This window comes from Vipera ursinii (genome assembly GCF_947247035.1).
Source record: "Vipera ursinii genome assembly, chromosome: 4".
NCBI classification, from domain to species: Eukaryota; Metazoa; Chordata; class Lepidosauria; order Squamata; family Viperidae; genus Vipera; species Vipera ursinii.
In genome coordinates this window covers 31627755-31744452 of record NC_139514.1, presented here as the reverse complement: position 1 = coordinate 31744452, position 116698 = coordinate 31627755, and the positions used below count along the sequence as shown (strand labels likewise).

Below are 116698 nucleotides of genomic sequence, written 5' to 3'. Positions count from 1 at the left end.
TGGGGTTGGGGTTGGGATTTGGGTTAGGGTTAGGGTTAGGATTAAGGTTAGGGTTAGGGTTTTTACAAATAACATTCTAAATATTTAGCAAACAGCATAATGTCTGGGTTCATGTATTTAACAAACAATAATAGATAGTAGTTAATTATCATAAACAATATGTTAATTAATCACTCAATAGCCTTCTTCTTACAAATATATATTCAAAATTACATATCACATTCCTTTCTCTCTAACTCATTTTTTTAGCCATTGATAGAAATTATCCCATGTTCTAAAGTACACTGAGTCTTCTTTCTCTTTCATTTTTAAAGTCAATCTATCCATTTCTGCACGCTCTAGAATTTTCTTAATTAGTACTTCTTCAGCTGGTAAGTTTTCATTTTTCCAATGTTGGGCAAATACAATTCTTGCTGACGTTAGTACGTGTAGTATTATGTATCTGCAATCTTTCTCATAATTAGCTCCTATTATTCCTAAAAAAAAACCTTCGTGGATTACTGCCTTGTCGTGGCGAAGGGGCTTGTGTAATTCAATGAAGCTATGAGCTATGCCGTGCAAGGCCACCCAACACGGAAAGGTCATAGCAGAGAGTTCTGACAAAACGTGATCCACTGGAGAAGGAAATGGCAACCCACTCCAGTATCTTTGCCATGAAAACCCTATGGACAGTACCAAAAGGCAAAACGATATGACGCTGGAAGATGAGCCCCTCAGGTCAGAAGGCATCCAATATGCTACTGGGGAAGAGCAGAGGGCTAGTACTAGTAGCGCCAGAAAGAATGAAGCAACTGGGCCAAAGCCGAAAGGACGTTCAGCTGTGGATGTGTCTGGTGGTGAAAGGAAAGTCCAATACTATAAAGATTTTTTCTCCATAGGAACCTGGAATGTAAGATCCATGAATCAAAGAAAGCTGGACGTGGTCAAACAAGAGATGACAAGACTGGACATCGACATCTTAGGTATCAGCGAACTAAAATGGACAGGAATGGGTGAATTTAATTCAGATGACCATCAGGTATACTACTGCAGGCAAGAATCCCTCAGAAGAAATGGAGTAGCCTTCATAGTCAATAAAAGAGTAGGAAAAGCAATACTGGGATACAATCCTCAAAATGACAGAATGATCTCAGTTCGAATCCAAGGCAAACCATTCAATATCACAGTATTCCAAGTCTATGCCCCAACCACCGGTGCTGAAGAGGATGAAATTGACCGGTTCTTTGAATCCCTACAGCACCTTATAGAACTAACAGCAAAAAATGATGTCCTTATCATCATGGGGGATTGGAATCCTAAAGTAGGAAGCCAAAAGATAACCGGAATAACAGGCAAGTTTGGCCTTAGAGTACAAAATGAAGCAGGGCACAGGCTGATAGAATTTTGTCAAGAGAATACGATGGTCATAGCAAACACTCTTTTCCAACAACCCAAGAGACGGCTCTACACATGGGCATCACCAGACGGTCAACACAGAAATCAGATTGACTATATGCTCTGCAGCCAAAGATGGAGAAGCTCTATACAGTCAGTAAAAACTAGACCAGGAGCTGACTGTGGCTCAGACCATGAGCTTCTCGTTGCAAAGTTTAGGCTTAAATTAAAGAAAGTAGGGAAAAGCGCTAGGCCAGTCAGGTATGAATTAAATCATATCCCTGTTCAATATCCAGTAGAGGTGACAAATAGATTTAAGGAATTAGATCTGATAGACAGAGTGCCTGAAGAACTATGGACAGAGGTTCGCAACATTGTACAACAGGTAGCAACCAAAACCATCCCAAAGAAAAAGAAATGCAAGAAAGCAAAATGGCTGTTTGAGGAAGCTTTGCAAATAGCTGAGGAAAGGAGGGAAGCGAAAGGCAAAGGAGAAAAAGAAAGATATGCCCAATTAAATGCAGAATTCCAAAGAATAGCTAGAAGAGATAAGAATGCCTTCTTAAATGAACAATGCAAAGAAATAGAAGAAAACAATACAATAGGGAGGACCAGAGATCTTTTCAAGAAAATTGGTGAGATGAAGGGAACGTTTCATGCAAAAATGGGCATGATAAAGGACCAAAATGGCAGGGACCTAACAGAGGCAGAAGAGATTAAGAAGAGGTGGCAAAATTACACAGAAGAACTATACAAGAATGAGCTTAATGTCCCTGATAATCACAATGAGGTGGTCACTGACCTTGAGCCTTGAGCCACTGACCTTGAGCCATCCTAGAATGTGAAGTGAAGTGGGCCTTAGAAAAGCTGAGCAACAACAAAGCTAGTGGAGGTGACAGTATTCCAGCTGAGCTATTCAAAATCTTAAAAGACGATGCAGTAAAAGTGCTACACTCAATTTGCCAGCAAATTTGGAAAACTCAACAGTGGCCACAAGATTGGAAAAGAACAGTTTACATTCCAATTCCAAAGAAAGGCAGTGCCAAAGAATGTTCAAACTATCGCACCATTTCACTCATTTCTCATGCTAGTAAAGTTATGCTTAAAATCCTACAAGCTAGACTCCAGCAGTATGTGGATCAAGAACTACCAGAAGTACAGGCAGGATTTCGAAGAGGCAGAGGAACTAGAGATCAAATTGCCAACATACGCTGGATCATGGAGAAAGCTAGAGAGTTCCAGAAAAACATCTACTTCTGCTTCATTGACTATGCTAAAGCCTTTGATAGTGTGGATCATAACAAACTGTGGCAAGTCCTTAAAGAGATGGGTGTACCAGACCATCTTATTTGTCTCTTGAGAAACCTATATGCGGGCCAAGAAGCAACAGTGAGAACTGGACACGGAACCACTGATTGGTTCAAAATTGGGAAAGGAGTCCGGCAAGGCTGTATACTGTCGCCTTGCCTATTTAACTTATATGCAGAGCACATCATGAGAAAGGCAGAGCTACATGAATCAAAACTTGGGATTAAGATTGCTGGAAGAAATATCAACAACCTAAGATATGCAGATGATACCACTCTAATGGCAGAAAGTGAAGAGGAACTAAAGAGCCTCTTGTTGCGAGTGAAGAAGGAGAGTGCAAAACTTGGGTTGAAACTAAACATTAATGAAACCAAGATCATGGCATCCGGCCCTCTTAATTCCTGGCAAATAGCTAGGGAAGAAATGGAGGTAGTGACAGATTTTATTTTCCTGGGCTCCAAGATCACTGCAGATGGGGACTGTAGCCAAGAAATTAAAAGATGCTTGCTCCTCGGGAGGAAAGCCATGGCAAATCTAGACAACACACTAAAAAGCAGAGACATCACCCTGACAACAAAAGTGTGTATGGTCAAGGCTATGGTCTTCCCAGTTGCAATGTATGGCAGTGAAAGTTGGACCATAAAAGAGGCTGAGCGCCAAAGAATTGAGGCCTTTGAACTCTGGTGCTGGAGAAGACTCCTGCGAGTCCCTTGGACTGCAAGGCGATCAAACCAGTCAGTCCTAGAGGAGATCAACCCAGACTGCTCTTTAGAAGGCCAGATCCTGAAGCTAAAACTCAAATACTTTGGCCACCTAATGAGAAGGAAGGACTCACTGGAGAAGAGCCTAATGCTGGGAAAGATTGAGGGCAATAGAAGAAGGGGACGATGGAGAATGAGGTGGCTGGATGGAGTCACTAAAGCAGTAGGCGTGAGCTCCAGAAGATGGTAGAGGACAGGAAGGCCTGGAGGAACGTTGTCCATAGGGTCGCGATGGGTCGGACACGACTTCGCAACTAACAACAACAAATTCCTAACAAAAATAATTCTGCTTATTTGTTTTTTAGTCATTTTCTCCAACCATAAATGTATTTTAACCCCAAATCTTTTTGCTTTAGGACATGTCCACCAGATATGATAATAAGTGCTTGGTCTTTGTTTGCAATTCCAACAGTTGTTTGAAGTATTTTAAAACATTTGTGCTAATCTCACTGGTGTCATATGCCATCTGTAAAACATTTTATATAAGTTTTCTTTATATGCCACTGGTTTAGTTAATTTAATATTTCTTTCCCATAACTTTTGCCAATCTTCTAATTCTTTATTATATCCAAAATTCTTTGCCCATGTTATCATTGTTTCTTTTACTTGTTTTTACTCCATCTTTAAGTTTAACAGAAATCTATAGAGTTTCTTAATCAACTTTTCATCTGTTTTTAGCAGTATCTGATCAATATCTGTCTGTTCTTTATAAAATCCCATTGTTTTAATATCTTTTTCATATCTCATTTGAATTTGCAGATATGGCCACCATGCTAGATCAATACCTTGTTCTTGTAAATCTTGTCTGTCTTTCAATTTTCCCTCATTGTCCAAAATATATTTATAGGTCACAACTTTATGATAGTTAATTAAATTTGGGTAAGCAAAAGCTTCCATTGTTGAAAGCCATTCAGGTATCTTAATATAATTTTTTTCTTTTATTTTTTCCTATTCTGAAAGAAGTGCATTCCTTATAAAATGATTTTGAAAGTATCTATGTATTTTATTCTTCCCATACCACAGAAAGGCATGCCAACTAATTTGTAGGTCGTGCCCCTCTAGGTACAATAGTCTTTTATTTCTAAGCATTATCCATTCTTTAAGCCATGTTAAAATAGTTGCTTGGTAGTATAACCTCTAGTCCAGCAGTGCAAATCCTCCACTTTCTTTCTCTTCTTGTAGCATTTTCACTTTATCCTTGCCAGATAAATTTCAATATTATTGTATTCAGTTCATCAAAAAAAGGCTTTTCCCACCCTTTCAGGAATCATTTGAAATAAAAAGAGTATTTTTGGTAAGATATTCATTTTCACTGTTGCTATTCTCCTCAACATTGAAAGTTTTTCCACTTTTCCAAATCCAATTTTATTTGTTTTAGTAGTCTTACATAGTTATCTTCTTTTATTGTTACACATCTTGCTGTTAGATAAATTCCCAAATATTTATTTTTTTAACTATTTGAAGATTTGTTTTTGTTAGTTGATTTTTTGTTTTTCTGTTAGATTCTTTGTTAGCAGTTTAGTCTTTTCTCTGTTTATTGTCAACCCTGCCACTTCTCCAAATTTTTCTATTTTCTCCAGAAGTTTAGTGCTTGTTTCCAATGGATCTTCCAATTTAAAAACTAAATCATCTGCAAATGCTTGTAGTTTATATTTTTCATCCTTTATCTCCAGTCCTTTAATTTCTATATCTTGTCTAATGTTTCTGTTCAGTACTTTCAATGTTAGTATAAATAGTAATGGAGATAGTGGGCATCCCTGTCTTGTGCCCTTTTTAATATTGAAGATTTATGTAAGATCTCCATTTACAATTATTTTGGATATTTGTTTACAATAAATTACTTTGATTACATTTATAAAGTTTTTTCCAAAGTCCATTTCTGCAAATTGCTGAAACGTAAATTGACAGTTTACATTGTGAAACACTTTCTATTTCCCAAGGTTTTGATCTTCCTCATTGCCTTCACTTTTATTTTCATCACAATGTTCACTGCAGGTGCAGGGAACTGAAACAGCAGTGAGGGAACCACTGAAGTTCTTTTATGTTGACATATCAAAGCCAGACCTATAATACAGGGCCTTGCAGTCAGAAATGGGTAAGGGTTATAATTCTATTCATATGACTGACATACTATCTGATTAAGTTAAAATATGTACCATATATCCATATCTCCTCATGGTGGTCAGTTTGCTTTGATTACACTGTAGGCTCAACAATTTTTTAAAAATACATAAAATTCTTAATTGTGTCTTGTTTTCTGACCATCCCAGAAAGTTTGGATTATTGATAGAGCTACAGATTACATACTGTAAGTAAGGGACCATGTAAAATTGTTATGTGATGAGAAGTACAGAGAAAGGTAAACATGGCAGTTATTAAGTGAGCCATGCCCATGACCCCTTATGACCTTTCTTTTTCCATGACTGTTAAATAAATCACTGCAGTTGTTCAGTGAATCATACAGTCATTAAGCAAATCCAGTTTCTGTTTGTCAGGAGCTGGTTGGGAAGGTCACAAATGGTGACCTATGCAACTACTGTAAATACATGTCAGTTGCTAAGCGCCCCAATTTTTTTCATGTGACCATGGGGATGCCGCAACAGTCCTAAATATGAGGACTGGTCATAAGTCATTTTTTTCAATGCTGTTGTAACTTTGAATGATCACTAAATGAATGACTGTAAATTGAGGACTACCTCTATTTGTATACATACTGTATAGATTAGCATCCCCCAACCTTTGGGGATCAGGGACTGGTTCCGTGGGAAGAGGTTTTTCTGTCGACTGGAGGGGTGTGGTTTTGCATGTTGCCTGCATCCTGAGGATGGGGCTCCATTTGTTTTCATGGCCCGGTTGCTGGCATGCCATGGACCTGTGCTGGTCCATGGCCAGGGTGGGACCCCTGGTATAGATTAAGACATTTTTTTTAAAAAAGGACAAACTACTTAATGTGATGACTCCCCCAGACGCTTCCCCAGATACCTCTCCAGATGTCAGTTCAGAGGAGGATGAACCATTTCCAGGCACATCTGGAGGATAGTTGCTCAATGGCTCTGAGAAGCCATCTGAGAGGGATTTGGGCTACAGCAGAACAGCCCTGAGGCTTCAAGTGGGGAAATCACACAGCTGCAGCCCCTCAGCAATGAGGAAGAACTGCCTTCTTGTGGACTCATTGGGCATTGCTCTGTGGACTACAATTAGTCTGCTTTTGGCTGGACTTAATTGGGACAGTTCTGGCTTTTTGATGAAGGGAATTGTTGGGAATATTAATAAATCCACTAAACCACTGTTATATGTGCATGGACAGCACAGGTTCTTTGCTTGGGTTGTTTACTGTTAACATATTTGTCTGAGTTGATAGTTCTTTCATTGCTTCTTGGTCTAAGGTTAATCTTGGCATGCTCATGAGGTGATGTTTTGGTCTTTTTGTTTCCTTTTTGGCTTGTTTGATTGAAATTGAGCATAGAAGACATGAAAATCACAATCATACCTATGGTGACATTCAAAGGCCAAAACGTAACAACTGCTAGCCTGGATCCTGAAGAACTGGCAATATTACAACCTTAACCACTTTGGGTAACAATCCATCCTTCCACAACTTGGTGGCTTTTAAATGTGTTAGGACTACATTTTTACTGAGTATGACCTTTCTGGAAGTTCAAGTGGGGAGACCGATTCCTACCAGTATTCTAAGAATCATCATTGGATATATTTCTGTTTAGCAAATTCCTGACCAAAAAATAGAAGGGCTTTTCTGCTGCTGTCAACTCAGCAATAGCTACAGCCCACCATCTCCTAATCTGGATTCTTTATCTGCTATTTCCTCTTACTTAAATTTTGACACCGTGCCTTGACTTGGATCATGCCTTGTGAACCCTGGACTTTTCTTGCCATGTGAACCCTCTTGTATTGTGGATTTAATTTTGCCTGTTTAGGAAAATTATCTTGTTTGGGAAACTTTCAAGTGTCTTGTGGACTCATTGGTCATTGCTCTGAGGACTAGCATCGGTCTTTATTTTGGCTGGACTTAATTGGAACAGTACTGGGGTTTTGGTGAAGGGAATTTCTGGGGAATATTAATAAACCCACTAAACTAATATGGCTGATCCCCTAGTTCCCTTCTCTACTTTTTTGGCAGACAAAGTTGTCTGCTAGGTTTGTCAGGAATCTGTTTGATCTTCCACTTGGTGTGGAGTTTGTCTCCCAGTTGATGTCAGGGTAATTAAAGTCCCCCATTACTATTGTGATGTGCTTCCTATGTACCTTAGTTAGCAAAAAGTTCACCTATTACCTCTGTTTGGTTGGGAGGCCTATAAGTATACACCTATGGCATTCCCCCCCCCTTTTATATTGATCCAAATGCATTCAAGACAGTTTTCATCATTGTTGTGCTCTATTTCTGTAGAGATGTAGTTATTTCTTATATAGAAAGCAACTCCACCTCCTCTTTTATTTGGTCTGTTTCTCTTAAATCAGACATGTCAAAAACAAGGCCCGGGGGCCAGATCCGGCCCGTGAAGTGGTTTCATGCGGCCCGCGAAGCCATCCTGGAAACAGTGAGGGAACGGCCCCCACTGCCTTGGCCCTGGCCCAGAGACCCTCCTCCTGCCAGAGACCCTCAGATCTGTCCCACTCCTGCCCAGGCCCCCATAGGCACCCTTGATGCAAACGATGTAGAGCTGGCCACGCCCACCCAGTAGGCCATACGCACTCTAACCACACCCACCCAGTAGGCCACGCCCACCCAGCCCCCTGAGGGCAACCGCAATGCTGATGCGGCCCTCAATGAAATTGAGTTTGACACCCCTGTCTTAAATAATTTAAATCCGAATAGAAATGTCATTCTACAAATGGCTAGAGGAAAGAACCAAGGATTAGGAATTGATTATGTATTAGCGCTTTTGAATCCAGACAGCACGCTGGCTGAAAAATTAACATATGTATGTAAGAGAAAAACTAATAAAATCTTTATATAAAAAAAGAAATGGTTTAAGGACAATTTTTAAGGGAAATTGCCTAACAAGGGAAGGGGAACGGTGCTCAAAAGTTTTAACCTAAGGAGTCCATGATTAGTACTACGGTATTAATAAACTGCCACTATTAACGGGTAAAATGAGGACTCAGATTGTTGGGGGCAATACTCTCTAAACCGCTTAGAGAGGACTGCAAAGCACTGTGAAGCGGTGTTTAAGTCTTAAGTGCGATTGCTGTATTTCTCCGTTATGTACGTTTAAAGTTGCAATTGTATTGGTACGTTCCATACTCAGGGAAACTATCTAATCCGGCAATCAGAACGCCGCTTGCAACTCGTGCAGAAAACACAGAGGAACATTTCATAAAGCCTTACCGAACTTTCGCTGCTTCTTTGCAACTTAAAACAGCCTCCAGAGTCTTTGGAATTTTATGTGGAATTCGACGCGCGGATCCCTGGATCGTCCATCGTCAAGGGTGCGGACGTGCCGGAGAGCACCTCATTTCTCCGTGACGAGGAAGAATTTGGCTGCTCTCCTCCAGGGATGCTCCCTTTACAGTCCTGCCCTCTCCATCCCGCCTTCTTCGAGGCGCCCTACTGGCTCCACTGATGGGGCACCCACGTTGTCCTCCCCTCCCACTTTCATCTCTTCTCGCCTCCGGTTGGGCTTTGGCAGGAATCCATTCTCTTGATGGTTGCCCCCCACCTCCCCCGGAACAGCTGCCCTCTGACGGAGGCGAGAAACACTATCAATAGGGCTGTAGTGATGTGGCAGCAAGCGGGATTGGGGGCCGCAGGGAGGCGGAGTGTTCGGATGTGGAAGGTCCTCCATGGACATACCGTAAGTGTCCACGGATCTGCTTGAAAGCCTCGGATTTCAGCTGCAGATTTCTGCCTCTCCCGTCGCAGATTCCGAAAAAGCACAATCGAAAGATCCCAACGCTGCTCAGAAACTCAAGAGAACATCTGTGAGAGTTTCCAACCAGTTGTTTCAGACCTTACACACACATAAACGCGCGCACGCGCGCGCGCACATACACACACACACACACACACACACACAACCTCCCCCCCCTCCTTACGACTGTTTTTAGCTCTTCGCTTGGAAAGCACACATTCCTGTTTGAATTAATATACACTTCATTACAATCACTATTGGCCAGAGAGCGTTAGTCAAATTCAGTTTCATAGAAAAATGCTTCTATAACGCTGAGTCACTAAACAGTATTTAATTTGGGCAAACTAGTTCCATTATAAGGTTGTACAGGGGATGGGGGGAGGAAGCAAGCAGACATAAAGAACATGCTGCTAAAATTATTTGAAGTTAGTGAGCCAGTAGAAACAAATGACCATTTCTTATTTCTCAGATCCATAAACTACAGGGACTTCATGGACATAAATTTGCAAGGACACTGAAATTTCATTGCTGTACACAAAGATGTTTTCTAGAATAATATTCCTACTAGTGACTTGGAATAATTTTAGAATCACCCAACCACTATTATGTCCATATCACAATAATGATAATCACCTTTATATCATTTCTTTTTTAAAAAAACAAGTTTTATTGGTTTTTCAGTTAAAATCTACATATTTAGAAAGCATCATTTTATTTATTTATTTATTTATTTTAATTCCATTTATATCCCGCCCTTCTCCGAAGACTCAGGGCGGCTTACAAGCTTAGCAGTAGCCTTCGTTCTATGTATATGCCTGCTTATTAGGGCTTTCACACACACCCCAAGCGGCATTATTACAAAGTCAGCTTAATTGCCCCCAACAATCTGGGTCCTCATGATGACTGGGTAATCAGATTCAGTAACAGAGTTTTCAGTACATAATTACATTCAGTTACATTATCAAAACATCCTTCTCAATTTCCCTTAACATTTCATACAACCAATTTAAAAGTAATAAATTTCTAGAAATAGCATGGTCAGTTGAAAAATTTGTCAATTCAATTTCATTGAGATATATCTATGTCCTAAGAACAAGGGGAAAAGACAACAACGGGAAAGATTAGAAGGGGAATATAAAAGTTTAGAAGTTATACTCCAACAAGACCCACAAAAAGAGAATATCAAACAATCTATGGACTTGATTAAACACAAGCTTAATATCTTAGACAAAGAGAAATTAGCACAACTGAGAAGCACGAAACAAAACTTTTTTGAAAATGCAAACAAACTGGGCCGTTGGCTCGCATATAAATTGAAAAAACAAAAGGAAAAAAACTGGATTCGCGAACTACGAGATGAGGAAGGGAGAATATTCCACCAGGAAGAGGAGAAAAAACCTATAGCCCAGGAATTTTATGAGCGTTTATACAAAGAAGATAGTCAGGCAAGTGTGGAGAAAATGGAGGAATGTTTTCAAAAAGCCAAACTACCCAAGGTTACAGAAGATACCAGAAATATGCTAAACGAGGAAATTCGGCTATCTGAGGTGATAAAAGCTATTAATGCACAAAAGAACAATAAAGCATCGGGCCCTGATGGTCTCCCGTCAGAAATCTATAAAGAACAACAAAATATTTTAGCACAACCCCTACTGGAGGTATTTAACGCAGTATTAGAAGGCGCAAGAACGCCTAAATCTTGGTCTGAGGCAAACATAGCTCTCATCCCGAAAGATAATACGGATCATACATTAATCCAAAATTATAGACCCATATCACTTCTTAATTCGGACTATAAGATATTTACATCAATTATAGCGGAACAACTGAAACGATTTCTGAATGATTTCATACACGTAGACCAGAATGGCTTTCTCGCTAAGAGACACACTAAGCACAACATTAGAATAATATTGGATACGTTGGAGTATTATGAACTACATAGTGGACAACAGATGGCATTACTTTTTTTAGACGCCCAAAAGGCATTTGACAATGTTAAATGGTCATTTTTGCATCAACAACTTAGCTTCATGGATATGGGTGAAAAATTTATAAATATAATTAGGGCAATTTATACTAACCAGGAAGCAAAAATAATTATTAATGGGGAAGCATCTAGGAAGTTTCAAATTCAAAAGGGAACACGGCAAGGTTGCCCCTTATCACCATTGCTGTTTATATTGACACTTGAAGTATTAACGAGAATTAATAGAAATGAAACAAAGATAAAAGGATTAGCTATTAAAAAGGAAACTTTTAAACTTCAAGCATTTGCGGACGATCTGGTTTTTATTATGGAGGATCCATATCAGACGGGACCAAAACTATTGGAAGAACTATCTAAATATGGTGAGGTTGCCGGACTGCGAATAAACAGAAATAAGACCAAGATGATTGTTAAAAATATGACTAATAAACAAAAGGGACGCGGTGGCTCAGTGGGTTAGGACGCTGAGCTTGTCGATCAGAAGGTCGGCAGTTTGGCGGGTCGAATCCCGAGTGCCGCGTAGCAGAGTGAGCGCCTGTTACTCGTCCCAGCTTCTGCCAACCTAGCAGTTCAAAAGCACATCAAAATGCAAGTAGAAAAATAGGGACCACTATGGTGGGAAGGTAACAGCGTTCCGTGCGCCTTTGGCGTCCAGTCATGCTGGCCACATGACCACGGAGACGTCCTCGGACAAGCGCTGGCTCTTCGGCTTTGAAACGGAGATGAGCACCGGCCCCTAGAGTCGGAAACGACTAGCACGCATGTGCGGGGGAACCTTTACCTTTACTAATAAACAAAAAGAAAATTTGGCTGGAATCATGGATATAGAAATAGTCAAGAAAATAAAATACCTTGGGATTAATATTACGGCTAGATGCACCTCACTCAAAAAAGATAATTATGATAAGGTAGTGAAGATAAGCACTGATTTAATTGTCTTTTAATGTTTATATTGTTATTTATATTTATGCCCTGTGAACCGCCCTGAGTCCCTTTGGGAGAAGGGCGGTATAAAAATCTCAATAAATAAATAAATAAATAAATAAATAAATAAATAAATAAATAAATAAATAAAAGGTGATCTGGAAAGATGGGGAAATCTAAAACTCTCATTATTGGGGAGAATCGCTGTCATCAAGATGAATATCCTGCCCAAAATTTTGTTTTTGTTCCAGAATATCCCAATTCAACTCGACACTAAGTTTTTCCGAAATTTGAATAAATTATCATTAAATTTTGTTTGGCAGGGGAAAAAAATCAAGAATCAAATTGAAATATTTACAGGACACGAAGGAAAATGGGGGTTTTGGATTGCCAGACTGGGAATTATATTACCACGCTGCGGCTCTGAATTGGATTAGAGAATGGGTAATTTTGAAAAATAGAAGACTATTAACTTTAGAGGGTCACGATTTGCAATATGGCTGGCATGCTTTTTTATGGACGGAGAAACAAGGTCTTTTTTCACACTTTCAAAAACATCGGATTAGGCAAGCATTACTTAATACCTGGAAAAAAATTAGATCTCACAATTATACTAAAGTACCGGTCTGGCTATCCACCCTAGAAGCGATTGTTTACCTAAATCTATTTGATGTGGGTAACATAATTTCGTATAAGGATATTATGAATGAGGAGGGGGAATTGAAACTTAGAAATGAACTAGAATCACAAGGTATAAAACTCGATTGGTGGGCCTACTTACAAATCCAATCAAGATTTAGGAAGGATAAAAAAGAATGGGGGATATATACCTCTGAAACAGCATTGGATAAAATATTATTGGGCCCAGACACCAAACAGATAAAGAAATTATACAAATTGCTTTTGGGATATAAGCTGTTTGAAGAGCAAGTGAAGGATCCCATGTTGATTTGGGCTAACAATTTAGGACATAACATTGATTTAGGTACTTGGCAAACACTCTGGGACAGGAATAAAAGAATAACACTGGCCTCATCTTATAAAGAAAATTTATTTAAAATGTTTTATCGATGGCATCTTCCCCCAGCCCGCTTAGCAAAAATGTATACAACAGCATCTCCCAAATGTTGGAAGTGCTCTGAAGAGATAGGCACATACTTCCATACGTGGTGGTCTTGCAGTAAAACACAAAAATTTTGGAAAATGATTTGGATTTGGCTGAAAGAAATACTAAAACAAGATATTGAGTTTAGTCCAGAATTTTTCTTGTTGGGAATTACGAAACAGAAATATCCTAAAGATGTGCTATATTTGATGATCCATATTATCACAGCAGCTAGAATGTCATTTGCGCAAAAATGGAAAAAGAATGAGATCCCAGGAGAAAATGAGGTTATTAGGAAAATTTGGGATTGCGCAGAAATGGACAAACTAACTTTGGAACTAAAGAATAAAGATCAATCAGAGTACTATAGAATTTGGAACAAATTGTATCTTTGGAGGGATAAAAAGAAAGGTCTCTATTAGGTTTTACGGACTAGCTCATTGTTTTAAATATTGTGTTATTTCACTGATTTGTAATTTAAGTGTATTTAAGTGTATTTTTGATGTACATATATACATGTATATATATATATTTGAACATTGTAGACAAGAAGGCTTGGCAGCCCGCTGGTACTGTGTCCAATGTTTTTAAACAATAAACTTAATAATTAAAAAAAAGAGATATATCTATGTCCTGTTATTAAAGTTTAGCTAATTTTAATTTTAATTATATTATTCAAATTTAGCCTTTAACATCCCAAATAATATTCACAACCCAAATTTCCCTTTTTTCATTACAGCAAAAACTATAGCATCTAACATGTACACAGTGGCTGATTAGCTATGTTCTACCTATGTTCTAGTCATACCGGCCACATGACCACAGAGACGTCCTCGGACAAGCGCTGGCTCTTCGGCTTTGAAAGGGAGATGAGCACCGGGCCCTAGAGTTGGAAACGACTAGCACGCATGTGCAGGGGAACCTTTACCTTTTACCTAATAAACATTGTCTGTTTCACATCCTAATACATCACATGTTACTGACAGGACCACAGCCTATGTTTATCAATCTAGGACTATTTATACAGATTCTGTATTAAATTTTAGCTAATTCTTAATTCTTGAATAGAATAATCAAACGTTTTTTTAACATCAAACGTGGGATCTATAAACCAAATTTCCAATATGTCAGTGCACAAATTATAATGTCTAAAATAAGCCTAATAAATACATAAACACATTCTAGTTCTATCTCATAAACATTTTCTATTTTAGATCCTGATAGATCACTGATTACTAAAAGGATAACCTTTAATGGTTCTCTAAGAACTCACTTTTTAAATCTAACTCGGGCTTTCTTTTTTTGCCAATCAGGTTTCTAGACCAAGGCCTTTGAATTGCCAGATAGGTCTCCCTGCGCTCCAATACATATTATTTGAATCAAAGGAGGCCATCTAGCCATCAGTGGTCCACAAAAACCAAACCATTTGTAATCATTATGTTGTTGCCCTGTTAGTTCTAGTCTCTGTATTTGCTCTAAAAACTTTGTCTTCAGTTCTGTCTAGATTCCTCTTCCATCTGGGTTCATCTGCTTTAAATAGAGAGTCTTATCCAATTTTGAAATTAATGCTTGGCTATCCAGGCTTTCAGGAAACTGTCTTTGTTGATCTTCCACATCACTATCTTGCACATTACGTTTTCCCATAGTGTGTTGTTAGTCCTTAAGGTTATTTGCCATAGTGATAGTTTCGTGTACTTTTAAAGTTGTCGGTTCTTTGGATAGTTGTTGCTTATATTCCTCTGTCTCAATAGTAATATCTTCCAATTTTACTATATTCTGAAGTGTAAATTCTTTAGCTGCAGTCTGGGTTTCAATTTGTGATTTACGGTTGGCATGTAAATTATTAAATCTGGAGATAGACATCTCAGTGACTGTAGATTGTTTCAAGTATGAGGTTATAATCAAGCAAGGTTTGTGAATGATCCTTCTCCATTTTGTAATAATTATAAATAGTCCTTGGTGGAGGCTATTTTTCAAACAAAAATCAGTATGAGTCCACCTCCACAAGTCTAAGCCAAATTCATCTCTAGCTGTTTCAATTTTTTATCTTAATGCCAAGGTCAGTCCAAAATATAAGCAAACTTGTTTGCCAATAGTATTCACTAGATATCCTCAGAATACTTCAAAAGACAGTATCTTTTTATTTATTTCTTTTTTTTGTCCCCTTTTTTAGACTAATAGGTAGAATAGTCCATTTCTGTAAATATAGGAATTTTGGGCCAAAAATAGAAAGGCAGTAAGTCCAATAAATCAGTATAATTCAGTAGAGGGCTGTTTCTTTTCTCTCCCAATGTAGACAAAGGCCGCTCTTAAGGAGGATGGGGGAAAAAATCCCTTCCCTCTCCTCTCACTGGGGAAGCAAATTCAAGAAGCTTTTGACAGGGAAAGTAGACAATTAGGAAGACAAGAAGGCAATTCTCACCCAGTTTTCAAGTGCTTTGTTGTGCTTTTGGCTTCGGCAGGAAACGGCTAAATGATGGGCCATGGGAGTGGCCGATCATTTCTTCTTTGGTTCAGAGAGTAGCTCCAAGCCGACAGGAGGCCCTCTGCCCTTCTACTGCAGACTGGAGAGACCTCTCCCCTGCTCATCGCCCCTCCAGGGCAACTTTCAACCCCTTTACAGCCCCCCCATGAAGAAATCCAGGTGACAGGAGGAGCAAATCCCTCACACATCTGGGAGCACCAAAATTCCAGAACCGGAAGCCACCTTTATATCATTTAAGTGGTGGCAGAGTGATGCTATAAAGACACTGTAAGTCAGCACTGGCAAAATGGTATAAGAGTGTCCTATTCTGGATCAATTATTTTTGCAAATGTAATCCAGTACCGTATACTGTTTAGGTAAATCTTTAAAAATACCAACAGGGAATCAGTGCACAAAGCAACTTTCAGACAAATACTAAAAGTATTTGCAGATTTACAGTGGTATTTTAGACAAAAGTCCCCACATCATAGTGCTTTTAAAAACTATTTTCTTTTTGCCCAGAATTGCTTTTTAAATTTCTTTTTCTTCTTCTTTGTATAACATTAATAATATACAACATACAGAATACTTTCAGATAAACTGGCTATTATGTAGTCCTCAATCATAAATTTTACAAAGGGTCCAAATATTATCATCTTCCAGTTATATCTTGTTGAAGTATAAATTGTGAATATGTGCAGATGGCCCCACTGTCTTTGGGCACTTGCAGAATCATGGATGCAGGGTCATGAAAGGATAGCAACGAAAACACCCAGTATCAACCTAACCCAAAAGGGAACACGGTGTCTTGGGGAAACACCCAAAGGGAACATTTTTAGCTACTTCTGCTTTCTCCCTGCTTATCTTATGTGTGTCAGCTTTGCTGGGTGAATGGCTTATGTAATCAAAAGGTATAAAAATAGGGGGGGGGGACTTCCGGGTGGCTCTCCAGCGTCGTGGACGGTCAGAATTGACCACCGCCCCTTTGTTTCTGTTTAAACCGCTGAGCAGCCGACAATCAGCTTCTCCGCGGTGTGAAAACCCCACTCCTCAGGTGAAGAGGGGAGGGGGAGTTCCCAGGTAGGGGTAGAGCCCCCTTAGAGCCCCAGAGCATTTGTTCTGGGGCTCGAAGGGTGAGGGGCCCCCCAAAGCCTGGGAGTCTCTGGAGCGGAGGACTCTTCTGCTGTTAGCAGAACAAGACGCTGAATCCACTCCTGCCGGATTTGATTGACATCTAGAAACATTGCTGCAGCAGAGCGGAGACAGGAGTTGTATAAACAGCAAGTGCAAGGCTTTAACCCTCAAAAAACAATTCTTTTTTCGTCCTGCTTACTATTTGGAAAAAAAAGGGAAAATGGCGTCTGAGTGAATAGGGAGGAGAGAGGGGAAGAACTTTTTTTCCTTTTTTATAAGAGGTGAAGGGGTTTTTCTTTTTCTTTTTTTCTCCCTCTCTCACTTTTTTATAGTGAAAGTGTTTGCTGGGAGATTGAGGAGGAATTGGACTTTAAATTTGCTCTGCCTGAACTTACAAGATGTGGTTTTAGTTCTTAAAGAAGAGAAGTGAAAGTGTGAATGGAGAGTTAAGTGCCTATACTGTAAAATGGCTTCTAAGCCTCCTAGAATCCCTGTTACTAAAAGTGCAGGGACATCGCCTGTTCAACAATCTGGACTGCAGTCTTTGACATCATCCCCTGCAGCTTCTCCACCTGTAATGTTAAAGGACCTGCAAGATGCCTTAAAAGTGGCTTTAGCCACTCAGTCTGAAAAAATAACTGAACAAGTGGCTGAGCTTATTGAGGAGAAGAACAAGGAAATGCGGGAGGACATTCTCTTAGCACTTCAGGGTCTGGCAGGATGTATTGAGACTTTGAATGAACGGGTGGAAGAAGTGAAACAAAATAATTTGTTGTTGGAGGCTAAAATGGGTGAAATAAAGAGGAAAGAGAAAGCCTTTACTATGGATCCATCTGATAAGAGGCTAAAAGAATCAATTAATTTGTTAAGGAGTCAGTTTGATATGTTAATAGCGGACCAGGTGGCAACTAATTTAAGATATGCTAAACATCATATTTTTAATAATGCAAATAAACCTGGCAGGTGGTTAGCTTATTTATTAAGGAAAAAACAAAGATCTCGTCATATAGATAAGATAGAATATAGGGGTAAAGAAGTATTTCCATTCACCTGTGATGATGAAGGCAAAACAACCACGATCCACAGCACTCAATTGAACATCTGAAGGAGAATACTGACAGGCTGGAGATGGGCAAAAGAGCACAAGCCACGTGCCAAGTAATCTCAGGTGGGCGAGAAGACAGGTGGTCTCATAAGCCTCCACTGCACTGGTGAAGTCCCAGTCCCATAGCGGTGGCACAGGCCGCCTCCCCACTGCTGAAACCAGACCTAATGTTGAGCCCAGTGCACTGGTGGAGCCCTGACCACTACCAACACCATGCCAGTCCAGATTGACCCCAGCAACAGGTTAGTCCTGAATATTACTGGCATTCTGCCAGCCCTGATTGATGCCGATGCTCTGCTAGCCCAGACCGGCACCACCGTTCTCCTAACCTTAACCGTTACCAATGCCCAATAAGCCCTGCCGCTATCGACACTATGCCAGCCCCTTTTTGACTATATAAACAGGAGTAAACAAATAGAATGATAGTGATGATGATAACAATACTATTTTCAAAGTCAGGATGCTTTCTTTTAAAACCATACAAGAATACTGCATGCATTAATCTATTTTTGCAGAATTAGGAAAAATATTCCCATTTATTTAAATATATTTGGATAGCAAGAGAAATCAATGCCACTCTGCAATGTTCTATTGAATCTACTGCAGAGAGTTATGCTTGGCAGAGGAAAAAATGCTTATCTGGGATTATGCAAAAATTGCCTCCAAGTGCTTATGAACCTTGAGAGCAATGCAACTAATGTGCAAATAAAAAGACACATTCTGGCAAAATTAATGTCTGGCATTAGCCAATATTTTTCAGATATCTACAAAAATAAATCCCACTTTACCACTTCAGAAATTTCACCACTTTACATGATTGTCCTAAAATATATCGATATTTATTAATCAAATTTCTATAGCTATCCATCTCTATACAAGACACTAGGTAGCTCACAATTAAAAAACAGTATAAATACTGCAGATCAATACTAATAAAAACAGTGTAAGACCATATAACATCAGAACATAAAACTGATAGCTAAGGTAATCATATCCATAAATAATAGTCAATGTAGCCACTGTACTGGTTCTACCATACTCTGTGTCACCAAACTCACTGACAAAACCATGTTTTTAAGGCCCTGAGAAAACCACCAGGGGTCAGGCCAATCTGATCTTCAAAGGAATATATTCCACAGGATGGTATCCATGACAGAAAAAGTTCTCTTCCTGGGCTCCACTAGATGACACTCTATGGCACATAGGAGCCTGAGCATGGCCCTACTGTCAAACCTGATGGGACAGGTAGGTATGATTCTCCAATTTGAAGGTGGCCCTTCAAATAATTTGATCCCATGCTGTAGAATTCACCATCCTGAATTGCATCCAGAAACAGACTGGTAGCCAATGCAGTCAACGGAACAGAGACACAGAGTGTACTAATCATGGGAGGCACATAACTGCCTGCACAGCTGCATTTGGCACCAGTTGAAGCTTCCAAATTCTCAAGAGTAGCCCCATGTGCAACATATGCAATAATTCATAAGACAAGTAATAAAGGTGTCAATGACTGTGAGTAGGGCTCCCAATTCAGGAATGAATGTAATTGATGTACAATGCATATTGTAGTTGTAGAAAGATCCTTCCGGTCATGGCTGCCACCTATTCCTCAAATAGAAGCCATTAAAAGGACCTCCAAATTGTGAACAGGTTCGGTTTGGGAGAGTACAATGTCACTCAAGAGATGGAAAATCGTCAGTACCAGAGGGACATAACACCCAAAGCCATTCAGTCTTGTCTGGGTTCAGATGAAGTCAGTTGTTTCCCATCCAAACCCACACAGACCTGACACTGATATAGGATCTCTACAGCATCACATAATTAGGAATGAGTAGAAATGTAGAGGACAGGAAGGCCTGGAGGAACATTGTCCATAGGGTCGCGATGGGTCGGACACGACTTCGCAACTAACAACAACAAAGAAATGTAAACATTAAGTATCATCAGCGTACTTATATCTTACCCAGTGCCATCAGATAACCTCACGCAGTAGATTCATTTAGAATTTAAAAAGTGAATCTATAATAATTTATACAAATAACGTCTTCTCTATACACACATAATGCAAAGTATTAGCTACATTTCCACTTGAAAACTCCACAATTTCTTCTTGCTGTTCCTTCCTTTACTCGTTAGAATAGATCTTTGTAATATGTAGGTCACATGACGTGTCACGACATATTGCGACTCTTTTTGCATTGCCAGCAACGGGGTGGACGCAGCTTTGGTATGATGAAACCAGCCCACGGGCCGGCAGTTTGACACCCCTGTGTGTAGGGTTTTTTCTTTCATTCTTTTTATTCCTTTGAGTCCTTGAAGACTAAAATTAAATCATATTATTCACAATGGGGCTCTTGATTTTTCATTTTTAAAATAACAGCACAAAAGACATATATTTCTATTGAAGCACAACAATACTGTAATCAATACATGATAAATCCAACATCTATGATTCTACTAAATAATTCATCACATAAATATCTCTGAGTATAATTTGTATTACAACTTTTAAACAAGGTTAAAAACTAACACACAATAAGAAAGATAAAAGTAAAAAAGAAATCAAACATATTTCTAAACTACATTTCTCTTATCAAAATTTTACTATTAAGAAAAATGCTAAACCAAAACCAGCATAAAATTATAGCAAGCCTAAGTTTTTTTCAGAAAGCTACATTTACAGCATTACAGAAGCTGACTTCCAACTTTTCTAAACATCTACTAAAGAGTTCAGTAAACATGAAAAATATTTTCTTTATTCTCATATTAAGATCATAGGAAAATATTTCACATCATTTCATATTTGGAAAATCTTCTTTCAACTTAATATTTTTAAAGGGTTTGTATATAACCAAAGTCAGTAACTCTCTAGAACAGAGTGTGTGTGGGTGTGTTATATATATATATATATTTATATAAATCTTGTTTTTATATAATGGCAGTGTACATTCTTCAGGATCTGTTCACTATGTTGTATACATGAAAAAATATGAAAACATGGAACTGTTGTTGAAGCACACCAAGTACAGCTGGAATATCTGTGGAAATCTAAAACTGGTATCTTTTTGGAATGCTGCTCGGATATACCAAGTAGTGTAGTTTCATATGTGAATGGGACGGCCATGCAAGAGTCCCATTACATTAAAAAGAAATGGCCGCTGATTTGGTTCTACGATAGAAAAATGTGCACATGAATCAATTGTTTACCCAACAAAGGTATTTTTCCTCTGCTTCACATAAAACTTGGACTGATGAAAGCTTTTGTGAAAGCGTTGAAATACAAAGGTGAGGGTTTTTGTTATTTGGACAGATGTTTCCAAGAATAATTGGTGCCAAGATTAAGGAAGGCATTTTTGTTGCTCCACAGATTAGATATGTAATCAATGACAAGAGGTTTGAATATCTGTCAGTGGGGCCAGAGAAAATTGCTGGGGAAACATTCAGAATGTTGTTGAGAAATTTTTTGGCAACTGAAGAGCACCAAACTATGTTCAGCTGGTTAAAAAATCTCTTACAGCAGGGGTGTTAAACTGGCGGCCCACAGGCCGGATGCATCATGCATAGGCCATGGCCACCATGGCTCCACAAAGGCAAAAAATGTCACGTCACATGACACGATCGAGTTTGACACACATGTCTTACAGCATACAAGATCATGAAATGGAACATATCACTGAAGATTCATTTGCTTCATTCACACTTTTTTTCCCCCTGAAAATCTAGGTACAGTCACTGACAAACAGTGAAAGTTACCACTAGGACATTGGCACAATGGAAAAACAGTATCAGGGCAACTGGAATCCATAAACGAAAATCAGCAGTAAAACACTTTTAGCCCTTTTGAATTCATGCAGTGTTGGAAATACTAGGCAATTAATAATAATCATTAAAAGTTAATTTCACATTTCTCAAGATCCTATGTAATACAGCCATTCTGAAATTATTTTTGTGTTCAGTTTGAAGGATTCATCAGAATTACCAAATGTTTTTCAAGAAGCAAAACTTTTGAAAAAAAATGTCCAGAGAATATAAATATTTTGGGATTATATGCAAGAAAAGAAATGAGGAAAGGATTAGCTAGGAGAGAAATAAGATTATCTGGCAATGATTCTACCACTACTAAAGTGGACAAAATTGTTTGGAAAAGTTTAAACCTAACGAATCCTCTTTTGCACAGATTTCAACCTGATATGGCTGGACTTTGCACACTCAGAAAATGAGTGGATAAAGAACTCCTGAAACCTAAAAGAAAGGGGGAGAAAGTTGCTTGAGTTCTTTAAAGCAGTAAGAGATTCATGCAAATTGGCTTCTTGATGCTGTTTCCAGAAGAAAGCTCTAATTCCAATTCAATTAATTACAGAACATTAAGAATCTACATCTATATTTAACCTTTACTGAAGGTTACATTGAAAATAATGCAAATCATTAATCACTTTGTCTTCTTAAATATCACTAAAGGAGACAAAACATACCTACGTGTACACTTTCAGCTCTGGAACTTACACCCTTTGAATGAACACAGTATAGTTCAAAAACAAGTTATCTACCTTGTTTTTAATTTTTTTAAAAATGGTTATTTTTCTTCCTCTTCTTTTCTCAGGAGAGTTTCATAGATGTTTATGCTATGGCAAATTTTTCTCTTCCACCATTAAAACCACCAGGAAAGCCACTATCACTGTTTAAAGTGCACCTACCACCAATGAAACTATCAGGGAGGCAAATACCAGCATCTTCAACTATCACAGCTGCTCCCTTGTATCAAAATAGAGAATCAAACTGTAAAGTCGCGTGCTTCACAGAGAGACGGACACAGAGCTGGGTAACGATGCGTTTATTCAGGAACAGAATGAATCTGGGTACAAGGGGATACCTGGCGTCTATTTGTACCTGCCCAGGTGAATCACATCCAATCAATTCAAACCTGGGCTTCCCGCCAGTGCAGGTGGCCAATAGGTTTAAACCCTGGCTTCCCGCCAGGGCTGACCATGCCTGGGGCTGTCAACAGCTTGAGCCATTCAGGCTTTTCCCGCGTAAACGGTTATAGCCCGGAGCTGTCCAGCCTCCTGCTGAGCTGCTCTTCAGCCTCCTGCTGTGCTGTTCATTGTGTATGCTGAGAGGCATACACTGCACCCCTTCCCCCATGGTGAGGAGTTAACCTCTGTCATTCAGTCTTAACTATATACAGCTTATTTACAAATTTACATTTAACCCTTGTCATTCCCCCTTCCCCAGGCTTAAGAGCGAACATAAGGTAACTAGGGGCTCTGTGTGATCTGTTGGATCTTCTCAGGATCGGCTCTCCAGGAGGTGCGGTCCTGCTTCTTGGTTCTTGGTCTGACTGCAGTGGTCTGTTTTGTGCGGGGGTGTGTGTTTCTGTGTCTGCTTTTTGTAACCTGCTGGCATCAGGCTCCTGCCTAGTTTCCCTGCCAGCTTCTTGCCAGGTAAAAAGATGCCCCAGGGCCCTCCCTGCTGTTCTTCTGGGTGACTGTGAATGGGTTTGTGTGTGTGCTTGTGCTTGTGTCTGCACTGCCTCTTCCCCCACTGCCTCTGTTGATGCTTCACCCATCCTTTCAGGGGCCCTCTTCCTTAATTGGTCTAAATGTCTCCTCCACAGGAGTCCTCCCTCCACCCTTACTTTGTAGGAGAGGGGGCCTGTCTGCTCTACTACCTCCCCTGGCACCCATGGATGGCCTGTGCTATAATTTCTGGCCCAGATCTGCTCCCGTGTTGAAAGTGGTTTTGAGGGTTGGGGGTTCTGTGTCTGTTGCTACCCTGTCTGGGTGGAGTCTGTCTAGTGTTGTTATGAGGCGTTTGCCCCACCTGAGCTCCGCTGGGCTCTTGCCTGTGGCTGTGCAGGGTGTTGCGTGTTGAAGGAGGAATGTGGCCAGTCTCTGTTTCCAGTCCCCTTGTACTATCCGCTTGAGTGCATCCTTGGTGGTCCGCACGAACCTCTCTGCCAATCCATTACTGGCAGGGTGAAAGGGCGCTGATGTGGCGTGCCTATTCCCCAAGGTCCTCAGGAACACCTGAAAATCCGAGGAGGTAAATTGTGGTCCGTTATCAGATACCACTACATCTGGCAGCCCATGAGTGGCGAACACTCCCCTTAAGGCCTGTATAGTTCCTGCTGATGTCATGTTAGTCACAGGTACCACCTCTAACCACTTGGAATGACTGTCCACAATGACCAGAAATGTGTGTCCCTGGAAAGGCCCCGCATAATCTATATGTACCCTGGACCATGGGGTGTGTGTTTGTTCCCACTTGTGGACTGGAGCGTGTGCCTGCTCTGGTCGAGACCTTCGGCATGTGTAGCACCCTGCTACCAACCCCTCTATCTCTTTGTCCAACCCTGGCCACCACTGGTAGCTCCTTGCTAGAGCCTTCATCCTTACCACTCCTGGATGGTCCTCGTGAAGTGACTGAAGGACTTTCTCCCTAAGTTTTGTGGGGATGATGACCCTACTCCCCCACAACAGGCACCCCTTATGTGCTGATAGTTCGTGGCTTCTCGTGAAGAATGCTGTGAATTTTGGTCCAGGTGATTTGTCTTGCCATCCGCTGCTCACCCAGGACTGAATCCTGCTGAGAATCTTGTCCTTGGGAGTTTCAGATGCTATATCCCTAGCGTCTAATGGGCATTCAGCCAATTCCTGTATTGCTAATATCTGATTAGCAGGAGCGGGGTCTGGCCCAGCCTCCCTTAATGGGAGTCTGCTGAGGCCATCAGCATGTCCCATTTCCTCCCCTGGTCTATGGATCAGCTTACAGGAGTATGCTGATAGGAAAATGGACCATCGAAGCATCCTGGGTGAAAGGATTTGTGGTGTTTGCTTCTCTGTGGTGAATAGTCCTAACAAGGGCTTGTGGTCCGTGTAAATAAGGAATTCCCTCCCATAGAGGTAATCGTGAAACTTTTTTACTCCAACGACCACTGCCAGCGCCTCCTTATCTATCTGAGCGTAGTTCCTTTCAGCAGCTGACAGGGTCCTGGAATAGTATGCTATGGGAGCCTGCGTGCCATCCTCCCTTAGGTGGCTGAGGACCGCCCCGATCCCATAAGGGGATGCATCGCAAGCCAGGCAGATGGGCTGATCCTCCCTGAAGTGAGTGACTGTTGCATCCCCTGCTAGCATGTTCTTTAGGGTCCTGAACGCGCTTGTGTGTGTGGCAGTCCAGTCCCAGGGTGTTTGTTTGTCCAGAAGTCTGTGTAAAGGCTCTGCAGTGGTTGCCTTGTGTGGTAAAAATGTGTGATAAAAGTTTAAAAGACCAAGAAACGCCTGCAGTTCCGCTTTGTTTTTGGGAATTGGGGCTTCCTTAATTGCCCTGACCTTAGAGTTGGACAGATGGATGCCTTGAGCATCTATCCTGAACCCCAGGAACTCCGTTTCAGTTACCCCAATTTTGCACTTGTCTCTTTTCAACCTTAACTCAACATCCCTAAGACGACCAAGTCGTGATGCCAGGACGTCCTCTGAGCCGGCTGCTATGAGGACGTCGTCGAAATATGGGCAAACCCCGGGAATCCCCTTGAGCGTCTTTTCCATGACTTCCTGGAAAATCCCCGGAGCTCCGCTGACTCCGAATTGCAGCCGGTTTACCCGGAACGCCTCCTTATGGGTGATGATCGTTTGAGCCCTTGCTGCCTCTGGGTCTACCGGCAACTGCTGGTAAGCCTGGGCAAGATCTAATTTGGCGAACACTGCCACGCCTTGCAGGGACGCCAGGATGCTGATTACGGCAGGGACCGGGTAAGAATGCGCACTTAACGCCTGGTTGATTGTCCCTTTATAGTCTGCGCAGATCCTAATGTCGCCGTTTGCCTTTAACGGTGTGACTATGGGGGTTTCCCAGCTGGAAGTCCGCCTCCACCTCGTGTAGACTGTCCCTCTGCCGGCTCCGACAGACCGCCGCAATGTGGTCGGTCTTCTCGCACGCTCTGCACTTGGCCGATTTGAAACGGCAGGTAGATCGGGGATGCTGACCTCCGCAGCTGGCGCAACGGGTAGATTGGGGGGAATTTCCTGATCCGCAGCCAGCGCACTGGGTAGACTGGGGTTGTCCGAGAACGCCGGGCTGGGTAGACCTGGGGCCGCAGCCACACTGCTGGGTAGATCGGGGGTGATTGGCGCCGCAGCCGCACTGCTGGGTAGACCAGGGTCCGCTCGTTCCGCACCCGCACTCCTGGTACCGTTGATCGGCCGCTGCTGGTCGTTGCTCCCTCATGCGGTCCCTGGGGAAGGCATTCGATCGCTGCTGCCGGTGAATGGCGTCCACCTCGAATTCTGCCTCTTCTGCGTCGCTGTGGCCGGACAACTGATGGATGGCCCCGCTCTCCCTCGCTTCGGATTCCTCTGCTACGTCCCAAGCTAAGAACTCCTCCTGGACGTCCCGTAAGGTCAGCTTCTGCTTGGCAAACATCTTCTGCCGCAGTTTGCGATCCCTTAGCCCGCAGACGATCCGGTCTCGCAGACGGACCTCTAGGTTTTTGAAGTTGCAGAGTCGAGCCGCTTGTCATAGGGCGGCCATATACTGCTTAGCGGTCTCACCTGGTCGCTGGTCCCGCTTCTCGAACCAGTACCGCCATGCTATTTCTGAGGTCTCGGGCTTAAAATGCTCCGTCAGTTTGGTTATTAGTTCGCTGTACCTGACAGCGTGAATGTCGTTGGGCGCGCAAAGACCGACCGCCAGCTGGTACGTTTCTGTGCCACAGCTGAAGAGTAGTGCCGCTACTCTCTGTCGGTCATCCTTGACCCCGTTCTCCCGTAGGTAGCACTCGAGCTGACCTACAAACGCCTCCCACTCCTCAGGGCGGTTGCTGTGGAAGATGGGGTATTGACCCAGTTGTGCCATTACCATGGTCTCGGTCGTCCTGCATCGGTTTCCGAGCTGCCGATTGGAATTCGTCCGCGGCTAGCGTTGTCCGGTGCAGGATCCCACCTTCGTCGCCAGTGTAAAGTCGCGTGCTTCACAGAGAGACGGATACAGAGCTGGGTAACGATGCATTTATTCAGGAACAGAACGAATCTGGGTACAAGGGGATACCTGGCGTCTATTTGTACCTGCCCAGGTGAATCACATCCAATCAATTCAAACCTGGGCTTCCTGCCAGTGCAGGTGGCCAATAGGTTTAAACCCTGGCTTCCCGCCAGGGCTGACCATGCCTGGGGCTGTCAACAGCTTGAGCCATTCAGGCTTTTCCCGCGTAAACGGTTATAGCCCGGAGCTGTCCAGCCTCCTGCTGAGCTGCTCTTCAGCCTCCTGCTGTGCTGTTCATTGTGTATGCTGAGAGGCATACACTGCACAAACAAACATTTATCTTCTTGTATACCAGAAACAGGCCCCATTTTTTCTCTCTCAAGTGAATATTTCAGGAAAGAAAATAGGAAGAAAATACTATGAACTCCCTCCATTGACCACTACAGTGAAACAGACAGAAGCAATACAGTAAGCAATTTATCTGCAGGTGAGCAAAATTCAGGCAAGTTCATTTTAAAATAGCCATTGATGCGTAATGTTTGGGTCATAGGCTAGGGCAGAGGTCGTCAATCTTTCTGGCTTGGCAGACAGGGAGAGGAGTGGAAGGAGAGAAAATGTTCTGTGCAAGCGGCCGGCAAGTGCACACATATGTGCACAGCTCCATTTCCATGAGCTGTATGCACATGCGCTCGCTCACTGCTTATGAAAATGGAGTGCTACTTATGCAAGTGGGGATGCATTTGCATGCTTGCCCACCATTTCTGTGGCCTGGTTGGAAACAGCTTCTGGCCCACTAGTGAGCCACAGCCCAGAGGTTGGGGACCCCTGGGCTATGCAACATTTCACTAAAAGCAAAATAATATGATATGCAATTTCCAAGAGGGGAAAAAGAAAACAGAAAAAAGACAAAAGTCATTTACTTCAAATTTAAACATAGATTTAGTTAAGCTTAGGCTATATAATATGGCAGTGTATAACCACAGTGAAAGAAAATCAGGGCGTTCCAATAGTGCAAAGGCTTTTCTATATTCATAGGAAGCTTCCCTTTAGGAGACTCCCTTCAAGTATATCTGAACAAAATTCCCAAAATATCAAGCATCAATGTTGCAGTCCCTTAAGGGTTGGGAATTCTCTGCATTTAGAAAACACCAAGTTTGGGAAGAATAGCACTGGTGTCATGGAGACCAGAAAGGTGTGGTTTTGTGTACTGCCTGCATCCTGTGGATGGGACTTTACTTGTTTGTGTGGCCTGGTTGCTGGCATGCTGCAAACTGGTACCGGTCCACAGACCGGGGGTTGGGAACCCCTGCTGTAAATTGTCTCCGTTCCACAATTGCATATGAAGCTGAATAAATTATTCTGTAATGAAATCATATTTGTATGCCCATCATGCTACTCTGTTTTAGGGTAAACAATATTATGCAAAACATATAAAAGGAGTAAGAAATAGTAAGCTCAATAAAGTACAAGAGATCAGATAAATTTAAATGTAGTTTTAAGCCAGTCTATACACTAATTCATAACAATATATTTTGTTCTTTATAAATTATTCACCTCTCCCTTTTCTGAATATTTCATCAACTCTCTAAAACAGGGGTCTTCAAACTTGGTCCTTTTATGACTTGTGGAGTTCAACTCCCAGAATTCTTTCAATTTATTTATTTTTTATTAAAAAGTTTTAGAATACATTTTATCTTTAACAAACAACAAAAAAAGAAAAAAAAGAAAAAGAAACCCCCCCAGCCCCCTTCCCTCCCACCCTCCCCAACCCTCCCCAACCCCACCCTCCCTTTCCCCTCCCCCCCACTTCCCAGAGCAGAATACAGGATATAAAAATACAAACAATCATAATCTAGCTTACGCAAACAATCCTGAACTATATAGACTATCGAACTTTAACTCATATAAACTCCAAACATATATATATACATCATATCAATAATTATTCAAAAAGAAGATAATACTTTTCAATCTACCCAATAAAAACAATCACAAATAAAACAATTTATATCAATTGTCTAAAACTGTTCTTCTTCCCAACTAAGCTTTAAATTCATATTATCCTGATATATTATACAAATTAAAATACCATAGATTACTTCCAAACTTAAATTTTTTTTATATAATCACATCATTCTTATATTCTTATATTCTATTACCTACTCCAATATTGCCCATAAAAGTATTACAAATTAATTTCAATCACACATAAAACAATTTATATCAGTTTTATAAAACTATTCTTCTATCCAACTAAACTTTAACATACTAAAACCAAGTTTATACAACCTTTCCTTCTCCTAATTTATTATACAACTTAAAATACCATACATTACTTTCCAGGCTTAAAACTTTCCATCCAAATAACAAAGCATAACCTACAGAATATCAATAAACACTATTACAAATCTTCCCAATTAAATTTTCATAATCATCTTAAAACTAAAGCAACACAAAATATTATATAATTATTTTATAAGGGTGAAAAATGGATCCCCAAATACTTAATCCTTCTAGCATCCTTATTACATTATTATCTCTTGCAATTATACAACTAAATCCTCAGGTTTACTTCATTCTTCCAGAAGCAGCACATCTCTTCCAATTTCTGGCCTTCTCCCGTGGTGATGAAATTTGACCCACTCCTGTAGCTTTCACATCTGTCTGCGTTAACCCTTCAACATCTTGTGGATTCTCTCTGGAACGTTGAGGCTCTCTGTCACCTTTTTTCTTTGTAGACTCCAAAGACGGTATGGGGACTGCTTTTAAAACATTACTGTAAAAGTCACGTGCCTGAATCACCGTGATAAAACAATGCCTTGTACCTTCATAAGTCACCACCATACCCTCTGGTATTTGCCATCTAAACTTAATATCACGTCGTCTCAATTCTTGTGTCAAAAAAGCAAATTCCTTCCTTTTTCTTAAAATTCTTGCAGGAATCTCTTTTAAAATCAAAACTTTTTGCTCATCCATTACAAAATCAATATTATAGGAGGCCTGGATAACTTCATTTCTAATCTTTCTCTTTGTAAAATAAACCACCACATCTCTGGGTAATTTCCTTTGTCTTGCAATCCACGAATTCTTTAGCCAGCATGCCTGGGAGTTGAAGTCCACAAGTCATAAAAGGCCCAGGTTTGAAGACCCCCTACTCTAAAACCACAACTTTCTACATTTTTTTTTCTTACCTCTTGACCCCACTCTTCCTTCACATAAACCGTTTTTGAAATTTTGCTCTGGTCATTCTTTCCCCATGACCAAACCTCAATTTATTTATTTATTTATTGTATCGATTGCTCACTTGCGCATACACTTGCAGGTTCCAGAGGCAAAATGCTTTGGTTCTGATCAGCTTTATGATGATAACTTTATTGTCACTTTGAATGTACACCAATCGGCGTACATCAAAATGAAATTTTGTTGCATACAGCTCTCAAAGGGTCACCACCTCTGATATATACTCCTTGTTCGGGGCCCGCTCAAATTTCACATTGTCCATTTTAGACTCTAGGGAGTGAACGATGGCAAACAGGACAGATGGAAATGGGGCTCCATGTGGATTAGCCCTCAAATTCGCTTGTGTTCTGACAACCTCGCCCTCTTTTCTTTTTCTGATCCTGACTCTTCCACCCTTTCCTTAAAGAGGCCTTGCTTCTTTTTGCCCCTGGAGCACGCTGCTGCCGCCGCCACCAACTCCTCCAAAAGCCTCTCTCTCTTCCTCTGGGCCTGCCGACAGCCTCATCTAGTTCCTTTGCTCCATAAGCTCCAGGTCCTCTCCTCCTCTGGAAACAGCCCTGATTTGCAGTAGAATCCATTATTGGGCCAGCAGTCAGATCTTGCTACTGGTAGAACAAATTCAAACAGCGCCAACTTTTAACGGTCTCACCAAGTTCCAAAACAACTAGAAACTCGCCAGGCCAGCAAAGATTGTCGGTCGTATGTCATATGTTACCTTAGTTCCACCATGTTGCTCAAACACATTAAAATCTTCCTGATCATGTGGCCTATAGCCCTTACTATCCCTCCCAAAACTATTTGCCTTCAAGAGCCAATGCAGCCGCAGCCATTCCAGGCGCCGCCATCTTAGAATTAGATGAATTATTATAATTATTATTATTAAAATTATCTGAATTTGCATGCACTCAGCACCCGTCCTTGTTTTAGTACACATTCTGGCCGCGTACAAATTTATTGGGCGTCTCCTTGCCTTACCAACTCTCCCTTCCATATAACTTTAGTAGGCAGAGGCACGCTCTTATCGATTTTCTTCTCAAATCTGGCGAACTTATGGATTTCCTCGTTAAAATATTAAATCTTAAGTGACCTTTGCACAATTCAACGTTAAAGAGTTCGCCATGCCACCCAAACAACACCTTGTCCAAGATTGTTGGGGGCAATAAGCTGACTTTGTAATAATGCCGCTTGGTGGGGGGCTTAATTTATTTTCAATTTTCTGTATTTGTGCATTTTGACACATATGTCACTGTTCACCGCCCTGAGTCCTTAGGGAGAAGGGCGGTATACAAATCAAATAAATAAATAAATAATAAGCAGGCATATACATAGAATGAAGGCTATTGCTAAGCACATTGATTTGTGCTTCTTAGATTGTAAGCCGCCCTGAGTCTTCGGTGAAGGGCGGGATATAAATGGGATTTTTTTTAAAAAAAGAAGCGCTCCTGGTTTCCTTTCAATCTAATCCATGACCGCCCCGCTATTTTCCCGCCAGTAGGCGGCCCTACAGCACAGGGCTTGATACCGTAATAGGTAGCAGGTCGCGGGCGGAAGTTTTTCCCGATCGCCTTTCCCGTTATGCCCCTGGTTTCCGTTGGCTCTTTTTTTTTTTCTTTCCTGAGCTGCTTCTCCGCAGCTACTGAAAGCGTGAGGCGAGCGGGAGTCATGGCCGCCTCGAAGCCCGTGGAGGCCGCCCCAGGTGGAACCGGGACGGGCTCGGGGATCCCGCGCTGGCAGCTTGCTCTGATAGTCGGGGTGCCGCTGCTTGGCGTCGGAGCAATATACTTGTGGAACCGAAAGCGGCGCGGGTCGCGGGCCGGTGGCAAAGGAACCAGCGAGAGGAAGACCCCCGAGGGGAGAGCCAGCCCGGCCTTCACTGACCCTTCAGGGGCCAGTCATCTCGATGGCTCCGCCGGTGGCGACGAGCTGGTGAGAGGGGGCGATGGACGAAATTGGTCCCCGAGCGGGGGGGGGGGAGGGGGCGCGCGGGCTTTCGTCGAAGGAAGAGCCGGGAGGCCGCCTCAGCGAGCGTTTCAGCTGCAGCGCGCGAGCCAGCCGGCCACGTGCTTGGTTGGGAGGTGGGGGCAGGATTGCGGCGCCAAGTGCTTTTAGAGGGCGGGGTCGGGTTCCAAGGGTCCCTGTTCCAACGGTTCTTTTGGGAGAGAGGGGGGGGGGCTGTCCTGCGAAGGAAAGAAAGGGGTGGGCCACGTGACTTCATGACAGCAACCTGATTATCGGTAGCGGCTGCCCTTCAGCCAGCAAGATGGGGGACGGCGAAATTGGTTTTTCTTCGCTGAGCCAGACTAGTCGACCGCTTTTTCGCCTTCTCTCGAGGCTTCTCTTCTCTGTTGCTATTTTGAGTTTTATGAGAAGAGAAATACCCAAATAATTTTTTTTTAATATTAACGAATACCTTAAAATGCGTTATATTCGCCTTGTGTATTGTGTGTGCTGTTTACTGGGAAACAGTTTTCTTTTTTTTTTTTTTTTTTTATTGAAAAGTTTTACAATACAATTTTCCATTAAAAACCCCCATCCCCCCCGACCCTCCCCTCCCCAGCTCCCCCCTCCCTCTTCCCTCCCCGTACCCGTAACAGTTTTCAAATTCGGCATTTCTTTTTGAAGTGCTGAAAAATGAAGTTGTTGATTTATATATATATAAAACTGTATTTTATAGATATAGCATAGCTAATACTATATTTATATATAGTATAGCTAATATATTTAGTTGGTGACACTAAACATGTAGTTGGTGGCATTGAGTTCTAAAATTATATGAGAACAAGTGGACTATTATCCATTTTTTTCATATTTCTTTTTGAATTTTTCTTTCTAAGATTAAAGACGTGCTGGTGTAAGGAGTTTTACTCTTTTGGTTCTCATTTTATATACGTAACTTTTTTTAAAAATATTTTGATTTGTAGTTAAAGCAGTATTCCTATTCCAGATATGGATGCATCATATTCATTTATGAATCGTTATGATATTGTATTAGTTGCTTTCACAAATCTGCATATCAAGCTTTACTCTTGCATTCTTTTTCCATTTGCACACTGTTTTGTCATATTGTTTCAATATAAATGTTCAAAGAAATGCAGCTGTATTCACTTAGAATTCTTTTTTTTGGACACTCAAAGGTACTATATAAATTTTCATGCACTTAAGATTGAATAGTATTTATTTACATCCTCTTAAGTCTCAAGACTCTTGGCAGTGTACATTAATTATAGGGAACATAAGCATTTAAATAAATGTCATCGTAGGAATTAAATATTTAACATGCTAAAACAAAACTATAATAGCAAGAAAACAATCAGTTTCAGCCCATTTCACAACCTCCAGATCCTGACACCTCCAGACACTAGGAGAAAACATTAATAGCATCAGTTCTAACCTGAGGTGATAATAAATAGCTGAAGAACATCAGCATCACCTCACACTAATAAATGCTCTTTCCCAGTAGCTTTGTACATAATGCCCGCCATAACAATTTCATTGCAAGCTGCTTGAAGGCAAAGGCAAGGTACAAGGATGTTTGCCAGTATATATTGGCCAGGTCCTGAGATAACCTGGGACAAATCCATGGTCACAATGACAGCCATTAAACCCACTCACCAAAGCATGAGTAAGTTGAAGTCACCAAACACTAAGGGGCGAGGAACCGGCTAATCAGTTGACAAACTTAATTAGGGCTCCTGCTGGCATCAGGGTGGCTACATGTTCCTCTTATCCAAATGGACATAGAGGCATTCATATCCTGCCATTGAATCATAGGGCTGGAAGGGACCTAGGAGGTCTTCTAGTCCAAGCTCCTGCCCATGTGAGGAGTTCTTATGCCATCCTGGATAAGTGGTTGTCCAATCCTTTCTTGAAAAGCTCCAGCAGTGGAACACTCACAACTTTGGGATACAAGCTGTTCCATTGAGTAACTCTTCTTTCTGTCAGGAAATTCCTCCTTATTTCCGGGTTTAGTCTCCTGATGAACTTCCATCCATAGCTTCTTGTCCTGTCACTTGGAGGCAGAGATTCTGGTCATAGATGTGGTGCCCTACTCCCTATCTATAATGTCAAGACTACTGAAGGACCCAAAAGTCAGTTGGACAAATCCCTGAAAGGATAAGATTTTTACCCTTGCACAACTAGGTTTTGATAATATGCGTCAGGTGTGCATCTTTATATCAAATGATAAATTGATTGGTTTTTACGATTTGTGAAAGTGGTGTTTATCATTAGAAACTTAAAATTGGGACCTACAGTGATCTGACCATCAGTATTCAGGCCATCAAACCACTTTTTAAAAATACGATTGTGACAATGCTATGTCAAACACATTGTCCGGGATTCATAATCTAGTAAATATTAGTTCCTTCAAGCTAACAACTATAGGATTTGTGCCATATAACAGGGGTCCCCAACCCTGTCTGTGGACCAGTACTGGGGCCCGGCATGCCAGCAACCGGTCTGCACAAAAAAGGAAAGCCCCATCCACAGGATGGAGGCAGCACACAACCATACCCCCACCGGTCTGTGGAAAAACCTCTCTCCACGTAACCGGTCCTTGGTGCCCAAAAGGTTGGGGACCTCTACCATATAGTATTGGCAAAGAGCCTTAACTTAAAAAATTGAAAAAGCTTTTCTCTTGCAATAGTAATTTCTCAAAGCTGTGATCCTATCATCAAAACATCACTATTTACAAAGAGAAAAGTACTGCATCAATAGATTTAGGAGATCTGTAAGATTTAGAAATAGCTTGACAGAGAAGAATTCTTACAGAATATCTCGTAATTAACGTTTACTTAGTAGTCACAGAACAATTGAGGAAGAGGCAACAGAAAATATTGGGGAGAGATGGAATGAAGGATGGGATAGAGGTGTGAAACAATAAATTTGTAGTTAGTTTCTAAAGAAACTGTTTTTCAGTTTTATAAACAAGGTATACTTCTGTAAGAAAATTAAGTTATGCCTAATACATTTTGTAAAGTAGTGAATAATGGCCTTACATGTGTAAAGGACATTACAAGCTAATAGATTTCTATGCTTTCCAAACTAATTGAAGGTCTGATACAACTTTCATTCCCAACTTTTTGACATCCTTAAAAGAGAGATGATGAGATACAGAGAAGGTAAATGGTTAAACAGTAGTAGAACTGCTGTTGATTTCCTACTTAAAAATCTCTCTGCCGAAGGGTTGCTAGAGGGTAGAACACAAAATTTTGTCTGATTTGCTGGAAATTTTAGAGAAGAGAAAAACAGTAAAAATGGAATATTCTAGCTTTAGGAGAAGAAAAGGCAACGTTTCTTTCTTTGCAACAGCTATTTTTCTCATCAATCTTGCAACCAATAACAAGCACAAAAACCTGAATAAAACCACTTGTTGCTTATTACTAGCATTGCAAAGTAAGAGGTTGCTGACAATCTTTTTCGTGGAGGACAAGAGATACTTGCCTCTGATAGAAGAATGTGACATTTTTTATTTTGAATAAAGTGCAGGTCATAAATTTATGTGTTGATGTTACAGGAAGTAACCTTTGGAAAGTTCTATGGCTAATGTTTGTTCTTAAATTGTGTTGGTATGTAAAGAAATATAGATGTTTAGATGCTGAATTTTACAAATTACTCTTGAAAATTTAAAGTTTTAACCAAAGCTGGCTTTTTTACATTTTCATTTGTAAGAATTCATACAAGTGATTTTTTATTTGCAGAGTCCTCTAGATAAAGCCCAGGCTGCAAAGAACAAAGGCAACAAATACTTCAAAGCTGGAAAATACGAGCAAGCTATTCAGTGTTACACCGAAGCCATCAGTTTATGTCCTTCTGAAAAAAATAGTGACCTTTCTACATTTTATCAGAACCGAGCTGCGGCTTATGAACAACTGGTATGAAAACATCTAATCTATATTTGAATTCATTTGCAACTTAAATATAGTTTCCACCTGTTTCTTGTACAATCAGAAGACACATTGGACACTGCTGCCGATTGCAATATATACATATATAGATATATAGCAAATTGCCTAGATGATAAAAATAGAAGCTTTTGATTTTCAAAATGTTTAAAAACATTTTAAAAACAACAGAACTTAGAATGCTTGCAGACATAACCATGTCTCAACTCTCATTTCATATTTTCCTGCTGCTTATTTATATCTATATTTCTTTGCCAGTATATTATACAAATGATATTTTTTAATATTTTTTTCAATTTAGCCCATGTTTTTAATTCTTGGGAATACCCAGTGCAACTAATAGTTTTCAAAATACAGGATAAAAAATTGTACATTAAGAATAGCAAGTCTGACAAAAGATTGGGGTATGGAAGTATATTCAACAGCTTGGAAGCAAGCAAAAAGTTTATCTGCTAGAAGGCATTTGAAGACCTGGTTCAGGAAAATTGCCAATGCTTTTTTGAGAAAGGGTATAATACCCTTATACTAGAGTAACATTTCTACTAAAATTGTTCTGGTTAACAGCACTTCCAATTAGTGGTGATGACCTACAGTATATATATATCATCAGGCACCACTTTTCCAAGGCTGAATCTGCCCATCTGGTGAAAATATCGTAAGAAAGCCTGCTTAGAATCCTTTGTATCATAGGTTTTTGTCATGTGAAGTGGACATGGATGAGATGGCAGGCCTTCTCTTATGGCCCTCTGCTTTGGACTTTCTTGGTTCCAGAGATTTGAGCAGCCACTTTCCTCATGACATTTCATAAATTTTTTGAACAACATCACGACCACACTTTTAACCAGATCTTAAAAGTTTGTTGTAGCCATCTAGAGAGGATCTTTTAACAACATGAAAGTATTTGCTGGCCAACACTGACTTATTTTTTGGTAGTTTTAAGAAAGTGAAACGTGTGAAAATAAAGGAAATTGATATGCATGCCTGAAAAGAGATCCTTTTATTAGTGTAGGTTTAATCAGTAGACAGGATTACAGTTAAAATTAATGATTAATGAGTTAGTAGTAGTAGTGATTCTCAAGTTACAGTGATGTTTGGGAATGGAATTTGTGTCAGTAATTGATGCAGCCATAAAGTGCAGTATCACATGACTGCATCACTTAGCAACAATAATTTTGGTATTCCATTACATCATTAACCAAATTGCACTAGTTGTTAGCCAAGGACCCATCGCAACCAAGCCCCATTCCAGATATCCCTCATAGGCCTGAGCCTTAGGTTTTTCAAGATAAGGGATTGCCTCCCCTTCAACTCCCTCCAGATACGTATTCCTTCCAATCTCTGCCTTTTTGACTGCCCTGCACTTTGGCCTGCAGGGCAGCAAGCAACTCCAGAAGGACTTGGCCCCAGGACTGCTTGCCATGCTGCAGCTCAGGGGCTTCTTGGTATGCTGAAGCTCTGAGGATGCTAGAAGTCCCTGAGCTGCAATGTGAAGCTGCAGCATGCTTGGTCAGCAGGGTCCACAGAATACAGGGATCCAAAAAAGTAAATGGGGGAAGCTAGATAGTAGTGGGTGAGTTGAAGCCACCTTGAGTTGTAAATGCGGGCTGGCTGCCAAGCACTCAAATTTTAATCACGTGACCAAAAGGGCACTGCAACTACTGTAATCTCAGGGACCAGTCAGAAATCCCTTTGTTCAGTGCCGTGGTCACTGAAAAATGATTACTAAGCGAGTATTACCTGTATATTACCTGATAGCTCTGATAGCTCTAATTGGGGTCCCAGTTTGTTTTGTTTTGATTATTGTTTTCAATACTGTTTCATTATGTTGCCTATCTTACTCTGTACACCGCCCCGAGTCCCTCGGGAGAAGGGCGGTTTATAAAAATAAATAAATAAATAAATAAATAAATAATATACATAATTTAATAACACTCATTGGATTCTCATTGGAAGTGTTCTCTGATAATTTATAACTTGCATATATTTTAAAAGGTTTTGAGTAAGTTAAGCAGCTGTATTCTATATATTTTTTCTTATTTTAATATATATTTCCTTTCTTTCAGTTTTTTTATTTCCCGTTTTTACTGACCCTCTAGCTCATGGAGATTTAGTTTCATAATGCAATTTTGAAAATGAAAATTTTCTATGCTGCATTCCATAAAAATTATTTCAGACACATCGGTTATGTTTCAGTAATGAAACTTCATAAGTAATTATGATTACAGTTGTAGAATACATTTACATTGGTTGCACTGAAAACTGGGATTTATTGAATAAATAGTCAGCAGTTAGAATTGTTAGGTTGATTACTTAAATATCTGGGGAAAATATTTCAGATTGAAAGCTAAAACAAAAGAGTAGAATAGTTATGTTACAAGTGTTAGAAATCTACAGTGGTATTTTTTGTTGTTTGAGGAAATAGGTTCTCTTTAATTAGTTATTTTTGTATCTACAGCAAAAATGGAAAGAAGTGGCCCAGGACTGCACAAAGGCAGTTGAACTTAATCCCAGATATGTGAAAGCACTTTTCAGGCGTGCAAAAGCACATGAGAAACTAGATAACAAAAAAGAATGTTTAGAAGGTGAGTATTTTGTACATGTATCATTATTATTAAACAGAAAGATTGTTTAAACATTAAATAAAAAGTCTATTCTTCAAGCACCTGATGATGGTGAGAATTTGGAGAGGGTGACTTGGGAATAAAATTTGAATAGGTGTCAGGCGCAGGAAATCAGGAGTCCAGGCAGTTCAAATGAATATATAGGTTTATTGTATGCGAAAGCTCTCTACAAGAATCTAAACTACTAACAGTCAAAGCAAATTGGTGGTAGGTAAGAATCAATGGAATTCAAGGTGAGCTGGGCTTAGATCTCTTGTGGACCCAAAGGGACTTGAGACTAATGACACATTTGACCTTTCCCTTGGGCTCAGGCTTGGTCATCTCCAACATCAGGCTAATTGTTTAGTGGGATATAAATGTACTTGGTAGGAGTTCCCTTGGTAGCATTTCAAGAACTAATGGATTAGAAATTTCTCTTTTATGTTTCCAGATGTTACTGCAGTTTGCATTTTAGAGGGCTTTCAAAATCAGCAAAGTATGTTGCTAGCTGATAAAGTTCTTAAACTTCTTGGGAAAGAAAAAGCCAAAGAGAAATATAAGGTATGATTTGTTCTCTATAACAAATGATAAAGTATTAGCTTTCTTAAATGGTTACAGGAATATAGCTGTGCTGGTAAAGTTGCAAGAATATTCAAAATACAATTCTTTTTTTAGCAGTAATGTTATCAATGAAATGTCATAAAATTCATATGAGCAAATTGGAGTATTGTAATTGAGATATTAAGAACTAAGACATCTTGTTTTGATTATGTACTATAAGTCACTAAAATGACACTTTAGTTATTTTAGGTCTTAGAATGTATTTTGCAGCTATCAGATATTTAAATTTGGCCTTTAATTACTGCTTGAAGGCATGAAAAGCAGTTGACTGCCATGGCACCAGGATGTCTACAATTTTATGTATGTTAATATGAGAAGTATATGAGAAGCATCCCACATATATAAAATGAGATACACATAGATACAGGTATCATTTCAACAGAAGTGTCTCATTTAAAATAAATCAAAAAGTCTAGACTACTTAAAATTACCACACCAGAAGTCAATTTGAAATTCTCTAATCTATACAGGTAGTCTTCAATTTAACATCATTTATTTAACAATGGTCCAGAATTATGGTAACCCATAAAGCACTCCCATCTGTCACAGTATCTTGCATTATTGTTCCTGTGGTCACATGATTGTAATATGGATGCTTGGTAACTTGTTGGCACTTAAAACCAGTTGCCAACCTTCCCAAATAATGCAGCTGCCATTTATATATTTATTTTTATCCTATCATTATTTGGAATTTCTCTGCTGGCTTCAAAAAAGTCAATGGGGAAGCCAGTAGGGAAGGTCCTATCTGCCAAGAGGATTCTCTCTCTCATCTCTGGGAACTGACTAAAGAGCTATGTGCTGAACTTTGGCAGGGTGCAGAAATGGAACTCCAATCATGAAGATTTGAATTTCATTCCTGTACCTCATCAGAGGATTTTACTTCTGAGTGTGGAGGAGAACTGAACTTATTTGATAGGCAGCTCTTTCTGCCATCCCCCAGAGACGAGAGGAGGAAAAATCTAAGTAGAGAGGTAGCACAGTAAAGTAAGGTTTCTTGGAGGTCTTATGTGGGACAAAAGCCTAGCAAGGCAATGCACTTCACTCAAGGATTGGTAATTGTGCTTGGATTTATTTCTTAACACAGCCTCCTAGAATCTCCCCATCCCTCACCCCCAAAGCATCCCCTGCTTCTTATCTGGAACTCTGCCCTCTTAACAACCGACAAGACTGCTTAATGATCTCAGTGGGTAGGGTAGGGATTGCGGTAGTTGAGCTGAACAATCATGTGACATTCATTTAATGAGCACCTTGTTCATTGACCAAGAATCTGGTTCCAGTTATGGTTGTAAGTCAAGGACTACCTGTATGTAGCTTTGCGGGGAAGAAAAATGCACCAAAACCTGGAGCTTACCACAATAGCAGGGACAAATGGAAGAGAAATAGAAGAGGACTACTTGAAAATAATGTTGTTATTCTTTTAAATAAACAAGGTAATTTTTAGTAGGATCTTGGATATAAAAGATCATTGTTAAATGAAATAGCTCTCAATGCATATTTTCAAAGTTTGTGCATCATAGAAGTATCTGTTAAGTCAATACACCAATATTGCAAAAAAGAGGATCTTTTTACCAGTGGTCTAAATAATGACAGAAACATTTCCATTGAATGAATATTCTTGAGAATGGCTTCTTGTAACACTTTCTTAACTGGAAAGGAATCTTGGGCTCTGAGAAAATCAGGATGAAAAAGCTAATAATTGGAAGAAAGGTTCAGGTGGTTTAGAAATCAAAAAAGTATCCTGTTAGCTATATTTACAGCTAAATTCTAAACATAATTTGATTGTTTATTTCTTTAATAGCATTGGTTGGTTTGCCTTTTTCAAGCTATCTATGTTTCCTTTTTGTAGAACCGGGAACCCTTAATGCCTTCACCACAGTTTATCAAATCTTACTTCAGCTCTTTCACAGATGACATTATATCTCAGCCTCTTCTAAGGGAAGAGAAATCTGATGAAGATAAAGATAAAGAAGGAGAGGCCTCCATAATAAAAGAAAAGTAAGTAACCCTGCAGTTAAGCAACTAGACTTCCATGACAGATTGTACAAATGATACAAAAATATAACACATTATTTTTGCTGCCATTTATTGTATTTTTTGAAAGAGAAATGAGGTAATGTAGATACACAGTAATTGCTTTTGCTCACTGTGAGAGGCAGTTTATTTTTAGCTTACTGTGGCCACATTTAAGAACAGAACACCGAAAAGTCATTCAGTGGGGGATAATTGATTTTCAGAGGAGTGGAGCGGACGGGACTTTGCCAAAGGAGATGGCTGTTGAAATCCCACTCTGTGTCAGGACCCACCCCAAACCACATCTTAGGAAGACAAAACTCTTGGAGCCAAATCTAGTCCAAAAAGAATCTTTACTATGACATGCTTGGTTGTAGGAATACAAGACAGGACTTAATATTGTTCTACAAACTAAACCCTTATAAAGAGTTTCCGGTTCAATCCCCCCTTAACCCCATTTGGTCAGATCCCCATCATTTACCTGTATCATCCCTCTTGTGGGAAAAAGGAACTTAGGACCTTTTATGTTTATTGCTCTCTTCTGTGACACAAGCCAGATGCTCCTACCCTAACCCCCCCTTTTGTTTCCCCAGTTCAAAAGGCTTCTCTTTTCCTTTGAAATGCCTAATACCGGCTCAATACACATCTGTTCCCTCCTCCTCGGGAGATGGCAGGATCCATGGAATAATGTTTTAAACATACATTTATGAATATGATATAAATGGATTCTGACACTCTGTTCCAGACCAAGAAGCAACCTAGCCCCTAAACATTGGAGAATAGAATAATAAAACTATAGAATTGGGAGAAGCGAGAGGTTATACAGTCTTCCTATGCCAGCGGTCCTCAACCTTTCCAGCTTGGTGGCCTGGCGGGAGGGGGGAAAGGGGATGGTTTTGTGTGAGTGGCAGACATGCAAGCACCCACTGCTTGTGCGGCCCGGTTCTGAATGGGCCACGGCTCGGGTTGGGGACTCCTATGCTGTTTGCTGTTACATCAAGGAGATACTAGGATAGTTAGAAGTGGGGAAGACAAAATTCAGGAATGGAAAAGAGTCTGGGATGGAATAGAAAGTAAAAGGAAATAGGTATGAAGAAATGAATTCCTATGTTTGTCCTCACAAATTTTGCAGGATTGTACATTTTTGGCCATTCGCTTCAGTTAAAATTCCATGCATAATTTGGAACTCACTGTTATAGCACATGGCTCATTACCTGTAGCTGACATTTAGTCTGTAGCAAGAAACTTCTAACTAAAATGCTAGACTTTTCTTATCAGAATATACAGTACTAAGAACAATGGTCCATTTGTCTGATTTGATATTTGAAGTGACTATAAGGAGATTCTGGAGATTCTCAGTCATCCATGTTAAGATTGTTTCAAAGGTGCTTTTTCAAAAGGCAACTGAAGAAGTTTTTGGATGAGAAGCGAAATGTCTTCAAGGGGGGGAAAAGTTTGGTTGCCTTTTGAAAAAGTACCTGTAAAATACCTTTTTTTATTGCTGGTATGGACATAGTGCTCCCGATAGTTTTATCTGCATTGTATCATAAATGCATTTGCTATCACCATAATCTCTGTTGGCCTTAATGATTAAAGCTGAGGTTTGAGGGTATGGTTTGTTGTTTTAAACCAACTGGGGGCCATAATTTATGGGAATTGTGAATCCAGGACTTTTTAGGACTTACGAGAATTGTGAATTCAAAATACATCAGATTGTTCCTGCTATAGGAGATTTTTGTAATAAAAAAATGGAATAAACACAACACTTTCTTATAATTTTGAATGATTGTTCAAATACAATTTGTTTTTAAAAGTTAATGACAGAATATTTGAAATCTGGTTTTATAGAAACTATCAAATGCACAAGCAATTCAGCTTGCTTAGTTTTGCTTAAGGTAAGAATATGGCTCTGTAAAATGTATGACAATCTTTTTAATTGGGAGCTACCCAATTAACCAAATCCCAGTCCTTTTGATTGGGAGCTGCCCAGAGTTGATTAGAAGATAGGTGGCTATCTAAATATTTTAAATAAATAAAATAATAATAAATAGAAAATTTGTAGAAACAGACATATTTGCACATATTTAGAATTTCTTTTTCGGCATAATCTTATATATCCATTGGGAATTACTAGAATGTTGCCATTCCAATATTATTACAAAATATATAAAGAGAATTTTATTTGGTGGGTTTTCACAAAGAGCTTGTATATGATTTGATTAGAACTACAGAAACATTTCTCTTGCATATTAATAACTGCTTTACATGTTTCTTTTAGCTGTGGCTATTTAAAGGCAAAAAAATATATGGAAGAAGAAAACTATGACAAAATAATTAGTGAGTGTACTAAAGAAATTGAAGCTAAGGGAAAATATATGGCAGAAGCCTTGCTGTTAAGAGCTACATTCTATTTACTTATTGGTAATGCAAATGCTGCCAAACCTGATTTGAATCAGGTTATTGTTATGGAAGATGCAAATGTAAAGGTAAGTATTTTATAGATTTCACAACACATTTCTTAGTATTGATAGTGACTTTCAAGAAGAAAACTGATTCTGTTATTCTCTTATTATCCCCAGCTCTGTTTCATGGGGTTTTCAGGAGAGATCAATTTTTTAGGGCAGATGTGAAGTTTGCAAAAATCCCTCTCCTCTCTATGAGAAGTGTGCTGAGGGCAACCTGTAATTCTGATAACCCTAGGCAAGCAATTGAAGATACTCTATGGTGGGCTGAAAAATACTTGTTTTTTTCTACTTTCCACTTTGCCCCTAGAGTTGCCTATGAGAGTTATGAGAGTATAATAGGGTTAACTTTTTGCTCTAAAATTCAGAATGTAGTGTTTCTTGCTCAATATTTATTGTAGCAAATAGTTCCTTCATCTATTCCATTTCTCAAATGTTGCTTTTGATAAAATCTTGCAGTCACTCTTTTCCTGGCCTGGAAATAATTCTGTTTGCTATATCATCCTTTTTTGCTGCCTCTTCTTGGAGGTCCTGCAACTGCTGATGACCCTTGACTGCAGTAAAGTAGATCAGTCTAAGTCCACTGCTGATATGCTTTCTGTAGTTACTGGTTTAGACTATGTGTGATGTGTTTTAATTCTAGTGAGTATCTGTTAGTTTTCATTGGCGGGATACTAGCAGTCAAGGGTTTAGCAGCTCTATGAATTAGAGATGGAATTATTTTGGGAAATAATAGGCATACGTTTCTCCAGCATTGTGCGCAAACCATTTTGTGACAGGGAGGATAAACTCCTAAACAAGAGGCTTAACATTTTACCTGTGCAAAGAGTTTTTTAAATGTAAAAAGAAACTGTCAGATAACTTCTGTAATAAAACTGAAATATCTTATCTAGGAAAAGAAATGCATAATAGCTTTAATTCTTCTCAACAGCTTCGTGCTAATGCCCTCATCAAACGAGGAAGTATGTATATGCAGCAGCAACAGCCTTTATTCTCTACTCAAGACTTTAATATGGCTGCTGATATTGATCCTCAGAATGCAGATGTTTATCATCATAGAGGACAGGTAGAGATTATTCTTCCACTTTAATATTTTTCTAATCAGATGTTTCATTGTATGGATAACTCCAGAAGAAAAATCGTAACAAGACAGACAATATTAAATGGTAACTGCTATAACTGTGTACTGAATTATGCATATTGAAGTGATAATCCTACATTCATCAGTATCCTGGTAGAGGTACAAGTTTAATATTAAAGATGCTACATAACTTATAAACATCTGCTAGGGCTCTGAAGAATGCAATCATGTAATACAGGTTGAGTCAGTATGTTTTTACTGGTAACTGTATTGCAGCAGTAATTTTACTTTCATTTAATAGAATTATGCTGAAGTTTTTTTGTCTTTTTCAGCTAAAAATTTTGCTTGACCGTGTGGAAGAAGCTGTAGAAGATTTTGATGAATGTATCCGTTTGCGCCCAGATTCTGCTTTGGCACAGGCACAGAAATGTTTTGCTTTGGTGAGTATTTGAAAGTTTATTAGGCTTTATTGTAACCTAATCTCATAAGCAGCTTGGCAAAATAATATCACTTGTAGCAAGTTTAGAAGTTACAGTTACAAATACATGAGTGAGTTTGTAGGCTTTCTATTAAGGCTTTGTTTTTTAACTCTTAATTATTTTTCTTTGCAGTACCGTCAAGCCTATACTGGAAATAATACTTCTCAAGTACAAGCAGCAATGAAAGGTTTTGAGGATGTTATTAGGAAATTTCCAAGGTGTGCTGAAGGTTATGCATTGTATGCCCAGGTACATAATTTCTTTAGTCCCTTATTAAAAAATCTCATGTGCTATCATGAACCAGCTCAGTACCAAATATTCTTGTAAGAGATGTTACATGCAAAACTAATAAAATAAAACACAGCAGGAGATCATGCATAATATATGCAAGTGCAAATTATTAAAGAACTATATTAGGAGAACCTAGCATGGCAGTTTCAGGGGGTCCTGGATGAAATGGATTATCTGAAACCCTTTCAACTGGGTTTCAAACTTGGTTATGCGACGGAAACAGAATTTATCGTATTCGTAGATGAGAGTGGGATTTTGGCTCCTTTTACCAAGGTCGGTCCTAATTGTAGCAGGTCTAGCCCACAGCTCCTCCTTTATGATGGGCTTAGTACATAGTAGACTATACGGTCTTTTTTAATATATTCATAAAGCCACTGGGTGAGATCATCCAACATCACAGGATGAAGTATCATCTGGGTGCTGATGACGCTCAACATTATATCTCCGTCATGAGTGACCCAAGTGTTACTGTTGCTGCCCTTTTGCAATCCCTGGAGGCTGAAGGGATCTGGATGGGGGACAACAGACTTAAGCTGGACTTTGCCAACACTGAGTGGCTATGGGTGTGAGGAGCTTAGGGATCTGGGAGTTTATCAACTTTGGTTCTGGATGGGGTTGCGCTGCCCCCGAGAGACCCATGCACAACATAGAGATTCTCCTAGACTCAGTGACTCCTGCCCAAAGAGCAGTCATGGCTAGGAGAGTCTTTGCTGCATGCTTTCCTGAAAAATGAGTCCTGTGTTCAGTTCCTCCCACCCTGATCATCTTTTGTTTGGAGTACTCCAGTGTGTTCTGTATAGGGCTACCCTTGAAGACTCTTTGGAAGCTACAACTTTACAGAACGCAGCTATGCGGACAGTTCTAGAGGGCCCTAGAGTGACACATGTAACACTGCTGTTACGCAAGCTGCACTGGCTGCTGGTTTGCTTCTTGGTCCAATTCAAGGTGTTGGTTGTTACCTTTAAAGCCCTTCATGGTATAGTTCTATTTCCTGAGGAATAGGATTGGCCTGCCCCACTCATTCTGGCAGAAGGGGTGTGCTACTGACTCTTGTCAGTCAAGGAATTCCAGCTCACAGGGTCTTGGAAAGGAGCCTTTTCTGTGATACTCCCTGCTTTTTAGGACATCTTACCACTAGAAGGGAGATATGCCTCTAGCCTCCTGGCCTTCCAGAAGGGCCTCACAACCTGGCTTTGCTGATTGGCCTGGCACCCCAGTGGGGTCACTTTAAGCTGGAGGTGACTGGTGGAGTAAGATCCCACCTCCGTACCTCTTGGGTATTTAATTCCTAATTTTATCTTATTCCTATTAATGTATTAAATATATGTATATTTATGTTTTTATTGTATTGTAAGATAGCCAGAGTTGCTTTAGATAGTGAGATGGGCAGCATATAAATTTAATAATAAAAATATTTCATTTATTATTAGGCCTGTTGTAAAGTATTCATTCATGGATGAGCTATTTTGTTATTGTGTCTCCATGTAGGCATTAACAGACCAACAGCAGTTTGGCAAAGCTGACGATATGTATGATAAATGTATTGATTTTGAGCCAGATAATGCTACTACCTACGTTCATAAGGGGTAACTATTTGCTTTAATATTAAATTCACATATAATTATATAATTTTAACTATACAGTAGCACTTAATCCAGTAAATATAATAGTACAGAATAATACTTTGCTCATTATTTCATTTTTTTACTGCTTTTACTGCGAAAATAGTTGGATTTTAGCCCTAAGTACTATTACTGTGGATCAGTCTGAAATTGTTGATTTAAGCATCAAATGTGAAAGTTGAAAAGTTTAAATTGTACTAAGTTTTTGTTTACCAGTTGCTTAACCAATAAATGAGTTAATCAGATGCCCAAATATTCATATTTTTCTCTCTCAAATATAATGACACCATGAACTTGAATTTAGAATGCCAGTTTGGTAGATCTGTGTGCAGTGGTAGAAACGATCCAGTATTCAAGGACCTTTCTTTTTAGAAAGTGACAAGTAGTTCCTAACTTATGACCATTTGTTTAGCAACTGTTCAGTTACGATGGCATGAGAAAAGTGACTTACAACCAGTTATTAAACTTACAACCATTGCAACATTCCCATGGACACATGATCAATGTTTGGACACTTAGCATTTACAATGGTTGCAGCATCCTGGGGTCACATGATACCCATTTGCAATCTTCTCTGCCTTGACTTTTACAATAAAGTCAATGGGGGAAGTCATTGAGGGCAACAAAAATGCAAATAAAAATGGTTGTGACTTAGTTACTGCCCATATTACTTAGTAACAAGTTCCAGACCCAGTTGGGGTCATACGTCGAGGACTGCCTGTAGAACATTTGAAGTTTTTTAGCCAGAAAAAAGGAGATGAAGGAGATATATAAAGTGATGCTTAGTATGGAGAAAAGTGAATGGAGAGAAGCTTTTATCTCTCATTTTCAAAACACTACAATTGGGGTCATCCAGTGAAGCTGTACAGAAAGAGATTTAGATCAGATAGAACAAAATATATACTTACATGATCCTGTAAAATTCATCACTGCAAGAGTTTCATGATGACCAGTAACTGAGTAGTTTTAAAAGGAGAATGGGTAAATTCATGGAGGGCAAATCTGTCGGTGGTTGTTTTGATTCATTGGTTATTTTGTGTAAATATTCCACTGAATACCAATGCTTGTGAAATTATAGCAGAAATAGGGACATGTTTAGATTTCCGTTTCATCTAAAATGTATCTGATTGGCTATTGTGAAAATTAATCCAAGCCTGATTCAGCGGGACTATTATGTTAGTCATTTTCATGCACATGAGTTGTAGGCTAAACATTTACTATTGATCTGTAATGCTTTTTTTCCAGTTTACTTCAGCTTCAATGGAAGCAAGATTTAGATAAAGGTTTGGAACTTATAAGCAAAGCTATTGAAATTGATAACAAATGTGATTTTGCATATGAAACTATGGGGACAATTGAAGTGCAAAGGTAAATATATTTTTCAAATTTGGCATCTAAAATTCTGAATTACTGCTGTAGAGTTTATGTATTAGATTCACGTATGGTTAGTTCAGGCAGAGTTGAAAGTTAGTTGTGGTTGTACAAATTTTCCCATTATGAATTTAAAGATAAAATGTTTTCAGTCTTTCCTTAGATCAGATGTGCCTAATCATTGAGCTTTTTCCAAAATTTTATAATTTATATTTTTTAGTGTCCTATTAAACCTCATATCAGTTGTAGACTATTTTTAAACTTTATATGTATGTGACTGACTTCGACTTGTTGCTGTATCAGTCTTTGCTTCTTTCTTTATAATACATTTTTCACTATTGCAGGGGTAATCTGGACAAAGCCATTGAAATGTTCAACAAAGCTATTAATCTAGCCAAATCAGAAATGGAAATGGCTCACCTCTATTCACTCTGTGATGCTGCTTATGCCCAGACAGAAGTTGCTAAAAAATATGGATTGAAGCCACCAACACTGTAAAAAAAAGGGGGGGGGGGAAGGAAATGATTTTTTACAAAGTAAAGCTGCCCACTTCAGCCTAGTCCTAAAGACACTGTTGCAGTGTGTTGAATGGTGGAAGTTACTTTTCCCCCCCCCCCCCCGTTTGTGCTGTTGTAATTCTGTTAAATGTTTAGGTGTTGTGGGAATGGCTATTCAAGAAAAAAAACAATTCCCCCCCTTGCCCTCCCCCATCAAATAATTGTTAGAAGAAACTTAAAAACAAAATTGCAATGGGATCAAATATTATTTTGGCCATGCAAATAAAAATCTTTCTGACACATTTTTTTAGGGTAACTGTTGTGAATGACTGGTTCTAACCACAAGAGTGTTATACAATATGCTGTTCTGTTGATTTTAACAATAGTGCTGTGTATTTTATGTATATAAGAATCCTTTTTCATTATTTTAAGGTTTGGGAAAACAATAAAAATTGTGAACTGTTTGATAGGGAAGATTTTGTTGCAATAGGTACTGAAGCTTTTTTTCCCCCAAAAAAAGAAGATCCCATATGGAAACACTTCTTTACTTCCTTTTGGTTTCTGTTTCATATGAGACAGTGGCTAAACTGGTCTTCAGGGCACTGCTCTCGTAAATAGTTTATAAAACTTGTATAAAGACTTCAAAACTCATTTGCTGTCACATGAAGGTATTCTGCGTTTCGAAAGCAAATTATTTTGATTTGAAATTGGAAAGAATTTTATTATTGAACAGTTTTTCAAAACAACAATGGCAAAATTTCATAGTCACTGCCTAAGAGATTCTGGAACTGTTCAAAACAATATGCTGCAATTACTGTGTCATACAAATAAGATTTTAGAGCCACCAATGCAAAATAAAATCACACTTACATTTTCTTCTCTCAAAGATTGTTATCTTTTTCACTTACTAACAGATGGTGGCTGAACTGGAATGATTGAGCAAAGTCAAATAATACTGCTCAATGTTCAAATTAGAATTTCAGTGCTATAAAAAAAGCAGCGCATTGAAATTTTATTTCATACATCTCCATTTTCCTGCTATGACTGCATCATATTTATTTTTAAAGGGGTTTTTATTTGCATGGCTATACAGTCACTCTCTTGAAAGCAATGAAGAATTAAGCATGTGAGATCTAATTCTAGCATTCCGAATTATAAGAATTTTGCCTGTTATTCAGATATTTGAAGCTGCACTGAAACCGTATATGATTCTTTTTGTAAATGACTTATACATGTAAAGTCACCAAATAAATATTATGTTCAGATATCTTTATATATCTGTGGTCTGGGGTATTGATTAATGAAATTTTACCCTAATTGGATAAAGAAAATGTACTGGAAGCTGTTGCAGAAATGAAATTAATGAAACTTCTTAAATTCTGTTCATTTTCTTTGCTGAAATTTGGGGAGAAAACCCATTCTATATTAGGGGTGAGTTTCAACCTTGAAATACCCCAATTGTGAGTATAGACTATAATTTTCTTCAAAGTGTGAAATTGGATATTTCAAAAGACATAACTCAGTATTCTGGCCATTCTAACATTGCCACTAAACTGTTCTATGACTTATGATTGGGCTGTATTTTTCAGAATTTTTATAGCCCAGCATGTGCAATAGCAAGGACCAATTATGTCCCTGCAGCTCTAAATATAGGGGGATATGGGAATGAAGTGTGTAGAAGAAAGAAACAAGTATATGCTGGACAGAAGAATATTAATAGTCCTACAACCTTCTCATCTATTTGATAAGTTGCTATTTTTAAAAAAAAGTTATAAAAAGCTAGACATCAAATGGAGAAATCAATGGATTTGTTTTATTTTGCTGTCAGATAGTGCAAAGGTGTGTGTCTGTGTATGTATACACACACATCACATTGATAATGCTGCTGAAGGTTATATAAAGTGTTCCACAACATAAGGATTGATTTGTTGTACATTAATATTACTCATGCAATTAAGAAGCATCATAAGCCACCATTTTTTTTACCAGAAGACATTCTTACAAGCAAGCATAAATTTTATTTTAAAGATTGATATGGCCACCAATCTTAAGTAACTCTGGGTGACTTAAAACAAAAATAAAACCAAGAAATATTAAAAAATAAACAAAACCTCTGCCCCCTGGAGATTCCCCGTAGCAGGCTTGTCTCTCTTTCCATGCCTCCCACCCATACAATTCCAGCACCTCAGTCAAGAAAAAGGGAAAAAAGCCAACCAATTTTAATGGCCTTCTGAAAGGCTAGAAGGGTAGGGACCTGTCAAATCTCTGGCAGGATGTTCCACAAGGAGGAAAGCAGTTGCTTGCAGTCTAGGCAGCTGGAATCAGTTCATGATGTTCCAAACCATAAGCCATTCGCAGTTTTGAGTATAATTTAAGGGGAGGAAGAGGGCTCACAACATTTCTGAATGGTTCTCTAGATAGAACTATCTGAATTATTGATGAAAACTGAATTGTAGCTTAAGTTCATTCCTTGGCTATCAACCTACAGATGTGGAACCATCCCAGGCTTGGATAAAACTATTCCTGTATGAGGTTTAATCTGATGGGAAGGAACCAGGGAGAATTTATGGATAGTTGCAGCTGCTCAAAATACAAGCTCTTCTGGGTCAGTTGGATGACTTCTTCATATACGTTTTGGGATGTGGAAGTAATGAGAAAGTACAGAGGCACTCTTTGAATCTTTTAATGTTTGGGACTTCTGAGAGACAGCACGCTAAAACTGCTTCTTTAGATAATAAATCTTTTTGAAGAACGTGTTTATTCATTCATTAAAAACAGCCCAACTGGATGAACATTGTTGAGACTTGCATGATGCTTCAAAAGTATCTTCAAAATACTGTTGGGGGAGCTTAGCTAATTTAATCTCTTGATTATTTTTCATAAAATCAAATAAATACCATACTTCAAAAGAAGAATGCATTTGATAATTTTTAGAAGTAACCAATTTAGGTCAACTTAACAAAAAAGGAATCTGCTTTTACCCAATGTATTATTTTGGAAAATATATTCTCCAAAATGGAGCATTTGTTGATGTGACTGATTATTCCATTTTCGGGGGGGGGGAAATTGTATGTCAGAAAAGTTTATAATGCAATACAAAATGCCCAAAAGCTTAAGCACAGACTTAAGAAAATTTTAAGCTCAAACTCTCACCATTACATGGAGATCATTTTAATTATAATTTGATTTACTAGTTTATTACACTGAATTAGCTAATAATGGCTATTAGAAAATGTGTCAGTCCAAATTAGAATCATACAATTTTTGCTTCCAGAGTATAAAGATCAGATCGTTTCTGGGAAAGAACAGGGATTTGTTCACGGATTTCTTCAGCCTTCTTTAAGTCTGTATAAAAAAATAAAGCCATATTAATCCCAATTCTGTTTATTTCCCATATCAAAATAATTAGACAGCATGTAGCTTGAGCACAATTCCTGTCAACCACTCATTAAAGCATCTGTATTTTTCTTGTGTTGTGTGGTCAGAATAAAAGCCATCCCCTAGGACAGTGATGGCGAACCTTTTAGAGACCAAGGGCCCAAACTGCAACCCAAAACCCACTTATGTATCATTGGGTGCCGGATGGGCATGGGTGGGCGTGGCTGCTGTAACGGCAGACTGGGTGGGACTAAAAAATTCCCAATTTTCCGCGAACTTTTTTTTCCCCATGAGAAGTTGAAATTGATTGATTGATTGAACCTTTCTCTTTTTTTGCACACTGGCAGAGGCCTAAAGCTGAAGGCCTAGGACTGGGGCGACAGCGCGCATGCCTACAGAGAGGGCTCTGCATGCCACCTGTGGCACCCGTGCCATAGGTTCGCCACCATGGCCCTAGGAGCTGTATGATCCTAGAAAATGATGCATGCATTAATGAATTACAGAAAAAAGCTGCATTTGTGTTCCAGCTACTTCAGATGTATGCAATCACTTGGTATCTAATACTGTATATTTACATCTTTATAAGGCAAATCTTAACAGACTGAACTATTATAATTGCTGCACCTCTTACAGCTGAAAAGTTCTTAAATGACTTCACTGTCAACCTGAATACGATAAATATTCCAACTAATAGGCAGAAAACTGAAAGAGAACAACTTACCGTATTTTTCGGACCATAAGACGCACTTTTTTCCCAAAAGTGGGGGGGAAAATGAGGGTGCGTCTTATGGTCCGAAGGTGATCCGTATGGCCAGCCCCAACCTCCGCAAGTGGAAAGCAAGGGAGATTGCCAGGAGCACGAATCGGCACGTGCTGAGAAACGCCAATCTCCCGCTCCTGCACTCTCCCTCGCTCGGTTTCAGCTTCCCTTGCTACAAGAGAAAGCAGGCTGAAACAGAGTGAGGGAGATTGCCAGGAATGCGAATCGGCTGATCTCGCGCTGCTGCAATCTGCCTCGTTTCAGCCTGCTTTCTCTTGTAGCAAGGGAAGCTGAAACCGAGCGAGGGAGTTTGCAGGAGCGCGAGATCAGCCGATTCGCATTTCTGGCAATCTCCCTCACTCCGTTTCAGCTTGCTTTCTCTTGTAGCAAGGGAAGCTGAAACCGAGTGAGGGAGTTTGCAGGAGCACGAGATCGGCCGATTCGCATTTCTGGCAATCTCCCTCACTCCGTTTCAGCTTGCTTTCTGCAAGAGAAAGCCGGGCTGCAGGTCCGTCTCCGCGGGTACTGCTCTAATGCAGAGAGGGAAGGACAAAGAGGGAGGGAGGGAAGGAAGGAAGGGACAATGGGAGAGGGAGGGAGAGAAAGAGAGAGAAGGAGAAAGAATTTTTTTTCTTGTTTTCCTGCTCTAAAAACTGGGTACGTCTTATGGTCCAAAAAATACGGTAGCTAATTTACAAGAGCCTCCATAAAGATTTAAATTAGTCCTATCAACTCACCTATTTCTGCATAGACAATTGTTTCTTCAGTGCCAGCTTTGGCTATAACTTCACCCCTAAAAATGAAAGTAAAAGTTTAACAAATTGTGTATTGCCATAGTGAGTGTGGCCTTACTGATTTCTTAATCCCCTGCTGGTCTTCAGGGTCACTTCCTGGAACTGTTCTAGAAATTTACTTCTTCAGCATTTTTATGTTCTCATGAATGGCAATTGAAAAACAGGAAAGACATTATTCAAGGAACAGAAATCGGCAAAAATCACTTCCTCCTCAGAGTTGCTTCTTGTTAGCATAATTTAATTGCATTTGTTCAAAGTTGATAACAGAATTCTGGAAGATGAAAAGACAATGTGCTTTCAAGTCCTATACAATTCTTCCTTTCTTTTAACCACAGGATCAATTTACTTCACTTTAAGGCAATCTTTCCCATCCTGATATAACCATAATGTGCTGAAATAAGTCCTTCCAAACGTAGTCCTAATATACTTGATGGTTCATGAAGATTGATCTAAAGTAATCAATATTACAGATCAGGAATGTGTGAATATGTTCTACATTTGTTATTATCTTACTGGACTTCACCACGTCAAGCTGTGGACTTGTAAGCCTCAGTTTTCTATCAGGTATCTAAAAGCTGTCTATATTTTGCACTGTTTCAAAGCAGAAAGGAACTGGAATGAACCTATCATTTCAAAGGTTATAAAGCACTGATCTTTCCAGCTAATGAAAGAATTTGCATGAAAAAAGAGAGCAAGTGTTAGCATTTAAAAGGTAACAGGCAAATGTGCTAAAATTCAGCTTAGACAATATAAAAACTTCTTTCAATATGTAAAATCTGACCTGAGTATTTTAAACTTCTTGTACTTATTAACTGTATTGTTGATTTTCTGATAACACAGAAGATTGTAAAGCAGTACATTCTGAAGTAATGTAGGCTTGGACTTAGATACTGAAATACATTGCCATATCTTTCTCATACACATCTCCCTCTTTTCCTGTACTGTTGGAAGATATTACTAAAAATAATGGTACAAAATTGATACTTTTATCAAAGGTTTAATCATTTTTTTATTTCATGAAACAAAATTAGTCAAAAATAAAGTGAGACATGTTATCAGGGATGGGGATTTTTCAAATGATTAAAAAGAGAATAGAATACCTAAACCTGTCGCCAGCCATGTCATTAAAAATACATGCAATATATTTTTTAAAAAGTAGCAATTATCCTCACATGTACTTAAACCTGGCATAAAGAATGTTCAAGCATTATTAGTAGAAAAATGTGTATATCTTTGTCCTGGTCACTAAAGATTTCCTCCCTCCATTTCGTTTGAATTCACAGATAAAGGATAATTTTTACTTCAAATGTTTTTTTTTTAATAAAGTTACTGCACATTTTAATTTGGCAATTAATTGTGTCTCGTTGGTTGTAATATATTAGTGGAAGAATTTGTTTTCTTACTTACCATGGATTTACTACTGTACTATGTCCCCAAGCCACATAAGATCCTGTGTCATCCCTAGCAGGAGATGCAGTTGCTACATAGACCTGGTTATCCACAGCTCTGCCAAAAAGGGAAAGAAAGAGTATCAGCCTATTAGCCATTTCAGGTGGAGTTAAAAATGTGGCACTTGGGAGTTTTTTAATTCAATAAAAATAATCAGTAAACACTATATTAGATCCCAAGTATCTAAAATAACATCAAATGAGAGAACATAGTTTGAGTTTAAATTTTAAAAAGGTTAAGTGCAATAACCAAGAGTTATAGTAGAGCGAGCCATTTCAATGCAACAAATGTAAGAAAGAGTGTAAGGCACAGATAAATGGATTCTCACCGGCCTCTTTGCAGCAGTTCCCAGTGGGCTGGTCCAGTTGTCAAGTTAAAAGCCCCTGGATATACTAGGAGTTTGCAACCTTAGTTCAAAAGGAAGATAGGATGACAATATGATCAGAAAGATAAAACATACGTAATAAAAAGTCATTGCTGTTGATTTGATACACTTTAGTCAACCCTTCTTTCTATTTGTTTTCAATGGTTAGTCTGTAAAGTATGTTTGAAAATATAATTTTAAGAAGTCAGTTTGCACTAAAACCTGCCAGATTAGAATTCCAAACTGATAACTGAACCTAAACTGATAATTGAAAACAATGGCTTGCTCCCAGGCCCAGGGTTGATGTTTATTTATTTAAAGCCTCTATTTTAGTTGTTTTTCTTCTAGTTTTGTACACTACCTAGTATCAACTGGAGATGGGCAGCTAATAAATTTAAATAATCCCCCTCCTCCTCGCCAAAAATGCCCAAATTGGTGAAACTATATGTTTTAGTTCCTTAGAAAAATACATTTACCATTTTAATTCCTAAGGAATGAAACAATAGGAAACCTGGCCTAGCCATTGTATCATCTAAAAAAAAGTCTCTAAATCGGAAGGGAATAACCACATGCCACCTGACTTCTAGAAAAGACCCCTTGAGATAATGCTTTGATTTGCCAATGGAATGATTGCCATTTTGAAGCAGAAAACCTATTAGAACTAATACTATTCAATTGCAGCACAAATCAGGGTAATTTATACTTTGTAATGCATGCAACTAGAGGTGAAAAATATCAGCCTTTCCCAATCTGAAACCAGTGTCATAACTCATGCCACACATTGAAAAACAGGAAGCTCATCTAAACTTTATTTAGACAATTTGAATGCAATGGGGAAAATTTCTAAAGTAATCTAATTGAGGCATATAAAAAAGGCAAAAGAAAGAGGCTTCAATATCATTTAATGAGGTAAATAAATTATATAAATGACATGAATTGTATTTCAGAGATATTTGAGAAGAATGGGCATCACTCCTTCAAATGGTACATTATATCAACACTGAATATACATATTTTAATTGCCATAATCCACACGTTTGCTAATTTTTTCAAGATACTGGTGTTCTCATTTAATCTTTCTCAGATAAGAGCACCAAATCCTGGCTGATTTTAATTATTGTTAATCTATTAAAATATTATTTGAGCTTAAGTGGTTATGTGTTCCATGATACACACACAGAACTGTAAATCTTAAATATTGTCTATAAAAGTTTGACAACAATGTAGTGCTCAATATAAAGAAAAAGACCGGGCACCACTCATCTCCAGATTTCTAAAGCAGACACCCAAGAAACAAGCATATTCTAATTCTGGAAGATAAAACATTTCACACTTTAACAAAAAAGTTTTGTCCTCATGTCACCTGCCTTGTGGAATAACTCTCCATTGGTCATAGGTATGAATAGTCTCAACACTATAGGCCTTCGGGAAAGTGATGAAGACCTGTCTTTTCCCCAAGTTCTGGGACCAGGCTGTTAATGAAGCTCTCGTATTTATTTATTTTTTTATTATTTTAATTCCATTTATATCCCGCCCTTCTCCGAAGACTCAGGGCGGCTTACAAGCTTAGCAGTAGCCTTCATTCTATGTATATGCCTGCTTATTAGGGCTTTCATACACCCCCCAAGCGGCATTATTACAAAGTCAGCTTAATTGCCCCCAACAATCTGGGTCCTCATTTTACCTACCTCGGAAGGATGGAAGGCTGAGTCAACCTTGAGCCTGGTGGGATGCGAACCTGCATTAATTGCAGACAGCTGGTGTTACTTAAGGAGGCATTAGCCCACTGCTCCACCAAGGCTCTTGGTTATATGGTTTATGAATAAGAGATATTTTTACTGGATCCTCAACTTTGTCTCCTTTAAATTTATTTAATTTGATAACTGTGTAGTGTTTTTATCCTTATTTGCTGCATAGGGTTTCTCTAGTACATGAGTAGCCATATACATTTAATTTAATGCATAAATTAGGAGATTTTCTCAACTTTACCTTTCTGGGTATAGATTTGAGCTAGTTCAGGAAATCGGATGTCATAACAAATGCCAATTCCTATTTTACAGTAAGCTGCATCAAAACAAGATATGCAAGATATTTGTTATTACTACAGATCAACACTAATGTCTCTAGTATTGCAAAAAAATGTATAAAGTATTTATTATGTCAGAGGAAGAGAATTCTGGTTTTTAATATCCATATAACAAGCTTGCTCTGAATCACAAATTTCATATCAAGAATTAGTTTTCACCAATTCATATCTTTCTACTAAAAATAGGATTAAGAAATCTGCAAATGAGTAATTACATTCAGAGAAATTCAGGGTATCTTTTCCAACACCACGAGATACGTTAAACATTTATAATAGTACATTTGACCATAATTCATAATCAAACATGAAGGAACAACTGAATGTATATTAGAAATAAATGTTAAACCTAAATAAAATCCTAGATTTAGAAAAAAATACATTAAAAAAAATCTGAAAGTGAATTAGTTTTCACTGCCAAACCAAAGTTTCTTTACTTACATGTATCCAATACAGAAAACCTGTCACCTGCACTCAGAGTTTCTGATTCCTTAAATTGGATTTTTCCAGGCACATTAATGTCAAACAAATGAATCTGTTTTAAAATTGAAGACAATTCTTGTTTAAAGATTCTTTAATTGCATATTCTCTGCACAAATTCACAGAATGGTACATTGAATATATACCTTCCAACGACTACTATGCCAAACCATCAACTTTACAATTAAACACAGAGAAAAGCTTTGTCCAGGAATAAACGATCAATCACTAAGCTGAAAGATGACACTGATACATTGAAACTCTACCATTTTGGTCCTCACTTTTTTTTGTAAATATTTTATTAGAATTTTTTAACATAACATAAATCTTGGTGGAGCAGTGGGCTAATGCCTCCTTAAGTAACACCAGCTGCCTGCAATTAGTGCAGTTTCGCATCCCACCAGGCTCAAGGTTGACTCAGCCTTCCATCCTTCCGAGGTAGGTAAAATGAGGACCCAGATTGTTGGGGGCAATAAGCTGACTTTGTAAAAATGCCGCTTGGGGGGGGGGGCAAAAGCCCTAATAAGCAGGTATATACATAGAATGAAGGCTATTGCTAAGCACATTGATTTGTGCTTTACCGTATTTTTCGGACCATAAGACGCACTTTTCCCCTCCCAAAAGTGGGTGGAAAAACGAGGTGCGTCTTATGGTCCGAAGGTAAGCGAAAACACTTGTCTCCCGTTCAGTCAATGCAGTCCACCAGCTCCATTGGAGAGACGTGATTGAATGAAGACGTGGAATTCTCCGCCCCGCCCCTGTGATTGGTCGACAGGGGAGGAAATACGGACGTGCCTGCCATGCCTTCTGACTGCCTCCCCCTCCCTGCACGTGCACATTTTCTTTCTTTTACCTCGCTGCTAAAGAAATAGTTTTTGCTAAACTAAACCTCATAGGCGACTTGTCCCAGCAAAGCCGTGAGTTGTCCCTGCAGGTTTCTCTGCTAAGTTTATTGGAAGTGATTTCCCATTTGCAAGATAATACTGCTAATTGTTTGAAATTGCTTCGGCATCTTAGAAAACCTATTCAGGGAAAAGAAACTACAGGTACCTAACTACCTTTCTTTTTCTTTCTTTCTTTCTTTCTTTCTTTCTTTCTTTCTTTCTTTCTTTCTTTCTTTTCTTTCTTCCTCCCTCCCTCCTTTCTTCTTTCCTTCTCTTTCTTCCTTCCTTCTCCCTTCCTTCTTTCTTTCTCTCTCTCTCTCTCTTCCTTGCTCCCTCCATCCTCCCTTTCTTTCTTCTTTCTTTCTTTCTTCCTTCTTTCTCTCCTTTCTTTCTTTCTTTTCTTTCTTTCTTTCTTTCTTTTTCTTTCTTTCTTTCTTTCTTTCTTTCTTTCTTTCTTTCTTTCTTTCTTTCTTTCTCTTTCTCTATCTCTCTCTTTCTTCCTCCCTCCCTCCCTCCTTCCTTCCTTCCTTCTCTCTCTCCCCTCCTTCCTTCCTAGTATACCGGTACTATTTGGTCCAGATTATTTTTTTCTTGTTTTCCTGCTCTAAAAACTGGGTGCATCTTATGGTCAGGTGCGTCTTATGGTCCAAAAAATACGGTAAATTGTAAGCCGCCCTGAGTCTTCAGAGAAGGGCGGGATATAAATGGGATTAAAAAAAATCATTATAAAACAGAATGTTGTCTGGGTAACATTTATAAGACAGTCCTTAACAATTAATTTCTATAATCTATATTCCATATGTTAATTATTTGATTTCCCCTTTCCCCAACATATCTTTCTTTGCAAAACATTACATTAAGATAGTTTTATTTGCTTAACAACAGTTCAATATATAGTTTCAATAATCTTGTATATCATTTTAGTTGCCTTATCATAACTCCTGTCACCATGTTTATTTCAGCTTATTTCTCCTTTTTAACACTTAACTATATTTACCTTGGTGGATTTCATTCTGTTTTTTCCATACCCTCTCAAATTTTTATATTTCCCAATCAATAAGTAAAAGAAAAAAGAAACAAAAAGAAACAAAAAAAGAAAGAAGAGCAGCTTATTTCTCCCTCCAAATTCTAAATGTTCTTACAAATAACAATCAGTTCAACATTCAACTATATTTACATTAGTGAATTTAAGTACTAAACTACAAAAAATAACATGAAAATATGTATTTCTCCTAATTTAATATATATTTATTCCCTCAATTTCTCATTCTTTTTAACCATACCTAAAAATGTATTTAGTCTATTTAAACTTTGAACATTCCATTTAATAGTTCTAATCATCTAATTCTTTAAATCTCATTCAAAACACATTTTTTTATATTTTTCTTATCATCACATTTAAGTAGCTAAAACGTTTGCTTTTGTTTAAATCAATTCAACTCAGAAGAATAGGAAAACAACAAAAACAACAAAAAACACAATTATATTTTATTTTTTATTTTTTTTTATTTTTTATTCCATTTATATCCCGCCCTTCTCCGAAGACTCAGGGCGGCTTACAAGCTTAGCAGTAGCCTTCATTCGATGTATATGCCTGCTTATTAGGGCTTTCACACACACACCCCAAGCGGCATTATTACAAAGTCAGCTTAATTGCCCCCAACAATCTGGGTCCTCATTTTACCTACCTGGGAAGGATGGAAGGCTGAGTCAACCTTGAGCCTGGTGGGATGCGAACCTGCACTAATGGCAGGCAGCTGGTGTTACTTAAGGAGGCATTAGCCCACTGCTCCACCAAGGCTCTTTGATTTGGAGGAAGATATTGATTTGGAGGAAGAAAAAGAAGAAAAAATTTCCCTCTAAGAGTAGTATATTTCAAATTTTTCCCATTTCTTAGCCATATTCAAACAAATGTTTCTTTTTGAAGTATTCTTTCTGATATATTCCATCTTTTTTCATCATTTGTTTCCCTAAAGGGAATTTTTTCTCATTCTTTTCCTTATCTTCAAAGTTTAGACGTATTAAAATATTTCCCAATTGAATTAAATCATATTTTTTTATATGATTCCATCTTCAAGTCTCTATCCTCAAAATTATATTTAATCATCTCTGCTATATTTTCCTGAGAGAGTTTTTGAAGTGAAATTAAGTTGAGAATAAGTTGATTCATGCTCTCAAAGTTCTTCTGCATTTCCTTGTAATTTAAGGTCATTGTCCTTTGAAATTTTTGCTGCTTATCATATACTTCCTTTTTTGAAATGAGCGTTTTATAAGGTTCCTTCTTTGAGTCTCTGTCTTCAGAATCTTGTTCAGTCATCTCTACTGTATTTTCCTGAGGAATTTCTTGGAGTGAAATTAAGTTGAAAATGAGTTGATTCATACTCTCAAAGTTATTCTGGATTTCTATGTAGTTTAAAGTCATTGTCCTTTGAAATTGTTGTCGCTCATCACATGTTTCCTTTTGTAAAGTATTCATTGCTTCAGCTGTGTTATCTTTGTTTAAAACAGGTGCATTTTCTGAAAGCTTAAAAGTTCAAAGGGAAAAAAAGAAAAGAAATCCTCATCCACCAGCAGGTGTCAGCATTTGCTCATTTTTCATGTCTTTCTAGTTGTTTTCTTTCTCTAAAGGGTAAATGTCGCCACCCAACTGAAAGGGAGGGAGCAAAGTCCCCCTCCCCCTTTCCTTCTTCGGAGATCTATTATTTTGGGGATTTTCGTCTTCAGGAAAGTAGGTGGGATAGAGAAAATCAGTATTCCTACCCAGATTCAAGCATGCTGTTTATTATTTTGCTTGGTTTAATTGCTTATGACTTCTGTTGCTTCAACTGTGACTGGACATGGCGTTAGCCAACCTTTTCTTCCATTGGTTTCTGGGAGGCTTCTCCTGGACTGTTCAGAGAGACCACCGTCTCTCCTAAGTCCCTGGGATTTCCATCCTTCATTCCACCTCTTCAGGGTGGATTCTAGCCCCTTAGGGTCCCCAACAAAAAGAAATTTCAGCCGGAAGATCCAACATTTCGAATTATCCAACTGCTCCGCTGAGAAACAGGAACCGGAAGTCCATTTTGGTCTTCACTTCTTGTGAGTAGTAAATGTTTGTTAAATCTGAACTAAAAAGTAGTTTAAAATAAACTTGAAGCCAGTGGTCTGGAAAAAAGGTACGGTTTTTAATTGCAAGATGTTGACACTTGGCAGATATTTATGGGAAACAAGGCAGCTAGTTGCCAGAAAGTGCAAGAAATTCATGCACTTCTCAACTAAAGTACACTTTGTCTTAATGCAGCTATATGTACAAACCAATATAGAGTGTCAAATAATATTGTGTACACAAACAACACATACTTCATTTAGATCACTTGAAAAGGTGCTCTAAATCTAAAAGGTGATCTTTCAGAAAGCACCACAGAAGTTTTGGGTATGGGTATGACTACTGGTAAAATTACAATGTCATTCCACCAGCTCTTCCTAGAAATAATTAAGCCAGGATTATTGCAACAGTAAATAATTCACTGGTTAATATAGTTAACAAGGAGTGGATGATTGTGACAGAGGCAGAACATTGAAATGTCCTTGTTTTTCTGTGTTACTTAGGTAACTTAGGTACTTAGTTACTTAGGTAACTAATCTGTTACCTAATCTATGTTAATTATTACTCTTGGAAGTAATCTTTTATACATTGGAAGAAGTCAGAGAGAATTAATATCACTTCTTAGTTTTGTTTAAGATTTCCCATTTATAGCAGTAAATACAAAAATGTTTCCACAAGGTAAATTTTCAGTTTATAGCTTTAGCCTAAATCTCTATTATCACTGTCATACAAGTCGTAAAGGAAATAAAACTATGTGATATTTGACAGCATAGGGAAAGGAACAAATGCCCCTAGACTCAGATGCAGTCAATTTAAATTCAGATATGGAAATGGACATGGGAGACCTTGAGCTCTTCTATGAAACTTAGAGCCTCTGCTAAGTTGCAGATTCTCAAGCTAAACTCCAGTATTTTAAAAAGTTGGTTCATACTTATGACCATTATTATTTCCCCAAGGTCATGTAATCACCTTTTGTAACCTTTTGACCAGCAAAAGCAATTGGAAAGCCGGATTCACTTAAGAACCACTTAAGAACTTATCAACTGCAGTGATTCACTTAACAATTGTGGCAAGAAAGTTTGTAAAATGGGGCAAAATTCACTTAATAGATGTCTCATTGAACCACAGAAACTTTGGGGTCAATTGTTGCCATAAGTCGAGGATTATCTGCAATGTTGTCAAACTGACAGAAAAGAGGGCAGACAAGATTTTTTTACCTTTCTATATTTAGCTAACATAGTGCCATCAGGACCAAAAGCTGTGCACGTATTATACAATTTTCCTGCATCGTCTTCTGGAATAGAACCTGTTAAAAGCAAAGATGATTATTTAGTCAAATAAATGGGCTGTATTTATATACAAAAATGAACTTTAAAAATAACAATTTACCTCCAATGAGATATATCCCACATTCCTTTGCAATTTCTGAGAGCTTGTGTGTGCAGTCTCCAGGAATTTTCTCTGCATATTCTGGAAAATATTTTGTGCCATAGGGACAATTGAAGCATTCCTAGAATGAGAACCAAAATAAGTCAGACACCCATGAGGCACATTTAAGGAATATATCTTTTTTTAAAGTAACATTAAAATATAAAATGCAAAAATGACTGAACTGATACTGGAATTATATAAACCTAGTTTACATAATATGTAAAGTCATAATACATTATAAATCATGAGAGACAAGCAGTTTGGTGTAGCAAGAGCACTTAGACTTACATACCACTTCACAGTACAGTACTTTACTGCCCTCTCTAAACGGTTTACAGAGTCAGCACATTGACCCCAACAATCTGGGTCCTCATTTTACCAACCTTGGAAGAAAGACTGAGTCAACCTTGAGCTGGTGAGACTCGAACTGCCGAACTGCTGGCAGCCAGCAGTCAGCGGAAGTAGCTGCAATACTGTATTCTAACCACTGTGCCACCTCGGTGCAGCAATTAAGTTGCTTACCTAGAAACCAGAAGACTGGGAAGTCTTGGCCTCTCTTAGGCATAAAAGCTGACTGTGTGACTTAGAGCCAGTAATTCTTATCAGCCCAATTTATCTCACAAGTTTGTTACTGTGAGGAAAATAGGAGGTAGGCATATCAGGTATGTTTACTGCCTTGAGTTTATGTGTATGCTTGTGTGTGTGTGTGTATATACCAAAGCAGAATAAAAATATAATACACTTCACTACAGTAGAAGTAGTCCTTGATTTATGACAGGTTGCTTAGTGATGGCTGAATGTTACAATCGACCCCCCAAAACGGACTAACAACCCAATTTTGAAGTTGAAACATTTGCTCCCTGGTCACATGACCCACTTTTACAGTACCGTGCAGTCATGTGACAATTTGTTTTTGCCAGAAAATGACATTTACTTCTAGTTTCCAGCAAAAACTGCCCCACAGCAAAAATGGGTTCACTTAATGACTATCATATCTGCTTAATGACTGCTACAAAAAAGATTGTAAAATTAGGTTAGTCACATGGGTGACCCAATTTACAATTAAGATCAGCAGGCTCTATTATGGTCATAAGTCAAGGACTATCTGTATGAATAGGTTTCTAGGGGTTTACACAGCACAATAAGCCATAATGTGATGTGTTTGGTTTAATAGCTAAGAAAACACTTAACCTCTGCCCCTCAAAACCTACATTATAGCTTAGCCTGACTTAGGCTTCAAGATATTATGAACAAATACACTTTCTGCTATTCCAAGAAGCAGAACTTGTTGCTCAGCTAAGATCTCTAGTTGGACAGGCATGGATGTATTTATTTATTTATAAAATTTATTGGTTGCCCATCTTACTATAGGGTAACTCTGGGTGGCTTTCAGTTACATCTTAATTAAAACATAAAATGTTAAAACCAAAACTTACAACCAAAGACACATGGGGAGGGCAGGGGTGGAGGGGGGCAGAGAGGTGGAATCTGTTATTACTCAATCAATACCCCACTGGAGCCGCAAGCCAACTGGCCTAGCCATGTCTTTAGGCCCTTACATAAAGATAGGAGGGTTGGGGGGCCAACCTCACATCGGAGGTGCAGGGTGTTCCAGAGGGCAGGAGCAACAGCAGAGAATGCCGTCCTCCTGGACTCCGCCAACCACATGAGTGGTACAGGCCATCCTAGTGGGGTGAGATGGTTCCTCAAGTAACTTGGACTCATAAAGCCCTTGAAGGGCTTTAAAGGTGATCACCAATACCTTGAATTGCACCCAGAAGCAGACTGGTAACCAATGCAGCTCACAGAGCAGTGGTTTCATTTGAGGTGCAGTCAACAAGCATCTGGCTAGTTGGCCTCTCTTAGGCATAAAAACTGCTGCATGATTTTGGGCCAGAATACATAAGGCCTTGGATTTTAGCTACATCTGATAAAGGTTCTTTCAACTTCACTCAGCAGAGTCAGAGATAAGCACTTTCAACAAATTTGAAAACTCAATTTGGGTCACAGATATTACTCAATTGTCTCCCCCCCCATTATATCCCAGTTTGCCTACTATCACGGCAAATGAAGTTGTAATATTCACTTGAAGCCAAAATGAAACCTATTTTTAAATCAAAATAAACTGTCCATATTCCCAAAATATTTGTCATATGGCCGAGAAATATATCACACAACCACCGAATTTAAGCGAAACATCTGGAAAGAGCCCAGTGCTCTGCAGCAAAGCAACAAAACATCTATTTAAAAATGTGTGAAAAATACAATATTATAAAACAAGAAAAAGTGCTTTAAAAACAGAAAATGCTGCAATTTTGCAAATACACCTGGCATGAAAAATATTGAAATTTCAATTATACAGGAGTAATGGATCCTGGACCTGGTATGCAGTCTTTAAATTAGTGGATTCAAGGTACCTTGATTCAAAAAGTTTTGTGCTATGAAGGTTATAAATCAACAGACAGGATAGTTTTAGTAGTATATAGATGCAGAGGTACTGTAGCTGTTAGTGTTTATTTAAAGACTAGTTTTAATATTCATTCAGATCTTTGAAAGAAATCCCTAACTATGCCAGGGAGAAAAAGTAAACACCAAATGTAGGGCTCAAGAACAATAAAAAAAATCTGAATTTGGAGAATCGTTTTTGAAAAAAGTTATACGCACTGGCAGAATTACAATTTTTGCTCCTTGTCCTGCTGCAGTTCTCACAAGTCTACAGGCTCTGTTCAAGTTGTCTGTTTTGACAGCAGACACATGGAGCTGGATGAGTGCTAAACGAAAATCTAAAGGTAAAAAAAAGGTAAAGGTTCAGCTATGAAGAAAAACATTTTTAAAAAAATCCTACCATCAATTTTTAATTAGAAAGATACACCTGCCTCCCACAACCACTATGAAGCAACTAAAAACCAAGAATTAGGGGAACCAAAGACCATGTTATACAGGGATTGGAATCTCAATATAACTACGTAGCTAGACGGCACCAGGATGAAGAAACTGATGTAAAGAAAAAAGAGGGGTTAAGCAGCACACTTGATTAAAATAATAATTCTGTATCAACCTAATCCCAACAACTAAAGCTTTGTTTTCACTTCCTTATATAAGTTGCATTATAGTTGAATACAAGTTGAACATTAGCAAACTCTATGATGCAGTTGTTAAAAAACATGTTAATGAAAATACACAGTTGGTGGTGAATCGGGCCTTTAAAAATTACAATATTACTATTTTAGGGCTTATACTTATGCTATATTAAACTGCTATCAATTTTGAGCAATCCTTACAAAAAGATTCTCCATCCTTAGCTTATCTGGTCACATGAGCAGAAGTAACCAAACCTGGTATCATTCCATGAGACCATGATCATAAGTATTATTTCTTGAGAGCACAGTACTATAAAAATATTTTAGTTATAAGGTTTTCCAAAATTTCAGGTATTAAAAAAGTTCCAAAAAAAGTTCCAAAGCATCTTTATGAACTTACTGAAGCATAATTTACAAAACAGGCAGAAGAGCAGAACTGCCTATTACCAATCTTTTCCTGCACCTCAACCCTATGGTATAAAATAAATACTGTTGTGTAGACTTACTTCTTAGTATTTTATAACTGGAGTCCAAATGAGCAAACTGAGTAACACATTTAAAATTATAACCCATTGCACTGTAATTGAGAGCTGTAAGACATGCCAAATCTCAAATTGCTCCAGTTAGAGGATAAGTTAATTTTTAGTATTAAATATTAATAGAGAAAAGTTCATTTAAAATATTACTGTAAATGAGAGGCAGTTTATTGTAGTGTTAGGACATCAGGACAGACACCAGACCACCTTAGCTATGAAGCCAATTGAGTGATCTTGGGCCAGTCACTGTCTTTTAGTCCTAAGAGGAGGCAATGACAAACCACTTCTGGAGGGACTTGTCCAGGCAGACTATGTGAATCAGATCTGATTGAATGGAAGAAAAAGAAATCTTTACTAACATGGTTATAAAGCTGGGAATTACACAATATGAATCACATCCATACACACGAGCACACTTCCTTCAGGACTTTATTCCATGCATCTAAAGTGTAGACTGATTCACGAAAGTTATTATGAAAATAAATTGATTTCTGTATTTGCTAAGGGTTTTTTTTCTTTATATTAAATGCAAAAAACTAACATGAGTATTCATTGAAGTTATCCAAAATTACCACAAAACCACCCCAAAATAAGTACTCAAGGTAATATAGAAAAGGTGTTCCTAAACAGAAACAGTACCTATTTTTTTAACTTTTTAAAATTGCTCCCCCCACCAGCAAACCAAGACAGGACAAGTAGAACCACTGCACGACTACAGCTACATACATAAAACCTACATACAACCTACATAAAATTATACTGGCAGGTCTCTGGTTAACTTTGTTTAAAAATTAGACAAAAAGGAACACAGCACCTTTGCAGAAGGCAAGCCTAAGTCCAAAGACAAAGTTTTTCTTCTCTTTTATCCCCTCTTGTTAAGCGTTCAGCGGAAACTAAACTACCTGAGCACACAATCCTTGTAGGAAAATTTACTCACTGGCCATGACTCCTTTCACCAGCTGCATAACATTGATTCAGTAAGGTTTGCCGCTGACCAGAAAAAGATTCTTAAGAGAACACCGCGCACGCTCAAAAGAAGCAAGGGCTTCTAGGAAATGTAGTTCTTTGGGAACATTTATTTTCCGGTTTTTAGCTATGGGTCCACAACTCCCACAAGCCCTTGCTCTTAAAAGCGTCTCTGAGAATGATGGGAGTTGACGACCAGATTATTTGGCGGATTCCAGATTCTCTAACCTTGAAAAAGGGCTTAATTTTCTTTTTCCTTCCGCCTAGGGCTTTTTTAGTACAATATGTTGAAAGCATAAAACACTAATATTTCATCATGGAAAACTGCGAAGAGGAGTGATAAGTTTGCTGAATTTGTAATCATTAGCACTGCAGAGAGAGAGCTATATTCCACTATTAGAACTACAAAGATCCAGACGGCTGGTACAGTAGAAACCTATTTGCTGCCATCTAGCAGCCATGTGGAATTTTGCAGCTTTCCTCTTACGTACTGAATGTCACTAAAATAAAACTCCCCAGGAATGACAAAATGGCAAATGCAAGGAGCTGCATTTCTTGCTATCTATAAAGACCAAAATTCACATCTATTAATAAAACTTCAGCTGACAGCAACTCATCTGGAAACAGCTATTGGGATCATGGTGAATGAATGAAAATCTAAACCCTGAATGTCACTATTAAGAAAAAGAAAACATATTGAGAATGAAATGTTAAATACAACTTCATATATGACGCCCTTGTATAAAATGGAGTGAAATTGATTGGAATGCTGTACACTTCTGATCACTGCATTTCAAATAAAGTATCGTTTTGCACCTTTACCAAAAGTAGGGGGGAAAGTAACCAAAGTCAGAGAAATAATTCAAGAACTTGGAAGTGTTCTAGTTTACAGTCAAAATGGGTAAAGGGAGGTAATAATTGTGTCAACAAGTGTGGAAAGTGGTGGTGGTGGGGTTTTGCTTTATTTTTGGTCTTTCTCACAAGCTAAGAATGATTCTAAGAGTTGCCTTGCAGTGAGATGGGCAGCAAACAAAATAAAATAAACAGTAAATAAATAAAAATGATAACAGTGCTTCTTTAGAATGTAGAATTTGACATGACCATCAAAGAGAGTCCCAATAAACTGGTGGAGGATTAACATCTTAGTAAAGGTTGTAGTGGAGCCAGAGGGAGGGAGTGCCAGTTCTCTCATCCATGCTTCTGAACTTCTTGAATTCACCTGGTTAATGTAACATAGAATTTTGGATTATATGGGCTCTTGACATGCCCACAGTAGGACTCTTTTTATTTTAATATTATTGTAAAAAATAAAACAATTTTCTTAATAGTTTGTATTCATTTTCAATTTAAAATTATATCACTGTAGGTTTTTAACCTACTTTTTAGAATGGGTGCTGGCATGTGTATTCCTGGCTGACCTGGAATCTTTTATTTTATTTTATTTATTTATTTTTATTTTAATTCCATTTATATCCCGCCCTTCTCCGAAGACTCAGGGCGGCTTACAAGCTTAGCAGTAGCCTTCATTCTATGTATATGCCTGCTTATTAGGGCTTTCACACACACCCCAAGCGGCATTATTACAAAGTCAGCTTATTGCCCCCAACAATCTGGGTCCTCATTTTACCTACCTCGGAAGGATGGAAGGCTGAGTCAACCTTGAGCCTGGTGGGATGCGAACCTGCACTAATTGCAGGCAGCTGGTGTTACTTAAGGAGGCATTAGCCCACTGCTCCACCAAGGCTCTTTCAAGTGTGTTGGATGAGAAATGACCATGTTGTTTGGGCAGTGATGTTATTGGGCTGAGAATGGCCAAGCTGAGGAAGTAGACCTGCAAAAATGTGTTTTCTGATATATATTTTTTTCAAATTCTAGAAGTGAGATTTTAATTATTTACTTTCTGTTCAGTTGGCAACTCTACTTCACGATGTGCAGCCTTATGTATATTTTCTGCACCAATAATTTTTCTCAATACAGTTCGTCCTTGACTTAAAACAGTTCATTTAGTGACCGTTTGAAGTTACAGTGGCCCTGAAAAAAGTGACTTGTAACCATTTTTCACACTTACAACCATGCAGCATTCCCCTGGTCACATGAACAAAGTTCGGGTGCTTGAAAATTGGTTCATACTTATGATGGTTGCAATGTCCCGGTTATCTTCTGCAACCTTTTGACAAGCAAAGTCAATGGGGAAACCAGATTCACTTAACAGTCATGTTACTAACTTAGCAACTACAGTGATTCACTTAACAACTGTGGTAAGTAAGGTTGTAAAATGGGGCACAATTCACTTACTAAATATTTCATTTAGCAACATAAATTTTATTTATTTATTTATTTGTTGAATTTATATACCGCCCTATTCCTGAAGGACTCAGGGCGGTTCATAGGGCAGTTAAAACAGTACAAAAAGAGAATAAAATGGAATTAAATTAGTACAAGCCCACAATTCATAATCACAATAAAATTAAAAATTTAAAATGAATTTAATATAATTTAATATGATTTAATTAAATACTTTAAAATTTAAAATCCCTCAGTCCAGGCCAGACAATTCGAACAACCAGGTTTTTAAGTCCCGTTGAAATGAGCGAAGGTCGGGGGCAGTCCGAAGCTCCATCGGCAGTTCGTTCCAAAGGGCGGGCGCATTCACAGAGAACGCCCTCCCCCTGGGAATCACCCGCCGGGTGATTTTGGGTTCAATTGTTGTAAATTGAGGACTACCTGTATTTCCTCCTAAGCAACTATCAGTGTAGGGCCCAGTGTATTAAAAGGCCTCTAAAATACTCCTTCAAAATTATGTCCAATAGAACTGACACGTACTCATAATAAATAATAAAATACAGATTTGAAAACTGTTGTAAAATGTATTGACTTCACCTAATTCCTCTGTCTTTCCCACTCTTCTCAATTTCTTTTATCAGTTTGTTAATGAAACTTGTGACTGAGAGCAAAAAAAGTGTATGTGTCAGGCTCGGCACGCCTGACATTCGGAGAAGCCGCGGAGCGACCTACCGGCCCCCGAGACCAGCCGCCGGTGCCCGCGGTCCCCCAACGAACCAGGGAAGAGCGCAGCCACCAAGACGGCTCAGCAGCCACCCGCCCGTCACATAGAGAGGCCGCGGAGCAACCTGCTGGCCCCCGAGAGCAGCCGACGGCGCCTACATTCCCCCGACGAGCCGGGGAGGAGTGCGGCCGCCGAGTCGGCTCAGCGGCCACCCGCCCGGCACCTGGAGAGGCTGCAGGCCATCTTACCGGCCCCCGGGAACAGCCACCGGCACCCGCATCCCACCGACAAGCCGGGGAAGAGCGCGGCCGCCGACGTGGCCCAGCAGCCCCGGAGCCGTCCGGAAGGCCGGGGAGCAGCCGTACGGTGGCGCGGCCGGCAGTTGCCCAGCGCCCGAGCAGCAGACCGAGGAAGGGCGCCAGGGCGGTCCAGGAGGCGGCAGGGCCTGCCGGCGGAATGGGGAGGGGCCCAGGACGCGCACTGGCACTGCATCCCCCTGGAAACCCGTTCCCACAGACGACACGTTCCAATGCTCTGCCGGCCTCCTTGCCTGCTAAGGGACTGTGTGACAGGCACCAGCGGCGGATGGTCCGAGCGGCGCAACTCACGGCGGTCTGGGGACCTGAGGGGCGAGGCGAGGTTGTGCGGAGTTCAGGGGAAAAGGAGGGCGGTCTGGGCTGGGGGGTGGCTTACCGGCTGCAATGGCGGTGGGATGGGGACGGGGAGGATACGTACCTGGGGGCGGGTGCCAAAGGGCAGGAGCCAAGGGGGGCGGTAGTTAAGTAGGGTGAGGGCGTGGTTAAGCAATTAAGGGTGTGGTGGGTGTCGGCTCTGCCGGCTACTTAGCAGCGTTGATTGTGCTGTGGAATCAACGCTGACTTCGACTGTCTTCGAGTGACTGTTTGTGAAGGTAATAAACGCGGCTCAGGAGAACCAGCTCTCGTTCCGGACTCATCCTTTCTGGTGATTCGTTGGACGGGGGCTGAAAGTAAGTCAGCGTTGATTCAATTTCTTTTATCAGTTTGTTAATGAAACTTGTGACTGAGAGCAAAAAAAGTGTATGTGTATATGCTTAAGGAAAACCTCACTACATTGAAATCAAGAAAGCTAAATGGTCAACAAATAATTCTTCACGTGTTGTCAATTAGCGTGAACCATTTGCCTGCTCATGATCTCAAGGAAAAATTGGTGTCTCTGGGAAAGGTGAGCATGTTCTCAACATAAATTTCCGACCATGGATCAAGACTATACCTCCAGCAGTCTCAATCCCAAACATTCCCAAGCCATGAAAGTGTCTACGAAGATTCTCGGTCATCTAGGTCACAGTTGTCCCAATAGTGCTTTTCCAAAAGGCAACTGGACTTTCTTAGTTTTTTTCTTTGAAAATGTTTTGCTTCTGATCCAAGAAGCTTCTTCAATTATTCAGCCAGAACGGAAGAAGCTTCTTGGATGGAAAGTGAAATGTTTTCAAAGAAAAAAAAAATCCAAGAAAATCCAGTTGCCTTTTGGAAAAGCACTTTTGGGCCAAGCCGTGAAACACTGCAAGTGGAGTGAGATGATAAGATGCAAGGAGCACCAATTGACTGTAGATGTAACATACATTCATGCTGAACTTTTCATTTAAAAAGTGCAGCACAGTGGTGCAGTGGTTGGAATGCAATATCGCAGGCTAACTCTGCTGACTGCCAGCAATTTTATCCTGACCAGCACCAGGTTGACTCAGCCTTCTGTCCTTCTGAGGTTGGTAACATGAGAACCCAGATTGTTGGGGTCAATATGCTGACTCTGTAAACCACTTAAGAGAGGGCTGTAAAGCACAATGAAGTGATATATAAATCTGAATGCTGTGAGATATATGAAAAATGTATATGTTATAATTTTTCATAATATAGATTAGCTTATATTTTATAAAAACTATTTAGAGCCAGTATTTTAAGGTATAATCTTATAACCAAAGCACAGCCATATTTAACCTTGCTAAAGTGATGACTTTCACAACTTTTGGGTTGAAGCAGGCATTAGTTACATTGTATAGATAGGCAAGGGAACAGAGTTGAAACATTTGTATCATCCAGCTTAGACAAAGAGGCTCTTACTGTGAACTGAGTTGGTTCAATGTCATGAACATAAAAAGGGAAAGATAAAGGTAAAACAAAGGGGAATGATTAATTGTACAGCTTCAGTGTCTAATAATTTTACTAGGCGGTCGGAAAGCATGTGACTAGATGGCCCATCAACTGAGTCTGGAAAGGATGTGGTGTATTCTACGGGACAGGTGTAAAGGTTTATGCTGAACTAATTTTGGTGTGGTCTCTGGGATTGTACTTGCCAAGATCCACCAGTCTTTGCAAACGCTTCAAAAAAACTTGTTTTATTTTCCAACACCTTTGAAGTGGAATTTATTTTATTCCTTACAGTGCTATTGCTATTTTGAAGCAATTTTGAGTAATAAAATATTGTTTTTGAACGTTCAAAAACAATTGTTGCAAGTCAAATGTGATCATTAATTACTGCAATGTTCTAAATACCGCCGGCTGAAGTACTGTACCTTAAAAGCATACTTGCTTTAGATTAATTAATTATAATGAGATTTACTTTCATTAAAATTGTTTGCAATCTTACCCCACGGTTATATGACAACGTAATTTTAAGCATATTTAATCAGTGATCAAATTAGAAATTCATAGGTTTATGGGCTTAAGAGGAAGGGAAACATTGCTTCTCTTTAAATATTTATGACTTATTTTAGCTGTGAAATCAAGAACATAAAATTAGACCGGGACAAAAAATATCACCCACAAATTAATATCGTATCACTTATGTCTCATATACGGCACTTAGCATCCCCATGCACTCATACAGTGGGCAGTTGTTAAAAGATCGAACATTTTCAGTAGTAGCCCTCCTACCCCAGATTTTATTTTGGGTCTAGACAGGCCTTTTAACTTGTTAAATTTCTATTGTTCTGCATTAAGTGGCTCTAGAGTTTTGTTTATGTTCTTCTACAAATAGAATTTACAGTATTTATTCATTTCATTGTTGTACAGAATAGCTACAATTTGTTTTTTCCCCTAAATACCATCTCCAATTGATCAATATGTGTTGTTATATAATAAATTTTGTAACAAAAAATTATATAACAACAGAGCTCCAATCCTCATGGCCTGCTCTAATAATCATGTAGGTGTGGTAAAAGTAAATACAATAAGCTTAGCTGAAAGAGGAAAGTTCTGAGTTTAGGATTCAAAGACAAAATATAACTTGAACTTCCTGTGAACAGCCAATTCACTCAATACCCGGTGCTTCTTTTTTGGAGGATCCTTTTCAGCTGCAGAGGCAGCCACATAAGCACACAAAAAGACATAACTGCTTTAGGGTGTTTGCAACAAGTGCCTCCCATACTCCAAAGCCTACTTTGTCTTTTAAACCCAAACCCTACTTAGACCTAAAATGATTACTAAGTAGAATTGTAGTATGTTGTTTTAACTTCATATACGTGTTAAATAATAGGTCAACAAAGTGACACTTACATGTGAAAAATGTGTGTATAAAAACACACTAAAAACTGTGTAGCAGAGAATGCCAAAAGAAGTTTCACCAATATCACTGGATAGAATTCATTGAAACCTCCAATGCACACCTGTTACTTTGCAAGCACTCAAATTCTGCACAGAAGATTCCTCTCTTCAGAACAGACTGAGGAATGCAGAGTTAAAGAAAATAGTTAGAATTGCATTAACTCAATCTAAGATCTGAAGTGTACCTTTTTGCTATCATTATTATTCCTTGTAAATGACAGTTGGATCAAATGATTTGGACAAATAATTGGCATTTAAGTAGTAATGATTTATTTACAATAGCACTTTTATAAACAATTGCACAAACATCTTTACATTAATATTATGAAAAAAGTGTCATTGCTCAATTAGGCAGGAAAACCTGTAGGAGATTTTAATTTGCTTTTTAAAAGTAGAGTGGAGAAAGGAAAAAAATAATGCAGCAGCTCTGGGACAGAACTATAAATACAGGAGTATTGGAAAAAGTGCAGTTCATGCAATTCATATTTATATACTTGTTTAGGTATATTTTTTTTTAAAAAAGAGTGTTGGTTTCAGAATTAAGGTGCCTACATGATTGTAGTTAAGAGCTCAAAAGAGTTGGTAATGAATGAAGATCTGTTGATTTTAGTTTCTATTGGTATATTGATTGGATCTGCAGATATTCTATTATTTTTTTGTCTAACCAACTACAATCTTATGAATTGTTACTCCCAGGTTTTGCAGCTTTCATGTCAGCATTTACAGGATTTTCTTGAGACTCCTAAATGCATTCAAAATACCTCTCACAACCATTTTGGTTATTATTATTATTAATTTTATTTATATAGTTATAGTTATTCCTTGAAAACTATGGATTTTTGCACCAGATTTTATTTTTTCAGTCTCAAGTACTGAAGACGTTATTAATGGCATTCAGCTGATACATTTCAAAGAAAAAACTAAAGACAGCATACATAAAGTTTCCACACTTTGCTTCACTAGTGTGCATTGCAATTTTTGTAAGCACTGGACAGATTTTGAACAGGTTTCTGAAAGATTATGTTTTCATGTTCATTAGTATAGCCAATTCTTATATCCGCCTCCCCATGAAAAATGAATTACAATTTCATTTCCTAATCTAATGCTGACTTTGGAAAACCTTAGCTTTCATTATAAAGTATAAAGCTGTTAAGATTCAACTGCTGTATGCTGCTTAGTATTTCAAGCTTCAGGAATTTAACTATTCTCTTAAACCTCATAGAAGACTTTAAAAATTACATACACATTGTATGTCCCTATAAACCTATCCCAAGTTTGATATGTGGTGTTGTTCAATTGTGAATGATGTAGTCCAAATATTTTCCAATATTGGAAAGAATTGTCTGGCTACAGTACATTTTTTCACAGATGTGTGTACTGAGTTCACTCCTGAAGAATAAGTCAGCTTCTCCAAAGCTACTTTAAAAATAACTCAAGTTCATAACAAACAATATCTGCAAATGTGTTAAAGAAAATACTTAAAAAAATCGCTTCAAAAGTATAGTTTACTTCTACCATGAAGTGGTTATCCAGGCACTCCCATCAATAAACTGAAATGTCCTCTTAGGTTAGTATTCAGATGCAACAAGTTGTTTTAGGCCACATAAAATATTTTGGCCACCACTTTCTTCTGAAGATACAGTGAAAACATCTGTTCTTATTAGCTTTCTAGGGCATTCAGTACTTTCACAATTTGTTCTTTTATATCTTTGGTGGCATCACCTGCATTTGGAATCAAGTACCTTAAAATTGGAAAAGATAAGATCATTTGTTAATATACTAATCACTTTCACAATATAAAATAATACCATTAAAATATTATGTCATGATACGTAGGATCCATATATATGATGCACACATGCGCACAGGCATACATACAAACATACACAATATTTATTTGCAAAGAAATTGAAATGAGATAAAGAATTAGTGTGTCATTCCTCTTGCCTGTTGAGAATTTACACTAGCATTAAATTTTATAGCAGCACTAAATTTTATAATAGTAGATTAAAAGTAGTAGTTGAAGTTTCAATAGACAAAAAGTTTCAAACTTTAGACTTTTGGCAAATATGTTCCTTATTTTAAGCTTCAGTGATTGCCAATACTATAAAAATAGTTACCTATAAAAACATATACATTATTATTTGATTTTATGAAATGGCTAGGGTCCATTAATTATCATTTATTTTTTTATTTTAATCCCATTTATATCCCGCCCTTCTCTGAAGACTCAGGGCGGCTTACAATTTAAGCACAAACCAATGTGCTTAGCAATAGCCTTCATTCTATGTATATGCCTGCTTATTAGGGCTTTCGCCCCCCCCCCCCAGCGGCATTATTACAAAGTCAGCTTATTGCCCCCAACAATCTGGGTCCTCATTTTACCTACCTCGGAAGGATGGAAGGCTGAGTCAACCTTGAGCCTGGTGGGATGCGAACCTGCACTAATTGCAGGCAGCTGGTGTTACTTAAGGAGGCATTAGCCCACTGCTCCACCAAGGCTCTCATGAGAATGTATTTTCCATTCTTCTTTCACCAGTCCTCACACAAACATATATATACAACTACTGCTGGGATACATCTCTGCGGGTGTCTCTGTGTTTGTAATATTCTTTCTTTAGGACTGTATTTTATATTTTTGGCTGACCTCTGGTGAAGGCTGGATGGGGATTCTACATCCATCCATGCCCCACTTAATCTCTTTGTGGGTTTGAACTGTGTTGTGCTGATTTGCCTCCTTTCTCTGGGGTTAATTCTAGTTAGTGATGATTGTGGAGATGTTTATGGCCCTTACTCCATGGGGTGCCACAGAGTTTAGTGTTGCCTCTTCTACATGAGGCTGATGGGTAAGCTTATCCATCACCAGGTAATGAGGGATCATCATAATACTGGTGATACCCAATTATATATATATCTGTTCCTGGCAAATTAAGCAAAGCCATCAATGTCTTATCCCGTGCCTGGAGGCTGTGAAGGTCTCAATGGGAACAACAGGCTTAAGCTGAACTCTGGCAAGACTGAGTGGCTCTGGGTTTTGGGACTTATCAATTTTAGGACTATACCATTTTTGGTGCAAGATAGGGTTACATCAACCCAGACAGACCCAGTGTGTAATCTGGAGGTCCTCCTGGACACATAACTGCTGCCTGAACAACAGATGGCAGTCATAGGTAGGAGGATCCTTCGTGCTGTGCACCAGTTGTGCCATTCCTAAATTGGAAGGGGTCTGCTCACAGTCACTCATGCCCTAATTACCTCCAAATTGGATTACTATAATGAGTTCTATATGGGACTGCCCTTAAAAAGTATACAGAAGCTTCAAATGATGCAGAATGCAGCATCACAGACCATTATGTTTGCTTCCAAAAGAACACATGTCACATCTCTGCACTGGTTGCCGGTTTGCTTCCAGGTTCAATTCAAAGTGCTGCTGTTGAACTTTAAACACTTCATGGCATGGGGTTAGGTTATCTGAGGGACCACCTGTCCTCAATTATTTCTGTCTGCCCCATCAGGTCTGAAAGAGAAGTATGGTGCAGGTCCCATCTGCTAGGGACTTATACTTGGTGGCTCCCAGGAAGTGGCTTTTTCTGCCATGGAACATTCTCCATGATTATGGAACTTTCTCTCCCTGAGTGAAGTTAGTGTCAGGTGCAAGAAACCAGGAATAAGAGTAAAGTTCAAAGTACCAAAAGTTTATTTCATTTCACCTATATACAAGAATCTAATCTTCTATGGTTAAGCCACATTGATTCTAGAGAAGAATTAATGGAATCAGCAAGGGCTGGACTTAGGCCTCTTTTGGGAATATAATGACTCCAAACTGATAATGTGTTTGACCTTGCCTTTAGGCTTTGCTTCATCATCTCCTACAGTTAACTCCATAATGTTCTGGAAGTCTCTCAGGACATGGTTATGTCATTAGGACTGAGGATCCCAGGAGACCAGTGACATTCTAAGATGGTTCTGTTGGTATAGTTAATATTTATTGTATCTTGAGCCTTTATTTATTTATAATAATGACCAATTTATATTTTTAATAATGATTGTTTTTATATATTTTTCTTTTACTTAATTGTTGTCTGCCACCAGAGCCACTTTCTTTAAGAATGGAGGTTACATAATTTTGATAAATACATAAATATATATAATATTCTGCCGAGGGAACTAATTTCCAATTTATTTTTATATTGGGGGAAAAATGTAAGTGATTTGGAACACCGATTAATAGGCTGCTGTTAAGAGAATCTCAAAATTCCAGCATGTACATAGATGATTCACTCAAGATCTAATATAGTGATTAAACAATATTTCAATTAAATCACAAGGTGTAATAATTTCTAGACTATTGTTTAGCACAATTAAAGAATGTACAAAAAGTTCTACAGAACTTGGACAAGGCTCAATAGCCTTTCGAATGATAATACTAGTACATTATATTAAGCATTAATCATTTTTATACAAGGATTTTATAATTCCCCCTATAACATGGCTGCACGTAAAAAGCATTAGAAATTATTGTCAATTGCTTATTTACTTTTGATATATAAATTAATCTTCAGAATATATGGATGATTCAAATGTAGTTGAAGCTAATCATAGCAAAATCTTACCTTTCAATTGCCAAAATCTCTATGCCTGAAGCAGTGCTATTTCCATATTTAAACGTTATTAATTCAGGATGCTTTTTCTTGGAAGTAATTTTGACCACAGCATTTAGTGCCTGACGAGATTGTATGTAAGCAAATCCTTTTCGAGATGCAATCTCTCGTAAACAGTACATGTGTGTTGTAGTTACCAAAAGATGACTACAAAAAAAAAATAATCAGAAAAAAGTGGCATTATATTAGGAAACAGACACTTCCTCATCTTCAGCATTATTATTCTGAGGCAAACTCATTTTGCAAGTAGTAATATTCTGTGGTTACATATAACAGCTATTTAGCAAGTTTACAATTGACTTTTCATCAAGTTGTGGACACATTTTATATTGAGATAAAAGCTCAAATATATATTACGCTATGAGCAAAACATAATATTTGCTATGAATTTCCAGTCTGTGAACCACTTAATCAGTCACCCGACATTTTTATTTTTTTTCATTCAGTAGGGTTAAAGATAAATTGGAAAAGTAATTACAGAATTACAGAAGTCTACATATCTGGCATTTAAAAGGTAGCAACTGTCTATGAGAGAGAGAGAGAGAGAGAGAGAGAGAGAGAGAGAGAGAGAGAGAGAGAGAGAGAGAGAGAGAGAGAGAGAGAGAGAGAGAGAGAGAGAGAGAGAGAGAGAGAGAGAGAGAAGCACTATATATAATTAGAAACATTATTAAGATTATAAAGCCAATGCAACAATACCTAGGAAACATGTGTCCACTTTCTTTCACTTCACTACAAGGAAAATAATGTTTTATATCTGGCTTATTTATCCAAGTTTGAATGTTGACAATCTCTTTTCTATCATCATCAGACATGGAAGAACTATCAATTTCATCTGTTTCAAAAAGAAAAAATGATGTCATAGATAAAATCTTTTCAATTGCTATCACATATTTTTAAAAATAGTTTTCATTCTATTTTGAAATTTCTGAAATAAAGGCTGAAATGAGGATTCCAAACAAATTCGTTTAATAATAAGATGTTTCTCTGATAACTATTGAGTGTCTCTGAAATACAGAAGGATGCCTTGACTTGAATTTATAAGTAATAAAGTCCGGCAGAGCTTATTAGTGTAGAGTGAAATCGATATACCTATATATTCTAGATCTCTAGCTTGTCCAGATCATTTTCTTGAAGTTTCTTGGAAAAAAGTACAGGTGTTTCTCAGAAAACCTGTGTGCATATGTGTGTATAGGAAATCTGACGCTATTGAAATACAGATTTTTTTTTGTATGGGAATATGTTATCTAAACTTAAGAGTAAAATTTTGATTTAACAGACCACACAAGAGAAGGCATGTTACACTGTTTATATAATTTATGCAAATTTTATGTGATTTGTGTCCATTTATGTAAATTGTCCAGACGGAGTCTCCAAATAATGGACTTCTCTGTTGTAAAGCCTTCAGATTTTATAAGGTGTAACTGAAGTCTGATGAATGATGGCCCCCCACAAAATGAGATAATATTGCAGATTCCAGTTGGAATTTCAGATCACAATTAGAGTATCTTTTTACTGACAGAATTCCAGACTTAGCTAGAAAGTACAACCTATAATTGGCTTATAAAACCTTCTACTATACCAGTATCATATTCTTCTTCATCTCCAATACTGAAAACTGGTTTCACACCACGGTAAGGTTTTCCTACTCTGTCACTGCTGCTGACATGCCTGTTGGCAGGGAAAGAGCGTAAGAAAGGAAAAATCATCATCATCTTAAAAATATATTTTATTGAAGCATTTTCTCATAGCAGCATGCAATGTGATCCAGGTATGAATCTCTGTGTGTAGTCAAAGAATTCGATAAAGGTAGCTGGCTGTGCAAAAACCATGAACCATACTGAATTAGTGAAAATTAGTGAAAAGGCAAGAGAGCACTGAACTGGCTGGACTGTATTAAGTACAAGAAGTTTGATTTGAAAAGTTCAGTAAGCGTAGTCAGAAAACAGAGATCTCTTTAGTAGGCTGTATATAGCTTTCCAAGGGACGCGGTGGCTCAGTGGGTTAGGATGCTGAGTTTGTCGATCAGAAGGTCGGCAGTTTGGCGGGTCAAATCCCGGGTGCCGCGTAGCAGAGTGAGCGCCTGTTACTCGTCCCAGCTTCTGCCAACCTAGCAGTTCGAAAGCACGTAAAAATGCAAGTAGAAAAATAGGGACCACTCCGGTGGGAAGGTAACAGCGTTCCGTGCGCCTTTGGTGTCTAGTCATGCCGGCCACATGACCACGGAGACGTCCTCGGACAAGCGCTGGCTCTTCGGCTTTGAAACGGAGATGAGCACCGGCCCCTAGAGTCGAAAACGACTAGCACGCATGTGCGGGGGAACCTTTACCTTTTTACCTTATATAGCTTTCCAGATATTACTAAATTACAGTTCCAAACTTTTCTTCTCACGGGGCTTTGTAATTCAGCAACACTACACATCTATGTTTTAACAAATCAAAGTCAAAGGTTTCCTTAAAGTGATAATATATCGAGGCATGTTTGGGGACAAACTATTATTGGTTTCCAACCAATGTATGCAATACTGACAGATAAAAAGCTGAGAATATTTAAGTGTTAGTTTAATCTAAGAAATATCTCTGGACCAATCATAATATCAGATAATAGAACAGAGTTGAGAGGTATAGAATGTGAACTATAGCGTCTCCTCTTTTCAGATTTTTCACATGGATCTTGTTTCTTGCTCATTCATCTTTCATTGATTAGAAACCGAATGCCATATTAAAGACGTAGTTTCATACTTCACAGCAAGTAGCCCATTCCAATGTGTTATGCACACATTCTAAAAACTGTAATGCTGATTAGGTATAAGTAAAGGTATAAGTAAATTGCTGTCCAATTCGCTTTTGAAAATTTCACTTATTATTGTAGAAATGGCTGCTAGAGGTAACATAAGGAAGAAGAATGGGGAAACTGATGGGAAAACTAACATTTATTTCTATTCCTGAAGGTAAGTGCTTTCATTTTCTAGGAGCTGGCAGATTAAATAGGAACTGCGTAAAGAGAGACAATAAATATGCCACCCAAAGACAGCCAGATTAGGGGTGCTTGTTAGTAATTTATAAAGATAAGCATCTGTAACACTGACATTGTTCAATAAAATAGCTGGTATAAGAGATAAATATAATTTCAAGTGGATAAAATTTGTGATTTACTATCTCCAGAAAACCCACTGTTTATACAAAATAGCTTTTGGGCTATTTTGTATAAAACCCACTGTTTATACAAAATAGCTTTTGGGCTATTTTGTATATTTATCCTTTCTTGCAACTGTTTCAAAATTTGCAGGCCCTCTTTATATGCTTTTAAGGCCTATACGATTCTCTTATTCTTTCACATTTCACTACAAGCCCAACATACAATAGTCGCTACTTATGCAAGGATAATGCTAACTGTGACTTGTTGTTTTAAGACTGGTATGGTCTATCTATTTGTTTGTTTGTTTGTTTGTGTGCTGTCCATCTCATCTAGAGACGAGATGTATTAGTTTGATGGGCTTAAGTGTACTGCCAGAAGATATAAGGAATGCATACCTTATGGAAATCATTATTGACGTGCTTAATAAGAACAACCATAACCTTTAGACATAATATGCTTGTTTTAATATAAGCATGGTAAAAGCAAACTATGGTTTGAAAACCAAATTACACACAGCAGTCATTTAAGTTAGGAAGGTAGTTCTTCTCACACTTCATGTAAATAAATAAATACCTTTAAGGTAATTTGCTGTTGTAAGCTAGATGTTCAGATGATATTAAATAAAACCACAATTAAGAAACAATATTCCCATAGTCAATTGCTAAATTTACATAACAATTGTGGCTATTTTAACTTGTCCATCCTCAAAGTATATTTCTTCTTGCATCATGCCTTGAAATCCATTTAGTTTTTATTATATTCTTTCAAAAATTTTATCTATGTTACTTAGTCAAAGCATCAATGGCAATGTAATGGGCCATAAGAATATACTTAAGGTATGCCATAAGGGTATACTTTTTAAGATATTGTTGAAATGTATTTTAATAATGAAACCTCTCTTCCATATCAACTTTTCAATACTCCCATTTTGTTGAGTAGGATTATCAAAAATGTAGTTGCATTTTAAGGTTCAGACAAAACAGTAAATTGTGGCTAATGTTTATGTTTGACTGCATCATGCTCCAAAGGAGGAAGCATTTATTACCTATGCATGTATCATCTATAAATGAATATGAATATCTCCTGTAACCATAGTATTTTAAATGTTTGAGCCTGATGTAAAGCATTCCTATTTTTTTTAAAAAAACTGAGAAATATTGACAGTGTAACTGATGCTTACAAATAGTATGAAGTCATGCTAAAAAAAGGACAAAGGCAGTTTTGCTCAGATAGTGTTGCATGTGGCTTACCGCAGCATACTTGCTCTATCAGGCCAGGGAAGATTGAAAGAAATTCTATAGCAAATTGGGCAGAGGACAGAATAAATAATTACAATCTATTAAGAAAACCTTATTTATGTCTTCCCATTTAGAATTAATGTTAACTCTGTGTGTGTGTGTGTGTGTGTGTGTGTGTGTATCTCAAAGCTCTCCATCATAAGATTTTTTTTATGTTTTTAAAACAAAGTATTATTATTCGGTTCTGTTACTTTTTGAATTAATCCACTGAAGGAGAAATGGAGTCATCTGGCACGTTTGTCCAGTACTGGTTAAGGTAATTTTTGATTGCCCCCAAGGTCACCTTCTTGGCTTCTATGCCTAGGGGAGAATTCGAACCTGAGTTTTCCTGACTCCTTGTACAGCACTTTTACCACAATACCCCATTGGCTTTTCTGAATATGTGTATGTGTGTGTTTATATGTATCTGAGATGTATGTACACCCACACCCACACCCACATGGATGCAAAAAGCACACACATATATATTCATACACATCCACACACACACATCTCCTACAGCACTTAACAGGTTACAAGGTTCGTGATCATAAGAAGGATTTGTGAGAAAAGTATGTGGAACAAGAAATGAGAAATAACAATTTTCCAATCTAAAAAATCTTGTTGCAGATATGTTTACTAACACATAGGAATAATTTTAAGGCCAAGCCATTAAACCTCTTCACAGTAGCATAACACAATCAGGGAGAAATAAAATGTGTGATTTAACATGCAAGAATATTGGCCAGAAATAATTTATATGCAAACTTCTGTGATCTGAAAACTGTGTTCCTGGAACATTTCTTTCCCCACCCCTCAAATGTACCAATCCAGACCCACATTATCATTTATCAATGGAATCGATGAAGAAGTAATTTAGTATTTGAGATATAATCACTGCATTCTGGGAGAAAGTGAAACATTCCAGAGAATTCACATTTCTGGCCCACAATCCCCATAATAAATATGCCAATATAACTCACCTTTCTACAGGAGTTGAAGTATTTTCAATAAAACTAATAACTTTTTCTTTCACATTTACAGATTTTGTCTTTAAAGCTTCAGTCATCTTGTTTACCAAAGACTTGACACCTTTTCCATCATTTGATCCATTTGGAGAATCACCCTAAAACAAAAGAAAGTTTCCCAGTAAAACTCATCTATATTCCATAACCACCCAAATCTGCACTTGAAACAAACACCATTTGTAAAGAACCAAAGTGCACAAAATAAGCCCTGAAGGGTTATATGGTGAGAGCTCCAGCTCTAGGCCACCACACTGCTCAGCTAAGGCATCAAATTTAAAGTAGTGATAATTATCATTTATATCCTTTATTAACATTTGTTGGCTGGAAAAGGTTTTACCATCCTCTTTCTGACTTTTGGCAACAAAGCCTAACATCTCTTTTCTCCTTCAATACATATGATATGTTGTTCTATATTATAAACAAATAAATGCAGTCCCGAAACATTGTTTCAAAAGCTAAACAATTTGATTTAAAAAGGACTCACATCAACTAAGGAGTTAATACTATTTTTTGAGCCTGAAGTACTAGCAATCCAATGGCCATATCCATTTTCTGGTCCTTCAATGTTAATGTCTGCTAAGTGCTGTTGCAGAGCTATGTAAAAAAAAATTAAAATAATTGTTAACCTCATTAAAATGTAATAAACAGGTGTATATAAGAATAGAAGTATATAAATAATAATGTTAACTAATGCATGCAATAAAGTGCTCAAATATGCTAATAATTATGATGCGTTCTGTAAAGCACCATATCAAGTAAAAGGCACCAGCTACAAATTCAGTTCTACCCCAAAACTGCGCAATGAAAACTACTAAAAACTGTCCAAGATTCCTAGGAGTTGGGTGGCATATAATAAATAATAACAATAATAATAATAATAATAATAATACATAGTTTTTTGTTCATTTTTTTCTAATCATACAATCTTGCTTAAATTTAAGAATGATTAGATCATAAGCAGTGTTTTGAACTGGGAACTATGAGAACAAATATGTGCACATTAATGCAAGAAAAAAAAAGATTTAATTTCTGACAGACTGTTAGTCCAGATTAGGATTAAAACTGTAACCCCTATGGAATTCAAAATCGAAAGAGGTTATAGATCTCTGGGCAGTGTAGATACTACAGATAGTCCCTGACTTAACCCTACTATAGTCATAAGTCATAAAATGGATCACTCAGATGGTCATAAAATGGATCACTCAGATGACCAACTCGATTTTATGACTTTTTTTGGAGGCCATGAAGGAAATGTTGCAGTCATTAAGTGATCCATGATTCGCTACTATGTTAGTTAAAGGAAAATCTTACCCATAAATCCACCTTTAGCAATGCTTACGTATTCTTTATTTTTCTGAAATAAGAAGATTGGAAATCACCAAGATGAGATTAGCATATGGATTTTTTAAAAAACAAAATAAGTGTAAGACAAAACAGCCTTAGTACACGTTTTAGCTTGAAGAAGCTTCACTGGAACAGGTCAATAAGTCTTATCCCTTTCTAAATAAAAGTGGGACTTTTTCATCAACAATAAATATTTCCTCCTTTCTCAGCCTAAGGACCAATCTCATGCATTTGAAGGTGCAATATTTTTATTCATTATATTGAATTTATAATATAATAATATTAATATATAATAATATAATATATAATAATATAATGAATGTAACATACAAAAATTTAGAATCTAGTTTCTTCAATCTGTATCTTTTAATACAGAAGTGGCTTCCAGTGACAAAAACAATAGAAAAAAGTAAAGTAGGAAAAAATTGTATCTTAAAAAATCTCTCTTGCTCTTAAGGGACTTTTCAAGCCTAGAATTATGTTTCTAATATTTATTAAAATCATTGATGTTTATGGTGATCACACATAACAAAATTTACCTCGCATTATTATAGACAACACATACAACACATACATCAACAATATATTGTGCAAACTTTTCACAATTCAGTTAACTGTTGACAGGGAATGTATATGCAATAATCCAAACAGTTGGACACTGTGTCTATGAAAATTAACTGCAAATATTATTTCAGTATAGTAAGGATGGGAATATTACCTAATGAACTGATGGCAGAAAAAGGAAAGAAACTAATTACTATGTTTAGAGACAATATGTGATAGAATTTAGATATACCTGTAAGAAATGTGCAAGTACCATGTTCATGTACATATCTTCCTCTTCTCGACCACTACCCATGAAGCACAGGTGTTCTCCACCAGCTATAGAACCAGATTCAATTGACTGTTTCTGTGCTTCTAACAAAGATTTCACAGACTGGGAAAATTCTGATGGGTTCTGGAGCATCTGTAATAGAAGAAAATAGCAGGAATCATTTCTGCACATCTGTTTAGCTGATCATTTAATTCTTTCTCTAAATCATCACTTTAAAAGCATGCTGATATATTTAAAAAGAGAAAAATAATTATCAGCCCGTTGTTAAGAGACTGTTATAACTAATTCCTATATTACCGTATGTTTTTCTATACCTAAACTAAACTACATTTTGGAAAAGTCAGCTACATAAAAATCTATAGATAAAACTTTGTTGATATATGTACCTTGAAAGCAATATAATCAGTATCAGATTTCAGTGTGGAAATGCCAAGAACAAATCTTGCTGGTTTAATCTCATCTCATTTTTAAGTGGGTAACTTCCTCAGTAATTTGTGGGAATGCTTTAGACATAATGTAAATTGAATTCGGCAAATAATTTTTATCAAGTTTCCCATGAGATTTGATCAGAAAGCTAGTTAAGTAATTAGCTGGGCGACAGTAAAATCAAGTGAAAAAACAACTAGCACAAAAATAATATTCAGAGTGTTCATCAGTGGGTTCCTCATTATTATAGGAGAGAGGGTAAGTATCCCAATGATCAATCCTCAAATTTACTTTTTGATATTTCGCTTTTGCAAAACATTTAGGCAAGGCATGAAGAAGTCTCACAATTGTTCAATTATTTACAAAAGATTTACATAGCAGTAATGAAAATATAACTCTTTAAAATTTATTTTATCAAGAAGAATAAAATAGAAAGCAGAAAAAAGAACATCCAACACTTAACAAGAAAAAAAATTCTTGTATACACCCACCCCACCCCCCAAAAAGTCAAATAGATGTAACATTAAACATAAAGAATCCACCCTGGATGGATGCTGAAAAATAAATTTTAAAAACCTGATAGGTTCTCCTTCCCTTACATAACAGATCTACAAATAGATCTATTTTATTTTCAGAATGTCATCTATCAGCAATATGACATCACTTGATACAATCTTTGAACTCTATCCTTCTAAAAAAATGAAAGTAAATATATTAAAGCTGACAGCTTACTTACTAAATCAGAATCTAAATGAAATGCAGTTGATAAATGGCCAGCATTGTATTGCTCTGCAGGGCGACAATCCACCACAAAGAATCTTACTCCTTCCTAAAACAAGAATATTTTTTAAATAATGTCAGTTGATAAGGCAGAGAAAATGCAACATAGTTTAAGATAATTTATTTATGCTAACAAAATCATGCAGCCAACTATTTTAGCCAAGGATTATACTTTAAAACTGTGTGCTTTGAAAATGCTTTTGGAGGATTGTTTCAGATCTTACATGAGCACAGCACCTTGGTGCTAGTTGTTAAAATCATCTCCCCCCCCAGAGGGGGGCTATTGTGCAAACTGTAGAAGAAAATGAAGATGCCTTCACCTTATGGAATCCGTGCACAAAATTTAATATGACTCCTAAAGGAGCAAACACTTTTTTTTCCAGGCACAGATATAAGCAAAAAAAAAAAGGGCCACAACTTAGTAAATAGTAGAGTATTGATAAGCTCAAGGGACACGGTGGCTCAGTGGGTTAGGACACTGAGCTTGTCGATCAGAAGGTTGGCAGTTTGGCGGGACAAATCCTGAGTGCCGTGTAACAGAGTAAGCGTGCCTGTTACTCGTCCCAGCTTCTGCCAACCTAGCAGTTCGAAAGCATGTAAAAATGCAAGTAGAAAAATAGGGACCACTACGGTGGGAAGGTAACAGCGCTCCATGCGCCTTTGGCGTCTAGTCATGCCGGCCACATGACCACGGAGACGTCCTCGGACAAGCGCTGGCTCTTCGGCTTTGAAACAGAGATGAGCACCAGCCCCTAGAGTTGAAAACGACTAGCACGCATGTGCGGGGGAACCTTTACCTTTACCTATTGATAAGCTCATGCAAGATCTACACAGCACTTCCTTCAAATCTTGTTCAAAGTGTGCATAGCCCTATTACACAAATTCCACTGTTTTTCCATGTGTGTTTGGGTGTGTGTGTGTGTTGAATAATATTTTGTTCCTTATTCTTTCCTTATTTCACAGTTTTTGGAGTGTCGTTGAATTTTAAAAGGCCATTTGCTAGATGGCAAGCATTTACAACACGTTTCAATATATATAAACAACTTTCTGGGGAAAAACTGGATTCTGGTATGTATGACATGTATGACAATTCTAGGGGTTTCCACCATGTATGAAAGTTGCTTTCATAAAGTATTAAACTTCAAATACAATGATATTATTATTAGCTGCTCAGATGGTCTAACTTTAGAACCTAGTTTATTCAATACATGACACTGATTACTTAGTTCATTCTTCTATAATTGCTTTGTGGTGATGGACAACATGTAAATTTAATAAATACCTTTTACTGATTTTTAAAAACTAGTTATGATTATAACAAATATGAAAATAAAGACATTTAAAGGAAAATAGTGTTCTTGATACTCCCCAAAATTATCTGAATAACTAAAAATAGCGTGCTTTCCAAACAGTTTGTAGTTGTTCTGTTGCCTATATGAACTAAGAACTGCAATTCTTTGAGCCAATGGATCATTTTTGAAAAATAGTGATGTGCAACTATTTAGATCCAAAGTAAAAAACTATTCACCCCTCCCTTTTCTGAAGTACATTGGATTCAAACAGCTGGGTTAGCAGAACAATGTGTTAGAGGTCCTGATAAGTTTTTTTTACAGGGACGTTAAGCTCGTTCTGTATATTCTTCTGTGTAATTTTGCCACCTCTTCTTAATCTCTTCTGCCTCTGTTAGGTCCCTGCCATTTTGGTCCTTTATCATGCCCAGTTTTGCATTAAACGTTCCCTTCATCTCTCCAATTTTCTTGAAAAGATCTCTGGTCCTCCCTATTCTATTGTTTTCTTCTATTTCTTTGCACTGCTCATTTAAAGAAGGCATTCTTATCTCTTCTAGCTATTCTCTGGAATTCTGCATTCAATTGGGCGTATCTTTCTTTTTCTCCCTTGCCTTTCGCTTCCCTCCTTTCCTCAGCTATTTGCAAAGCTTCCTCAAACAGCCATTTTGCTTTCTTGCATTTTTTTTCTTTGGGATGGTTTTGGTTGCTACCTGTTGTACAATGTTGCAAACCTCTGTCCATAGTTCTTCAGGCACTCTGTCTATCAGATCTAATTCCTTAAATCTATTTGTCACCTCTACTGTATATTCAACAGGGATATGATTTAATTCATACCTGAGTGGCCTGGTGCTTTTCCCTACTTTCTTCAGTTTAAGCCTAAACTTTGCAATGAGAAGCTCATGCTCTGAGCCACAGTCAGCTCCTGGTCTTGTTTTTACTGACCGTATAGAACTTCTCCATCTTTGGCTGCAGAACATACAGTCAATCTGATTTCGGTGTTGACTGTCTGGTGATGTCCATGTGTAGAGCCGTCTCTTGGGTTGTTGGAAAAGAGCGTTTGCTATGACCATCGTATTCTCTTGACAAAATTCTATCATCCTGTGCCCTGCTTCATTTTGTACTCTAAGGCCAAACTTGCCTGTTATTCCGGTTATCTTTTGGCTTCCTACTTTAGCATTCCAATCCACCATGACGATGAGGACATCAATTTTTGGTGTTAGTTCTATAAGGTGCTGTAGGGCTTCATAGAACCGGTCAATTTCATCCTCTTCAGCACTGATGGTTGGGGCATAGACTTGGACTACTGTGATATTGAATGGTTTGCCTTGGATTCGAACTGAGATCATTCTGTCATTTTGAGGATTCTATCCCAGTATTGCTTTTCCTACTCTTTTATTGACTGTGAAGGCTACTCCATTTCTTCTGAGGGATTCTTGCCCGCAGTAGTATACCTGATGGTCATCTGAACTAAATTCACCCATTCCTGTCCATTTTAGTTTGCTGACACCTAAGATGTCGATGTTCAGTCTTGTCATCTTGTTTGACCACGTCCAGCTTTCCTTGAATCATGTATCTTACATTCCAAGTTCCTATGGAGAAAAAATCTTTAGGTATCGAACTTTCCTTTCACCACCAGACACATGCACAGCTGAGCGTCCTTTCGGCTTTGGCCCAGTCGCTTCATTCTTTCTGGCGCTACTAGTAGTAGCCCTCTGTTCTTCCCCAGTAGCATATTGGACACCTTCCGACCTGAGGGGCTCATCTTCCAGCATCATATTGTTTTGCCTTTTGGTACTGTCCATAGGGTTTTCATGACAATGATACTGGAGTGGGTTGCCATTTCCTTCTCCAGTGGATCACGTTTTGTCAGAACTCTCTGCTATGACCTTTCCGTCTTGGGTGGTCCTGCACGGCATAGCTCATAGCTTCATTGAATTACGCTAGACCCTTCACCACGACAAGGCAGTAATCCATGAAGGGGATTAAATCACAGCAAAAATCAGAGATTCCGTTGTCTGATTTGCTAATATTATAATATTCCTAAGATACACTTCTAGATGTAGCAATGATTTTATTTTTTCCCATTTTGGGAATACTTACTGACCCCTTGTTGTTGATTTGCTTGAAGTATCTCTGATACTGAAACTGCAAGACACAAAGCTTGGCTTAAGTCTGAGTCATCATCCTTGATACCCAATAAGCTGCTGCCAAAGAGACTATGATTTTCCTATGACAGTAAGAAAAAAAATAGTTATGATAAATATTAAAATATATGTAAAGTCAGCACATTAAGACCATGACCTTTTCGTAAGCCCTTGGATAAAACTGTTTTAAAACAATACCAGGGGTCTTCAAACTTGGCCCTTTTATGACTTGTGGACTTCAACTCCCAGAATTCCTCAGCCAGGCACACTGGCTGAGGAATTCTGGGAGTTGAAGTCCACAAGTCATAAAAGGGCCAAGTTTGAAGACCCCTGACATATACAGAGTTATATAGATATGATTTTCACATATTATTTGCAGGATTATACCTCGGTTTATTCACATTCTGCATCTTTTATATTTTTTCTGTAATTTTTTATGGAAGTTGTGTTATCCATAAAAGCAGGAATAAAAGCCAGAATAAAAGGTGAACATCTTGTAACATGCCTCTTAAGCCTCAGCGGAACAATTTACTTTCCAGAAACTTTTAATTGGATAGGAAACAATGTAATATTTAACTGTGCTTTGCTTTTAATAGCTGGGAGTTAATGAAACATTCTTTTGTGTTGGGTGATATTATTTATTTTATTTTTTATTTATTTTATTAGATTTATATACCGCCCTTTCCCGAAGGACTCAGGGCGGTTTACAGGGTATTTAAAAACAATTTAAAAAATTACATCAATCCCTGAAAAAAAAGTAAAAACCCCAATTAAAATTAAAATTCTCAGGTTGGGTCAGATGAATATATATATATATATATATATATATATATATATATATATATATATATATATATATATATATATATATATATGAATATACCCATCTAGTTTGCTACCAGCTCTCTCGCTCTCTCTGGGTGGTGTACAATAAAAATATGAAGGACATTTGTCACCATTGTTTTCTGGAACATTTGTTTCCCAACCAAACATATATGCTTAGTAGTTCCTGGTGGCCTCTCATGTAAGGTACTCAAACCTGACTAGTACTAGCAAAGTGAATGGAAACTTATGTAGTTTTGAACCAATGTTTTTAAAAATCATTTGGGTTTGGCAGAAATTGCTATGGAGTTCATTTTAAGCAACAGCAATCAATATTGAAAGAAATGCTGGGCATACTATTACTTAATTTCTATGATATTAAGGTCTGCCATTGTTATTGGATTAATTCATTTAATGAAGACTTAATGTAATTATATTATATATTTATTTCTCATGCCATCATTCCAAATCTATGCCTTTAACTAGCCCATTCTTGGAATTTAAAGTACAATCATGCTGCTAAGATTGATGACAATGACATCATGTGGAGGGCACAGAATGGAGAAGACAGCTCAGTGTGCTTAACAATTACCTTTCTAAAGGAAATTGGGGTCTTGCTACAATAATATTGTGCTAGGGAGAAAAGGTCTTCTATATCTTCTGTTTCCAAACTGGCAGGAGATTTTTCAAGAAAGTCTGAAATATACAAAACATTACATCAAGTATTACAAGATGATTTTTTTAAAGCACAAGTCCATGTTATTATTCTCTTTCAATCACTACTGATATGATTTTTTTCATGATCAAGTTTCATAAAAATGGCTTGTATGATGGATAATATAAAATCTCAAGTAATAAAGGAGCAAAATGCTGTTGCTAACCAACCTAGATGGCAAAGAGACAGATTGTGTCCTGGTGACCAAAGCAATGTCTCCTTATCTTGTAATGTTCTTCTACATTACACAAATAACTGCACCACACCACACTCATTCCTGGAACTTGATTAAAAATTGCTCAGATATGGGGAAGAGAAAAAGAGTAGTAGCAAAAAATTGTTCAAGATTTCAAGGAAGAGAAAGAGAAAGGAATATATGAAATGCTTGGTATATGAGCACATATACATATTAGAGAATACGATGGTCATAGCAAACACTCTTTTCCAACAACCCAAGAGACGGCTCTACACATGGACATCACCAGACGGTCAACACAGAAATCAGATTGACTATATGCTCTGCAGCCAAAGATGGAGAAGCTCTATACAGTCAGTAAAAACAAGACCAGGAGCTGACTGTGGCTCAGACCATGAGCTTCTCCTTGCAAAGTTTAGGCTCAAACTGAAGAAAGTAGGGAAAAGCACTAGGCCACTCAGGTATGAATTAAATCATATCCCTGTTGAATATACAGTAGAGGTGACAAATAGATTTAAGGAATTAGATCTGATAGACAGAGTGCCTGAAGAACTATGGACAGAGGTTCGTGACATTGTACAACAGGTAGCAACCAAAACCATCCCAAAGAAAAAGAAATGCAAGAAAGCAAAATGGCTGTCTGAGGAAGCTTTGCAAATAGCTGAGGAAAGGAGGGAAGCGAAAGGCAAGGGAGAAAAACATAGATATGCCCAATTGAATGCAGAATTCCAGAGAATAGCTAGAAGAGATAAGAATGCCTTCTTAAATGAACAGTGCAAAGAAATAGAAGAAAACAATAGAATAGGGAGGACCAGAGATCTTTTCAAGAAAATTGGAGAGATGAAGGGAACGTTTAATGCAAAACTGGGCATGATAAAGGACCAAAATGGCAGGGACCTAACAGAGGCAGAAGAGATTAAGAAGAGGTGGCAAAATTACACAGAAGAACTATACAAGAATGAGCTTAACGTCCCTGATAATCACAATGAGGTGGTCACTGACCTCGAGCCAGACATCCTAGAATGTGAAGTGAAGTGGGCCTTAGGAAAGCTGAGCAACAACAAAGCTAGTGGAGGTGACAGTATTCCAGCTGAGCTATTCAAAATCTTAAAAGACAGTGCAGTAAAAGTGCTACACTTAATTTGCCAGCAAATTTGGAAAACTCAACAGTGGCCACAGGATTGGAAAAGATCAGTTTACATTCCAATTCCAAAGAAAGGCAGTGCCAAAGAATGTTCAAACTATCACACCATTGCACTCATTTCTCATGCTAGTAAAGTCATGCTTAAAATCCTACAAGCTAGACTTCAGCAGTATGTGGATCGAGAACTACCAGAAGTACAGGCAGGATTTCGAAGAGGCAGAGGAACTAGAGATCAAATTGCCAACATACGCTGGATCATGGAGAAAGCTAGGGAGTTCCAGAAAAACATCTACTTCTGCTTCATTGACTATGCTAAAGCCTTTGATTGTGTGGATCATAACAAACTGTGGCAAGTTCTTAAAGAGATGGGAGTACCAGACCATCTTATTTGTCTCTTGAGAAACCTATATGCGGGTCAAGAAGCAACAGTGAGAACTGGACACGGAACCACTGATTGGTTCAAAATTGGGAAAGGAGTCCGGCAAGGCTGTATACTGTCGCCCTGCCTATTTAACTTATATGCAGAGCACATCATGAGAAAGGCAGGGCTAGATGAATCAAAAGTTGGAATTAAGATTGCCGGAAGAAATATCAACAACCTAAGATACGCAGATGATACCACTCTAATGGCAGAAAGTGAAGAAGAACTAAAGAGCCTCTTGTTGCGGGTGAAGAAGGAGAGTGCAAAACTTGGGTTGAAACTTAACATTAAGAAAACCAAGATCATGGCATCTGGCCCTCTCAATTCCTGGCAAATAGATGGGGAAGAAATGGAAGTAGTGACAGATTTTATTTTCCTGGGCTCCAAGATCACTGCAGATGGGGACTGTAGCCAAGAAATTAAAAGACGCTTGCTCCTGGGGAGAAAAGCCATGGCAAATCTAGACAGCACACTAAAAAGCAGAGACATCACCCTGTCAACAAAAGTGCGTATAGTCAAGGCTATGGTCTTCCCAGTTGCAATGTATGGCAGTGAAAGTTGGACCATAAGAAAGGCTGAGCGCCAAAGAATTGAGGCCTTTGAACTGTGGTGCTGGAGAAGACTCCTGCGAGTCCCTTGGACTGCAAGGCGATCAAACCGGTCAGTCCTAGAGGAGATCAATCCTGACTGCTCTTTAGAAGGCCAGATCCTGAAGCTAAAACTCAAATACTTTGGCCACCTAATGAGAAGGAAGGACTCACTGGAGAAGAGCCTAATGCTGGGAAAGATCGAGGGCAATAGAAGAAGGGGACGACAGAGAATGAGGTGGCTGGATGGAGTCACTGAAGCAGTAGGCATGAGCTTAAATGGACTCCAGAAGATGGTAGAGGACAGGAAGGCCTGGAGGAACGTTGTCCATAGGGTCGCGATGGGTCGGACACGACTTCGCAGCTAACAACAACATACATATTAGGATTCAATGGGCTTGTATTCTTTGCAGTAGCTTGACAGATTTAATAGTATATTTCCCCAAAAGAAACATAGATTTGAGATAAAGAAGCCAGTGTCTAAGAACTGAATGGATACATAATAAAAATGTAAATGGTAGAACAGTTAACTGGAAAGAATTCAGGAAAAAAAGCAGACCAAAAAAGGGAACTTTTAAACTAAAACATTAAGCACCTTTTGCAATCATTTTGCAGAAAAGTTCTGTGATACACCAGCCAGTAGACAAAACATCCCTGCATTTAACCACCTTTTATTTTTGTGTCTGAATTAGTTCAATGTCAGCTATATTAACTTTGTACACATTTGTTTTTTTAAAAAAATATGAGAATGTAGTCTTCCACATATCAGTAGTACTTCAGTATTACTTTGCCTAAATAGCGGTATATTAAAGGTGAAGAACTTACTTATAACATCTTCTTTACTATCAGATTCTGGTGCCAAGATCAATTCCCTGAAAAGGCAAATGGAGAAACATGAAGCAGGTGTAAAAAGAAAAGAATCAAGAGCAGCAGATAAGCAAGTTAATGTTATATACTCACTTAGCATTAACAAGAATGATAAGCATTAAGAAATAAATGAAGAATGGATCTGCTAGCTGAAAATATCCATCCCATATTGTTTGGGTGACTTCATCTGTGCAGTAACTTGAAAATAGGGACCCAAGCTGAAAAGTAGATGAAAAGGAAACTGAAGCAAATTTTAGTAATATAATTATGTTTTAAAACTTTAAATGTACAATTTCAGTTTGCAATTTAATTATCAGAAAGTGGGATTGGCTACATATATAAATTTGCACAAAATTATCATTGCATATATTTCAAACGTATTATGCTTGCATTAAACAATATTTTCCTACAAATCTGGGCCATTAAAGAATGCTAATGGCCCAGATTTGTAGGAAAATATTGTTTAATGCAAGCATAATACATTTGAAATATATGCAATGATAATTTTGTGCAAATTTATTAAAGTTTGAAAAACTATATAAAGTTCTAAGAACTGGTCTCAGAAACCTGAGAGCAAAGAATATGCTCTAGCTTTTAATTGTAATTTTAAAAGACAGTATTGTTTATGATGCAGGATAACAAAACAATCTTATGCATTTTATTTTTTGAAATTGCTGGCTGAGAAACAAGCCAGCATCTGCATGATCATATGCATTTTGGTTTTTAACAGAATAGGTGATGTAAAGGTAGATTTAACTCAAATTAGTTTTTAAGCGGTATATTTACTAATATAATATTTCTGAGAATAGAAGACATGAAAGAGCTTTATACATGTATTTACAGTTGATCAGCTTTTTTATTAAGTGCAGCCTAATTCTCAGCTAAGAGATTAAGCCACAGGAACATTTTAAAAATAAATTCTTAAAATTTTTAAAATCCCAAAAGATAAGACATTTATTTTATATGAAATATAAGTGATTCATCTTTATTAAATACGGCATACATTATAACATATGGAAATTAAATATACTTCTTTATAAAACCTTTACAATCACTGAGTTTAACCAGTTCAATTGCACCTTACATAAAGATATGAAGTATCCACTTATTAGAACAAAGTGACTTTCCTATTAATAAGCCTCCTTCTTTGTAGGATAACTTTGTCATGCTTTTTATTGTTTTTAAATAATGATTAAATAGGTGCATTTGTGTGTTTTCTTACATGGCTAATACTAGATTAATAGATAGATCATAGATTACTCTTTAGGAATCATGGATATAATAGCATGTCAAGAAAGTGCAACAAAAATAAAACCCAATATCCTTTACTATTTGGGAGAAATTACCATTGTTAATCAGACATTTCTGCTTGTCTGTTATGGGCCAACATAAAATAATTTCTGATCAATAGAAAGATCTCTTACTAACAAGTGAATTCACTGTAAGAACTTAATACCAGAAATCAGAATCTAATAACATCCTATCTGTAGTAGCTACGAAAAATAGTGCAAAAATACATTCTTTTTGTTTAGGAGTTGTTACCAAGTATGTGAAATTTTCTGTTATAGAACTTCACTTTTCAATATGTTTTCCTACTTTCACTTTATTACCCAGTTGAGTGCATATGAGTCCGGCGTCATCTTTTTTGTGTCCAGAAATGAGCACAGTTCTGGTTCATGATATTGGAGGAGCAGCCTAAAGAGATGAAATGGTCTGCCTTTCAGAAAACAGTCCCTAAAAGAAAGCAGTGATATAAGCAGATGAAATAAAAGTGATTGTACATTTTTAAAAAACCCTGTATGAATGACTTTATCATAAAGATTTGTGACAAGCAAGAAGAATTTGATCTTCATAGGCTCAAGATTAAAAAAATCCAAACAAAAATGCCACCTTTAGAAAAAAGGAAGAACTAATAAAGGGGTAAGGAGATATCCATAAAATAAAAATTAAGATTAAATTTAAAGCTCATACATTACCTTGGAATGTATTTGTTCATGATAGCATAGAAGCAGTTGTACAAGTCACTTCGTGAAAGTCGAAGATGAACCAAAGGTTTAAGGAGATAGGACCAGCTAAGGCTAGAACTGTATTTAACATTACGAGATTTACAATAAAATGTAATCACAGATTCAATATCCAAAAGTAATACTGACTTCTCCTCCTCTGGTACCGACAGCTGATCTAAAAAGAAATAGTGTATAAGTTATGCATTATACACCACATGCATTCCTTGATTGTATTAGCCTGTGACCTTAGTCATTCCCCAAAATTGGCAAATGACAAAGAGAAATAAAAACAAGTTAAGAACAAAAACAAGCTAAGAACAGTTCAGTTGATATTTTTTAATAAAGAAAAACATCTAGCACCAAAGGATATCAAACCATTTAACAACCAGTTCTCTCTGAAACCACAGAACCTTGTAAGAGGTGCACGCGTAAAAATCAAGCAAGGGCGGGGGGAGCTGCCCCATGTGTCTCGCACCTGCTTACTTCAGGGCCCCTGCACCCAAGCCACTCCCCGCTTGGTGACCTCCCCCCGCTGGTTCAATGGCCAGGCTGCCCACCTGCCTCTTCCCTTTCACTTCTCTCCCAAGCTAGGTTGCCGTGCTATGGAGGATGGACCTTACCTAGCCCCCCTCCGCCGTTTTGGAGCCAGGGGAAGTGATGGCGAAAGGCTCTGCCACTGCTGCGCAATAGCCGTGTCTGCCGGTGGAGGGCCTTTCTTCAGTCCCTGCCACCTCTGCTGCCCCCGCTTCACCCCACAGATCACTTTGCGGTGGCAGCCGCCTCCTCCTTCTCTTCTGCCAGCTCTCCCGTGGTTTGCGCCATCACCGGCAGCTTAACGGTACCTTCCTTCGCCTCCCCGGGTGTCCTTAACTCTTCCTTCCTTCCTTCTTCTGGTCCATACTTTCTTGCTGCCATGCATCGGCGGACTTCTCCCTTCTCCGTTCTGGAAATGGCAGCCCCGTTTTCTGCCAGTTTACTGCCGGCAGAAGGGAGGAAAGGAAGGACGCTTCGTATGGAAGGATGCTAAGCTCCGGGAAACTACTTCAACTGGAGTTGGCAAGAAAGGCCAGGCTCCCCTTCCCCAATGGTTCTCCAAAGCCCTTGAGGAGTGGATCTGTTTCCCTCAGGTTTAGCCTCGGCACACACTTTGGATGGCAAACAGAAGAGCTTTGCTCTTTTTCTCCAGGCTCTTTAAAATTGCCCCCCACCCCCACTCCTTCGCTTTTCTGTCTTAAAATCCAAAACAGATACTCAGCTTCTTACAAAAATCATACCAGTAGCTAATGTATCCTCAGCTGGTCAGAAGGAAAACATGTCTGCTCTGGATTTTAAGGCAGAAAACTGAAGAGGGGGGACAATTTCATAGGGCCTCCTGGAAAAAAAGAGCAAAGTTCTTCTGTTTGCCGTCCGAAGCAGGTGCAGAGGCCAGCCCTGTGGGAAGTAGATCTGCTTCTCAAGGGCTTTGCAGAACCATCGGGGAAGGGGAGCCTGGCCTTCCTCACCCAGCTCCAGATTGCATAGTTTCCCCAGAGCTTAGCATCCTTCCAGACAAAGCCTCCTTCCTTTCCTCCCTTCTGCTGGGAGGAAAGCAGCAGAAAACAGGGTTACCATTTCCAGAAGGGAGATGCCGGGCAATGCAAGGCAGCAAGAAAGTGTGCGCAAGGAAGTGCGGTAGCAGCAATGGAGGGCTGGTGGAGGAAGGCTGCATGGGAGGCTCACGCAGATTTATCATAACCGGTTTGCTGAACTCAACAAAAAATTAGGTATCGGTTCTGCTGAACCGGTGCGAACCGGCTCAATCCCACCACTGGCTCTAGACCAAATTAATCTCTCTTACCAACTGTTGTTTACTGAATGTCAGCATTAGTGAAAACTGTTTTGTGAACAATACCTGAGTAATAGCTTCATAGGATCTGACTGGGGAGAAAGAAACCTAAATGGAATCTCAGGAAGACACAGTGGCTGCAAACTCAGAAGCTAGCTATTTGTAGAATAGCCCATCTTTGACTCTTGATGGGGTTTCACTCTGCCAGATAAGAGTTGCTTCACAATCTGGAGATTCTCTGGATTCATAGTTTAGGCTTGAACAGCAGGTCAAGTCTGTGGTCAGAGAGCCTTTCGCTCAATTATATCCTGTACACCAGTTGTGACAGGACATTTGTAGAAAAGGACATTTCACTTTCATCCCTTGTATGCTTACCACATTTTGGTTGGAGTATTGCCCTTTGATCCACTTGGGCTTGCCCTGAAGACCAGAATCTTTGGTTTGCTTAATATATAATGGCCTAAACAATTAATTCACTACTACTGAAGCTGCATGGCTACCAGTCAGCTTCCAGTTGCAATTCAAGTACTGTTATCATTTGAAAGTCCTACATGGTTTAAAAGCTAGACATCTCCAAGGCCATCTTCTTTGAGATGAATTTGCCTGTCAGGCTGCATCTAACATAGAAGGGTTGCTAAGGATCCTAAATCTGAAAGAATGTCATTTATAGACTCCATGCTTGAATCCTCTCACTCATGGCATCATGCCTCTAAGAACAGCATACCCTGGAATATTTGGACCAGCCCCTCCCCAATACCATTTAAAGACTATTTTAAAGAAAAACATTTAGCAATGCTTAAGATGCTGTTATTCAAATGGTGACATATCAGATTCTAGGTAATTGACTTTTTATACTTCTATTTTGCATTGTTACATATAAGGAGCCTGGAGTTGTGGAGAGCCATATAACACTAAATAAATGTAGCGCCTCTATACCACATTTCAAGCAGACTTAACACAGGTATTTGAGTTTCAGGCATCTCAGAGATTGGATAAACACATAATTATGCAGAGAATAAATATTGTAGGTGGTTTTCAGCTTAACAATCAAAATATTATTTCAGACTTACCAACTAGTTCTTGGCAATCTTTGTGGATCAGTGATTGTTCTGGCAGATCTAAACAACCATCCCAAGATGCCAAACTGTCTCCTTTCCCTACAACATTTAATGCAATCTAAAAATAAATGTGAAAGAAAGTAAGGAAGAAATATTAAATATCTTTTTTTTATTGAAAAGTTTTAAAATACAATTTTCCTTTAAAAATCCCCCCTTCCCCCTCCCTCCTCCCCCCCTCCCTCCCCCCTCCCCCCCGACTTCAAAGAGCTAAATACAAGGTATATATATAAAAAGCAATCATAAACAATCATATACTAACAACTATAAACTCTAAAATCCATCACTCTCTAGCTTATATAGGATAAAACAAGCCTTAGTAATATTGAATATGTATAAAAAGAAACTAAAATAAGAAAAAAAAACGAAAGAAGACTTATTCAAATGCTACATAAAACTTCTTAACCCTATACTTGTTCTGGATAAACTCAATCCATTTTCTCCATTCCATAATATAGCGTTCTTGCGAATGATCTTTCAAATAGGCCGAAATCTTCGCCATCTCTGCCAGGTCGGAAACCTTTAAAGTCCACTCTTCTATAGTCGGCAGTTCCTCTTTCTTCCAATATTGGCCTATCAAAAGTCTTGCTGCCGTAATTAAGTTCAACATCAATTTGGTGTCCACAACTGTAGCGTCTGCAATTATTCCCAACAAAAAAAGTTGCGGACAAAACTTTATCCTCTGTTTAAAAATCTTCTGCATATTCCACCAAACTTTTATCCAAAAAGCCTTAACCTTCTTACATGTCCACCATATGTGAAAATATGTTGCATCTTCATCACCGCACCTCCAACATTTAGGCTGATAATTCGGATACATACTTGCAAGCTTTTTAGGATCTAAATGCCATCTATAAAACATTTTATAAAAGTTCTCTCTTAGATTTTGAGCTTGAGTAAATTTTACGTTCCTCACCCAAATCTTTTCCCACATGTCCATTGTGATAACTTCCTGGATGTTTTGGGCCCATTTTATCATACAATCCTTAACAAGCTCTGTTTCTGAGTCAATTTCTATCAGTGCAAGATATATCCGTTTGATATGTGCTGGTCCCTGATTTCTAATTTGCTTTATCAAATTTTCATCAGTCATTGTAAATCCATTTTTCTGGTCTTCTTTCCACCTGGCCCGTAACTGAATATATTGAAACCAATTTTGAACAACCTTCTCTTCTCGCAAGAGGCTATATGATTTCAAACACCAAACATTTCTTTCCAAGCTGAGGATCTCCTTGTACGTAGTCACATCATGTTTGAAGTCAGCATATATATTTTCTATTGCGTGTTTTGGAATTGCCCACAATGGTATCTTGCAACTTAACTTATGTCTATACTTCTTCCAAACTCTCAGCAATGCTTGTCTTAAAATATGCACCCTAAACACGTCGTCTACCTTCTTATCATACAACAAATATGCATGCCAGCCAAACAACAAATCATGGCCCTCAAGATTTAATAACCTCCCTTGCGTCAAATTAATCCAATCACTTATTCCTACTAATGCAGCAGCTTCATAATATAATTTAAAATTAGGCAATTTAAGGCCACCTCTCTCACGAGTATCCTGCATAATCTTAAGTTTAACTCGTGGCTTTTTCCCTGCCCACACAAATTTATTGATACCTCGCTGCCATTCCTCCAAATTAGAATCTTTCTTAAGAATCGGTATCATTTGAAATAAAAATAAAAATTTAGGCAGGACAAGAAATATTAAATATCTTGACTGCAATGAAGATGATTCTTAAACCAACCTTATTTAAAAAAGTATTCCAAAAGCTATTGTTTCACATATACATAGTGAAATCATTGACAACTGGCTCTTTATAATGAATGATGCAGCCTTTATCATTCTTGGAAGAATCTGCATTTAATGATATGTAAGAATTGTTGATCAAACTGAATGTATGCATTCAAGTAATGTGTGACACTCTTTAAGTTAGTATTTGAAATGTCTTATAATTCCTATACTTTTCTTTATTTATTATTGAAGTAAACTGTTATCTCTTGGGTTTAAAGAGAAACTGTAGGTATAACTGAATAAATGTAACAATATTTCAGCACTTATTTAAAAGAAAAGCCATTTCAGAATGCATGTGCAAAGACTGGAAATATAATGTAATGGAAAAGACCATTAAACCACTTCCCCAAAATTATTTTTGTATTTGAAATTAAATCCTCCCAAGGTTACTCTTCCTCTGAAATCAAGATCTTTTTACTGATGTCGCAAAACAGTTATGCTATATGGATCAAGAAACTTTCAAAGAAAGAAAGATCAAAGAAGCACACACATCTTCTCCAAAACCAGTTACATTCTCAGATTTCTCTTTTTAAAGTAACAGTTTGGCTATGTTTTATTTATGTAGTACATAGTTTGACTCTAAAAAGGGAACATCTTTGTATTGAATTTGCATTTGAAATTATTTCCTTGAACACAGATGGCAATTGCAAAGTTAATTAAGTAAATATTTTTGATCCATTGGTATATACAGTTTATATGTAAGATGAAATATAATTATTACAATTATTGTTAGATTTTACATGTCCTATCCTCAGATAGCTTACATAGCAATCTCTCCTCCAATGTTTCTCCATAACAGTAAGTCAGCTGAGAGCAAAGACTAACCCAAAGTCATGAGCAAGATTCTATGGCTATGGGTAGGTTTCAGTCTTCATCTTTCTGATCAAATACCTTAACTGCTATGTCACTTGTCACTGATATGCTAACATTCATCATTTAAAAAAGAAATAAAATGATCTAACATGTTGTTCCTATCTTTTCTAAACTACATAACTCAGGAAAAATATCATTTACCAATTAAGTAAGAAAAGTTTACCTTCCAAACTTTTGCTCTTAGGTGTTCAGGCAGAGATCTTCCTTGGACAATGTTTCTAACTGTTTCAAGATCACAGCCTCCTTCTTCCAGAGCTTCTGCGAGGTCATTTTCCCTACAAAGGTTGAGTAAGATTATATGTAGTTTTAAGATAACAGTGATTTCAACTTTTGAAATATTTCACCACTTAGTACTAAGCCTTACTGCACATAATTTAAATCATAAATGATTAAGATGAATCTCATTTGACACAAAAACATTTGTATGGTTTAAACTTAACTTCAGTGGGTATTATTTCTAAAGAAGCATTCAGATTGTGTTCTCATTTTACATCTAAAAGTAATTCTATAATGCTATTAACTTAAGTTTTTAAAAAATGGAAGCTAAGCTCTTAATAAAAGTTAAAAACACACATTCTGCTAGAGAGACGTTCCTGGAGGATGGGCTCCAGCAGGAGTCGGAATGCTCGGAAACCTATGGTCCTGGCGACTGACTCAATTGGATCCTGCAACATTACCTTGGGACACTATATTTGCCTTCAATTGTAAAAGTTAAAAAGATGTGCCTTGAAAATAGTACCACAAAAATGATGGATGCAATTCAAAGACCTGGTATTATTCTAACAAGTCCTTCATGACCTGAATCTTTGTGAGATGAGCTCCCCACAACTGTTTCTGCCCATTCAATAAGATCCCATCACTTAAATTATTGTCTTCAATGGGAGCTTGAATTTGTGCCATTTCTCTTCATATCTGCCTTTGTCAGTCCTTTTAAGCAGGCCAGCACCAGGATAATATGAATGCAATTTAATTGTTTTAGGTACAATAACAAGATCCAAGATCACTGCAGATGGGGACTGTAGCCAAGAAATTAAGACGCTTGCTCCTCGGGAGGAAAGCCATGACAAATCTAGACAGCACACTAAAAAGCAGAGACATCACCCTGTCAACAAAAGTGCGTATAGTCAAGGCTATGGTCTTCCCAGTTGCAATGTATGGCAGTGAATGTTGGACCATAAGAAAGGCTGAGTGCCAAAGAATTGAGGCCTTTGAACTATGGTGCTGGAGAAGACTCCTGCGAGTCCCTTGGACTGCAAGGTGATCAAACCGGTCAGTCCTAGAGGAGATCAACAGTGACTGCTCTTTAGAAGGCCAGATGCTGAAGCTAAAACTCAAATACTTTGGCCACCTAATGAGAAGGAAGGACTCACTGGAGAAGAGCCTAATGCTGGGAAAGATTGAGGGCAAGAGAAGGGGACGACAGAGAATGAGGTGGCTGGATGGAGTCACTGAAGCAGTAGGCGTGAGCTTAAATGGACTTCAGAAGATGGTAGAGGACAGGAAGGCCTGGAGGAACGTTGTCCATAGGGTCGCGATGGGTCGGACACGACTTCGCAGCTAACAACAACAACAGAATTTTAAAAGTCTATTCCTTCTATCCCATCTTAAAGAAAATAAAGCTGGGCTATTTCAAGTTTCTTTTTATCATCTTTTCCAGGACTTAGTTTTCCTTTACAGTATTTTCTCTTCCTTGTTCCTATCATACTTTCTTCAAGATTCTCTCTGCATTCCTTTATAGCCCCATGGAAGCAAATTTCCCCTGTCTCCTGGCTTGTATAGCCACAACCTGCTAGTCTTCAAGAAGGAACTTAAGACCTGTCTCTTCCAGTAGACTCCAAGCTAGTTTTATGTGTGGTCTCAACTAAACACCAGCAATGGTATAGTAAGTCTGATTAGTTTAACCTCCCAGCTTGTTTGTTATTTAATGTTTGTTTTCAATAATTTAATAAAACTGCTTTAACCCTTCATAAACCACACAAATTATCAAACAAGTAGCCTTAGAAATCTTATTACCCAAAAAATGTTTTTGAACATTTAGTTTTCCACACATCTACACACAGAGCACCACATGCTATAATGTCTGTATTGTAACAGTTTTATTTGCAACTTTTATTGGATTTTTACAATGACCCAAATGGTTTTAACTACTGCTACCAGGTAGTTGCATATTAATTAATGATTAAGATAAAAACATGCGATAAATACAGGGAATATGTATAAAAAGAAGCACAGACAAAACAAACTATAATGTATTTCTTTTAATCAGATAAGACTATAGTTTAACTGCCTTTTAAATTAAGCTGCACTGTATATATTACTATCGATTACGCCAAAATATATTATCTTTCCCCTTCATGGATTACTGCCTTGTTGTGTCGAAGGGGCTTGTGTAATTCAATGAAGCTATGAGCTATGCCATGCAGGTCCACCCAAGACGGAAAGGTCATAGCAGAGAGTTCTGACAAAACGTGATCCACTGGAGAAGGAAATGGCAACCCACTCCAGTATCTTTGTCATGAAAACCCTATGGACAGTACCAAAAGGCAGAACGATATGACGCTGGAACATAAGCCCCTCAGGTCGGAAGGCATCCAATATGCTACTGGAGAAGAGCAGAGGGCAAGTACTAGTAGCGCCAGAAAGAATGAAGCGACTGGGCCAAAGCCGAAAGGATGCTCAGCTGTGGATGTGTCTGGTGGTGAAAGGAAAGTCCGATGCTGTAAAGATTCTTTCTCCATAGGAACCTGGAATGTAAGATCCATGAATCAAGAAAAGCTGGACGTCGTCAAACAAGAGCTGACAAGACTGAACATCGACATCTTAGGTATCAGCGAACTAAAATGGACAGGAATGGGTGAATTTAATTCAGATGACCATCAGGTATACTATTGCGGGCAAGAATCCCTCAGAAGAAGTGGAGTAGCCTTCATAGTCAATAAAAGAGTAGGAAAAGCAATACTGGATACAATCCTCAAAATGCTAGAATGATCTCAGTTCGAATCCAAGGCAAACCATTCAATATCACAGTAGTCCAAGTCTATGCCCCAACCACCAGTGCTGAAGAGGATGAAATTAACCAGTTCTATGAAGCCCTACAGCACCTTAAAGAACTAACACCAAAAAATGATGTTCTTATCATCATGGGGGATTGGAATGCTAAAGTAGGAAGCCAAAAGATATCTGGAATAACAGGCAAACTTGGCCTTGGAGTACAAAATGAAGCAGGACACAGGCTGATAGAATTTTGTCAAGAGAATACAATGGTCATGGCAAACACTCTTTTCCAACAACCCAAGAGACGGCTCTACACATGGACATCACCAGAGGGTCAACACAGATATCAGATTGACTATATGCTCTGCAGCCAAAGATGAGAAGCTCTACACAGTCAGTAAAAACAAGACCAGGAGCTGACTGTGGCTCAGAGCATGAGCTTCTCATTGCAAAGTTTAGGCTTAAACTGAAGAAAGTAGGGAAAAGCACTAGGCCACTCAGGTATGAATTAAATCATATCCCTGTTGAATATACAGTAGAGGTGACAAATAGATTTAAGGAATTAGATCTGATAGACAGAGTGCCTGAAGAACTATGGACAGAGGTTCGCAACATTGTACAACAGGTAGCCACCAAAACCATCCCAAAGAAAAAAAATGCAAGAGGGACTTCCGGTGGCTCCGCGGCGACGGAGGGAGCCTTCCCGGGCTGCCCGCGGCTCAGCTGGTGTTTTTTCGCCCGAAACAGCGCCGATCAGCTGTTCGGGCGAATCTGAAGCCCCCTCCTCGGGAGAAGAGGAGGAGGTGAGCCCCCAGGTGGGGGTTGAGTTCTCCGGGGCCGCCTGAGCTTGGAGCTTGGGCGGCTGAAGGATTGAACTCCCCCGTAGCCTGGGCTGCTCCCAGCTGGCTAGCGTCTCTGCTCCGGACTTCATGGAGCAGAGCCAGGCGTCTGCGACCATCCCTGCTTGAAGGAGAGACTATGAAAGGGAAAGAGCAGGCAGAGCAGTACAAGAGGGAAAGATGAAGAGATGAAGAAGATTTTATTTTACTCTCAAGCTTGATGGACTTTGCTTAAAACTTAAAGTGAAAGTGCGTCACAATTGTAAGTAAAAGATGGCGGCTAAACCTCCCCCTAGAACTTTTCGGAGTGCTGGAAATTCTCCGGTGCAACAACAATCATTGCTGCAGGCGTTGCATTCTCCTGATGTATTGACATCGAAGGATCTTGAAAAACATACCCAGTTAATTTTGGAGTCAATGGGTGTTAAATTTCTACAGATGGAGGAGAAATTGGAGAAATTGGAGCAGAGAATGGAAGAAAGGATGGAACAGAAACTTAGAGAAATGAAGGTAGACATTTTGTCCTCAGTGCAAAAAGTTGCTAAATGTGTGGAGGTGCTGGATGATCAAGTGCAAGATTTGATTCAAAAGAATGCTTTATTAGAAGCAAAAGTATTGGAAATTGAAGATTTAAAAGACAAAATCGACAGTGAACAGAGCTTGGCTCAATTTTACCAGATGCAGTTTGCTGTGAGAATTAGAGGCCTAAAAGAGAATATTAAGGAAGATTTAAAGCAGCTGGTTTCTGAGGCTTTTGAGGGAGTATTGAACCATCCAGCATCTGAATTAAAACAAGGTATGGACAAAGTGTTTCGTGTGAATTCGTGGATTGCTAAACAGAGAAAGTTGCCTAGAGATGTGGTGGTTTATTTTGTAAAAAGGGAAATTAGAGATGAAGTTATACAAGCTGCCTACGATACCAAAGTTGTGATTGCTGGTCAACAAGTTTTGGTTCTAAAAGAAATTCCTCCAAAGATTTTAAAGAGAAGGAAGGATTTTATATTTCTTGTGCAAGAGCTCAAGCAAAGAGATATAAGGTTCAGATGGGAGATCCCAGCTGGGTTGAGCTTCATGTATGATGGCAAAAGGTACTGTTTGAGTAATGTGAAGCAAGCGCATGATTTTTATAATAATGTCTTGAAAGTAACCCCATCAACACTTCTGGAAGCTGCAGAGGGATCTGGAGAAGGAGAACATCAAGAGGATGAAGATGCACAGATAGACGAGAAGGGTACAGGAGGAGTTCAAGCTGCAACTCTTTTGGATGATCTTAGAGAACAGAGGGTGACGCGTGCTGCCTTAAAACGCTCAAAAAAGGAAAAAAAAATAAGATCAGTAGAAATCTATGGAACTTCCACAAAATATTTATAGTTAAGTGGTAGTTGTGTTTTTTTTTTAAAAAAAAAAAAGTTTTGGGATGCTATGTATGGTAATAGATTTTTTTTTTTAATTTGGAATTAATGGACAACTTACTACAGAGGAAGAGGAAGAAAGTTTTGTGGGTTAATGTGGGTTAATTTGTGTAAGAACTATTTATTAATGTGCAAATGAGAATATGTTAAGGTAATAGTGAATTGTGGAAGAATATAGATGGGAATGATGCTAGTTTTCTTTTATTTTAGTTTTTTATATATATTTAGTATTATTAAGGATTGGTTTACTATATACAAGCTAGAGAGTGATGGATTTTAGAGTTTATAATTGTTAGTATATGATTGTTTATGATTGCCTTTTAGATATATACCTTGTATTTTGCTCTGGGAAGTCGGGGGGGGGGGGAGGGGGGAGGAGGGGAAGTGGAGGGGGGGAGGTAGGGGAGGGAGGAGGGGGAGGGGGAGGGGGGGAGATAGGGGGGAGGTAGGGAGGGGAGGAGGGAGGGGGAAGGTGGGTTTTTTTAAAGGAAAATTGTATTTTATAAAACTTTTCAATAAAAAAAAAAAAAAAAAAAGAAAAAAAATGCAAGAAAGCAAAATGGCTGTCTGAGGAAGCTTTGCAAATAGCTGAGGAACGGAGGGAAGCGAAAGGCAAGGGAGACAAAGAAAGATACGCCCAATTGAATGCAGAATTCCAGAGAATAGCTAGAAGAGATAAGAATGCCTTCTTAAATGAACAGTGCAAAGAAATAGAAGAAAACAATAGAATAGGGAGGACCAGAGATCTTTTCAAAAAAATTAAAGATGAAGGCAACGTTTCATGCAAAACTGGGCATGATAAAGGACCAAAATGGCAGGGACCTAACAGAGGCAGAAGAGATTAAGATGAGGTGGCAAAATTACACAGAAGAACTATACAAGAATGAGCTTAATGTCCCCGATAATCACAATGAGGTGGTCACTGACCTCGAGCCACACATCCTAGAATGTGAAGTAAAGTGGGCCTTAGAAAAGCTGAGCAACAACAAAGGTAGTGGAGGTGACAGTATTCCAGCTGAGCTATTCAAAATCTTAAAAGACAATGCAGTAAAAGTGCTACACTCAATTTGCCAGCAAATTTGGAAAACTCAACAGTGGCCACAGGATTGGAAAAGATCAGTTTACATTCCAATTCCAAAGAAAGGCAGTGCCAAAGAATGTTCAAACTATCGCACCATTGCACTCATTTCTCATGCTAGTAAAGTTATGCTTAAAATCCTACAAGCTAGACTCCAGCAGTATGAAGATCGAGAACTACCAGAAGTACAGGCAGGATTTCGAAGAGGCAGAGGAACTAGAGATCAAATTGCCAACATACGCTGGATCATGGAGAAAGCTAGAGAGTTCCAGAAAAACATCTACTTCTGCTTCATTGACTATGCTAAAGCCTTTGATTGTGTGGATCATAACAAACTGTGGCAAGTCCTTAAAGAGATGGGTGTACCAGACCATCTTATTTGTCTCTTGAGAAACCTATATGCGGGTCAAGAAGCAACAGTGAGAACTGGACACGGAACCACTGATTGGTTCAAAATTGGGAAAGGAGTCCGGCAAGGCTGTATATTGTCGCCCTGCCTATTTAACTTATATGCAGAGCACATCATGAGAAAGGCAGGGTTAGATGAATCAAAAGTTGGAATTAAGATTGCCGGAAGAAATATCAACAACCTAAGATATGCAGATGATACCACTCTAATGGCAGAAAGTGAAGAGGAACTAAAGAGCCTCTTGCTGCGGGTGAAGAAGTGCAAAAGTTGGGTTGAAACTTAACATTAAGAAAACCAAGATCATGGCATCTGGCCCTCTCAATTCCTGGCAAATAGATGGGGAAGAAATGGAGGTAGTGACAGATTTTATTTTCCTGGGCTCCAAGATCACTGCAGATGGGGACTGTAGACGCTTGCTCCTCGGGAGGAAAGCCATAGGAAATCTAGACAGCACACTAAAAAGCAGAGACATCACCCTGTCAACAAAAGTGCGTATAGGCAAGGCTATAGTCTTCCCAGTTGCAATGTATGGCAGTGAAAGTTGGACCATAAAAAAGGCTGAGCGCCAAAGAATTGAGGCCTTTGAACTATGGTGCTGGAGAAGACTCCTGCGAGTCCCTTGGACTGCAAGGCGATCAAACCAGTCAGTCCTAAAGGAGATCAACCCTGACTGCTCTTTAGAAGGCCAGCTCTTGAAGCTAAAACTCAAATACTTTGGCCACCTAATGAGAAGGAAAGACTCACTGGAGAAGAGCCTAATGCTGGGAAAGGTTGAGGGCAATAGAAGAAGGGGACTACAGAGAATGAGGTGGCTTGTTGGAGTCACTGAAGCAGTAGGTGTGAGCTTAAATGGACTTCAGAAGATGGTAGAGGACAGGAAGGCCTGGAGGAACGTTGTCCATAGGGTCGTGATGGGTCGGATATGATTTCGCAGCTAACAACAACAAATATTATCTCTTTCAACTGTGCTTTACTAATTTCACTAAAATGATCACTTGGTCTAGAACAATTCACTATCAACAGCACTAGAAATTAACTATCTAAAACCGACAGGTTATAGTCAATAGTTGTGTCCTGCTTCTGGAATATATTCTTCTTCTACGCTACTCTGCTCCAACAAACACCCACTCTTGGCTCAGATCTGCTCCAAATCACTGATGGACAAACTTGGACAAAGGATGAACAAGACATTCAATGACATAGGTGGAAATAAATTTAAGAATCTCAGAATTAAAATTCCTATAATGAAATTGACATGTACAGTTCTCTAATGTACATCTAAGAGAATGTAATCCAGGGCTATAAAATGATTCAGATTTAAAGGGGAAAAGGTGACTCAAGGCATAAATGTGTTAGGGTACAAATCGTACTTGTTGATAACACCTAAATAATATAAGTCATTTTCTAAGTTTGTACAGCTGAGTTATGTAAGGTTGAAAAGAGAAGCAGCTTCTTTATTTGAAGGAAAGAATCGTGCCGGTAGTTCTTGACTTATGACCATGCATTTAATGACCTTCAAAATTATGACAGGCCTGAAAAAAGTGACTTAATACTGGTCCTTGCATTTCCAACCATTGCAACATCCCTGCACTCACATTATCCAAAATTGGTGCTTGGCAACTGGCATGTATTTTTGACAGTTGCAGCATCCTTGTCTGGCTCCAATCTAGGGTCACATCGGTGACCCTCCCAAGGGTCTTCTGACAAACAAAGTCAATGGAAGAAGCTGAATTTAATTAATGACCATGATTTGTTTAAATATCATGACAAATAAGGTTATAAAATTTGGGGCAATTCACTTAATAACACGACTTAGCAACCAAAGTTCTGATCATAAACTGAGGACTACCTGTATAGTCTTTCAATCATCTTTTCTGAAGGCTAAAAGAATCAAGCTCCTTCATACTTTCTTTACTGGCATTACATTCAGGGAAAATGAATATTTATTTATTTAACTCCAATTATTGATTGCACAATAGATAATTCATATTCAAAAAATTGCAGGAAATGTAACAAGGTTCATTTTCTTTCTACAGTTGAGGGCAATGTCATAAAGTTCATTTAGCAAAATGATTTGCTGTACAATGAATCAAATCTTAAATATTCAGCCAGCTATTTTACCTTATATTCCTACAAAATATATGGTGTTGGCTCTATAAATAATAACAGCTAACATTATATTTATATTTTTTATTGGAAATTACAAATAATTCCTTCTTTAAAAAATGATAAAGTAAGCTATGGAAATAATCAATATAAAATACCTTTGTTTTCAGAAAAAGTTTGATAAAAAATAATTTAATCTAGAAACCAGTTATGGATGAAAATTCTGCATGTGGATTTGAATTACTTTCCAAATTATAATTATTTTAAAATATTTATAAAAATTTGGCTTCACCTCCCTGACACAATTTATACTTGATGAGATTTGATTCACCAATTGATAAATGCACTATGCAGAATTAAAATAACTTATGAGAAATAATTTATGAGCAATCGAGGAGAAATAATTCTAGAAAGACTATTAAGACTGGAGTTTGAACTCCCCTGACTTTCCATTTAGTACTTCCAACATCACAGTGCCCTTTGATACTGACTAGCAGCCTTTATTTAGGTTCTAATAATTTCAAAAATGTCTACTCAGCTTATTATACAGGACTTAAATTTTCTTTGAGTTCTCACTCAATTACCTGAGAAAAGCTATGTTAACATGATCTAACCAATTGTGATCGTACTTATTTTATTTTTTATTTTATTTTATTTTTCTTATTTAGATATCTCCCATTTCACTCACACTTGTACTTAGGACCGTTAAACTAGACTAGCAGATGAATTTACTATCAAGTACTTCTCTGGCCACAAGGCCAGACAGGATATTCTGGCTACAAGGCAGGGTTTAAAATTTCCTCCTGCCCTTTGGAGAATACCCCACCCTTTCAGTCACATGCACTGACTTCAGATGGGTGTGGTACAACTCTTACTTTATTGTATATTCCACTGAAAGAACAAAAGGTTGCAAACTGTTATAGCATACTGGAACAGAAGTACACTGTATAAACAGCATAACACAAAATTTGCATAAATTAAACATTGTATGAATCCAAGATACATTCAATAATATTGAACAATGAGTGAACATATAAGCATGAAAGTGAGACATTTCATTCAACATATGGGACATAAAATCCATGGAAAAGCAGAAAGGGCAGTGAAGAAGCAAGAGGAACTCAAACAATACTGACTGAGTAAAAATAAAGTTCAGATTGCTCATATCCAGCAGGCTTTCCTAATTTGTATTTTAGATTGTTATTCTCTAATTGTTTAGACTGCTAGACATTTCTGGGGAAATGCTTACAAAGAAACTTAAATACATGGTTTGATATATAGCAAAGACATCAACAATTAATGGAAGCAAAAACTAAGAACCAATGTTATCTTCACTGTCCAGCTTTATGAGAATCAACATAAAGCACATTTAAGGTTCTGATTATATATAAAAACTTTATATAATAGTAATAAAATTTACTTCAAGAAAATTCATTTTATTGAATTGAGAGGGGATTATTTTAAGGAAAACCTGGTTAGAATCCTGGTTAAACTCCTGAATCCTGTCAGACAACTAACTTGAATAAAAGGTCATCAAGATTAAAATAAGATATGAAACTACTTATAGTTTGTACTGAAGGTTGCTGGGAAATGAGGCTAGACCAAGCATGTCAAACTCAAGATGTCACATGATGTTGCGCGACATATCACGACTTTTTCCCCATTGCTGGCAACGGGGTGGACAAGGTTTCGGTGTGATGCATCTGGCTCACGGGCCGGCAGTTTGACATGCCTGGGCTAGACTGTGGACTCATCTTGACAAAACAGTTGACACTGGATAATAAAAAAATGAAAAGAACTGCTTTGCTGATCTAAATTCACAAGCAAAGTTTGGAAATGATGGCATTTTGAAGGATACCTGCTCCATAGTAATTAGAGATCTAGCATGTCTTCTGGACATGACATCCCATTCAGCAATCATTGCCAGTTGAGTGTTTAAATACTGGGAAATACAGCTAGTCCTCGACTTAGTGAGAGATCAAAGTAACAATAGCACTTTAAAAAGTTATGACCATTTTTCACACTTATGACTATTGGTCATATGATCAAAATTCAGATGCTTGGCAACTGGTTCATATTTATGACGGTTGCAGTGTCCCAGGGTCATGTGATCACCATTTGCAACCTTCTGTCAAGCAAAGTCAATGGGGAAGCCAGACTCACTTAACATGCATGTCATTAACTTAACAACTACCATGGTTCACTTAAAACTGTGGCAAAAAATGTTGTAAAATGGGGCAAAATTCACTTAACAAATGTTTCACTTAGCAACAGAAATTTTAGGGTCAATTGTGGGTCGAGTACTATCTGTGCAGATTCAAACCTTTACTCAGCCATGAAGCTCAATGGGTGGAATAGGTCCAATATACTTACATATGCAGATCTAAGCGAAACATGATTTTGAGGAGAAGCTTTGCATTGCTCCTATTGTTAGAAGTCAGAAATGTTGCTGCTCTACTCCAAATCATTAAACCATATTATCATACAGGCATCTTAAAATGAATAGAGTTAGAATACCTTTTATCCCTCTATTTCTCTATCAATCATCTTTTTACTTGGAATGTAATAAAATAAATAAATAAATAAATAAATAAATAAAAAGTGTACAATATAAATACAGTAAATACTGTGATTCACTCAGCTTTCACCTGTCATACTCGTCCATTAATTCTGGTTCCAGTTTTGGTGAGACAAGACAATCCACTTGAACTATTTTGCAGTTCATCAAAAAAGACTTCAGCCTTAATGGCTGAACTTTTTTAGGTGTGAATTTTAAACTATTTCCCTTTCCCCTTGTTCTTATTTAGAAACAAGAATACATCAAATGAATCAGTCGTTCTGAACAGTCATAAGGGTTTCCCCAGAAATCATGCTTTGTAGAGATTCAGACACACTGGAATCTGTCAATACTACATTTTCTGGAGTAAGTTCAAGTGGCACCAACCACAGCCACTTGGTGCAGGTTGACTTCAAACAGGCTAACGAATGGCCCGTTTTTGTGAGGAGCTTTGGCAGCGGAGAAGCCGCAAAGTTCTCCGCCCCTCTCAAGCGGTCTACCAGCTAAACAGTTCAACTCACCAGCTACTCGGCGAAGACGCTGCCAGCCCTTCCGCCATAGCTGTTGACGTGCCCCTAGTCGTGCCGTAAAGCGTGATCTAAATTTCCAAGGTTCTGCGCCGTTCACACCCCACCTCATGCATGGGCTGCCGTAAAGTGCAACAGCCACGATGACGCCAACATATAGAACTATAACATAAGATTCGCCCGCCTTGTTTTGTTTCCTCGAAGCGGGTTCCTGCGGGCGAAAGAGCTATCCGTAACTTCAGTTTTTCAGTCAGAGGTCGAAAAACGAAGTTTTCAGAATGCAAATAGCCAAGTGAACATTCTGGAGCTTATTTCTGAGGAAATCAAAGATTATCTTCTCTTGTGTGCATACCATTTCAACGTGGGAGTCTAACCGATTATATTGAGATGATTTGTTCTTGTTTTGCTTTTAAATGGAG

The 116698-nt window shown here is 38.3% G+C and overlaps 3 protein-coding genes across 5 annotated transcripts; 1 reads left to right on the top strand and 2 right to left on the bottom strand.

Annotated features, from left to right (window-relative positions):
- The first annotated feature begins 31874 nt into the window (after positions 1-31874).
- TOMM70 (translocase of outer mitochondrial membrane 70) lies at positions 31875-49251 on the top strand. The gene is made up of 12 exons (XM_083362766.1): positions 31875-32180; positions 35954-36127; positions 38613-38739; positions 39209-39318; positions 41225-41373; positions 43667-43874; positions 44782-44916; positions 45264-45371; positions 45543-45659; positions 47190-47287; positions 48569-48691; positions 49039-49251. The coding sequence occupies exons 1-12, from the start codon at positions 31917-31919 to the stop codon at positions 49190-49192; spliced, it is 1767 nt and encodes a 588-aa protein (XP_083218892.1). The 5' UTR covers positions 31875-31916; the 3' UTR covers positions 49193-49251.
- A 59-nt stretch (positions 49252-49310) lies between these two features.
- Positions 49311-68529, bottom strand: NIT2 (nitrilase family member 2). 2 transcript variants are annotated; one of them, XM_083362767.1, is made up of 10 exons: positions 68456-68529; positions 66567-66685; positions 63861-63981; positions 63689-63777; positions 58461-58554; positions 57926-58000; positions 55901-55979; positions 55531-55629; positions 54067-54122; positions 49311-52536 (listed from the first exon to the last, which is right to left on the bottom strand). In XM_083362767.1, exons 1-10 carry the CDS (start codon positions 68481-68483, stop codon positions 52445-52447), a joined length of 852 nt encoding a protein of 283 aa, XP_083218893.1. In that variant the 5' UTR covers positions 68484-68529; the 3' UTR covers positions 49311-52444. The 2 variants fall into 2 exon arrangements, with proteins under 2 accessions (XP_083218893.1, XP_083218894.1); XM_083362768.1 differs by having other exon boundaries at positions 58461-58509.
- A 6787-nt stretch (positions 68530-75316) lies between these two features.
- TBC1D23 (TBC1 domain family member 23) lies at positions 75317-116486 on the bottom strand. 2 transcript variants are annotated; one of them, XM_083362025.1, is made up of 19 exons: positions 116274-116486; positions 104521-104632; positions 101642-101747; positions 98717-98921; positions 98351-98474; positions 96834-96958; positions 96699-96745; positions 93403-93506; positions 91949-92071; positions 88512-88604; positions 87311-87481; positions 86482-86524; positions 85655-85764; positions 85126-85268; positions 84116-84160; positions 81310-81398; positions 80427-80562; positions 79683-79877; positions 75317-76811 (listed from the first exon to the last, which is right to left on the bottom strand). In XM_083362025.1, the coding sequence occupies exons 1-19, from the start codon at positions 116309-116311 to the stop codon at positions 76730-76732; spliced, it is 2091 nt and encodes a 696-aa protein (XP_083218151.1). In that variant the 5' UTR covers positions 116312-116486; the 3' UTR covers positions 75317-76729. The 2 variants fall into 2 exon arrangements, with proteins under 2 accessions (XP_083218151.1, XP_083218152.1); XM_083362026.1 differs by lacking the exon at positions 84116-84160.
- Between the last annotated feature and the right edge of the window lie 212 nt (positions 116487-116698).

Coding starts and splice junctions, on each gene's coding strand:
- TBC1D23 (XM_083362025.1), bottom strand. CDS start 116,311: ATGGCGGAAGGGCTGGCAGCGTCTTCGCCGAGTAGCTG. Junction 98,922..101,641: donor AGATTGCCAAGAACTAGTTG/GTAAGTCTGAAA, acceptor ATTTCTTTTTAG/ATCAGCTGTCGGTACCAGAG. Junction 79,878..80,426: donor AGTGGACACATGTTTCCTAG/GTATTGTTGCAT, acceptor TTTTTTTTGTAG/TCATCTTTTGGTAACTACAA.
- NIT2 (XM_083362767.1), bottom strand. CDS start 68,483: ATGCAGCTGGTGAAAGGAGTCATGGCCA. Junction 55,980..57,925: donor TCAAATCTATACCCAGAAAG/GTAAAGTTGAGA, acceptor TTTTGAACTAAG/GTTGCAAACTCCTAGTATAT. Junction 54,123..55,530: donor AGTACAGTAGTAAATCCATG/GTAAGTAAGAAA, acceptor TTTCATTTTTAG/GGGTGAAGTTATAGCCAAAG.
- TOMM70 (XM_083362766.1), top strand. CDS start 31,917: ATGGCCGCCTCGAAGCCCGTGGAGGCCGCCCCAGGTGGAACCGGGACG. Junction 36,128..38,612: donor CTGCGGCTTATGAACAACTG/GTATGAAAACAT, acceptor TTGTATCTACAG/CAAAAATGGAAAGAAGTGGC. Junction 47,288..48,568: donor ACTACCTACGTTCATAAGGG/GTAACTATTTGC, acceptor CTTTTTTTCCAG/TTTACTTCAGCTTCAATGGA.